Raw genomic sequence first — 136,870 nt, forward strand, 5'->3', positions numbered from 1 at the left:
CACTGTAACCTCGAACTCCAGAGTTCAAGTTATCCTCTTGCCTCAGCCTCTGGAGTAGCTGGGTCTACAGGTGCATATCACCATGCTCAGCTAATTTTTATTTTTTTTATTATTTATTTATTTATTATTACTTTTTTTGAGATGGAGTCTCGCTCTGTCACCCAGGCTGGAGTGCAATGGCACGATCTTGGCTTACTGTAACCTCTGCCTCCTGGGTTCAAGCGATTGTTCTTCCTCAGCCTCCTGAGTAGCTGGGATTACAGGCATGCGCCACCACGCCTGGCTAATTTTTGTATTTTTAGTAGAGACAGGGTTTCGCCTTGTTGGCCAGGCTGGTCTTGAACTCCTGACCTCAGATGATCCACCTGCCTTGGCCTCCCAGAGTGCTGGGATTACAGGCATGAGCCACCGCGCCTGGCCCATGCCCAGCTAATTTTTAAAATTATTTTTTGTAGGTATGGGATCTTGCTATGTTGCCCAAGCTGGTCTCAAACTCCTGGCCTCAAGCCATCCTCCCGCTTCAGCCTTTCAAAACACTGGGATTACAGGCATGAGCCACTGTGTCTCACCTGAAGTTGAATTATTTTAAAAATTTTTTATCATTTTTTCTTTTTAAATATATATTTTACAATATAACATTTCAATGAATTTAAATTCTTTTTTTTTTTTTTTTTTTAAGATGTAGTCTCACTGTCGCCCAGGCTGGAGTGCTGTGGCGCGATCTCGGCTCACTGCAGGCTCCGCCCCCTGGGTTTCACGCCATTCTCCTGCCTCAGCCTCCCGCATAGCTGGGACTATAGGCGCCCACCACCTCGCCTGGCTAATTTTTTGTATTTTTAGTAGAGACGGGGTTTCACCGTGTTAGCCAGGATGGTTTCGATCTCCTGACCTCGTGATCCACCCGCCTCGGCCTCCCAAAGTGCTGGGATTACAGGCGTAAGCCGCCACGCTCGGCCGAATTTGAATTCTTAAATGAAGAAGGCACAGAACTGAGCCACAGGGCTGCCCCTGTGAACTTTCTCAAAGAAGCTCTCCAGGCTTTGCTCTTTCGAGGACTTCCTCAAGCAGAGCATTCTCAAGTAGCCCTTTTATTGGTTTTTTACAGCGCAGAGCAAGGTGCCAGAGTAGGATTCAGAATGAGGGAGGGAAGGCAACTGGGAAAGTGGAAGTTGGGAAGGACAGCTGTCAGGCCTGTGGCTTCTTCTTAGGCCCACCAATATGAGGAGGGGAACATATGGAGAAGGCAGCTCTGGAAATGGATTACTTTAAAACTATCTGTGTCCACCTACCTTCTAGAAAGTCTTCATGTCCTTGTAGGTGAGTGCAAACCCTCGTGTGAAGGCCTCTGACACCAAGTGTGAGAAGCCATTGATGGAGCCATTACTGCTTCCTTTGTTGTAGTAGAAGGGATGGGAGAGGAGCAGGCAGGAGCGGAGGGTAGGTAGGTTGGGGCTTTGGTGCCTTGAAGGTGAGGAAATTTCTATTTGAAGGCTTCAGTTTTCTTCATGAAGAATTTTTTTTTTTTTTTTTTTTTGTCCACTGAGGGGTGGGGGAAGGTGAGATATTTGAGGAAGGTGGAGAAAATATAAAAGAGTCAATACAAATAATCAAAACTAGTAGCTAGAATGAATACTAGCTAGGCAGAGCTGAGGGTCCAGTTAAGATAGGTGGTCATGAATTCAAATCTACATCAATCTGCTCAGCTGGGTGATTTTCTTTAGCAATATTAAAGCTCTTGTTTGTTTGATGGTTGTGGATTTGGTAAGATGCTGATCTTTCCCCTATATTGAGAGAAATGTGAATAATCACAAAGAGGCCTGATAATAATTATGAGAAATTTATGAAGGCCCTTCCAGGGTTCCTCTGCATAGGGTGGCTTTGGATGGCCAGACATTTACACAGCACATAGTGGCTTTCTTTTGTTTCTCATATTCCTGGTGAATTGAGCTACGATTTCTTCTTCTAAGCAGAAATACCTGCAGACCTTAGTTACAGTCATCCCTGTGAACAAGGGTGAGGGTAGAAAGGGTGAGGATTGTCTGTCTTTCCTATCACCAGGTAAATGGGATCTTGATGCTTGGCATAGGGGTCCCAAGAGCTTGCCATTACCCATGTGTATTATCAAAAAATGAGATAATGCCACCATCAAAGAAAAGATCAGGGCCGGGTGTAGTGGCTCACACCTGTAATCCCAGCACTTTGGGAGGCCGAGGCGGGCGGATCACAAGGTCAGGAGATCGAGACCATCCTGGCTAACACAATGAAACTCCATCTTTACTAAAAATACAAAAAATTAGCCAGGCGTGGTGGCAGGCGCCTGTCGTCCCAACTACTCGGGAGGCTGGGGCAGGAGAATGGTGTGAACCTGGGAGGCAGAGCTTGCAGTGAGCCAAGATCGTGCCACCGCACTCCAGTCTGGGCGGCAGAGCAAGACTCCGTCTCAAAAAAAGAAAAGAAAAGAAAAGATCAGAAACTCTCTGGATGATAGGCAAAGGTTGTAAACCAATGTATCCTCTTTCTTAAAATCTGATTTAAAGCCTTCTTCCCTGTCCTGACATGCATTGGGAGAAGGACAGAATGAGTTGGAGGGGGCCAGGGAAGTTTTGGCTTGTAACTCTCTTGAGAAATGTCTTTTTAAAAATGGTCTCGGCCAGGTGCGGTGGCTCACGCCTGTAATCCCAGCACTCTGGCAGGCCGAGGCAGGTGGATCATGAGGTCAGGAGATTGAGACCATCCTGGCTAACATGGTGAAACCCCGTCTCTACTAAAAATACAAAAAATTATCTGGGTGTGGTGGCGGGCGCCTGTAGTCCCAGCTACTCAGGAGGCTGAGGCAGGAGAATGGCATTAACCTGGGAGGTGGAGCTTGCAGTGAGCCGAGATTGTGCCACTGCACTCCAGCCTGGACGACAGAGCGAGACTCCGTCTCAAAAAAAAAAAATTGTCTCAAGCTGGAATATTGCCCGCATATCATGGTATGGGATATGCTATATATCTGTAAAATCTAAGATTCAGCCAATAAAATCAATCTGTCTAACACTGTCACTCTAAAAGTCCCCAAATCACCACAGCCATGGAAGGATGGTTTTCCCATGGTAACAGACTATATCAAGTTTATATATATATATATATATATATATATATATATATATTTTTTTTTTTTTTTTTTTTTTGAGATGGAGTCTCACTCTGTTGCCCAGGCTGGAGTGCAGTGGCACAATCTCGGCTCACTGCAAGCTCCGCCTCCCGGGTTCACACCATTCTCCTGCCTCAGCCTCCCGAGTAGCTGGGATTATAGGCGCCCGCCACCACGCCTGGCTAATTTTTGTATTTTTAGTAGAGATGGGGTTTCACCATGTTAGCCAGGATGGTCTCGATCTCCTGACCTCGTGATCTGCCTGCCTCGGCCTGCCAAAGTGCTGGGATTACAGGTGTGAGCCACCGCACCCGGCCTATTTTTTTTTTTTTTTTTTTTTTTTTTTTGAGACAGTGTCTTGCTCTGTCTTCCAGGCTGGAGTGCAGTGGCATGATCTCGGCTCACTTCAACCTCTGCATCCCGGGTTCAGATGATTTTCCTGCCTCAGCCTCCTGGGTAGCTAGGACTACAGGCATCCCCCACCACGCCCAACTAATTTTTGTATTTTTAGTAGAGGCGGGGTTGCACCATGTTGGCCAGGCTGGTCTCAAACTCCTAACCTCCAGTGATCCGCCTGCCTCAGCCTCCCAAAGTGCTGGGATTACAGGCATGAGCCATCATGTCCAGCCTCAAGTTATATTTTAATAGCATACAGGATACATACTCATACTCAGAATGTGAGTTCAAGGATCAGCGGCACAAATAGGGGAAATGACCTCAAGTTCCAAATGTGAATGTAGTTCTATTAGAGTGTCTGAGTGGGGAGAAATCATTTCTTGAATTTTGCAGGGCAAGCATGAGTGCTTTGACTCATTTTCATATGCCTCACAGCGTGCTTGTAAGCCATGTCTCCAGGGCCATACACTCATTGTAAGTGCCCCTAATGATAATAAAGTGAAGGATCTGCTGCAACTCAAAGGAAATTGAAAGTGCTTTAAGTTCCACATTCCAAAGTCAGGGCTAGAGAGGCAGGCTGGATTTCCCACTGATGTGGACTGCCTGCTGTTGGTTTGGGCCATTCTAGGTATAAGGTAATGTTTTAGATTACTGCTGGGTTCTTCTGGGCCTGGCAACATAAAAAACAAATCTAATCAATGTATCAGCTGCTATGGCTCATTCACCTTCCTGAAGTGTTGTGTGGCCACAGCCTGCAAGAATGTGACCTGGAAATCCCCAAGTAGGGCCCTCAGGTGTGCCCAAATCCCTCATGCCCACCCATCCACCCCTCTGCATTCTAACATTTCAGTGGTTGTGTTCACGCAAAGTGTCTTCTGCTCATGCTTGGGAGGAAGAGTTCCCTTGACCTCCCTGTGGCTCATTGTCCCTGAGGATACCAGGGCTTTCTCAACCTGGCTGCATGATAACAGAGGGACACCATTATCAGAGAAACCAGGGCTGATGAGCAGCTCTAGGTCAGAGAGGCCGAATGCTACCTGGACATGAAGAGAGAGGTCCCAGCAGACCCCCCGGGGACAGGTTCAAATTAGGTTCCAGCTTCCCCTTCCTGGTGTCAGGAGTTACTCATCTTGATTTACTTATCTTGCAAAGGAGCCAAGGTATCCTGCCGTACCTGCCTACTGTCTTCTGTCTCTTCCACAACTCCCGTGTCTCTTTTCGGTTTCTGCTCCACTTCTCATGGGCTGCTTGGAGTAGGAAGTAGGTCTCAATAATAAAAAAACTAAATAAAACAAAAACATCATCTGATTTGCCTCCAGCTCTGCCACAGACTATTTGGCCCTGGAACGATCCCTTCCCTTTTCTGATACTCCTCTGTAAAATAGCCTGGATCAGTAGCTTTCATATTACATTCTGTGAAGCTGCCAGGAGCCTGAGGGGTTTCCCAGGTACCCGGAGAGGCTGCAGTGGAAAGAGAGGCTGAGCTGACTCCACCCCCAACACCCAGCGCCCACCAGAGTAGCTGCTTTTTACCTGTTTTATATATTGTTTTTCCACACAGAGCTTCTTTGAAGAAAGAGTCCTGAGGCTACAAAATTTGAAAATTGCTGGAATAAATGATTGCCAAGGCCCCTTCCAGTCTGAGATGCTTGGTCTTCTGAAGTCCAGCTCAAGTTTTTCCTCCTCCAGAAAGCCTTTCTTGTTACCCAGTCCTGGGTACTTGAGCTCCAACAATAATGATGATGGCAGGCATATGGTGCCGTCGGTGAGCCATCCGATCCCTGCGTGTGTATATAAGCTGTCTCCCCAGCTAGAAGGTGAGCTCTTTGAGGGTGGTGTTCAATTTTTCTTCCACACTTCTGTCCCCTTGTAATACCATATGCAAAGTAGGTGTTCAATAAACATGTTGATGCCACCTGGTGTCATGAGCTCTCACGTGGGATAAAACTTCCCCACCAGACTCTGCTTTGGGAAGGAGGAACCAGCCTTTGGTCTGCTTAACGCGCCACAGAGAGACTTGTCCTTAAAAAGCTGGGGACCCTGACCTGGGAAGCAGCTTCAGACTCACACACTTCCCAAAGGGCAGGTCTGAGTTCCTGCCTTGATTGGATTTGGCTTCACCTCTTCTGCCCCTCAGTACCTCTTCTGGTGGGGCCTCTTACACATTGTGGGTGTAGAAGAGGCGCGGTCCTGAAGCCTGGGAATCAGGTCGGCCAGGATGCCCCAGGGCCAGCAGACATCTCAGTCAGATTCCAGAGGGAGGCACAGGGGAGATGGAGAGGAACTCCTGGTTTTTTTTGGAATACAGCTCTCTCAGGAAGTGGAGGCCCAAAGAGGGTGGTTGGATTCAGTCAGAGACACCAGAGAAAGCGGATTGGAGGAGGGTGCTAGAGGTGAAAGATCAAGACAGCCATATGCCAATGTCCCCAAGGCAGGTAGCCAAGGGGAAACTGGAGGTTGTAGTGGTGGAATGAAACCGCTCTGCCATTTAGTGGCTAAGTGACCCTGAGGTCAGTTCATCTTACTTAGTCTCAATGTCTTTACCTATAAATTGGGGGCAAAAGAACCTGACCAACATCAGGCTACCCTGTAGTGAAGTAGTGAGATAGATGCCAAGGAGACTAAAATGTGCAGAGATGGAAAGGCTTATTACTGTTTATTAACACAGGAGAGCACAGGAGCCTGCTTCCAAAGAGGGACTGTCCCGTAATTGACAGATGCTCCGAGGCTGACCATCCTCCTTCTCCTGCTGCACACCCAGAAGCCATCTATGGCTGGATTTGGAGAATTTCTGGTCAAACCGATGAGTATGAGGAGAGCAGGGCAGTTGGGGAGAGAGGTCCCAGCCCAATCCTGCCCAGAGAAGCTCCCAAAAGAGAGGGAAGTGTCCTGATGACAAGCCCATGAAAGGGGTGAGACCCAGGAGGCTGCGGAGATTCCTGCGGGCTCCTCTGGTCAGTAAGGAGTCTCACTGAAGTTCTTGTAACTTGGGATGGGGGCCAGGTCAGCCTCCTCTGATACCCGAAGCTACACATCTGGCCTTCCCCACTGCTAGAGGAGGGGGTCTTAGATGGTGCTGTGGGGGCAGACAAGCCCTCAGCAGGTCACAAGCAGGTCCCCTCCAAAACCCCTCCTGCTGGAATCCTCCAGATGTGAGGAGTAGGAGCAGACAGATCAAGGCTGGGACATCTGGCAGGGTTTAACATCCACAGCTGGAGAGTGAGACCTCTCCCTGTGGATCTGGAGAAATACCTTCAGGCTCCAGCCTATTGCTGCCCTTGCCTTGTCATCCCTGACAGGGTTCCGCGCCCTGTCCGCCCTCCCCGGGTCCCCCTCAGCTGCTATAGCCTGATGTGTGGGTGCTGGGCCTGCGCAGCCAAACATCTGGCAGGTCTGGCTGGCTGTTGGGCAGCATCACAGGGCTGCCATCCCCTGGCCCTCCTCGGCCCTTCCAGGACAAGCTGCTCTGATGGGAAGCGGGCAATGATGGGTCATACACTGTCTCCCTCAGCGCCAGCCACAGGGTGTCCCGCTTCCCATTGAGCTGGCCTCGCTCAAGGACTGGCTGCCCAGTGTCATCCAGGTCATCTGGGGACACACCCACGGAATCTGGTACACGGGCACTGGGCTCAGAGGTGCTTAGGCAGGTCTCATCAGAGACGCTGAGCCCCTCCAGGGTGCTGGCTGAGGAACAGAAGCCATCAGTAGGATCTGCAGCCTTGGCCTTAGGGGAGTGGGCTGGGGCTTCCGGTGAGGCCGGCAGGGTCTCAGCCTCCTCCCCTTGGGAGTCCTGCCTGGCCCGGGTTTTGGGGCTGGGGCCAGCCTGCTTATAGGGGGAGGAGGTCTGCAGGGCAGGGCACTGGCTGAAGACTGCCTGGTGGTCCAGCAGCAGCTCCCTTGGGGAGGCAGGGGCTGGTGGGGGCCGGGAACAGCAGGGACCATCATGGAGCTGCAGATCTTCAGAGAGTACTGAGGGCCGGTGGGACAGCTTGCTGGTGGCTGTGCTGGTGTCAAAGCTGGGGCTCCGACGCCGTGCCAGGGGCTGTAGCTCATACTGCTCTGAGCAGGACCCGGGCATCCCTCCCACTGACCCTGGTCGTGGGCGGCCTGCCTTTTCTCCACCAGGGTCCCCAGTACCAGCATCCCATGGCAGGTGGGCACAGGGCCAGAGGATCTGCCCACAGTTCTTCTCCGGCCCGAAGAAACAGCAGAGAGATTGGAAGAAGAAGCTGGCAAAGCCACAACTGACGCATTTGACCATCATAAGGATGATGCCCAGCTTGCGATAGAGCAGCACTGTGGCGGGCAGCATGAGCACGCCTGCTGCAAACAGGGCTGCAGCCCCCATGGCTGTGGCGCAGCTGGTCTGGCGCAGAGAGAAGGCCACACGGCTCAGGCGGTCAGGGTGTGGGCACAGGTGATAGGAGATGCAGTAGTTGACAGTGAAGTCCACTGAGAGGCCCACTGAGGCAGAGAGAAACAGGGCCTCGGCAGTGTTGAGCTGCCACTCGAGGAGAACCAGGAGTCCTACAGTGAGGAGCACCGTGCCTGCCACAGCTGCCACGGAGAATAGGCTGAGGGGAACATTCCAGGTGCCCAGGAGCAGTGTGGCAAAGGCCAGCGCCAAAGCCAGGCCCAGCACCACAGCAGGCTCAGTGCTCAGGCTGTGCTGCAGGCTATACAGCTCTAGACGGCTAGTGAACCAACCACGGCGGAGGCCTGGAGGTGCCATGCCCAGCTCTGCTGCCAGCCAGTGGCTGACCTCATTGTAGAAGAGTTGGGTCTGGTTGTAGTCCGGACTATTCCGGAAGTTGGTCTGGAATTGCAGGACCAGGGCGGCCAGGCTGCCATGGGCATCAAAGCGGAGTCCCAGGTCCTGGGTGCCATCGGGGCCTTGCTCCAGAGCCATCATTTTCAGGCAGTGCAGGAAAAACTGGGGGGCCCAGGGGAAGTCCGAGTGGCCGCAGCAGAGGTCAGGCCCCAGGCGGGCGCAGCCGGGGCTCTCCATCCAGCGCTGGAGGGTCTCCATGAAACACAGCGTGGGCCAGCCTTCCTGCAGGGTGTCGAAGAAGCTCTGATTCCGGGCCCGGTGGCAGAGTGCCAGCAGCCAGCGCTGGGCCTCAGGGCCGCTGGCCGAGAAGGCAGGGTCCCTCACCAGGCTGCTGTTGCTACGAGGGTCCAGAGGGTCGCCAGTGTCCACAGGCAGGACGCCCCACACCAAAACCACGGGCATGTGGCCGCCCTCGCCCTGCGGCAGCTGCTCGAACAGGAACAGCTGGCGATACTCCGCGTCGAAGCGCTCGAAGGGGTGGCTGGGCCGGAAGACCTGGCCGCCGGGCGGCGGCAGCGTGGGCAGCCGCAGGCGGGGGCTGACTCCGGCGATGTAGGCGCCCCCTGCCGCCAGTGCTGCGAACCAGCAGATCCAGATGTAGCGGAACTTGATGACGCCGCAGGGCAGCAGGCGCTGGAAGAGCAGACGCGAGGTGCCGGCCGCCGCCCTCCGCAGGCCGCGGAGCCGCCGGTGCAGCGCCAGCAGCAGCCGCCGGGGCGCGCTGCCCTCCCACCGGCCCCGCGCCCGGCGCGCACAGCCGCGCGCCAGGTAGCGCTCGTGGAGCACGGCGGAGGCGGGCAGCCAGACCAGCGTGACCGCCAGGTGCACCAGCACAGCCGTGCCCATGAAGAGGGCGAGGCAGCGAACGGCCGGCAGGCGGCTCAGGTAGCTGGCGTAGAAGGCCGCGCTCGTGGTGAGGCCGGAGACCAGCAGCAGGTAGCCGAAGTGGTGCATGGTGCGGCCCACGCGCTGCGCCAGCCCCCCCGACGGCAGCTGGCTCTTGCTGAGGCGCCACAGGTCGAAGAAGATGAGCGTGTGGTTGGCGCAGACGCTGCTCAGCAGGAGGAGGGCTGCCAGATTGACGAAGGGGAAGTAGGCCATGCGGAAGGCCACCTGGTAAAGGAAGAAGGCCACCAGCAGTGAGCCCAGCAGCCCCAGCAGCACCATGAGCGTGAGGAAGAGTGAGCGCAGGTACAGGGCGATGCCGAAGAAGATGGCAACCAGAGCCAGCAAGGGGTACACCGTGTCCTGGACCAGGAAGTGCCTCAGCAGCTCCTGCTTGAGGCCCAGGTCCATGCCAGTGACAGAGGTGTAGTTGTCAGCGAGCCCCCAGGGGGTGGCCAGCCGGTCCAGGTAGATGTCCATCAGGGGAGCACCCTTTGGGGTGGGCAGGAAGAGCAGGCTGTACTTGAGGGAGGGCACCTGGTAGTCAGTGGTCTGGGGACTCAGAAAGTCCCTGTCAAGCAGAAAGTGCAGGAGTTGGTAGATGGCACTACTCTGGGAGCACTTGGTGGGAACCTGGGCACAGCGTGGGGACTTGTTTTGCCCGGGTCCCAGACAAGAGGGCACCAGGGCACCACTGTGGTAGTAGAGGGCACAGGTCCGAAGCAGGGCCAGTGTGCGGGCTGCGTCAGCTTGGGTAGTGTCCAGGCAGGAGGAGCGGTTGGAGAGCACAGCCAGATAGTTGCCTAGGGACCAGCTGGGGCAGCACTGGTTGGCTGCTGTCCGCTGGCACAGAGCCCCGAAGCTGGTATGGGAGCGAATCTGTAGGGCACACGCAGGAGGAGAGAGGTCAGGGGCAGCCCAAGGGTCCAGGTTTTCCCAGTCCTATACAAGGCTCTCTCACCCCCTTTCACACTACAGGGCAGGCGCAGAGAGGGATCTTGACAGCCTGGTGAGACCGGCTTGTCTCCCAGCTGCCTTTGGCTCCTGGCCCGGGTGCCAGCAGCTACATCTTGACTCCATCGAAGAGGAGCCTCAGGGATGCTGCCCCAGGCTTCAGCCTGAGAGGCCCTGCTCTAAGGGCCCCTGTAGGTCACACAACCCAACTCCGCGTGGCCTGAGCTAGGAGTAAAAGTGGAGGTAGCAGCCACAGATAGAACAGGGCCAAGGTCCAAGGAGCTGAAGCAAGCAATGGGAAAAGTGTAGGCCAAAACATTCCAGGCTCAGGGTCACTGCCAAACCCCAGCTCCCGTCTGTCCACTGCACTGCTTAAACCCTCTTAGGGCCAGGGCTGTTTCTTTTTCAAATCTCATGCCTCCTTTTTTCTCCTTTCCTGTCGTTGACATCACAACAGCTGATGTAGTACAGAGAGCACTGGCCTGGGAGTCAGAGGCCCTTGCTCTGCCACTAACTGGCTGTGTAACCTTGGGCCTGACATCATGGTGACAACACAGTAACACTTATTGAGAGATTACTATTGCCAGCCATTATGCTGTATTTTTTTCAAATGCTATCTCATTTAACTGTCACAACATCCCTGTGAGGAAAGTACGTTTATCATCCCCATTTAACGCTTATGAAGCCTGAGGGACTGAGACGTTAAGAAACATGCCTGAAGTCACACAGCAAGACAGCCTTAGAGCTAGCCTTGAATTCAGGCATCTGACTCTATAACACATGTTCTTAACCAGTCTTTTGGTACTTAGGATATCCTCGTGTGAAGTGGGGGGCTGGGCTACTGTGTGGTTTTCACACCGTTTTTAGCAGCAAACCTTCAGATGTTATTGTGTATGATTCTCCAGTTAGCATAAATGGATTGGCACTGCTCAGGTTGATGGGGGCTGAGGCCTTGAAGCCCACAGTCTCAGCTCCCTGGGCCAGGGCCTCCTCACCCACTCTGGAGGGCCCTTTCAGGACCTTTTGGAAACCCGCAGTCCCTGCATGGGCTCGCTTCCAGCACTTCCATCTTGGCTCTTCTAAAAACAGCCAACTCTTCTTTTCCCACCCCAACCTGGAGACTCTCAGCAGGGTTGGAATAATTTTCTAAGCAGGGAATGCTCTTCCCCAGTCCACCCCCTGGCAGTCTTGGCTCAGCTGTATTTCCTTGGGATCAGTTCCCTCATGTCCTTAGTTCCCCCCAAACCCCTGGCACCTCCCCCACCAGCTCACCTGGTCCTGTTCCATGCGACACATGGAATGGATGGCATGCAGGTTCCATAGGCTGCCCGAGGAGGTGGACATGAACACCAGCTTTGCATAGCTCTTCTCTGCAACATACCCCCCCAACCCAGAGCTCAGTCCTTTGGCCCCAGGTCCTGGGTCCTCCAAAGGGAAGAAGCTTACCCAGGGCCACATGAGGTTCAGATTCTCAGGCATCTCAAGCCTGTGCATGGACTGCCTGATCCTGTCCCTGTGCCTCACCCCAACCCAGCTTCACCCTGTCTGGCTGGAGCATCCAAGAACTCCCTTATCCCAGCTGTAACCCGGCTTCTTTGGCTTGACTGTGGCCAGCTGGCCACCTTCCCTTTCTGTCTGCCCAGATTTGTTCTGGGCCTGCCTGTCCTACTAGGTGGGGTGGGGACCACTATTAAAACCAGGAACTGGCCAGGCTGCAGCTTACCAGGGGGGCCACAGAAGAAGTTCTCTTGCCTTCTGTCCTCCAGGGGCTCCACCATTCTCCGAGGCCGGACGACGCTCTCCTGGGCACTGCCTCTGGGTGCAAGCCTCAGAGTGTTGTGGGAGCTCGAGCTGAAGTGGAGAGAATATCTATGCCAGGCACCATTAGGGTTGGAAGACTCAGAGGAGGCTGGAGATCACTCCCCAGGGAGCCCTGGCAAGCCCCTCTGACCTGCCTTGAGGTGGGTCACCCAATGTCCCCTTCCTGGAGATCTCATTCTTCCCTCTCCCACCCACAGTGAAAAGATGAGAGCCTGTTACCTGTTCAGCTCAAGGTCTGGGGAAAGGAAAAGCAGCTTCCTGGGGCCTGTGAGGGCTTGTAGTGCTCTCCAGACCACTAACTTGCTCCCAATGTCTGTGTCCCGTGGCTCAAAGCCCTGCAGGGAGGAGGGTGGAGAAGAACAGGTGGGCAGGGTAGGAGTTCTCCATTTGGGTGCTTCTCAGCTCTGCCCCTTTGACTCCTCAGAGCAGGGAAGGCCAGCCCGCCTGTCTGAATTGTGGATGTGAGTCTGAACTTTATACCATCTCCCCAACTCTCTCTGGAGGTCAAGAGCCTACCATGGCTACCCTACCTCCAACTTTCTGCCCCTGGGGACCCCGTCCCACCCCTTGGTTCCTCACCAGCAGAGGCTTGGAGAAGTCAGGCAGCCGGGCCCCCAACAGTCCAGCCAGGGTGCAGAGGAAGATGACAGCCAGACACAGCATCAGCACGGCCACTGGCCACTCAGCAATCAGCTGGGAATAGCTGGGAAAGAGGGAGGAGTCCACATGAGTTGGGTGTGGTAGCAACGGGTGCTGAGCTCAGGCTCCACCCAGAAGGGGTGCTAGATAGACCAGAGAGCACGTGGAACAGGGCTAAACTGGGCACCAGCCTGGTCACCCTTAGAGATCCAGGGAAGGCCCAGGCCTACCTCTTTGGCATCTGGAAGGCTCGTTCCTGCCTGTGGAAGAGAAGAAAAGATGCTTGCTTGTCAGAGTCCTCTTGCAGGGAGTGTGTTGGGGGTGGAGGTGGGGTGGTAGTGGGTAAGTGAGGGATAACCGATGGTATTAACCCTTTTAGCGCTTTGCCACTCCCAAGTTCCAACCCTTACTTCCTGTTGCATCCAGTTGCCTCCTAAGAAAGGAGTCTAGAGCCCCGGCGGTCTGCCCCACTCTTAAGCCCCACTGCATTTTCCAGTGGCAGCTGGCAGGCTGCTGGACCCCTCCTTACCTGACGCTGACCACATGGTGCTGCACAGCGGGTGGCTTCCAGGTCCCATCGCGCTGTGAGGGGGCTGGAGAAGGGCTGAGGCTGGAGCCGTGGGAGCAGAGAGCTGCCCGATCCCCAAGTCCTGGCAGGGAACTGCCCCCTTGGTATTCCTGCAGTGCCCGGGGATAGGTGAAGTGGGCAGGGGCCAAGGGGCTGGATGGACCCACAGGCTGGAGGGTGGAAGTTGTTGGTGGGGGTCCTGAAGAGCTGGAAGGGTCCTCCAGGGGGCAGCTGTGGAGGGAGCAGCTTCTCTCTGGGCTTGCCTCAGGGGCCACAGCCTTGGTCTGGGTGCTAGGAAGAGAGGAGACAGGGAAGATTGGGGTGGGGGATGGTGGTGGGCCACCCCATGCCCCAGCATTATTCAGTTCAGTAAGACAAGACAAGGGGACAGGGACTCAGGGTTGATTTATTAGTAGTCCTGGGGGAGAAGTGAGAGGTGAGGAGGCCAGGGGCTCGAAGTCTGCACCCTCAGCCTACCTCATGGAGACCATTCTCTCATTCACTCATTTTCCACACTCTCAAAAAACAATTGGCAGGCTGCTACATGCTAGGCCCTGTGCTAGACACTGAATGTGCTTTCACATATATGATTTTTTTTTTTTTGTGACAGAGTCTCGCTCTGTCGCCCAGGCTGGAGTGCAGTGGCGCTATCTCAGCTCACTGCAAGCTCCGCCTCCCGGATTCAAGCCATTCTCCTGCCTCAGCCTCCTGAGTAGCTGGGATTACAGGTGCCCGCCACTACGACTGGCTATTTTTTTTTTTTTTGTATTTTCAGTAGAGACGGGGTTTCACCGTGTTAGCCAGGATGGTCTCTATCTCCTCACCTCGTGATCCACCTGCCTCGGCCTCCCAAAGTCCTGGGAGTTACAGGCGTGAGCCACCGAGCCCGGCCGATCTTACTCACTCCTTACAAAAACCTCAAAGAGGAGGTATTTTCTTCAACTGATAGATTTGAAAACAGGTTCAGTGACAGATGAAGAGCTGGTGCTCGAACCCAGTTCTTCTGACTTGCAGTCCTGTGCTCTTTCTGCTGCAGTCGTCTGCTCTTTCTCTTTCCAGACAGATTATTGAGCACGTGCTGCACTCCTATTCCCATCTTAGAGCCTTGGAACTTTCTCTTCTCTCTGCCTGGGTTGCTCTATCCCCCCAATAATTGCATGGCCCTCTTTTTTATTCTGGTCTTGTTTCAACTAGTACTTCTTCAGAGAAGCCTTTCCTGACTACTGTCTCTAAAATAGTCAGCCACCAGCTCTCAATCTCCCTATCCTGCTTTATATTTTTTTCATAGCATTTGTTGCAATTGAATATGATATTATAGAGTCGTCATGTTTATTGCCTGTCTTTCATGTGGAATGTGAGTGCTGGGAGAACAGGGGCCTGTTGCATTTGTTCATCTCCATATCGACAGTGCCTTGGTAGTGCCTTGCACACAGAAGGCGTCCTGGAAATGTTTGTTGAATGAGTGCTAGGCTGGCTGCTAATAGTGGTGCTAGGAAGAAGACCCGGTCCTTGCCTTCTAGGCACTCACAGTAGTTGGGAGGTGTTGACAGACCAACATGTTGAATGCTGTGAGTGGGGAAGTCACAGAGGGCTGAGGGAGCTCAGAGAGGGCCCAACTTTGACAGGGGGTGGGGTGGTCAGGGAAAGTTTGTGGAAGCAACTGCTGTCCTTCCACCTACCCTGTCTTGGGCCATGCATGGAGCAGATTTGCTTTGTAAGGATGTGCACAGTTGGGAGAGGGAGTTGGGACACCCCCTCACCCCAAGGAACTTGTCAGAAAAGAGTTAGCAATAGAGTCTTCTCCCAAAATTACTCATACGGGCAATACTCTGTGCATGTGTGCAGCCCCACTCCTTGGGTATAGGGAGAGGTGGAGTCTCAACCCCAGTGGCAGGATTGCAGACCCAGATTAGGAAAAGATGGCTACAGAACAGAGTGCCCATGGGGGGTTCCCAGAGGGGTTCTGGACTGGTCAGCCTTGCAGAGCCCTGTCTTCTTCTCCCCTGCCTCTGCCTGGCTCACCCAGCCTGCTCACCAGAGTTTGCGTAGCTCCCAAGGAGAGCCAGATCTATGCAGAGCCAACCCTGGCTTCCAGTCCTGGCTGGTGCACTGCTGAAGGGGCTGTGAGCTGCAGTCCCAGCCTCAGTGGCAGATGGGCATTGCCCACAGAGGCTGAGTTCAGCCCACAGACTGAGGAGAGGAACTAGGAAGGAAAAACATGCTTTCTTTCTTTCCCAGAAGGATGGCAGGCTGGCCCAGCAGTCCAGGAGAGAATGACCCTCATGCTGAGGGTGAAATGGGGGAGCAGTGGAGGTGGGCTCCTGACTCGAAAACTGTTTGGCTCTGGGGCCTTGGGAAAGACACACAATTCTTGGAGCATTGGCATCCTTGTCTGTTGAAGATATGAGATAATGCCCACCTCTTGGGTTTGCTGTGGGAATTAACTGATGTAACATATGTGAGGTTCCTGGCACAGGGTCTGTCATGTGGAAGACATGTTTGCTTTCCTGCCCCTTCCCATGGTCAGTGTGGCAGGGAGCATATACTTTTATTTTTTTATTTTATTTTATTTTTTTATTTTTTTTTGTTTTTTTTTTTGAGACGGAGTCTTGCTCTGTGCCCCAGGCTGGAGTGCAGTGGCACGATCTCGGCTCACTGCAAGCTCCGCCTCCCGGGTTCACGCCATTCTCCTGCCTCAGCCTCCCGAGTAGCTGGGACTACAGGCGCCCGCCAACACACCCGGCTAATTTTTTGTATTTTTAGTAGAGACGGGGTTTCACTGTGTTAGCCAGGATGGTCTCGATCTCCTGACCTCGTGATCCGCCCGCCTCGGCCTCCCAAAGTGCTGGGATTACAGGCTTGAGCCACCGCGCCCGGCGGGAGCATATACTTTTAGAAGTGTGTTTGTATTTACAGTTTGTCCTCTTTTGGCACCTCAGATAATATATCTCCATTTTAGAACTTCTCACACCTTGAGAATCTCACTACCTATATAAATACTTTCCTTTTTGTTACCCAAAAGCTGCATTAAAATTTGATCTCATGATTTTAATCACTGATACTTATTTTTTACAAACTCAGCATTTAGGAAAATAGGAATTTGACCAAAGTTGTTCTAAAGCAAGACCTCAGATGACTCCATAAAGTTAATAACGTAAGCAGCCAGTGTCCTGGCAGATAAAAGACTCTGTAGGCCAATCCCTGTGGGCCAGTGAGAAGGTGGATAAATGGCCTAGGTTGTGTGTGTAAGTGTGGACATAGACTTCTTCAAGATGTTAAATTCTGCGGGTTTTTCGTGAGCACTGTCCTGTGCTTTAGCATTGTCCTTGCTCCTAGAGGCCTGAAGATGACCCATCAGCCTTGGTCTCCCTCTTCAGAGCAGCGCTTGCCTTCTAGAGGTCAGGAGAGTGGGGCAGCCTGGGTGGAGGTGGGGGGCCTGTTCCAGCTGCCCATGACCTTAGATAACTGATCACTGGGCTTGTCTTAGGAGCCAGGGCCCCACTTGGAGTGTCGGTTTCTTTTGCATTAGGGGAAGCCAGCATTCCAGAGGATACTGGAGAAGAGTGGGTGCACTCTTGGTTACCTAGTTTGCTAAAACCTCCCAAGTCCACTCTTTTCCTTAGCTGGCTCTTCAAGGGGCATCTTAGCCTCCACCACTGGTTTGCTTCTGCTGATTGTCTCCCTGGCCCCAGCTCCTTCCCTTTAACTCCTACTATTCCTCTTCAGGGACCTAGGATCAGCTGCCCCCAATCTCACCCTTCCTGACTGTGCCCACCATTATCAATGTGGCAGAATTTGAAACCTTCCATATTCTGACTGCTGTAGAGCCAGGCCTTTTCTTCAAACCTCCCATGAGAAAAACCGACCTCCACTCTTCTCAGAATAAAAGCTTTCTCTTGTCACCTCCTGCTGCCCTCTGCTCTCAGGAGGCTCAGTAAAATAGGAGTTAAGCACCCCAGGGCTACACAGGGGTTTTTAATTCTCACTCCCTCAGTTCCATGGCCCTCACTGGGATGAGTAACTTCCAGGGTTGCCTGCCTGGGCCTGCAGGCCTGTACGCCAAGTGAGTAGGGCAGGCGGGGGGATGGAAAGTGGGGATGCAGGCCTCACTTAAGAGGTCAGCATCCCAGCAATCAGGGCCTGGCTGACAGGCTCCCAGACACAGAGACCAAACCGGAAAGCCTCATAGGGGGCAAATGTATATTGCATTAACTATGCCCCCAAGCCCACAGACACACAGCCATGTGAACATCAGTGTGATCCCACAGAGTGGCCAGGACAGATGGGGGAGCAGCTCATATCACTAGGAAAATAAAAGGGTAATTTTAAAAACACAAAGTGTGAACTATTTCAAATTCCTCTCTAGCCAGTGTGTGCGCACATGCACATGTTGTGTGTGTGAGTTATTCACTGTGTATCTATCCCCCGAGTGCTACCCAGCTCAGTAGGAACATTTTTGTGTTTCTTGAATCACATAAACGAGTCCCTATGCCTGATTAGTGTCCATGGTCTCTGGAGAAGTCCAGAGAGGGGCCAGAGGCCCCAGGGAGTTTCTGGAAGAGAGCAAGTGGATCCTATGCCCAGGGGAAATGAGACTGGACACGGCTGATCCTTGGCAAGATATGTGAGACAGCAAATGACTCTCCTGCCCCTTCTAGGGAGGCTTCTGGCCCCAGGCCCTCGCTCTGTCCTGTCACTGCTCCATCCCTGGTCTCTTTGATCAGGCCATAGTCCCAGGCAGGTCCCTGGTCTGGTGAATACACCCATCCTGTGTCTCACCTTCTTGAAGGCTTTGTGACTTTCAGACTGAAGAGTGGCTAAATCTATCCAGGCTAATGTGTTAACAGTAAAGGGAAGAAAACATTTCTCTCTACTTGTGGGGCTTTCTCTCCCTCTGGGGTACAGAATGTACATTTTAATTGGGGTAGTCTGGAGACGATGTGTCCACTTCTGCTATTGCTATCAAGGAATGCCTTTTATTTCAGTCCAGGCAGGAAAGAGGCAGTGTCATGTCAGAGGAGGGATTCTGGGGGCGGCAGAGCCAGGCAGGGCACAGAAATTGCGCCATATTGCTACCTAGCTGGGCTGTTCCCTCACACATATGGTGGAGGAAGGGAGAAGAGAGGTACTGAGATCTGGGCCCTCAGCAGGAAGGTGTCCCTTCTGTCCCACCAGTCTGGAGCTTCTCCAGGGGTGGTACAGGCCAGCGGCCTGAGCACCAAATCCTTCCCATCTTAGCGGCTCCAGCCAGTGTGGCTGCCACATGCAGGGACTGGAACCCACACGTGCACTGCTGGGGGCCATGCAGGGCAGGCAAGCGACTGATGGTGACAAAGACAGTCCCTGACGTGCCTGCCGAATGTCTGCCTTCCCCAGGACACCCGCCTTGGCGAGACTCCCATCCACGATTCACGCACACCTTCATGCACACTGGCACGCTGAAACCCGGACTGAGGTTACTGCGGGCTTGGGGCTTCCGGAGAAGACGCAGGGGCAGGGCCTAGAAGGAGGGGCCGGAGGAGCCAGGGAGTCCTGGCCTTAGAGGAGGGGTAGGAGCCGTGGGTGGGGCAGGTTCCCTAAGCGGGGAGGGCGATGGGGGCTGACACTAGGGGGTGTCAGGGAGCGAGGAAATTGACCCGGCAGGATGAGGGCGTGGCGAGGGGGGCCTGGAGCTTGGCGACCCCGGGAAGGGGCTCCGGGAGGGTCTGGGGAATGAATGGGGCAACATATGGCGGCTACTGGGGATACCTGGGGCGGGGAAGGTCTGGGAGGGTCTGTGATCCGGGTCTGCGGAGCGGTCCGCCCTACCTGTCCGGGGAGCCGCCGTCTGGGGCCAAGGGCTCCCCCTCGGGCCGTTGCTCCCCTTCCGGACCCGGGCCGGGAGCCGGACCGCTGCCGCCGCTGCTGCTGCTGCTGCTGTCACCGTCCATGCCCGTGGGCGGCACCGCTGTCCGGGCGCTGGTGCTGAAGCCGCGGCGGCGGCGGCGGCGGGGGGGGGGGGGGGGGCGGGGCTCGTGCGCATGCGTCGGCTCTGAGCGGGCCGGTCGCTGGGCGGGGCGAAGAGGAGCCCAGCCAATGGGCGCGGCGCCGCGGCGGGAGTGGAGCGCCCTGTCTCTAAGATCGCGGGGCTGCGGGTGTGAGCGCCCGTCTGCTCCCGCCAGGCCTGAGAGCCGCTGTTAGGAGTCGGGCCGTGCAACCCTTCCTAGCGGCCTCGGCCTTCCTGTAAGGAACCAGGGAGCGCGACACATGCAGAGATCCTCACAAATCGAAACGCAGACCCTTCCAGCCGGATAGAGGGCGAGCTCCACGCCCGCACTTCACCACGCTGGACGCACCGGGTCGAGAGGCGGGTAGCTTCAGGCCTGCGAGGTTCCCGGCTCGCTCAGCGCCCTCCTCCCCTCCCCAGTGGGGCGAGGCATCAGGTTGGGTCTTTCTTCCCATCCTTCTGGACTTCGACTTGGACCTGGGTGTGCACCCCTTAGATGTGGAGCCCTGACTCCGTTATTCAAGTGCGCAGTCTGGTGAAGGAGGTGGGGGAAGAAGAGAGGCGCTCAGATCATCCCCAGCTCCTTCTCTTTCTTTTTTAAGATGTAAAAGGTTTATAAAGCAAACAAATCACAGTAAGCTAAAGTTAATTTTTGATTCAGGGGGTACATATGCAGGTTTGTTATAAGGGTATATTGAGTAATCCCAGATCCTTTTTTATAGTCACCGCTGCCACCCCCCACCTCAGCCTGGGAGGTGCCCAATAGCCACTGACTCCAGGGCACTGGGAGGTGCCCAATAGCCACTGACTCCAGTGCCACCTCCCCGACCAGGGAGTAGCTGTGATTAGAGCACATTTGGGTATGATGGACTGTGGACAGACCTGGCTAAGGGGTCTAGAACTGGAATAGATATTGGCAGTGTGAGAAGCCTGGGGGGCTGGGAGTGGAGAGGATCCCGGATGTGGGATTTGCCTAGGCAGAAAGGGTTTTACAGCAAGCAGGCTGTTCAGGGCCGGGTTACTTGTGCAGGGAGAGGCCTTGGTTGAAGACATGGGGCTGAGGAGACAGTCAGGAACACTTGGACTATAGGTATCCCTAAAATGTGTGCCAGTGTCCGTCTGTGTAAGACATAGGTCATAAGGAATGGGGTGGAAGAATCTAGAGGTGTAGAAATGTTGGATCTGCCCTGAATAGCTTATAGTTTGGTTGGAGAGATAAAGGGCCAGCCCATAAATTGCTGCCGATAGGCAAGATATGGTCAGGTCCATTAGGTGGTTGATACCATCTCTTCTCTGCAGCTTGCTGCAGAGAAGGGGACAGTATGCAAAGAGGAAGGATCTCTTTCTTCCTAATAGGCATTAGGGAAGGCTTCTTGGAGATGGTGGGGCTTCAGCTGGCTTGGAAGAAAGGCTAGGCTTTGAAATGTGGAGGTAGGAAAGAGGGAAGGCATTCCTGACCTGGGGTGGGGGCATTCTTCCTTACCTGTGCAAACAAAGGTAAGGGGGCTGGAAAGTTCAGTGTATTTTAAGGGAATGGTGAGAAACCGTCTGGATTGGAGGGAGGCTTCTGGTCTGTAGAGTGAGGCATGCAAGCTGCAACCTTGGAAGGCCCACCAGATCTGGATGTACAGGATGGCATAGAGGTAATGAGGCCACACTTGAGGTCCCTCGATGGGAGGGTACAGGAGTGAAAAGGAAAGGAGAGGTGACCTTACATAGCCATTTATAGTGAGCACCATGGCGTTAAGCTTCTGAAAATGCCAGGATGGTTGCCTCATCTTCACAACTAGGGATCTTGGAGACAACTGGGTCCTCTGACAGCCAGGCTGGATATGAAGGAAGACAGGCTCTTTAAAGAATAGAATGTGGCCTCTAGGAGGCTGTTTATTAGGAAGAGAAGATTGTGGTTTAGGCCTCATTCCAGGTCAGCTGGGCAATTCTCTCAGGCTTGCCATCTTGTGTCCTGTTTTCTTCTACTTCCTCAGTGATGTGGACCAGGGGGTGGGTGCCCTGGGCCATGGCCAGGGGGAGGCCCGCAGGGCCCTGGACCATGGCCAGGAGGTGGCCCACCGGGCCCTGGGCCATGGCCTGGGGGTGGTCCGCAGGGCCCTGGACCATGGCCAGGAGGTGGCCCACCGGGCCCTGGGCCGTGGCCAGGGGGTGGCCCGCAGTGACCTGGAGGATGGCCATGCCCCCCACAGTGGCAGTGCCCCTGTGGAAAGTCAAATGAACAATGTCAGAGTCAGAGGTCAGGGCTAAGTTTACCTGAGTTCAACTCTCCCTCACTCCACTTCCCTGGGGGACTCAGGATTTCTAGGCAAGTAAGGAGTTGCGGTGGAGGGCTGGGGGCATGGGTAGCATGTCCCGTGCCTTTTGTCTTGGTGAGGCCAGAACACTGAGCAGATAAAAGGCGAGCAACCTAGATTTATTGGTTTCTATTCTTTGAGCCAAGATATGACTCCCACTCCCTGGACCTCGATTTATTTTATTTGCAACTAAGAAGCAGAATTATTTCATCTTCTCCTTTCTCTCACCCAGGAACCCTTGCAGAGTGATTAGAGGCTTTGCCATGCTAGGAACTGCAGGCTCATTGTACTTAGGAGCAAGGATGAGGCTGGAGGAGGCTACAGAAGAGCTCTTTGAAGGCCAGGGGCAGGGGGAGACAGGAGGCTGGGTCAGGGGAGATGAAAGAGCTGAGGAGGGAAAGAAGGAAGACAGTTGGAGGATGAGAAGACAGGGAGGGTAGGAGGTGGCAAGGTGAGGATGTATGTATTCTTTTTATAGGTTGTGTGTGTGTACAGGGTGTGTGCCGTATTTATATAAAATAGCTATGTTTGTGTACATGTGCATGGGTGGGTTCATATTCAAGGTTGCTATGTACACAGATACGTGCATGGAGTGCATGGTTCTGTGTACATGAGTATGTGTGAGCTCATAGCTGTTCCTGAGTGGATGCCAGACCCAAGAAATCAGGAAGAATAGAAAGTAAAGTCAAAGCTTTTCTACCTCAGCCGGAAGAGGCCTGGAAAAAGTATGGTTTAACCTTCCATCTTGGCTGGAATCATTCCTGAAGCCCCAAGGCCAGAGGAGTTTTTTTTTTTTTTTTTGCCTCTTGCCACAAGCCCAGGGGGCAGGCAAGAGACACCACCTTGCTTCTGTGGTAGGGGACTGGGGGTCTGGGGTCCTGTGGAGCAGGGTGGGGCTGTGCTCCCACTGTCCGGGCTGGATAACTCCCCAGTCTCCTTCTGCCTCCTAGGGCTTGATTAGGGCCTGGTACCAGTGGGGAAGAGGCAGGCTCCAGGGCTGGGCGCTTTCCTGTCACCATGGTAGAGCAGCCCTTGCCCCATCCAGGCTCAGTGATGCCTGGAAACAGCCACTTCCCACCCCACCTGCCTCTCCGCTTATGGCTCTTTTGTTTGGGGGTTGGCACACAGACCCAGTCCTAGGAACTGAGTCTGCTGGTGGTAGCCAGTGGGTGAGAAGAGGTGGAGGAGAGGCAGTCTCTTTTCTCTGGCAGGAGTAGGTCCTAGGGGCCCCATAGTGTGGTTGGAGTTTGGGAGCAAGCCAGCTATCAGGCGAGGCTGTAGGGGTAGCCAGGAAAGCAGAAAAGCAAAGAACAGGCGGGGAAGCAGCAGGAGAGAGGATGGGCTGCTAGGGCAGGGAGGGGATGTGAGGAAAGGAGAGAGACAGATGGGAAAACAGAGGAGAGAATGCCAGGAAGAAGGCTGCAGCCAGCAGGGGGTGGAGGAGTGCAGCGCTGCCCACCCCCCCCACCCCCCTCCATGGGGCTGCTGCCTGAGCCTGCTCCCTTCTTTTCATTTGGGGGAAGTGGTGGCTGCTCCCTGAGGGTCTAGGAAGGAGGCTGGGGGTCTGGAGGACATGACAGTGGGAGGAAAAAGGGGAAAACATTGGGGGAACTTTCTTACCTTCGGACCTGTGGGAAAGGAAGGGAAAAAAAGAAGCAGCTTTGGTCATTTGGTTCTGCAGTAAAAAAAAATCTGTCTTCTCCCTGGCACTAAGGATTTTGTGCCCACACCCCTACCCCAACAGGGCCTCTCAGACGTGGTCACTTGCCTGACAATCATTCCTTCATTCATTCTCTCAGCAAAGATACATATTGGAGGTCAATATAAGGTTCAGCGTGTGCTCAAGGGCTGGCTGAGTCCTCCTGGGTGGAGTGGTGCCAGTTAGGAGGTATGGGTTCTTGTCTCAACTCTGTCAGCCTGGAGGTGCTCCATGGTGGCCAACCCTGTCATTCACCTGATTCTTGCTTCTACCTCCAGGCCAGCAGCCCTGCCAACCTCCCCATCTGTCCTCTGCCCCTATCACGCCCCACGTATCTTGGCCCAATCTCTGCTCAGCCTCTCAGAGCTGTTTGTTGTCTCCTGTTTATGACCTTCTGTTCTCAGCTCTTGGCCTTTGCTCATGCCTCCTGCCACTTGGAAATCTCCCTGACGCAGCTGCGTGTTGCCCTCATGTAGGAAATCCACATGGGGGCCATCCAGGCTGCCCAGCTGTGGGTCCACTGGGCTCCTGCAGCACCCACCTGAGTGGTCCTGCGTGTTCTGAAGTGCCCGATTGGTGGGAATCACCTGCTACTTCTTAAAGGCTAGGACAGTCTTTTGTTCATTTCGAGGGAAGCCAATGGCACAGCTCCCAAGAGCTGGATTCTGGATTTCGACCCAGCCGCACCTCTATGGCCTTTCCCTGAGCATAACCCCTAGCTCCCCTGGGCCTCGAGTGTGCAGTGGGAGAAGCACCTACCCTTAGAATCACCTAAGAACATGAGTAAGCATGCTTCTTAAGCTGCAACGTGTTCTACAGAATATAAGGGCTTGTCTTCATTGTGGACCCCTACCACCGCCTTCATACACACACACACGCACATACATTTTTGGCACGCACTAGTTATGGCTGACTGATAGTCGCTGCCTTTACCGCTCTCCTGCTCTCCCCCTTCTTCCAATTCCCAGCCTCCCAGCCACAGTGCTTACCTGGGTGCATCTTTTTGGAGTAAGAGCAGGGAATGACACAAGGAATACCTGTGTTCAAACGGTAGCTTTTAATTTACTGTAATCTGAATTGCAGTCTTTCCTTTCTCCCTCCCAGGGATGCACATACATACATACACACACACACACACACACCACACGCACGCGCGTGCACCCTTCAAAGGATGAAAAGGAAAAAACTGCTCCCTCTGGCTTAGCTTGGCCCCAATATAGAGCTGGCACTGTAGGTGCCAGGCATGGGGGTTAAATGGACACAGCGGGTTCACCTACGTGGTGGGTAGATGGAGACACAACAGCACCATGTACCAGCCCCTACACCCCATACTCTTACACTTGCCCCCCTAGACTCACAATTGTGTGTTAATCCGATTCCGCTTGGGAAGATTTCAATATCCATTCATTTGCTAATTGTTCATGTTGTGTGCCTGCCCTGTGCCAGGTCATGGTACACCTGTCCCTACAGACTCTTGTCTTGTGTAAACATCTGGCATGGCGTGGGAGCAGGAAGCTTGGAGCGATCAGTGTGCCCAGAGCAGGGAAGGGGAGGATGGTTTGCTAGGAAAGGAATGGGGTTGGTGGCCCCTGAGGGCACAAGTGAATGGATTTTTGCCCTGGGGCACAAGTGAATGGAAAGCCTTCCATGGGGTCCTAGCTGCTTGTACCTGTCTCCTCCCACCAGGATTGGAAGGGGGTGAGAGCTTGGAGTCTGAGCCAACTTGTCATTCACCAACAAGCCGTGCTGTCATGAGATGGAGCTGCTGAGGTAACCTGGTGCCAAGGCTGGCCATGTCTTGCTTGGGGCTGGCAAGTCACAAGGGACAACCCCAGAATGGGCGCAGTGAACATACAGTACATTCCTTTTTTTTCAACCCTCAGATGGGAGTGTAGTGTGTGACGTCAGGAGCAAATACTTGACATCAGGGCTTTCTGGTACTTACAAGTTTGCTGAGCATACAAAAACAGCACCCCCAATACAACAACCCTAGCCTCTTGCAAGACGTGGCCCCCTGAACCTCTTTTTTTCTAGGGAGCCTTAGTGCCTCTTTAAAAGTTTTTTTGAGACAGTCTCGCTTTGTCATCCAGGCTGGAGTGCAGTGACGTGATCACAGCTCACTGCAGCCTCGACCTCCGCTGTTCAAGCAATCCTCCCACCTTAGCCTCCTGAGTAGCTGGGATTATAGGTATGTGCCACCACACCCAGCTAATTTAAAAAAATTTTTTTGGCTGGGCACAGCGGCTCACGCCTGTAATCCCAGCACTTTGGGAGGCCTAGGTGGGTGGATCATTTGTGGTCAGGAGTTCGAGACCAGCCTGTCCAATATGACGAAACCCCGTCTTTACTAAAAATACAAAAATTATCTGGGCATCGTGGTGGGAACCTGTAGTCCCAGCTACTCGGGAGGCTGAGACAGAAGAATTGCTTGAACCTGGGAGGCAGAGGCTGCAGTGAGCCGAGATCGCAGCACTGCACCCCAGCCTGGGTGACAGAGTAAGACTCTGTCTCAAAAAAAAAAAAAATTGTTTTGTAGAGACAAGGTCTCACTATGTTGCCTAGGCTCAAGTGATCCTCTCACCTTAGCCTCCTAAAGTGCTGGATTACAGGCATGAGCCACTGCACCTGGCCTCCTGCACCTCTTGAGCTACCCATTTTCATTGGCCTCTACTTGTACTCAAAATGTTCAGCTGAGGTCAGCCTGTGAACTATACCCATGGTCCTTCCTGCTCCCTCATCCTTTCCCTTAGTGAGTGATGAGGCTGGAAGAGACCCATGGGGCTTTGCGGGGAGGAGAGGTAAAGAAAACCTCAGGGCCCATCAGGATCTGGGTAAGACGAAAGAGAAAAGACAGTCCTCAGAATATATCTCCCCAATTCAGGCCCAGGTGTTTGAGGGACAGGAGTTGGCAGCTCTGGAAGGGACCTCATGCAATTTCTTCCACTCTCAGCTAAGCCCTGCTGCCTGGCATGGCAAAGGCTGTAAATCAATCATAACTGAAGAAGACAGTGGAAGTGCAGGGGCCCAGCCTAGGAGTGGGGACAGGGCAAATGGACAGACACACACCCCCACGCAGAGACACGGAAGCACAGGTACCAATTCAATGCGCATACACACCCAGAGAGACCCTGACCACATGGACACACAACATACCCCACAGAGACCCTACTGTCTCTAGTCAACAGCAAGCAGAGCCAGGTCCCTACCTGAGAGTGCAGAGCAGGGGCAGGAAGTCTGGGGCACTGTCTCTCCTCAGGTGTATTTGTACAGGTCAGGGAGGGGCTGGGATTGAACAGGTGCACTGGGAGGGCCAGATGCAGAAGGCTTGAGGGAATGAAGAGGGATGGGCTAACCCTCATCTGGGCAAAGGACAGTTGAAAGCAGGGTGTGTGTGTGTGTGTGATGGGGAGGCTGGGGAACAAGAGGGATGGGCTCATCCTTATCTGGGCAAAGGACAGTTGAAAGCAGGGTGTGTGTGTCTGTGTGTGTGTGAGATGGGGAGGCTGGGGAACAAGCCGTTACCAGATTGGTGTGGTAATGAGATGCTGCAGAATCCAGGCAGAAGTCCCCAATGCTGGCAAGGCTGTTTACACCAGGGACTGGCTCTGAACATTTGTAGAGTTCCTACTGAATGCCAGGCCAGGCATGCGGTGCTTCACACACATTAGTAACCCAATGAGTCCTAGAAGATGGATAGGATAATTACCTTCTTTCAGCAAGTGGAGGAATAAATAGTGACCGTAGTGGGGGACCTGGTGGAATCTTTGCCCTGGGCGCCAACCCCCAGGCATGAATCGTCAGATGTGCTGCCCAGCCCAGGGAGCTAGCCTGAGAATGGAAATTAGACACAGAAAAGGGAACTTTTGGGATGGATCTAGGCAGGCGGGGAAGGAGCCCAGGCTGCCAGCTTGCTCTGCACTCTGAAAGCCCCTTGTGGTCTGGTCCCCACTGACCCCTGTGGCCTCTGATGCCTGCCACAACCTCTTGCTTGGTGTGCTCTAGCCATGGTGGCCTTCCTTAGTCCCCAGTGCCCTTGCTCAGCTCTCCTGTCTCCCTGGATCCTTGCTCCTGATGTCTCTTGATCCCAGTGGGGACTCTGTGCTCCTCAGAGGCAGGGGCTGTGGTGGCTTCCTTCCTTCCCTCTTTCCCTCCTCCTCCTCTTCTCTCTCTCTTTCTCTCTCTCTTTTTTTTTTTTTTTTTTTTTTTTTTTTTTGAGATGGAGTCTCGCTCTGTCACCCAGGCTGGAGTGCAGTGGCGCAATCTCGGCTCACTGCAAGCTCCGCCTCCCGGGTTCACGCCATTCTCCTGCCTCAGCCTCTCCGAGTAGCTGGGACTACAGGCGCCCGCCACCTCGCCCGGCTAATTTTTTGTATTTTTAGTAGAGACGGGGTTTCACCGTGGTCTTGATCTCCTGACCTCGTGATCCGCCCGGCTTCCCAAGTGCTGGGATTACAAGCGTGAGCCACCGCGCCCGGCCATCTTTCTTTCTTTTCTTTCTGAGACGGAGTCTCGCTGTGTCACCCAGGCTGGAGTGCAGTCGCAGAAGCTCAGCTCACTGCAACCTCTGCATCCTGGGTTCAAGTGATTCTCCTGCCTCAGCCCTCCGAGGAGCTGGAATTACAGGTGCCCGCCACCACTCCTGGCTGACTTTTGTATTTTTAGTAGAGACAGGGTTTCACCATGTTAGCCAAGCTAGTCTCAAACTCCTGACCTCAGGTGATCCACCCACCTTGACCTCCCAAAGTGTTGGGATTACAGGCATGAGCCACCACGCCCGGCCTGTGGTGGCTTTCTTAGTCACCTTTATATCCCCTCAATTAGAGCAGTAATGTAACCACCATCAGGATACAATTTGGAAAATGGAGAGGAGGAAAAGAGTGATCCTTCTTTATCTCCATGGTGGGCAAGAAAGTGTTTGTGTGCCAGGTTCTCTTACAGTATCAGTTATCTCATATCGGCTCTTGGAGGTAACGGTTATGATCTTCCCCTCTTTTATAGATTAAAACATTGCCAGGGTTCAGAGACATTAAGAAATCTGCTTGAGGTCGTCCATCAAGTGTGTAGTTAGTCCCAACTGGGGACTATTTCAGTCTAGAGCCCGGGCCCCTTCTTCACCTTAGGTAATCTCTCCTTTTAGGAATGCTCTTCTGAAAAATTCCAGCCTGCTTTGCTAACATTGTTGGTCAAAGGACTTTGGTTTATGACTAGGTGGGAGGTTATTAGTCCCTTCTGCACACATTTGCTGTGGTTCTATGGGGAACCAGGACAGGGCAGGCTACTGGGGAGGGGCAGAAGTCCCTACTGGGGAGGTTTACAAAGGTGTGGTGCCTGCCAGGCTCCGGCCCACACTGTGAATGTTACCAATTGTGTCCACAGCTCACTGTGCTCACCGCCCTCACCAGCCCTCTCAGCCCTACTCTGCTTCCTTTTACCCTTCAGGGATCTTGACACTGCAACCTCTCCACCTCTGTCCTCAGCCTTTGGCAGGAAGCTGAAAGAGAGGCCTGTGGCTTCATAGACCCCTGGGAGGAAAGCAGGGGCTGAGAGGAATGCGTGGGGGCCCAGTGCTCTGGGTTCCAGGCTTGAGGCCTAAGTTCTCCATCTCAGGAATCAGGGTCTGAGCTCCAGTGGGTGCCAATCACAGAACCTACTACAGCAGCAGGCGGGCAGGGTAGTGGGGCCTTGGGTAGGCCCTGCCTTGATGGGGTGGACTGAGAAGACAGGGCGGCCTCTGAAGCCCGAGTGGGCCCAGAAACCTGTGGGAAGTGAGGAGGGCACCCACAGTGTGGTGGCACATGGGAGATGATCTGTAGCAGGGTATATGCGTTCATGGACTTTTCTCCTACCCAGTCCTAAGATTTTGAGGGCAAGCAGGGCAGGGCCTTCTCCGTGTGTGTGGCCCTGCTACATCTCAGCAGGCACTGGCCTTACAGATGATAACTGCTCACCAAGTGCTTGGGCATATTGCCTGGCTGAGAGTGGTGGCACTTCCCTGCTAGAAAGCCACAGAATGGAGAAGGGAGCTCTGTGGAGCAGGAGGAGATACTTCTGGGGTGAGGGGCTGGGATCTGGAAGAGGAGACAGGAGATCAGGGAGGGAGGCTGAAGGGTATCTCCTGGGGCAGTGGAGGCCATGAGGGGGCCCTGGGAGGTTGAGGACACAAAGTGAAGGCCCTCTCTGGAACCCCCAATGCCTGTCAGCAGAACCAGGAAGGTCTCCCTGCCTCCCGGGCTGCCCTGCAGGGTGGGGAGGGAGGCGGGACAGCCAGGCGCCACTTGGGTGGACAGGTTTTCCACAGTATGAGGCCAAAGGTACGCGCTGGAGAGAGTACTGCAGGGATGGGCCACCAGCCACAGTGATTCAGAGGCAGTTGGGGGGGCCCCGCCCTAGAGACTCCTGGGCAGGTCTCTGACCTTCATCTCCAAAGAGAAGCTAATAGCACCTGCTCTGGCTAATTCACAGGTTGCAGAGCTTGAAGAGATCCAATGGCATCATCTGTGTGAGGCTCTGGCAGTGTTAGACGTTGGAGTGCAGGGTGTTACTGTTATCAGTATGACTATCAGTGGTGACCTCTATGCCTCATCAGAGGCTCCCTTGCCCAGCCCTGCCTGCGGGACACTTCCCTCGCACCTTTGGCCTCTGGTCCCTCAGAGCATTCCACTGACAGGCCCCCAAGAGGCCCCCCTCCCTGCCTCAGCCTCCTGCAGCCCCCTCTTCCCCCAGGGTTCCGAGCATCTAGGTGTGCCTGAGACCGAGGCATGTTCCAGACTCAGGACTTTCAGTGCTAAAACCGAGACAGTTCCAGGCAAATGGGGACAATTAGTCACCCTGCTGCCCACCAGCAGGTGTCCAGGCCCGGCATTTCAGCACGCTCTCTCACCCTGGTTGCCTTTTACTGCCTAGCCACCTCTAGGCTGGGTGAAAGACCCTGAGCCACACCACTTAATGCCACTCCAGAGGCCCATGCCCTCTCCTCAGTGGCCTGGGCTCTCATCCTTCCCTCAGTCTCCTAGTCACCCTTCTCTCCATGCCTCAAAGCCACACTGGACCTTTTCCCTGCCCCAGAGATGCCGCCTCAGACCCATGTGACAAGCCTAGAGAAGGGGTAGAGACTGTCTCGCCCAGCCTTCCAGCCTCTGCTGCCCAGTGGGCAACCCTTCCCAGAGACATCAGGCCAGGCCATTCCATGCCTGACTCTGTGAGCGCCCCCAGGCCTGAGCGCTTAATGCTCCCTCTCCACTGTGTCGCACCAGCCATGCCAAGGCTCTGAGTCCTCCTAAAGGCTCTCCCGCTCACCTTTTCCCCGGACACCCCATACCCTGCCTGGCCCAGATTCCTCCCTCCGGTATCTGGACACAGCCTCCTAACTGCCCCCAACCCTACCCCTGCCCTATGCGACCCATCTAGACCACTCTGGCTTCAGCTTCCTAAACAGTGGGGTGGCCTCATCAGCAGCTGCTGTAAAACTTTCAGCCCCTCTGGATGACTTCACTTCCTCAGTCTACCTTCCAGTGCCTCCCCAGTCTGGTCTGTACCTTCCTAACCTAATGTCCTCTTGCAGGTAAAAGCCACCGCCACTCCCCTGCCTCCTGCGATCCTGCTATCTCCCATGCATTCATGGAATGCCCTCTCCTCCCATCCCCCTGCCTGAATCTTGCTCATCCCCTTGAAGCTCATCCCCTTCTGGAAAACTCCCTGGTGGGCCTGAGCCCTGTGCTGGCTGGGCCTCGGGCCAACGCAGCCTGGTGTTGGCAGGTGCCTCTGAGGTCTTTCCCTGCTGGTTCCTGCATCGCCTTGGCCAGATGAAGCACACAGTAGGTGCTCTGTTCATGGCATGGTGTGGGCAAGTCCCAACAGGGCAGCATTCAGCCTCTGCTCGTGGACAGCTCTGGGCTGGGGGTCAAGGTGGGGCTTCTGGGAAAACACAATGAATCCCCTTTGCACCATGAAGATCCAATGTTGGTGCATGGGAACAGAACACCAACAAATAAGGGAGACCTCAGGGGCTCAGGTCCACGCCAGCGTTCACTTCCTATTACTGGGTCTGACGCTGGAAGGTTCAGGATGCCCCAGCCCTGGATATGTCCTGGAGAGCAGAATGGAGGAGTGTGTCCTTGGTCCAGCTTTCCTTCTGCTTCCAATGCCTCAAAGGACTTCAGCCTGGGCCCCACCTTACTCTGGCATATGTGTTCTTTCTAAAGGTGTGGCCCAGACTTTGTCCCTGGCAGCTGGAGCCTGCCCAGGGCTGGTCCCTCCAGCCCCACCTCATGCAGTCTTGAGTTCTCCCCACCCAAGACCAGGCCTGGCCTGACCACACCTCAAGTCCTGGGAGCCAGGACAGGAGTTTTCTTGAGACAAGAATCGCCATGGTGGGGCAGGGAGGGAGGATGGGTTTGCAGGAAGGGAATGCTATGCTTCAAGCCACTCTCTGGCCCCTTTCCCTCTGGAGGGTCTCCCTGCCTAGTAGCTGAGCTCTCATGCAATCCAGCCTGGCTCACTCTCTTCCTCAATACCCACACACCTAGGGCTGGCTAGTGGCACCAGTGACCTCTAAGGGCTCGGCCCTCCACCAAGAAGAAGGGTTCCCGAGCACTGGGATGTGATCCTGGAACTGGGCCTGGGGGGATCCAGAGGCAGGTAAAGTGCAGGGACTGCTTCCAGAAGCACCAGTGCTGGCTGGAGAGAGATGGCAACCAGGGCCTGGGACTTCAGAGGGGACAAAGAGGGACAGGGAGGACTCCCTCGAGAGGGTGTGCTGGGCAGGAGACCTGAAGGGAGGTGGCTGAGGGAATGCCTCAGGATCTGCCCCACCAGATCACAAATGGTCTCCATAACCCAGAAGTCTTAATGTGTTCAGGCCCCAGCAGGCTGGTAGGAGGCAGCCTTTGGGCCTCTCAAAGGGTGCTGGGGAGGTAGCATCCAGAAGGTGGCCATCAGGAAGTTACCCGAGGCAAGAAAACTGTTTTGAGCCTTACTCTGGGCACACTTTGTTCCAGATATGGATGGTTACCCATGTTATTTCATTTCCTCTCCAGATGATTCTGTGAAGCAAGTACACCTCATTTTATAGATGAGGGCCAGAGAGAGAAGGGACACAGCCAGTAAGGGGTGAAGTTCATTTGGAATCCACCCACCCCCCCATCCCATCTTCTGACAAAGCTTAGGGTAAGGGCAGGGGCCGGCTTGCTTATGTTTCATTGATCCAGCTGCAGGGGCAGCATTCCGGAAACAGAATGAGGTCTGAGCTGTGCGGCCCTCGTGGGTGGAGCCTCTGCCAGGGCTGTGATCCCAGGGGCGCCGTGGCTCCGTGTATGGTTCGGAGGGTCTTTCGTCCCCTGCAGCCCCCTTCCCTCTTTCTCCTCAGTGAGAATCCCAACTTGCAGCCATCTCGTTCTCAGGGCTGGTCCCAGGTCTGTGCTCTGAGGACCACGAATAGGGTCCAGATACGTTCCCTTCTGGACCTCAGGGGGTATCCCCTGAGCCAGCAGGTGGCCTGGGAGGGTGGGGGACCACAGGGAAGAGTCTGTGCCCGAGGTGCTGGGACACCCAGCCCAACCCCGGGTGGAGAGAGGGAGGTCACAGAGGGAAGGATCAGCAGAACGGCATTGGTGGGGCAGCCAGTGAAGGCACCCTGGGCAGGAGGCAGCGCCTGGGTGTGTGGCCTCAGCGGCATCACAGACAGGCTGTGCCACCTGGGCAGAGGGCGCCACCTCTTTGGGCTTCAGCTTCCTTATCAATAAAATAAGTCTTCTACAACTAGATGGCTTCTCTAGTCTGATGGAGTTGGGAGGTGGAGATTACAGGGACGTGGGGAGGCCCTGCGGAACAACAGAGAAAGGGAACCACCTCCCGCACCCAGAAACAGGCTGTTGTCGCTCTGCTGCCCCTTAGTGGCGACACAGAGAAACAGACACACTGTCTCATGGGGATGGCAAGCTGCTCCTTCTCCATCTCCCCTGCTTCCTGTGGGCTTCTCCCCAGGAAGGGGGGGCACTCTTAGGGTGCCTTTACCACCCACCAGCTCCCTCAGGGCTGCCTACATTCTAGGTGGACAGAAAGGCAGTCCCAGCCTATGCATAGGATACCCACAGCTATGCAAGGATGGCAAGCACAATTCACGCATGTCTTCATTCTGCAAGCGCTGATGGAGGTTCTTTAGTATGCAGGGGCACCGTGCCAGACACTGGGGATCCAGAGGCACTTGGCACGTCATTCCTGCCCTCAGAGAGCCTCTGTCCAATGGAGAGCAGACAGGCCAACCACAGACTCTGGGGAAAGTGGGAGACTGTGGGGGCTGCTCAGAGGTGTGATATCTTGTGTGAATAACACTGGGAAACACACAGCCAGCAGCTGCTGGTACCCCCCGTATGACGGTTGGTTTGTCTTGGGCACATACCCCTCCAGCCTGACGGACCAGAAGGCCTTTGCCCTAGGTGAGGGGAATGTGTTCCTGCAGGCCCTTCCAGAAGAGCTGAGTGGCCATCCCATAGGCGATGAGCCTGTGCCCATGCCTTTACCCCCCTGCTACTCTCTTGCCCCCGCCTTGTCTGGGAATGGGGGAGGGGGGTACACAGACCTTGCCTTATCCCTGTAGCTTCCTTCTGCCATCTACACATCTCCTCCCCAGACCTGGTCTGGGCCTGAGTTCTGAAGAGTCTGGAGAGCATTAGGTCTCCCTCCCCAGCAGGTGCTTTGCGGGCCTCCCAGCTCCAACACTGTGTGGGGCAGGCGAAGGGAAGTTTGAGGCTTCTGGAGGCTTCTGAAGCCTCCTGAGGCTGGTGTGGAACTCAGTCCACTGTGTGGGGCAGGACGCGGAGTGGCTGGGAGAAAGAGAGAGAGAGAGAGAGAGTGTGTGTGTGTGTGTGTGTGTGTATGTGTGTGAGAGAGGCCCAGGGCACAGAGCCTGGGTGCGTCACGGTTGCTGGGAGAGTTTGACAAGTCTGACTCAGTGGGGACATCCGGCAGGAAAGGAAGGGAGAGCGCAGTGGCATTTGCGAGCAAGATGGGAACTCTGGGGTGGTGGAGATGGGGTGTGGGGCCAGGGGTGCTGTGCGAAGGCCTGGACAGGAAGAGGGCTAAGCCTGGCGGAGCTGGGGGAGGGAGTGGGGAGGAAAGGGCAGTTCTGGAGGGGTGGAGGTTGGACCTCTGGCTGCCTGGGTGGGTCTGGGAGGAGAAAGAAGGCAGCGGGGGTTTCTGCTCTGGAGACAGAGGGGACGAGTTGTGGCATTTGGGAAACTAGCCTGTTCAATCAGGGATGTGGGGAATGCAGGGGCTTCTGATTCTCACCTGAGGGCCTGGAGGTCAGGGCCTTGTAGCTGAGGAAACAGACTCCACGAATTCCTAGTCCAGAAAGACCACCCTCCTCTCAGCACCCCCACGCCTTGAGTCCCAGAGGCTCTAGGGTGGCACTGCCAGGCAGGCTGTCCCCCTGGGCAGGGAGACCAGCCTCAGCTGCGTGAGGAAGATATGGGGGAGGAGCTTTCCTGAGAAGGGCTGACTCCTTTGCCAGGTTCAGAGAGGCTGAAAAAGCCAGTCTTGGAGAGCAAGGCCAGGAAGGGCCCAGACTTAGGGCCTGAGGGAGGAAGGCTGTTGACCAGCTCTGAACTGTCATGGCAAGGGCCCTGGAGGAATGCCCGGCTCACCATACCAAAGGGCTAGAGACCCAAACAACAGAGCCTCTTGGAAGTGGCTGTGCTTTAAAACATAGTCATGTGTCTCCTAATGACAGGGCTATGTTCTGAGAAATATGTTGTTAGGTGGTTTTGTCATTGTATGAACCCCACAGAGAGCACTTACACAAACCTAGATGGTACAGCCTACTACACACCCAGGCTATATGGTGTAGCTGTTGCTCCTAGGCTACAAAGCTGTGCAGCAGGTTACTGTACTGCATACTGTAGGCAGCTGTAACACAGTGCTAAGTGTTTACATATCTAAACTTAGAAAAGATATAGTAAAAATATGGTGTACAAGATTTAAAATGGCACACCTGTATAGGGCACTTACCATGAGTGAAGCCTGCAGGACTGGAGGTTGCTCTGGTGAGTCACCGAGTGAGTGATGAGTGAATCTGAAGGCCTAGGACATTACCGTCTGCTACTATAGATTTTATAAACACTGTACACTTAGGTTAGACTAAATTTATAAGAATGATTTTTTGGTCAGGCATGGTGGCTCATGCCTGTCATCCTAGTACTTTGGGAGGCCAAGGCAGGAGGATCACTTGAGCCTAGGTGTTCAAGACCAGCCTGTTCAACATAGCAAGACCCTCTCTCTACAAAATATTCAAAAACTACCTGGACATGGTGGCACGCGCCTGTTGTCCAAGCTACTCAGGAGGCTGAGGCAGGGGGATCCCTTGAGCGCAGGAGGTTGAGGCTGCAGTGAGCCATGATCATGTCACTGACCTCTGGCTTGGGTGACAGGGCGAGACCCTGTCTCAAAAATGAAAAATTAAAAAATATATACTTTTCTTTCTTCAGTAATAAATTAACCTTAGCTTACTGTAACTTTTTTACTTTATAAACTTTTTAATTTTAAAAAACTTTTTGACTCTCTTGGTAATAACACTTAGCTTAAAACACAAACACATTGTACAGCTGTACAAAAGTATTTTCTCTTTATATCCTTATTCTGTAAGTTTTTTCGCTATTTTGAAACTTTTTCATTTTTTTAACTTTTTAAAATAAACTTTTTTCTTAAAATCTAACACACACACATTAGCCTAGGCCTACACAGAGTCAGGATCATTAACATCACTGTCTTCCATTCCACATCTTGTCCCACTGGAAGGTCTTCAGGGGCATTAACAGGCTTGCGGCTGTCATCTCCTATGATAACAATGCCTTCTTCTGGAATTCCTCCTGAAGGACCTGCCCAAGGCTGTTTTACGGTACACTTTTTTTTTTTTTTGTAAGTAGAAGAAATACACTCTAAAATAATGATAAAAAAGTATAGTATAGTAAATACATAAGCCAGTAACATAATTGTTAATTATCATGATCAGGTATTCTGTACTGTGCACGCTTGTATGTGCCATACTTTTGTACGACTGGCATGCCGTAGGTCTGTTTACAGAAGCGTCACCATAAGCACATAAGTAGTGCCCTGTGCTATCATGTTATAATGGCTACAATGTCACTAAGCCATAGGAATTTGTAGCTTCATTATAATCTTATGGGACCACCATCATATATGTGGTCCATTGTTGAGTGAAACATCATTATATGGTGCATGACTGCAGAGAAGACAATGTCCAACCTAAAAGAATGAATGACTAGTGTTGTCATTTTAGGGATGTGGTAGTACTTGGTAGTCTAGGGCAGGTGAGCTTCTTGATCCCTTTGAATTACTTAAACCAAGGCTGATGAGAAGGAGCAGGAGAGGGCAGGTGCATTTGTGTGCTGTAGGCCTTTTTCTACTCATGGGAGGCACAGAGGCCTACGCTGGCTGCCCATCTTGTCTGCAGGCAGGCCCAGGCTGGGATCCTGCTGGGGCCCAGGCAGCCAGGCCTCCTGTGTGAGCTTGACCCACCAGGGAGAAGTCCCTACCAGTCTGTCTGGGGACGCTGGGGCGGGGCAGGGAGAGGTGCTAGGCAGGACCAGCCAGCTGCCAGTGCCCTGGTCCTCGCCCTCTGAGAGTGGAAGGGTGGGGGTGGCGGCCTGACGTTCCTGGCTGGGAGCCCAGAGGAGTCTTTTGTAATCACAACATGATCTCGTGTGCTGAGCAGCGAAGCCGGCAGGGAGAGGCCGGCAGAGGCCCGGCTCCAGTGGCTCCAGCTTTCCTCCCACTCTGGCTCCCCAGGGGCTGCTCTGGAATTCTCTCGGCGCCCGCCGTTGCCATGCACTCGGCTGTGAGTGGCTGTCTGCCTTTGGCAGGGGGCTTCTTGGGACTGGGAGGGGGCTGGGATACCAGGCAGCCACCCTCTGGGGCAGCTGGGGACAGCTGGGGCTGGGAGGAAGAGGGCTGTGACTAGATGGGTCACAACAGAGACCCTGCATCCAGACAGAGAGGAACCTGGAATCTTGATGCAGAGACATGGCTTGCCCAGGGTGACTCCCGGGCTGGGGCCGCCAGGGGAGCTGGCTCTCTCCACCCCGACTACCAGCAGCTTTCGGCCTGGAGAGGCTGGGCCCGTGGGAGCGGCTCTTTCCTCCAGGCTGGGCACAGGCCTGGGTGCGGGGTCCAGGGCCTGAGAGCCCAGGACGGAGCCAGGGCCTCTCCTTTTTCTCTGGTTGTGGATCTGGGAGCCAAACAGCTCCCCCCTCGACCTCCCGAATCCCCTGGCAGCTTCCCAGTCACGGCAGGTTCCGCTGCCAGAGCCATTTATAACTCCCATTCCAGGCTCTGCTCGGCAGTGAAGCTCCCTGGAGAGCTGGGGGAGGGGCAGCCCACTGCTGGGAGCTGTGGCTTGGGGTATGAGGCCCTGACCTGAGCCCCCCGAGGAGGCAGGGACAGGCAGACAGGCCTAGCTGGAATGGGGGTTTGGGGCCTTCTTTGGGCCATTTCCCTGAGCAATCCCCTTCCTTCCTGGGTGACCCTAGCTGTGGGTCTGGGATCTGTTCCTTGGGTGGTAAAAATGTGAAAGCTGGGGACTGGTGAGAAGGGGACCTGGAAGTCAGGAGCTTGGGTTCCCTGCCTCTGCAGGGACCTCCCAGAGCCGAGTCCCCCATGAGCAGGCAGGAGAAGGACGCAGAGCTGGATCGGAGGATAGTTGCCCTGCGCAAGAAGAACCAGGCCTTGCTCCGCAGGTACCAGGTGAGTGGGCTGCCACAGGGCCGGGAGGACCCACTTGGCTGCCGCTCCCTGTGCCCCACATGTGGTGGTCTCTCCCTGCAGGCTCAGGAATGCACCTCTGGGGCTGGGGCCAGGGGTAGGGTGGGCATGGTCCCTCTTAGAGGCTTGGTCAGGGTCCTGGGGATGTGTGATGTGGCGCCTCTGCCCCCTGGTGTCCCACTGGTGTCTCTCTGTGTAGGCCTGTCAGCGTCTATGTCTCTGTGCACCTGGGGGGCCATGGCGTATGCTGACCCCTGGCCCTCCCACAGGAGATCCAGGAGGACCGTCGGCAGGCAGAGCAGGGGGGCATGGCTGTGACCACACCAGCACTCCTCCGGCCCGATGGCCTCACCGTTACCATCAGCCAGGTTCCCGGTGTAAGCCTCACCCTGGGAGACAGGGCTCGTAGCAAGGAGGTGGAGGCCCAGACCATGTCGGGGGAAGACAGCTGCCTCTGTTCCCCTCTCCCACTAACTATTCTGGGGTGCACCTGCCAGCTTCCAACCTCCTGCAGTCGGACCACTGCTGTCCCCACCAAAGAGCCACAGCTAAAAGCCCCCCTACCCCCAGTAGAAGCCTTCTCATACCCTTTTCCAGTCCACAGCCCTGCGCCTATGCCACAAAGCACAGGCCACTCCTAAACCTCAAGCCCCAGGGGCCAAAACCCTGCAGGAAGTGGGGGACAGAGAAGTTGGGGCTGAATGCCAGGAGCAGTGTCTGAGGGACAGAGACCCATTGTCTGAGTGCTCTGGGTTTCCCAGCTCAGAGATGACGGGCCACTGTGGCATCTTGGGCCGCTGGGTGGCCCTGGGCCCTGGATAACCTCATGCCATTGGCATGTGAACACCCTGTGGGAGTCAGCTCTTCTATGGGGAATGCAGGGAGGGCTGGGGTTGGAACCCAGGCCTGGGGAACCACCGAGAGGACCCAGCACCCAGGTCCTGCCCAGCACTGCCCATGTGGCCTGAGGGTCTTCATTCTGCAGGAAAAGCGGGTGGTTAGCAGGAACTGGGCAAGCGGCACCTGTGGACCCGGAGTGACCAACGAGATGCTTGAGGATGAGGATGCTGAGGACCACAGGGGTACTTTCTGCTTAGGGGAGCTGGTGGAGCTGGCTGTGACCATGGAGAACAAAGCAGAGGTGAGCAGGGTGGGTGGGGAGTGCAGGAATCGGCGGGCAGCCTCTTCTTCCCTGGCTCTGCTGCACTGCCCATCTTCATCCTCCCCAGGCCAAACGGATTGTAAGTGAAAAGCCCACCAGAGCAAGGAACCAAGGCACAGAGGGGTCACCTGGAGGGCGTGTGACCCGGAGCCCCACCACGCAGGTGGCCATCAGCTCGGATTCTGCACGGAAGGTGCGTCTTCAAGAGGGGATGGGGACATGGATCTGAAGGTCCTCACTTGGGGGAGGCAGAGAAGCTGAGTCAGATATGTCCCTCATCTGCGGGGACGTGGCCGAGGGAGCACATGCAGGAGTTCCTGCTCCTCCTCCCTTTCTCTGGCCAGTCTCTACTTTGGGTGGGCCTTGAAGTGGGAGACAGTTTAAGCCAGAGATGTGATCCGGCCCCCTCCCCTATCTAGCCCTGCTGGTGGCACGGGAGTGGGGGAGGGGGGCAGGAGGGTGGAGTTGACTGGCCAAGTGCCAGGTGTGACCTCTAGGTGGCAGCAGCCCCTAGTCCTTGCCCTTGCTCACAGCCTCCAGGGCCCCTCCCACTCCGGCCCGTCTGCATACCCCTGCAATACCCCTGTGGGTTGGTGCTACGGAGATCTCCCCATTTTACACATGAGGAAATGAGACACAGAGAGGTTAAATTACTTGCCTAAAACACACAGCTAACAAGTGGATGGAAACCATTTCCATGGGAGAGCTGGAACAGATCTAATTTTTAGCTGGAGATGTGAAAACTTTGAGAGAGGAAGCACCTGGAGTCTCCAAACCCCACCCCAAGCCTCTTCCTGCTTCTCCCCCTCACTCTGAGTGTATTCTCCCTACAGGGTGCTTGGGAGCCCCGGAGCCGGCCGGTGGGGGAGCCCCCAGAGGCGGGCTGGGACTATGCCCAGTGGAAGCAGGAGCGGGAGCAGATCGACCTAGCCCGCCTCGCCCGGCACAGAGACGCACAGGGTGACTGGCGCCGCCCGTGGGACCTGGACAAGGCCAAGCCCACGTGGGTGGCTGGGTTGGACAGGCTGCCTGTGGTGCGGGGCGGAGCTGGCTGCGGGCGCTGCTGGGAGGGCTGCAGGGACCCTCCTCGGGGTTGAGAGGACCTTGCTGGGCATTCTGGTCGAGCCCAGGGTTCAAGGCTCTGCGTGCACACTGGGTCTCCCATCTTTCTTGGGCCCACCATCTCCCTGCTGCCTTCAATTCTGGGCCTGGGCTTTGGGGAGAGGGGTGTCAGGGTGGGGCCTGCGGCAGCTTCTGTGCACCAGCAACCTGACTCCCTCTGTCTACACAGGCTACAAGACTGCAGCCAGCTGAGGGGAGAAGGCCCGGCCAGGGCAGGCAGCAGAAGGGGTGAGCCCACACCTGCCTCATCCCTCCCCTCCTTGGCTTTGTTCATCTTTCACCCCCTTGTCCTTTCTTTTCTCTGTCTCTTAGTCTCTTACTTATTTTCAGAGCTGAAAGGAAGCATTGGAGAACATCTTCCTTCCTCTCCCTCACTATCAGAGGAGGGCACCAAGACCTCCCATCCTCCCCTCTGAGCCCACAGCTCTTGTCCAGGTTCTGAGCAGAAGGCCCCAGAAGGAGGCTCAGTGGAAGCCTGCCCGGGGTCTCTTCGAGGTGCCGGTCCCTAATGGGTGAAAGTCCTGGTGGTCCTTCCCCAGACCTACTGTAGAAACAGCTCTGTGGAGTTCTGGTCCCCTTGTTTTACATATAAAGAAGCTGTGGCCTGAGAGCTGGGGCCAGACACCTAGCCACGGAGCGGCAAAGCTAGCACAGGACCCGATTCTCCTGACCCCCAGGCAAGGGCGCTTTTGGGGAGGCAAAACCCACGACTGGCCCCGAGGACTGACAGCTTCCTGAGGCTGGAAGAACTGGTGTTCCTGTTTTGGATCCTTTGTCACCCCACCTTTCCCCACTTCTTTTGTCCCCCGCAGGTCCCAGGAGCCACCGGAAACTACAGCCCCCACCATTGCTCCCTGATGGAAAAGGTGAGTTGGGGAGGAGGAGGGGCCGGGTCTCATCAGCTAAAGATGGAGCCGGCTGCTATGGGCCTCTTCTCTCCTTGGCCGACCATCTCTTGCAGGTCGGGGCGGGCAAGCCAGCAGACCCTCGGTGGCACCAGCCACAGGCAGCAAAGCCCGGGGCAAGGAGAGGCTGACTGGCAGGGCCAGAAGGTAACAGGTGGCAGGGGACAAAATCAAGACGGGCATCTGGGTGTCCCAATTTCCTGGACCAGTACAGGCCCAGGTGCCAGCTCCGTCCCTGGGGCCCCTGCCTCCTGGCTGACTGCTGCCTGGCGACAGGTTAATGAGATGCTGGGAGAGGCCATTAGCAGAGGCTGCAGCGAGAGCCTGGTGCCTGGGGAGGCTGGTGGTAATTACAGCAGCTCCCTTCCCCTGGGAAGTGAGATATGCCTTTCCCAGGCATTGCAGGCAGGGACATGCCTGGAGTCCCCACAGAACTCAAGGTGCTGCAAATTTGGCCATAAACAGCAGCTGGAGACCCAAGATGGGCCCAGAGTGCGTGGCATTCAGAGGAAATAGTTGGATTTAGGGAACAAGGTCAGGCTTGGGAGGGGGAAGCATCCTGGAGCCACATTCTGGCTCTGATCCCAGTCTGAGACCCTTGGGCTTTGGCTTCTGCCAGGGGTTTCTTTGGCAAGGAGATGGAGGCCCAGAGGAGGTGGAGGCCCCTCCTCTCTGGTCCTGCCATGGCTGCTCCTCTCTGCTGAGGGCTGTGGGGCTCTAAGGAGAGTCTGGATCACCCCTGGGATTTCTCCACTGCTCAATGTGAGGCCTAAACTATGGGGTCCCAGCTCAGCCTTCCTCACTGGCTCTCAACTCCACCCCACCCCTCTATTCAGGCAGGGGGACATGGCTCTGGAGTGAAGTGGGGTGGGGCGTGCCATGAGCTGTGTTTCTACAGGTGGGATATGAAGGAAGACAAGGAGGAGCTGGAAAGTCAGGAGGTAGGTACTTGGGTATAGGATGGGGCAGGCTGGGGACGCGAGCCCTGGATTCATCAGCCACCGGGGCTGTTCTCTTGTTTCAGGGAAGCCAAAGCACCAGAGAGACTCCCAGTGAGGAGGAGCAAGCACAGAAGCAGAGCGGGATGGAGCAGGGCCAACTGGGGAGCACCCCTGCAGCCAGCCCAGCCCTGGCATCCCCAGAGGGGCCAAAGGGGGAGTCAGCAGCTTCCACAGCCAGCTCAGTCCCCTGCTCTCCACAGGAGCCTGACTTGGCTCCTCTTGACCTCTCCCTAGGAGGGACTGGCATCCCTGGGCCTAGGGAGAGCACGTGTGTGCTCACTTTGAGGCCTGGGGCCCAGGAGAGCCCTGTGTCTTGGCCAGAGGGCTCTGAGCAGCAGCCCCTGGGGTGGAACGATCACCAGGCTGAGCTGGAAGTCCAGACTTGCCCTGAGCCACAGAGAGGAGCAGGGCTCCCAGAGCTCAGAGAAGACAGGTCTGGCAAGGCTGGGGCCCAGCAGGGCCTGGTCCCGAGAAGCCGGCCCCCAAGAGGAGGCAGCCAAAGGTCAAGAGGCACAGCAGGTGTGAGGCGCAGGACAGGGCGCCCCGGCCCAGCAGGAAGATGCTGAACACAGCTCCTGGGAGCTGGGGAGTCCCAGGGGAGAGGAAAAGGGAATCACTCCGTTAAGGGCCCTCGCTTGATGGCCATGTGGTTGCTGGTGGCTTGCGCCATTGTCACTGAGCAGTGTGGCAAACTCTCCAGCACGGCGACCTTGTGAGGGCAAGGAGTGGCCTCCCTGCACCTCACACGCTCATCTCTGTGCACATGTGTGTTTTTACACACGGGCACAGCCCCTGGTGTATTCCTGTACTGGTATCTGGCATCTGAGGCTGGTGCACCCTGACCTGGGCCTACCGCTGCCCAGGCCACAAGCCTCCTCCACTATGACGAGAGAACAAGGCTTGGTGGCACCCAGCACCTGGCTCTCCTGGCTCCCCGTCAACCCCCCAGGGTCTGGCCTCCCTCTCCAGCTGCAGGCTTTCACCTCTTGGCTGGGCTGGATTCCCCCAGTCCCAGATTCCCAGGATGCCCAACCAGGGGAATCCCAGTAACCACATGCCAGCCTCCTGCCTCTCCTGAGTGATGGCTGAGGCCTGGAGGAGGGGAGGCCACACAGCTGGCAGGGTCTGGCCTGGGCAAAGAAGAGTAGAGCTCACATCTTCTCGGTGAAAAGGAGGATCTCTGGAAAGTCCTCCTCTCTGAAATGGGTTGGGATGGGGAGGGACAACCTCCTCTTCCCACAGCAGGATGGGAGAGCTTACTCCCAGGCCCCCACACCCAGGTCAGACATCACGTGCACCCTGAATGTAGGCAAGGGCCTGGCCCTGCAGCCCAGGGTCATTTCCTGCTCTCTCCACTTCCTCTTTCCCCACTGTCCTGCACTAGCACCAGGGCCAGGCCAAGGCAAGAATCAGACAGGGACTCCACAGACAGAGAAACAACTTCCAGCTAAGTATGACATCAGGACTTGTCTTTCCTACTAAGCCTCCATCCCCGCCCCTCCCCTGAGGCCCACGTCTGCTGAATTATCCGGACTCTGCACAAGCTGTGGCTTCCTCTCAGTTCAACAAACATTTCCTGAGCACCCACTACCAGTAATCCAGCCGGTAGGCGACGGAGACTGCCAGCAGGAGGGAGGGAAGAAAGCCAGTCATCCGGCAGATCTGGGCTGTTCTGGGTGGGAGCTGTTCTGGGCCACAGGTGCCCTACAGGGCTGGGGGCAGGATGGCGGTAGGAGCTCCAGGGGACCCTCCCACCTCTGCCTGGCAGAAGCAGGTGCCCTTTTTTCTTGTTATGTGTGCCTTCTGCTCCTGAGCCCTAGTGTGGACCTCACCGCATGGTCCCCTCTGCCCCTTCCTTCTGGTCCTGCCATGGCTGCTGCACTCTGCTGAAGGCTGTGGGGCTCTAGGGAGAGTCCGGATCACCCTGGGATTTCTCCACTGCCCAATGTGAGGCCTAAACTGTGGGGTCCCAGCTCAGCCTTCCTCACTGGCTCTCAACTCCACCCCACCCCTCTATTCAGGAAGGTGAAGGGTGTCTCTTTAGCAGACCAGACTGTTTTGAGAAGTGTCTCTCATACTTTAACTGAAGAGTCATGCAGATTCTAATGGTCTGGGGAGGGCCTGAGAGTTCGTCTTTTTTTTTTTTTTTTTAAAGTTAGGGTCTTGCTGTATCACCTACACTGGAGTACAGTGGTGCAATCATGACTCACTGCAGCCTCGAACCCTCCAGGGTCAGGCGATCCTCTCACCTCAGCCTCCTGAGTAGCTGGGACTACAGGCGTGCCACCACGCCTGGCTAATTTTTGTGTTTTTTGTAGAGGCAGGGTTTCACCATGTTGCCCAGGCTGGTCTCCAACTCCTGGGCTCAAGCAATCTGCTCGCCTTGGCCTCCTAAACTGCTGGGATTACAGGCGTGAGCCACCACACCTGGCCGAGAATTCGTACTTCTAAGAGGCTTCAGGTGAAGCCCATGCTGGTTCCTGGACCATGCTTTTGAGTAGTTAAGGGTTTGGACTAGAATATATGAAGGGCTGGGGGTGAAGACAGACTCTAAAGTTTGGTGGCTGGCTGTGTAAGGGATGGGAGAGTGCTACCCCTGTCAGGTGGTGGGGGCTTCTTGGCTGCAGAGTTGGGTGGGAGACTTGGGGAAGATGCTGTGGAAGGCAGTCAGTGGGTGGTGTCAACTTCTGGTAGTGCAGTGGGAGAGCTGGTCAGGGATGGGATGGAGTGAAGGGGGCAGAGGCATTTGGTGTGGGGTTGATCAGAGGAATTTTGGAAAGGCTTGGAAACATTCCTATGTATGTGAGACACGCCTATGCCAGGGCAAAGACTCCAAGCTCAAGTTTTTCTCTTGCCTTCTAGTCACAAGAACATGGCTTTGGAGTGTGACACTGGTCTAAGAATCCATGACTCCCAAAGGACGGGGCTAGGGGTAGAGGAGGTTCAGGCAAAGCCCTTGGATTCTGGAGACATCAGGCAGATGTCTCCAAAAATGATTGTGATCAAGAATCTGAATTATAAGATTCACAATCTGCTCCCCAACCCAGTGCTGCCAACTGTACAGCTGTGCCTCCACGAAGGGGCATACGCCAGGCTCGTCTGACCCTGGAATGAGGATGTAAGAAGCAGGCAGAGCTCCGGTTCAGCCCTCACAACGGGACTGAAGCAGGAGAGAAGGCTGGGCAGAAGGGCTGTGGGGAAGTAGGGCTTGTCTCCATGGAGTGACATCCAGAAGGATGTCAGGAGGAGAGATATCACAGGAGTTATACACATTGGAGGGAACAGAGACTGGCACAGGACCTCTTCATTGCAGGAAGATGGTAGTGTAGGCAGGTAACATTGAGCTGTTTTCAAAAAAGGAGAGATCTTCCAGATAAGGAAGTGGTAGTTATGGTGGTAACCTCCGGCTATCAGTCCAGATGGTTGCCACCTCTCCTGCTCTAGGATGGAAACAGCAATGGAGCGGGAGGGAGGCACAATAAGACACCCCTCCACAGAACTTGGCATCATGGGAACCTGGTTCTACCTCTTCCTGGCTCCTTTGTTTAAAGGCCTGGCTGGGAGCCTTCCTTTTGGGTGCCTTTCTCTTTTCCAACCAACAGAAAAGACTGCTCCTTAAAGGTGGAGGGTCTTCATAAAACACAGCTGCCAGGAGCCCACGCACAGGGCTGGGGGCCCGGAAAAAGGAGGGCACACAGGAGGAGGGAGGAGCTGGGAGGGAGATGCTGGCTTTACCTAAGGTCTCGAAACAAGGAGGGCAGAATAGGCAGAGGCCTCTCCATCCCAGGCCCATTTTTGACAGATGGCGGGACGGAAATGCAATAGACGAGCCTGCAAGAAAGACATGTGTTTTGATGACAGGCAGCGTGGCCGGGTGGAACAAGCACAGGCCTTGGAATCCAATGGACTGAATCAGAACCCTAGGCCTGCCATCTGTCAGCCGGGTGACCTGGGTCAATTTTAGCCTCTAAAAGCCTCAGTCTCCTTATCTGCAAAATGAGGCTTGTGATACCTGCTTTGAAGGGTTGCTGAGAAAATTAAAGATAAGGGTATCCAAAATAGTCTACGGCCATACCACCCTGAACGCGCCTAATCTCGTAAGCTAAGCAGGGTCTGGCCTGGTTAGTACCTGGACGGGGAGAGTATGGAAAATATACCTGCCTGCAGTTGGAGTTGGACTCTGTCTTAACAGTGGCCTGGCATACAGAAGGCACTCAGTAAATATTTGTTGAATAAATGAAGTAGCGATTTGGTGTGATCTCTGTCTACTTGGTTTTCTATCTTTTCCTTACCTTCTCTTCTAGCCTCATCTTTGCTGGGGGGGCGGGGGGTGGGGGCACTCAATGCACTTTCAGGGAAACAATAACGGTCTGTAAAGTTTATCCAGCCCACCAGGTGAGCTTCCTTCAGTCCCATGGGGGGTCCAGTGGAGTCTCAGCCTCGGGCAGTGCCCCTGCTTTACCAAGGAGTGTTCTTTGACCTCCCCCACTGGCTCCATCACACTTACCCTCCTTCACCCTGCACGCTGTGCTGCGCTTGCAGCTCACAGGGGTTCCTCCTCTCTTCTGTCTACCTCAGTAGTAATCTCACACTCACACCAGTTTTTTGCTTATTTTCCCCAGAAACAAACCCCCTTGAGGAGTTTGCTCTGTGTGTCCCAGAGTTGTTTTGTCACCCAAAGGAGCAGCATGACTAGAGTTTGCTGTGGTCAAGGGACAGGAACTGGGGATCCTTGGAAGCAGAAGAGCTTAGCTTATCTAACAAGGCACAGGTTTGGAAGGTTGGACCACCAGTCAACTCCAGCCCCGACCCTGTCAGGGACAAGAACAACAAGAAAAGATCGCACTCACCCCCCAAAACAAGAAGGAACTGTCAAAAATCCTAATACAGCCACATTTTCTTATTTTAGGGACTAAATCAAGGGGAGGGGCCGAGGGAATAGGAGAACTAAAGACACCACGTCACTTCTGTCTTGAGTCACTTATCCATGTCCACACACCCCACACACATCTCTTTCTGAGCAAGGGTTATCAGGGCTCATGAGGAAGGGCTGACGGGTTGACCACAACCCCACCAAAGGGGGAGAACTCAAGGCTGGGAGAGGGAACGAGAGCAGCCATCAGAAAGCATGGACTGCAGCTGCTTTCTCTCAAGTCTGCTGGGCCTTACGTCACAGCTGCTCATTAAGCACCCACTTGACGCCGGGGAAGTGAAATAGCACAGACCTGGCACCAGAAAGAACAAATGTGGCACCCACTGCTCCTTTTAAGGACTGGCTCAAGAAGCATTAGGCCTCAGGGCAGGAGGTGAGGCAAACACAGCAGTACCTTCGCGGGAGAGGGAGGGGACTCATTCAGGGCTGCCTCCTTTTTAACAAGCCCTCCAGGGCAAGTTCTGCGGCAACTGTCAAAAATAATGGACAATGCAGCCTTTTTCCCTTTTCTTACAAGCACTAGGGACACTGTTTCCTCTTCCCCCCAGCAGGACTGCTGGCTTTAACCAAGAGAAAGGGTCAAAAGGCATCTCGATGACCATCTGTCAAAACAGAAATACCCTACCCCTAAGTTACAGCATCAGAGGAAAAGGCTGGGCCAGTGGTTCTGACTTCAGTGTGCATCAGCATCACCTGGAAGGCTGGTTAAAACAGAATGCTGGGCTTCGCTTTCTGAATTTCTTCTTCAGTTGGTCTGGGATGCGGCCTAAGCTGTCATTGTTCTAACACATTCCCGGGTGATGCTGATGCTGCTAGTCTGGGCACTGGTGTAATGTTTACCACCTACCCCTTCACATTTCTTTCTGTGCATCATATTGCCCAAGGGATAGACATTTCCTTGAAAATATATTACTTCATGTGTACACGTTGTACTTTTATTCCCAAGATCTCAAAGCCCTTTCATATCTATAACCTCCATTTGCTCTCAGGAATTCCCATTTGGTTAGCAGAAAAGAGAGAGGTCAAGGGCCTTAACTAACGCCATTGTTGAGTCCCCAGGCTTCCCATCTTCCAGTTCAGGGGTCCCTCCCGAGAACACACAGTCTCCCTGCCCGGGCCTCGTGATGCCGTGAGCTGACTATACCTCTAAGCCTGACTGTTGTGACTCTACACTATCCAGGCTACCCGCAGGGAGCTGAGGGAGCAGGTGGGCCTCCAGGACACAAGTGTGGGGAGACCTCAACTAATGACTCTGAACACTGAGGTAGCAGAGAAAGGTATATGTATGTCAAAGGAAATCCTTGGTAATCAATGCAATTGCTTTTTTTTGGACAAGTTGGTTTTCGGAGTTTTGAGGCTCACTTAGCACACTGTAGACACCAAATAAAGACTAAACTAGGCCGGGCGCGGTGGCTTAAGCCTTTAATCCCAGCACTTTGGGAGGCCGAGGCGGGCGGATCACGAGGTCAGGAGATCGAGACCATCCTGGCTAACACAGTGAAACCCCGTCTCTACTAAAAATACAAAAAATTAGCCGGGTGTGTTGGCGGGCGCCTGTAGTCCCAGCTACTCGGGAGGCTGAGGCAGGAGAATGGCGTGAACCCGGGAGGCGGAGCTTGCAGTGAGCCGAGATCGCGCCACTGCACTCCAGCCTGGGCAACAGAGCAAGACTCCGTCTCAAAAAAAAAAAAAAAAAAAAAAAAAAAGACTAAACTAAACTAAAGTTCTTGAATTAAAGGTAATGGTTCGTGGAAATATCCCTAAGGATATTGGCTAAAATCTTACTGCTGTTTAACTGATAAGCTATTGCAAAAACAGAATACTGAAGTTAAAAAAACAGGGTAGTTTGACAAAGGGACACTTGTGGGCACGACTGTAAATTCCTTGAGGGTAATTTTCTGGTCCTTTAGTGGTAGCTTAACAAATGGTTATAGAATTGAATGGGGCACAGGATCCAGTGAGGAGCACTGACCAGGTGGCTCCCATGCTGGGTATTTCTGCATTTAGGGTGGAAAGCCTGGTAGAGTCTAGGTGAGTGGTAAAGAGAAGTTTGTTTGCTTTTTCAATTGGCTACTGGAGGGGAAAAAAGCATAACACAGGCTTTCTGGCAGCAGAAAACCACAGGCTATGTCAGCAAGTAAAACAGAGGTAACCAAAAAACTGTCGACAGAGCAGGTATTTTTATAGCTTAACATTAGGCTGCAGGGCTGGGACCTAGGAGACAATGAATGGGTCACATATCCTACGGTGTGTCCGTTAAGCACCATATAGAATACCACTGTGGACTTCCCAGCACCTGGAAAGAACAGGAAGGCCAAGGCTGAGTCTTTCAACTTGGAAATAAAAAAACTGAGGCCAGAGAGATCAGTGCAGCTATGATTTGCAGGGGTTTTCTTTAGCAACCCACCTCCTTGAACCAGATTATGGGCTGTGGATACGGGTATGCAAGTAGATTACGACAGGGACACCACAATGATACTAAGGCTGATTCCATCAGCACCCAGCACCCACTGGGTGCTGATCAACCCAGAGATCAACAAATTCTGAGTACCCACTGCCACGCACTGAGTGAGTCCTGGTCATGAGAAACAGGCAAAGCCACTGCAGTTTCTCCTTCCACCGAGGGAGATGGAAAACAAAAAGTACAGCTGTGGCCCTTTTGTTACTGAACTGCGATTCCAGAAATACCTCCATTCTCTGTAGACAGGAAAGACAGGACAATTATTACCCCTTTTAAATAGCTATGGTAGTCCTAAAGCTTGTGACCTGACCTTTCAGCTCTCCTTAAAGAAACATGTAGAAACAAGTAGATGCTATGCATTCAGCATTTCAAGACAGGATATAAATACTCCACGAAAGAACACGCTATCTCAGAATTCCCCAGTGAAAACTGAAAAACAAGGTAGACAGAAAAGCTTCCAAAACACGGTCTCATACCATGTGGAAATCTAGGGCTGTTAGGAAGAGAAATATTTCTTATGCTTAAAACCTCGGAGAAACACTTCACTGTACCTTAACATTAATGGGGAAAGTGAAGATACCCTCACAAACTCAGCCTAATGGGTTTCTTCCCTGATCCTCCACCCCCCAAAACTTCACTTTCAAAACAGGCTTATCTCTTTCTTCAAGTTCAGGCTGTCAGGGAATAAATGAATGCACACCATTAACTTCTAATACAAGCAAACACCTAGAAAGGGTCCTGGTAGTCCCGGTGCAAAGCCGTTGAAGGAAAGTAACCCCCTTTGCACAGATCTCTCTTTCCTGGCTTAAAACTTGATGGACAATTTTGCAGCTGATTTTTAACCCTTGGAAATAAAGCTATTCAGACCACTGCTCCTCAGCCAACCAGGCCCTGTCTCGTCGGCTAGCAGGCTCCCACTGTACATACTGCTGTATGTGCCCAACATGTGAAGCCGCCGTGGGCAGCTGTAGAAGCCACATGTCACTGTCTGCAAAAAGGAGGGGCCGACCAAAAGAGCCTTGGAAACTCTTTCACTCCCCTTCTGCTCTGCCTTACCAAGCCCTCTCTCAGAAAGCCATTGTGTAGGCTGAAGAGGGAAATAAAAGAAGGGCGGACTTTTTCCATGCCTCCCTGCAGACTACAAGGTAATGTAAAAGAACAGTAGCTACCCCCCAACAGCTCTGCTGAAGTGCAGGCCTCAGGGGGCCCCACCGACACTGGCTTCTCACTCCGGATTTGTACCGGGCAGCATTGTCTAATAATGAGCTGAGCTCAATTGCTTACCATGTATTTTGCAGCATAACTAATCCCTTATATTTGTGCTTTTCACCCACATGTCTTTTTTGTTTGCTTGAAGGGAAGAAAAAAACCTCACCTTTGAAGCAACCTACACCTCTCAGCCATTTGGCTCTCTTACCTCCTCCATGGTAGACAAAGCTCTGACCAAGCCCCACAGATGTACACTTGCCTTTCTGGTGCTGGCACTTCTTGAGTTATCTAGAGGCCAATGGTTGAAAGGTGAGGACAGTGATGCTATCAGGCAGCTTATCCTCATCTCAGTGCTTAGCCAGCTAAATGTTTGCAGTAAATCTTAATATTCATGCTTACTGGTCCCTTAGCTTTGTCAGCTAGGCATCTGCTCTGGTAAAGCACAACTTTTTCTCAGCCTGTTTAAGGTTGGCAAAAGGTGGCTGAGCTAGAGATCACTGTTCTTCCACCCTGGGATTGCTTCCCGACTAAGATGGATTCTGCCACCCTTCGCTAATCAATTCATTCAAGCCATCAGGCACTGAGAACAGCAGGGCAATTGCTTTTTCCTCCTCAACCTATTCATCACCATCCATCTGTCGCACCTCAGACCACTTACTCTTCCAACCTCTACTCCATCCCCATGAAGCACAGTAAGAGAAATGATCAACTTACACAGGCTTAGGCAGAGTTCTTAGGATGTATTTTTGTTCACCTGAAAAATAAAACTTTTAAAAAATATACAGGACTTTTTGAGTACAGGTATATCTTAAATGGCTGAATTATAAATAATGTCTCTGGTCATGTTCACAGCTAGGGCTGGAGCAAATGTCCCAATTCCAGTGAAGGCTTTGGAGAGTCAGGAGGCCAGCAGCTGGACCTATGAATGGCCTCTCTAGACTCTCTGATCCATCCCAAAGAGGATTTAAACAGTCCAGAAAGCAGGGATCAGGAAGAGGACAGGGAAGTGGACTCCCAGATGTTCTACAAGTTCAAAGGACTCTTGGAATAAGAGATCAATTTACAAATTATTAAAATAGGACTAAAAATTCACACAGTAAATATAAATTACAGGCTATTATTGAAGTTATAAAGTGGCATTTTATGTTTCTTCCCCATCTCACACCAAAAATGTAAAGGCCTCGTAGGCTTCTCAATGACTGAAGTCCTAGTCAGCTGCTAAGAAATCTGCTCTAGCCAAGAGACCCTGGAGGTGTTACCAGCCTGCTGGTAGGCTGTGACAGCTCAGTTGCTATTATCGTGCCCACAACAGGACATGGCTTAAAGCAAGGCTGTTGTCCTGTAAACTTGGATCAGAGCTAACTAGAGTATAGGCCAGAAAACTGGAGAGACAAACTGTTTCAGGACTCAGGTGGGTTAAGTTGTCTTTAAAAAAAAAAAAAAAAAATAGTGTCTCATTTCCCAAAAAGGAAACACTAAGGGGTTTGATATCTCATCACTACCCACACTCAATTGCCTAAAAGCAAGTGGCAGAAGGAAATGGAATCAAAATTGAGGAAGTCTAGTTCTTGCTACCCCAGAGCTACACGTATGTCATTTCTCTTGCTGTTTCTCATCTCCTTTACGCAATTACAGGCTGCATTTAAGTAGGGCTTATCAGGAAAGGTAAAGACAGCCAATTCAGCCTTCCCTTGGCTGGTCTATTAGCTGGCTCTCAAAGCACAATCCTGAGTGTGAAGCCCACCTTCCAGCCTTTCTGATTCTGTAGTATAACTCAAAATCAGAGGATGTGTGATCAAAGCTCTGGTGTCACAACAGATTTCATCCCAAATCGCAGGGCTTTGTCACTACAGGTTCAGGAAAGAGGGAAGGCAAAAGTGATTGCCGGAACAAGACAACATTTTGAGGAGCAGGAAAAAAAAAAAGATAAAAACACTTGCCACTCTACTTACAAAAGCTTGCTCTTCCTAAAAGAATTCTGTGAGGGGAAGGCCAGGATTGAAGCACAGCAGCATTGCCCTTTCCCTTCCTTCCTCTCTGGCCCATATCCAGATACTGAGGGCTGCAACAAGAAGCCTCTTTGGTGGGGGCACTAGGATGGAAAGAAGAGGGGATGAGTACATTCCCCACCCTCCCTAAATTGCTTCCACTTCTCCTAAGGCTTTCTACAACCATGTCAACAGTCTAAGAATGATTATACTCTTTTGTGAAAGAACGTCATAAACTTATATTTCAGAAACATGAAGGGAACAGGAGAAAGTGAGTGATTTAAGAAGCCGTGTTTCTGCCCTTCTGGCCAGGTGTACTTTGGGGGACAGCAAATAGCCCTTGCTTGACCCCTTCAGTCAGTAGCTACCCAGGGTGTGGGAGGATATACATAGAATTCTATGTGATTATAGCTTCTAGTGCATATGTCAACAACTATATACAGGGATCTAGAAATTTAATGCATCTCTGGCCACTGCAACTAGGTTGACGTACCTGAGCTCCACTACTTTTGGTGCCCTCCTCCTTTCGAGAGCTTCACCTTACTTAAAAAGAGCCCCTACAGCTCCATCCTTCCCCTGAGTCTTGGGGGAAAGCCCCAGTCACCCCTGCATGTAGGATACACCACAGCGAGCGGCGCACAAGGGTTTGGTGCCGGGATCTCCCCACCCCTACCCCCCATCCCCCTACGGCTCAGGGCCCTGGTGCAGCACGGTCCTGGGCAGCAAACCCCCAGCTCCCCCGGAGAATCGTGGTCCCTTGGCTGAAGATCTGGCTGCGGGCCTCCCGCTCCGGGGCCAGCCGGCGATGGTGGGAGTGTGAGGGGCGTTCACTCCCGTGGGGGTCACTCCCGCGGGCTCTCCACCCCATCCTGCTGCGAAGTCCTGCCTCTGGGCTTGGGGAGGATGGTTCCCGGCGGCCCCCAGCGCGGAGGGCTTCAACGACTCCCAGGCGCCGCCAACGTTTCCTCTTCGTCCTCGTCCGACCCCCGAGGCCGCTCGAGCGGCCCGGCCAGGGGGCTGTCCGCAGGGGGCTCCGGAGGCGCCGGCCGCGCCGCCTGCAGTGGGGGAGCGTCGCGCGGCGCCTCGCGGCGGGACGACCCAGTGGTGTTGGGCCCCGCCGCCGCCGCCCCCGAAGTCCCAGACGGGCCAGTGGCGTTGGAGCCGCCGGGGGGCGGGCCAGCGGCTCCCCCCGATGTCCCGGCGCCCACCGGCTGCCAGATGAGGCTGTAGTAGACGGCGAGCACGATGGCGGCCAGCGACACGGAAAGCACGTAGGCGAACACGGTGGCGAGCCGGACCCACTTCTTGTTGGTCTTGGCCGCCATCTTCGCCTTCTTGTCCCCGGTGTAGGTGGCCGGCTTGCCCCGCTCGGCCGGGGCCGCGTCGCGCTCCTTCATGGGGGGGCCCCGGCCTTTGCCCCGGTGCTCCACGGCCCCGGCTGGAGGGGGCCTGGCGGCCTGCAAGGACTGGGCAGGGGGCGGCCCGGCGCCCTCGGTTCCCGGCGGCCCCGCGCTCCGCCGCCGCTCCTCACGCCGCCCGCCCGCAGCCCGCCACCGCGTCGCTGCAGCCGCCGCCGGGGCCTGGACCAGTCACCGCCGCCAGCGCCGCCGCCGCCGCCGGCCCGTCAGCTGCTTCCCAGCCGCCGCCACAGCCACAGCCGCCACAGCCGCCCGGCTCCGCGTCCCCATCCGCCGCCACGCCGCCGCGCGCTCCGCCGCCGCCTGCCCGGCCGCCGGCCGCCTGGTCTCCAGTGGCCGCGCGGACCGCGCGCTCCGCTCCAGCCCGGCTCCCCCGCCTCGCGCGCCGGCAACAGGGGGCGGGGAGAGCGCTGCTGGGGGCTGCCTCTTAAAAGGGCGACGCCGGGGTCCGGAAGTGCCGCGAGGGGAGGCGGCGGCTGCCGGGAGCCGCGAGCCCCGCCGGGACGCCCCGTTAAGAGAGAGTTAAGGGAGGCTGGCTCTTAAACGGGCGACGTCGCCGCGGCCCTTTGCGGGCTGGCGCGGCGTAGACTGGAGCCCCGGGCACTTCTTTAAAAGGGGGAACGGCGTTGTGCGAGGCGGAGTGCGGAGCTAGAAGGGGCCGGTCGGAGCGCGAGCTGTCAACTCTGGCGCCTCCCTGCTCCGCCCCGAGGCTCCGAAGTGACAGGTGGAATAGCAGCCCGGGCTTCGGACTCCAGGCCTCGGTTTATCCTCTGGGAGGGGACGGTAAGAGGGAGAGGGAAGATACCACGCTCCAGCTCTCAGCTTGCGCCCCGCTCCGCGTACCCCCTGGGCGGGTCTCCCAGGCCCCTTCACAGCTAAAGAACCTGGTTGACGCCAGGGGTAGGCGGTTCTGGCACCTGGAGCGCGCACTGGGGCCGCAGCTGGTTGTGTTCCTTCTACGCAGTCCAGGCTGGGCTTCGGAGCTCTACTGAAGTCTTCGCAATTCCGTACCCCAGCCCGCCTCACCCCCTAACCCTGAGCCTCCGGGACAGAGCCACGGACTGAGCTGTTCGCCAGACTCGCCTACCACCTTAGTCCCGATGTTCGCAGCAGGTCGCTGGTCCCGCTTTTTGGGTCTTCCAATTCCTGGTTTTGGCCTGGATTTGGACCCAAGGGGCTGCACTGAACCTGAGGAGTTTAACTCTCAGGGCTCCTAGAGCGTTTTCACTCTCAGATCCCCTCCAGACCTCAAGGCTTGGGCGGTTGTCCCCTCCCCACTTTCCCATGTGAGGTTTGTCTTTTTTGGCTCCAGGCCAGGGGCCAGGCAGTGGGCTCTGTGCCTGGTCTTTGGACCCCCTAGGTGCTAACAACCCTTCGTGCTCAGACTCTCCCTTGAGGCTTTACTTGTGCCCTCCCCCTCCTTCCGCTCTCTGCTCTCCCTGCCTTCTCTCCTCCCCATTCCCTCTCTATAAGGCTTTCCAGAATTGTGGTTCCCTCCTCCTTGTATGCTACTTCCTGTGTTCCCAGAACTGGGCATGTGGACTGCCTGGGTGTCTGAATGAGTAAGGGAGACTTGCCTGGGCGTGTGTTGGGGAAGAGGACTGTGGTTCTGATGGGGTTCTGTGGGTGAACCCTCCCTTAAGACCCTGCAAGTGTGAGCCTGATCTGGCTTCTACCCTGTGGGGCAGGATCCCCTCTGCCCTTCTCACTTCCCCCCCTCTTCCAGGAATCTTTGGCTTCCACAAGACCCCCTACACACACACACACACACACACACACACACACACACACACACACACACGGAAGCCCTCCCAAAACTGCTGCCTTGCCACCTCAGCAGCACAGAAGTCAAGTGGCTACCAGAACTGAGTGTGCTAGTGGACTGCTGGAACCACAGGCCTCTAACCCAGCCTCAGTCTCATTCCTGATCCAGGCCCAGGTGTGGGGCTGCCACTAGTAATGGCTAGCCAGATGCTATTTCAAGGAAAAAGCTGTTTTTTTTACTTTCTGAGAAATTTCAAGGATATTGGTAGTGTGGAGTGTTTATGGCCTTTTGTGGGCTGGTGGGGAAGAAATAACTCACTCTTCCACCCGGTTCCTAGGTCAGCCGGGGCAGCCTGTTGACTTAAAATTCTTGAATTGTCGCAGGGCGCGGTGGCTCACGTCTGTAATCCCAGCACTTTGGGAGGCCGAGGCAGGTGGATCACGAGGTCAGGAGATTGAGACCATCCTGGCTAACATGGTGAAACCCCGTCTCTACCAAAAATACAAAAAAATTAGCCGGGTGTGTTGGCAGGTGCCTGTAGTCCCAGCTACTTGTCCCAGCTACTCGTAGTCCCAGCTACTCGGGAGGCTGAAGCAGGAGAATGGCATGAACCCGGGAGGCGGAGCTTGCAGTGAGCCGAGATGGCGCCACTGCACTCCAGCCTGGGCGACAGAGCCAGACTCCGTCTCAAAAAAAAAAAAAAATTCCTGAATTGTCTCTGGAAGTTGTCCTCTCTTCTCTCCCCTGCTCTAGGGCCTTCCTGGCAGGACATATCATACAACTATTCCATGATGAATTATTCTTAAAGATTCCAGGTTGAGGCCAATACAAAGCTTCCTTCAGTCCCCTTTCCTGAATGCACTCCATATTGCTTCTCCATATTTCTGTTGCAAATTAAATGCCTTTCTTCTTGCTTGGTTCCCAGTGGAGTGGGAAAACAGCATGTCACTCTTCTGTACCAAAGAATAATATACTTGAAGCCTTTATTCAATTCCTCTCACTCTATCTTCTCTAAACGAAACAGTGCCAGATTCTTTAACCTGTCATCAATAATCCCTATTTATTATCTGGATTTACATAGTGTCTTTTACTCCAGGAACTAAGAATGCTTTCAGATATAATTGAGCCTGATCTCCCTGGTGCCTGAGCCATTAAGAAACCATTAGTGTTCTCCTGTTGCAGAAAACTAAATGGCCCCCTAGTGGCCTGAAAGTGAATATGCCTCTCCCTACTAAGAACAGGCAGGGATCAGAGAAATCAGAGAATCAAGGCCGCTCGGGAAAGAATGGGCCCAAAAAGTCATCTTTTGTGAATATCTCTGTGGGCCCTATAGCCTCCTCCACAAAATCCCTGGGGAGCACTCAGCAGCGTCAGCCCAAAGACCATCTGGGATGGTGGCATACCTTACTGTCTGCTCCCTGAGGCAGCCCTTCTTGGCTTTGGGAAGTTGTGACCAATTATGACAATAACAGTGCCCTTAGAATGTGCTAGACACTATACCAAGCCCTTACATTCCTTGTCTTATTTGTCTCCCAATGACCTATCAGGTAGTACTGTTTATCTTCATTTCATAGATGAAGTCCCTGCCTCAGAAAGGGCCAGGAACCTGCTCAAGGTCACATAGTCCCAATGCCTTGGAATTCAAAAGCCCTGATGGAATTCAGACCCCTGACTCCAGGGCATTAGTCTCTTGATCCAGGCTCTGCTCTGCCTCATAGGCAAAGCTAGACTTTGTCTCTGTAGTGGATATTGGGGATTACTACCCAGGTCACACTCAGGAGGGAGGTGCTCATTCTTCCAACTGTCAGGAGTGTTGGCTATGATGGCTCAGCTGCAACTGTCACTGGGACTTGCCTTCTGACACCAAAGGAAGCTGCCTCTCTGTCCTGGCCTATAAGCCCAATACACGGAGCCAGATCACAATAAAGCCCAGTCAGAGATGTGCAGGGGCCCACTAGGGAAGAAGGCTAGACCATGAAGTCGTTGTGGAAGTAGCCAGTATATACTGGCAGGATCCAGGAGCAAATGTATAGGCTAGATAAAGGTGGGGTGTGGTGCCAAACATTAAGTTGAACAAGGGAGACTTTGTTGGTATAGGAGTATTCTCTTGTGAATCAGGATGTGATATCCCGACAAGGATCTTGGGGGACAGGAGGAAGGCAATGGCCACCAGAGTGTAATGGAAATGCCAGAGCTACCACAGCAGAATGTGGAAGAAGGATTCAAAAGCTCAGAGAAGTGGGTATATTCTATGTAAGGCCAGAAACCACTTAAGTTCTTCAGGAAGGCCCAGAGGATACTCTAGTTATCAAAGCAACAAGGAACACACTGGTGAGAGGGGTACCAGCATCCCTGGGAAGCTGAGTTTGGACTGTCCTCTGTAAGCCATGCCTGACAGCAAGAGGCCAGATAGCAGTGGGGATGATAGGACCATGAAATCATAGAAGCTAGACAGCACAACTGTTGTAATAAGCAGCAAGTTGGAGTGGCAGTGGGGGCAGTCCTGGCCAACAGAGGACCATGGTTGAAGATGGTTGATAGCATAGCATCCCTGGAGCAAGCTAGCTAGGCAGCCAGTAACAGTACTGCTCAATCTATACCAGTGATCCTCAAATGTTTTAGTTTCAGGGTCCCTTTACACTCTTAAATATTGAGGTCTCTAAGCCTGATGTGGTGGCTCGCACCTATAATCCCAGCTACTTGGAAGCCTGAAGCAGAAGGATCACTTGACCCCAGGAGTTCAAGATCAGCCTGGGCAAAATAGTGAGACCTCATCTCTACAAAAAAAAAGTTGAAAATTAGCTAGGCAGGGTGGCCCATGCCTGTAGTCCCAATTACTCGAGAGGCTGAGGCAGGAGGTTCGCTTGACCTCAGGAGTTTGAGACGGCACTAAGCCATGATCATGCTACTGCACTCCAGTCTGGGTGACAGAGTGAGACCTAGTCTCTAAATATATATATATATGTATGTATATATGAGAGAGAGAGGTATCTAAAGGGATTTTGTTTATCTGGGTTATAGCTATTTTAATTTGACATATTAGAAATCAGACCAAGGGTTTTGCAAAATATTTATTAATTTGTCTAAAGAATAATAAGCCTCACTACATGTTAACATAGATAATACATATTTTATTTATTTATTTATTTATTTATTTATTTATTTATTTATTTATTTTCCAAGACAGTCTCACTCTGTTGCCCAGGCTGGAATGCAGTGGCATGATCTTGGCTCACTGCAACCTCTGCCTCCCAGGTTCAAGCAGTTCTCCTGCCTCAGCTTCCTGAGTAGCTGGGATTACAGGTGCATGCCACCACACTCGGCTAAGTTTTGTATTTTTAGTAGAGACAGGGTTTCACTGTGTTGGCCAGGCTGGTCTCGAACTCCTGACCTTGTGATCCACCTGCCTCGGCCTCCCAAAGTGCTGAGATTACAGGCGTGAGCCACTGCACCTGGGCAGATAATATATTTTTATGACAAAAAATAATGAAAAGAGTGGCTTTGCTTTGTAAATTTGCAAATCTCTGGAATGTGGCTTTATACTGTAGAAGACAACTGGATCCTCATATCCACTTTATTTTATTTTATTTTTATTTTTTATTTTTTTTTTTAGACAGGATCTCACTTTGTCACCAGGCTGGAGTGTAAGTGGCGTGATCTCAGTTCACTGCAACGTCCACTTCCCAGGTTCAAGCAATTCTCCCACCTCTGCTTCCCAAGTAGCTTGGGACTTCAGGTGCACACCACCATGCCTGGCTAATTTTTGTAATTTTGTAGAGACAGGGTTTTGCCATTTTGCCCAGACTGATCTCAAACTCCTGAGCTCAAGTGATCCACCTGCCTTGGCCTCCCAAAATGCTGGGATTATAGGCATGAGCCAACATGCCTGGCATCTCATATCTGCGTCTACATTTAATCTGCTGGCAATTTGTTGTTATGGCTAAAATATATGAGGAAAATCTAGCCTCATATAGACATGTAGTTGGAAAAGAGAGGAGCATTTTAAGAGCCTTTTCAGATAATTGTGGCTGTTTTTCTTTGATACTACACCAAAACCCAACTAGCAGTATTTTCTTAAATGGTGGTTGAAATGTAGACTATAAAACTGTATCAGTGAACTTTTTTTGTACTCAATTACATTAAAGTCCATTGATCTAACTTGCCCTTTGAATGGCACTTTTACCCATGCATGATTTTATAATATCCCACTTTGATAATTTGGAAAATATTGGTTCACTGAATTAAACATATCTTTGCAATATTGATACATTTCATTATATAATAGAAAAAAATCACATTTTATAATATTATAAAAAGTTTAAGTATTAGGAATCTAGGAAGCTCATGATAGTGCATACATGTTTTCTAAAATTCTAGTTTTTACTTGAAAACTCAAATTTTATAATTGGTAACAAACACTATCAATTATTTTTTCTCAAAGTGACAGGCTCACTTGGTTCAAATGTGAGAAAACATCTGCCAAATAGCCAAGTCTGCATAGCCATGGTTTTTCAGTTCTTCTTTCAAGTAAAACTGGTGTTCCATGAAAAGAGCAGCTAGTTGAGCTCACGACCCAGTCACAAAAGTGCTTTTCCCCAAGAGAACCGTTATACTTCCACATGCAGTAGAGTACTTTTCATTTAATCACACGGAATATTAAAAAGACATCTATTTAAGGGTCATAACTTCATACAATTTAACACTTGTTATTGTTTTGTTAAAGATATTCTAAAGTAAAACGACTTTTCTCCCTTCCTTTTTTTTTTCTTTTCTTTCCTCTTTCTTTCTGCAATGAACTACTAGTTCAGTTTGGTGTCACTGCCTTGGTTGTTTAAGGTGCCAGAAGTTTTACCCACCATTGCTTTAGCACCACCAGTGCAAATGTCAAACAGTTAAAAAGGTAAATAACATGTTAGTGTTATTATGAAAGCAATTTTGACCTTGTGAAACCCCTGAAGTGATCTCAGGGACCCCAAGGGGTCTGGAGACCACACACTGAGAATTGCTGAGCTATACAATTAAAATAAATCAAGGATGAAAGACCAGGAGGTTGATGGCAGCTGCTCCAATAAAAAGTCACAATATCTTGTTTGGTTTCCAGTCCCGATTCAATTTTCAGTTCAGGTTCCCAGGAGAAAGGTTTCTGCAATACTATAGCAATACAGTAATGATTTCCCCACTACTTCCCCAAAGGGAACTATGCCGTTTACCTGGGTAACTGTACACTGGGGATAGTAGAATAGTCAAACGCTTTAAGGTCTGCTGGATGCAGCGTCTGCATTGTCATTGATACCTGACTGGGAACTGAATCATCAGCATGGCCCCTGGTAGAGCGGCCTGAGGTAAAAATGTCTACGGGCTCATGAGCTATAGGCAAATGGCTTGACTGGTTGGTTAGAGGGCTAGAAAGAGAAATACTGGGAGACTGGGAACAAGAAGGTCTTGGGAAGAGATATGTGGCTATATCTATTTGAGTGAGCACCAAATGTGAGTATCTTTATTTTTTATTTTTTGAGACAGGGTCTTGCTCTGTTGCCCAGGCTGGAGTGCAGTGGTACGATCATGGCTCACTGCAGCCTCGACCTACGGGGCTCAAGTGATCTCCTACCTCAGACCCTGGAGTAGCTGGGACTACAGGCACACACCACCACACGAGGCTAATTTTTTTTTCTAGAGATAGGTCTCACTATTGAAGATCTTTATATTGCATGTTAATACTCATCAGAGAGGACCTGCCACAGGGGAGACTGCATAACCAAGTAGATAGAATGATGTGGAATTGATGTTAGCTTGCCTCTGTCATTGACCACCCCATGCCGGCACAATGGGCACATGAATAAAGTGGCCATGGTGGCATAGATGGAGGTGACACATGTATCACGTGTTTGGTGGCAAGGGTGACTCAACAGAATGGGCTCCCACTCACCAAGGCCAATCTAGCTATTGTCACTGCTAAAAGTCCAACCTGCCAGCAACTGATACCAGCCACGCAGTACCAAGCTGGCTACCTTGGACCTGTTCCACTCCAGAAGGGTGAGGGACTCATCTTGACCTGAATTGCCATATATTCTGGATATGGATTTGTCTTTTCTGCTCAAAGGCCACTCTCTGGGGGCTAAAAGAGTGTTTGATTCACTGACGTGGGATCTCTCACATACCATTGCAGAAGACCAAGAGTCCCACTTTAAGGATAGCATGGGCACATGATCATGGGATCTTTTAGGCCTATTACATACTTCACCATCCAGAAGCTGAATAGAGCTGGTGGAATGATAGAACAGCCTTTAGAAGCGCAGCTGAAGTGCCATGTTAGAGTTGATGGGACACCATGCTCCAGGATGAGGTATGCGTCCTAATCAATAACTATTATATATGGTGCTATGTGTCAACGTGTAGAACAGAGGTTTAGGAAACTAGGGTTAGAAGTAGGAATGACTCCACTTACCATCACTCCCAGTGACCTTTCTGGAGGAATTTGTGGTTCCTGTTCCTGCAGTTCCAAGCTCTCCAGGTTCAGAGAATCTGGTTCCCAGAGGGGGAACACTTCCACCAGGCACAGAACAAGAACCCCATAAACTAAAGTATGGCTGCTTTCTGTTCGTCAGACTCTTTGTGCCAAGAAACCAGCAGGAAAGAAGAGGAGTCACTTCCTGGAAGGGGCAATTGACCCCGATCCTTTGGGAGAGATAGGGCTGCTGTTACATAAGGGGGTCAGGAAAGAATATGTTTGGCACCCAGGTGATCCACTGGGGTGTCTGTTGGTATGCCCAATTTTGGTGGAAGGTGGGCACATCAGCAGCATGGTCTGAAGGCCATGGTGATTGGTGATTGGTTACCCCAACACAAGCCACCTAGACAAGTTGAAGGTGAAAAGAATCTAGAATGAGTAACAGAGGAGGGGAATGATGAATATCAATTGTGTCACCAAGACTAGTTGCAGTAGTGGGGGCTATAGTTTCTCCCTTTAATTCTTGTAAGTTTCCCAGAATCCTGGAGGAGCTATTCCCAAGTAGAGTGAACTTACCACATAAATCAAGTAGGTCTGGGTCATGTGTGGGGGTACTGTCTCGGTTGCTGTGGTGCACCACCCAGATACTGCTTTTAGGACCAAGGAGCTTATCCCCGAAGTTGCCAGAAGTGTTGGCTGCCAATGGCTCACACATGAGTTTCTCCCTTGGCATTTCCTTCAGCTGCCAAAGGGAGCTGTCTTGCTGGACTTCACAACTCTTCCCTAGGGGTCATCTGCCAAGTCAATGTGGAATTCAAAGGTACAGCCCTCTTATCCAAGTTGGGGCTAACTCTAAAGGGCCAGCTCAACCCCAGGGCTTCCTGTGGAAGCATTCTGTATTGTGACTGCATTGTTCACCAATTTCTTCCTCTGGCTTGATTCTGATTCTTTCACTACTTCAGAGATGTTATCTCTGAAAGCACCCCCAATAAACTTCCTACAAGAAAAGCTCTATCTCAGCATATTTCCTGAGAAACCTGACCTAAGACAGTCTCCTAAGATTCTAACTTTAAAAAAAATATGTACTTAAAAAAATTTTTTTTGAGTCAGAGTCTCACTCTTCGTGCAGGCTGAAGTGCAGTGGCACAATCTTGGCTCACTGCAACCTCCACCTCCTGGGTTCAGGCAACTCTCCTGACTCAGCCTCCTGAGTAGCTGAGACTATAGGCATGTGCCACTGCGCCTGGCTAATTTTTATATTTTTAGTAGAGATGGGGTTTCACCATGTTGGCCAGGCGGGTCTTGAGCTCCTGACCTCAAGTGATCTGCCCCCCCTCAGCCCCCCAAAGTGCTGAGATTACAGGTGTGGGCCACCGCACCTGGCCTGGATTCTAACTTTTGGGACCCCAGAGAACAAGTCTCATCCATGTGAAGTTAGGCCTCCTGGCCACCTGTGTCTTCTATAAAGTGGTTCCCTTCAGGGTGTTGCCTACATCCTGCATTCTGGCTGCTTTCCACCAAATATCCTTCAAGTTATGACCTTCCCTGCAACAAAGCAACCTAAACTGAATTCCTCAAGTATTTTGGGTATGGTCTGTTGTGCTGAGAATGAGAATGGGACTGACTGTTCCTTGGTTCAAAAGCCCTGGATGCATCTTGGAACGAGGGGGGATACTCTTTAGAAACTCAAACTCCTGGCTGGGCGCAGTGACTCATGCCTGTAATCCCAACACTTTGGGAGGCCAAGGCACGAGGATTGCTTGAGCCCATGAGCTTGAGACCAGCCTGGGCAACGGAGTGAAACCTGTCTCTAAAAAAAAAATAAAAGAAATGCAAACTCCTCACCTTCCTTTCCCTCTCTCAACTCATCCCAGATCATAATTCAGAGGGTCTTGGTACAGCAAGGAATATGCAGTGTTACCAGAGCTTTGCAGGTGGTTCTGGTGTGATACCAAGATGGAGAACCACAGGGCTCAGTACCCGACTTCAGTTCGGCAGCCTGAGTCTGTCCGTTTTTATTGGCAGCTCTGTCATTTGACTCAGATGGAGCTGGCTGTCAGCAAAAACCCTCAGTTTTATTCACACATGCTTCTGCTAAGCTGCCACTTCCCCACCCTGTCCTTGTACAGTTGGTGTCTTGGCAGCAAGCCCAGATCTCTCAGTTAAGCCCTGTTCATTTCACCTTGTGAGGTTTAGGCCATTGCTCCAATAGGTTAGGATGTTTTTGGATCCTGAGTCTGTCTTCCACAATATTCCTGTCTTCACTGGCTCCTTGCTATTCACAAAGTTGAGGGGCTTGTTCTCTGTGGCTTTGCCCAGGTCCTGATAAAATGGTGAATCAGATGCCAAGTTTGGTGGTACATGCCTGTAATCCCAGCTACTGGAGAGGGTGAGGTGGGAGGATTGCTTGAGCCCAGGAGTTCAAGACCAGCCTGGGCAACAGGGTGAGATTCCATCTTATATTAAAAAAAAAAAAAAAAGCTCTCTCTTGGCATCCTCGTGAAAGTGACATTGTCTTTAAACCCTGCGTGGCAATCCCTGATGCACCGCCGTGATGCCCAGGGAAGACAGGGTGACCTGGAAGTCCAACTACTTCAAGATCATCCAACTTTTGGAATGATTATCCGAAATGTTTCATCGTGGGAGCAGCAATGTGGGCTCCAAGCAGACACAGCAGATCCTCATGTCCCTCTGAGAGAAGGCTATGGTGCTGATGGACTAGAACACCATGATGCTCACGGCCATCTGAGGGCACCTGGAAAACAACCCAGCTCGGAGAAACTGCTGCCTCATATCCGGGGGAATGTGGGCTTTGCGTTCACCAAGGAGGACCTCACTGAAATCAGGGACATGTTGCTGGCTAGTAAGGTGCCAGCTGCCACCTGTGCTGGTCCCATTGCCCTATGTGAAGTCACTGTGCCAGCCCAGAACACTGGTGTGGGGCCAGAGAAAACCTCATTTTTCCAGGCTTTAGGAATCACCACTAAAATCTCCAGGGGCACCATTGAAATCCTGAGTGATGTGCAGCTGATCAAGACTGGAGACAAAGTGGGAGCCAACAAAGCCAGGCTGCTGAACACGCCGAAATTTCTCCCTCCTCCTTTGGGCTGGTCATCCAGCAGGCGTCTGACAATGGCAGCATCTACAATCCTGAAGTGCTTGACATCACAGAGGAAACTTCATTCTTGCTTCCTGAAGGTTGTCTGTGATGTTGCCAGTGTCTGTCTGCAGACTGGCTACCTACCTGTTACATCAGTACCCCATTCTATCATCAGTGGGTACAAATGAGTCCTGGCTCTGTCTGTGGAGACTGATTACACCTTCCCACTTGCTGGAAAGGTCAAGGCCTTCTTGGCTGATTCATCTGCATTTGTGGCTATTGCCTCTGTGGCTGTTGCCACCACAGCTGCTCCCGCTGCTGCAGCCCCAGCTAAGGTTGAAGCCAAGGAAGAGTTGGAGGAGCCGGATGAGGATATGGGATTTGGTCTCTTTGACTAATCACCAAAAAGCAACCAACTCAGCCAGCTTTATTTACAAAACAAGGAAATAAAGGCTTAACTTCTAAAAAAAAAAAAAAAAAAGGTTGGACAGGAGTAAGAACAGAAGCAATTGATCAATACTGATGACCTTCCCTATATTGCAATGCACCGTGCCCACCCAGAGAAGGACATCATCTAATTTATTTCTATCACACTTATTAAAACTGGCCCATTTCACAGAGGGATTGACAGAGGCAGAGGAGTGACTGTGCCCAAGAATCTCACACTGGGGTGAGAGCTAAGCCTGTCCTGCCACCTACAGCTCTCATCTCTAGGTTTGTCATCTCTCAGAGGAAAGGCAAGAGAGAAAAGTGACAAGATTGGCCCTTCTGAGTGGAAAGAGATTTTTAGAGCTGGAAGGAATCTTAGAAATGATCAAAAGTTTGACAGATTCACGGGCTCAGGTAACTTGCTAAGATCACAGAACAAACCTTTGCTTCAGTGGGGACTAAACTCTGGGTTTCTTGAAGATGGACACAGGTAAATTTGATCCAGAATAGCACTTCAAAGAGAAACATACATGGACTGATTGTTTTCCACTTTTTTTTTTTTTTTTTTTTTTGAGATGGAGTCTCGTTCTGTCACCCAGGCTGGAGGCAATGGTGTGAACTCGGCTCAATGCAACCTCCGCCTCCCAGTTCAAGCTATTCTCTTGCCTTAGCCACCTGAGTAGTTGGGATTACAGGCGTATGCCACCATGCCTGGCTCATTTTTGCATTTTTAGTAGAGACAGGGTTTCACCATGATGGTCAGGCTGATCTTGAACTCCTGACCTCGTGATCCGCCCGCCTCGGCCTCCCAAAGTGCTGGGATTACAGGCGTGAGCCACCATGCCCAGTTTGTTTTCCACTTCTAAGTCCCAGATGGGGTTCTAGAGGGGCTTGGAATGGGAGGACAAGCAACATCTTCCTCCTGGGCATCTACAGGAATCTTGATTGGCTCTCTCCTCCCTAAGGGATCAGTGTTGGCTACCAGCCTTGCCCATGCCTCCACTTCTGCTTAGCTCTCAGTATGCAGAGGGTGGCTGGAGCTGGGGCCACAGATGGACATACAGTTGGGCAGCTCAGCACTCTCATCTGTGCCTCATCAGCTGGGGGGCTGTGGTGGCATGAAGCTGGCGGGAGGCTGGCAGTTGCGCATGATTGGAGCCCTTGTGCTCATCACTTCATGAGTTCAGGCCGCTTGGGAACAGCTTGCTTCAAGTCCACAGGCAGGAGCAACTCTAACTCAGTCTGCCCTGCAAAGGTGGGTCCAGCCCCTGATCCACACGAACTGCTGGAAGAAAAATCCAAAGAGAAAGTCAGTGAAGACATCTGTGGAAAGAACTGTGGAAGAAGGAATAAGAAACTGCCATTTTTCCTGCCAGTGTCTGCTAATAAGTAACAATAAAATAACAACGATAACTCATAATGATAATGATAGTATTATTGGGCTCATGTGTAGGCACTGTATTAAGTACCATTCATTATATTCTTTAATCCTTGCAACATCCCCATGAGGCATTATTATCCCCATTTTACAGGTGAGAAGGTTGAGGCCCAAGAAGGTTAAGTATCACAAGATAAACCAGCTAGTAAGTGGCTGGGTTCCTAGAGTGGTGAGTGTGGCTCCCTTTGCCAGACTGGGAAACAGATACCATAAGAGCCATCTTCCCTCCAAAAGAGGGCCAGCCCTTGACCAAGATGGACAACAGGGTTCCACGCTCCCAAAACCCACTGCTTCAACAGTCATGGCATCAGATAAGAAACCGACCTAGTCCGATTCTCTCATTTGGCTGGTAGCTGTGGCACCTGAAGGTCTGAGTTCAACTTCTGCCACTAAACTTCTCTGATGAGCAAACTGGGAAACCAATGCATGGGGCTCCCACATAGCACTGGCAAGTGAACAAATGAACTTGGGACATAGGTGCTGGGGTCCAGGTCACAAGCATGTCCCTTGTGGGAGGCAACATTTGGTTGAATATAAGTTCTTACCACATTCTATGGCCCAAGGCTCCTACTTGCCAAACTCTCTGGCATTGGTGTTCCCGAGGGTCACAAATGACAGACCCAACAGCAACTTTCAGGACATGCATGCTTTGAGTGCACCCAGCAGGGGGCATCCTTGCCCTTCCACTGCCCACCCTGGGGGGTGAGACTGGCCCACTGCAGGGGGTGCCCTCTACCCAGCTCAGCCCAGGAGCCGGAGGTCACATTTCCCAAATGGGGCATTCATGTAACTTCCCTGATTTTCTCTACTATTATTTACATAACATTTTTCTTTGTCAACACAAATTTTCAAACCTAAATCTATTTTTAAAAGAAAAAAGCCCTCTTTGATGAAGATTTTCGGCTCTCCTGACTGCCTGGATTTTCTGCATTTTTGGAGCGAGCTTTGCAGGAGGTCAGGATGTGAGCAGGAGAGTACAGACCCCCACTGAAGCTACAGTTGGGGTCCCAAGAACAGTGCAGGCAGTGTCATCACTGAGTAAAGATGGGCAAGGCTTTGTTCTGTGGATTTGGAGCTGAAGATGGAAAGGAACAGAGCGAGGAGCCCTGAAATCCTGAAATGAGGAGAAGAGCCTGTTCCTTTCCTCCTCAGGCTGAGGGAGAGGAATGGACTGGTCTCTCCAGGCCCAAAGTGGAGAGGGGGCTGATGGCTACAGGACAGATGAAAGGGAGGGACTTGGGTGCCGGGACCAGGGCAGCCGCAGGTGACAGGTGCAGGGGCTTTGGGAAGGGACAGGGATTTCCCTTGCAAAATCCATTCAAACAGACATCTAGGGAACCTGATCCCAGGGAGGGACCCAGAACAGCATGGGCTACCAGAGGGGCCCCCAGAAGGGCCCCAGACTGGAGGGAGGGAGAGAGGAGAGGTGACTCTGAGGGATTGGGGGAAAGGAGGAGGAAGAGTCTCTGAGTTGTTACCATTTCCAGGAGGGTTGGTCAGGCCCTGCTCCAGCTCCATCCCCCTGGCCCTAGAATTGCTCTTCTGCAGATTATTTCTGTGCTGGAAATCCCCTTAGCTCCAGCCTCCACTGGGCAGTTTATTATCTTAATTCCCCATGAAGAGTGTCCTCTCTCACCCTCCATCCTGCCCTGGACCAGACCTCCAGCCATGACAATTCTAGGGCCTGGGTGAGGGTCTCACCGTTGTCGGGGGTATGCAAAGTCCCATGCAAGGGGGAGGACCCAGGGCAGAAGGCCAGGCCCCAGAGGGGAAGGAAGTCATGGGTAGAGCTCCCTGCCTCCTGGGCTGGGCTAAGAAGGGAGATAAGAGGAGCAGATTAGGCAAGAGGAAGTGGACTGGGCTGAGCTGGGCTGGTGCTGAACTCCCTGGGCCTAGGGCAGAGTGTGGGTCAGGCACCTGAGCAGCTGGGGCTGAGCCTCGCTGACCAGAGCAGCCATCCCTCCGCCCCAGCCCTGCTGCAGGCTGGGATGCACAGCAGAGGCGGGCACCTGGAGGAGAGTGCGGTGGAGGCAGGGGCAGGGGCTGCTTAGTGGGGGTCCAGGCCTCAGGCAGTCCCAGAGGTCCAGAGGTGGGAGTCTGGTGAGGTGGGTGAGGGAAGTGATTGCCTTGCCTAACGTGCCCCTCATTTTCTTTCTTTTTTATTTTTTTATTTTTTTTGAGACGGAGTCTCGCTCTGTCGCCCAGGCTGCAGTGCAGTGGCGCGATCTCAGCTCATTGCAAGCTCCGCCTCCTGGATTCACGCCATTCTCCTGCCTCAGCCTCCGGAGTAGCTGGGACTACAGGCACCGCCGGCACGCCCGGCTAATTTTTTGCATTTTTAGTAGAGACGGGGTTTCACCGTGTTACCCAGGATGGTCTCTATCTCCTGACCTCGTGATCCGCCTGCCTCGGCCTCCCAAAGTGCCGGGATTACAGGCGTGAGCCACGGCGCCCGGCAGGTGCACCTCATTTTCATGGGGAGGAAGCATTGAGAAAGAGGAGCCGTGTGTTCAGCAAACTTTGCTTATTCAAAACACTCCATTCTAGCTGGGCCCTGTCCCCACCCCAACCCTGCCTCAAAGGTGCTCCCCAGCCTCTGGGGTCAGATGCCCATGCTCTGGCCCCTGCCCCTGAGGAGGTCCTTTCTCCTAGTGAGCTCCCTGTGCCTTCCCTCAGTCCAGGCCTGGGCAGCAGTCTTCCCAGCCGGTCTCCATGTTGTCCTTCTCCAGCCCTCCTGGGCCAAATCTGCCCAGAGACCACCACAGGGACTGAGAGGCCCTGGCTCCAAGGCGACCCGGCCTCATGACCACGTCTCCCCTGTGAGCAGCGCAGAGAAGGAAGCCCAGAGCAGGAAGTGCTGAGAGGCACGGGGTGGGGGTGGGGATGGGGGCGGGGGCTTCCTGCTTCGGCCTCCTTGGGCAGAAGCAGTGACCACAGGCCCCCATGGCAGGCAGGGCGGGTGGTAGGAGGGTGATTTACAAGGCAGATGGGCCTCTGGCTAGAGCTCAGCCCTGCACTCAGCTAGGGCCACCCCAGGGGCTATAAGAGCAACTAGATTTCTGGAGCAGCTCGGGGATGGGTGCCATTTGAGCACAGCTTGGCTCCCCCTCCTGGCTGGCCTCCTTCCTGCCCTTCTTCTGCCTGCCTGTGTCTGCCCAGATTCTCCAAAGAGGAACGCTTGACACCATGTCTCTGCTCAACCCTGTCCTGCTGCCTCCCAAGGTGAAGGCCTATCTGAGCCAAGGGGAGCGCTTCATCAAATGGGATGATGTAAGTGGGGCACGGGCCTCAGCTGCTGGAGCACCCGGTGGTGGGGGCCGGGCTGCTAGGGGCCTTTGCTGGGGTGGGAGGATTGGTTTATGTCTCCTAGGACCCAGGCACCTGTGTGGTTTGGCCAGGCAGCTGACACCACTGCTTGGATAAACAAACCTGGGGTTAAGGGTGTATGTCCCCAGCTGCAGGGCTAAGCCTTGGTTCTAGGTGTGAGAAGTGGGTGAGCTGCCTGGGTGGTCACTGGAGGTAGTTTATTTGGGTCTGCATCTCTGCTCCTTCAAACCCCCAAGAGAAGAGGAGGAAGGTGCACCCCAGAGCTGAGGCAGGCCAGGAGGAGAGGTGAGCTCGTCCCCGCTCCCAGCACAGATGTCTTGCCCTTGCTCCGGCAGGGCGCTCAGACCCAGCTCCTTCACCCCCTCCACCGGGCATCATTCCATTCAAGGAAGCCTTGCTCTCCCCTGCCCTGCTGTGGGGGCAGCCACAAAAGGCCCCTGGACCTAAGTGAGAACTAGAGGCTTCTGCTCCCAGGGAAGGAACTGATTTGACTTCTGCTACCCCTTGCTGGGCTCAGCATTGCTCCCCGATGCAGGCCTGTCAGCAAGGGAAGGGGAAGGCATTGCTGCACCCTGCAGCCCTCTCTCTGCTGTGTCTGTTCCTTCCTACACGGGGCTGCTCCCAGCCTCTGGTTCTCCTGGCCCCTGAAAATGTTACCTTAGGCCAGGGATTCTCTTAGGCTGGAGAGAACAATATGGAGATCCTCCTTCAGGGAGGGGAGGCTGCTGGGCTGGCCCAGTCTGAGAGTTAGAGTGCTGGGCTTGTCCCAGGAAGGGAAATGAAGGCTCGGTGGGGGAGGGAAGACAGCCCTTAGTGCTGGCTTGTCCACCTGATGGGAGGTGGGATGAGGGGGTCTGGGTCTAGGCCCTTCGGGGCTGGGCTAGGCTGGAGGATCTCGCTGCCCATGACTATGGGTTGGGGCCCTGTGGTGAGATGCTTCCTGCTTCCCTAGGAGTGATGTGGGGTTGGTGTAGCATGGCAGTGTGACATGCCCCAGGAGCCTGTGGAATGAGGGAAGTGGCTCAGAATGAAAAGTGAAGTGGCCTCTCTCAGTTCCTCTGGGCAGTGTGTGTAACCTGACTGGGCAGAGGGTCACAGGGTGGCAGTGGAGGTGGGGGGTTGGCAGCCAGCAGAGACTGTTTGTCCTTCTTCCTAAGCTGGCACCTGTGTACCTGGCTGTTCCCTTACCCTCTCCAAGGTAGGGCATTGGATGTTCCCTGGATCCTGACCTGCACAAGCAAGAATGTCCCAAGCCTATCCACAGGCCCATGCTGCTGTGAGACAGGGCTCTGCTTTCGGGCTGCTTTCAGCCCAGTTAGTGGATGGCATGGGTGTGCTGTGCCATGTTGAATAAGCAGAATACATAGGATGTAACCAAATCCCACTTTATTTCATCTCCCGTGGCCTCTTTACAATATATTTGGTAGGAGAAGCTGTCCCCCTGGCCATGGAAAGAAACTCTGCAAGGCCACAAGACATTATATTTACTCTCAGGTAACACAGTCCAGTGGTCACTTTTCATCACAAAATCCAGTCCGATGTCAGAAATTGGCTATAGTCAAAACTCCAACCTTTATTTACATTGACATCTTCTACCCTTCTCCTTCTAGGAATGGTTTCAGGTAGGCTGCAGGCCCCATGGAAAGGGCCTTGGTGGGATTCCCTGCTGGTCCTGCTCAAGGCCCCTCTAGGCATGAGCCACAGGGAGGGAGGTGGGAAAGGGTTAACCAAGTTCTATTTAAATAGGTGCTGTCATAAATTGGCACATGCTTTCTGAGCCTGGCAGAAGCTTAAAGCTGATTCTTTCTCTGGAGGACATTTTTGAGGATTCTTGGGAGACCCTCCCCTTCGAATGGGAACCTCTTGCTTGAAGTCCCCCCAGCATTTCTATTTTAGGGGTCACTCACAACTATGTCTTCAGCCCCTTGTTACCACCTTCAGCTTCCTGTGGCTTTAGGCCCTTTGCCCCCACTCTCCCATGGGCCCACCCTGGACCCCAGCAAATACCCACGCATCCATTGTCCCAAGGGTGCAGGCTCGTCCGACAGGCCAGCACCCCCTGCTCTGCCTTGCAAAGTTAGCTTGCTGTAGTCCACTAGGTCTCCTGGGCAGGAGTCCGACCTCTGTCTGTTATGCCTACAACTTCAAGGATCACAGGGGCCTGTTGTGGGGTGGGGGGAAAGGGGAGGGAGAGCATTAGGACAAATACCTAATGTATGTGGGGCTTAAAACCTAGATGACAGGTTGACAGGTACAGCAAACCACCATGGCACATGTATACAATGTAACAAACCTACACATTCTGCACATGTATCCCAGAACTTAAGGTAAAAAAAAAAAAAAGAGATCACAAAAGCTCTCCAAGCAGAGCTGAAACCCCTCACTAGGCTTAAGGTGGGGGATCAGGCACACCAACTCTCCCTTGGGGAGGTAAGGGAATGGAGCTCCCAACACAGCTTTCTCAAAATTGGCTTCCCCACAAAAATTTTCTCTTTCCCCTCTACTCTAACCACCTCTGCTCTGAGAACATTTTTTGGATCATTTACTTTGTAAATGCTGCACTTGGTCTGTTTTAGTATGTGGCAACTATTGTGCCTTGCTGGAAACCTTAATTTTAATATCTTGTTATATACACATACAAAGACCATTAAACTAAAAGGTAGCCTATGTGCTCTGTCAGTGAGTGGAACAGGACTTTAGAAGGTGAGTTCATTCATTCATTCATTCATTTGCTCATTCAGCAAACACTACATTCAAGTGCCAAGCGCCAAGCACCAAGCTCAAGGTGTAGCGCAGGCTTGTTTTCCTGGAGTCCATGAGTCCCTGGGGATTTCCTAGGTGGGCTTGTAGGTCTGTGACTCACATCCCCCCGGTTACTATAGCACATTTCAGGAAGTGTTTTCAGAAGTTGGGGGGCTTGGGTTGTCCTTGAAGTTATTTCAAACAGAGGAGATTTGGGCACTTAGGTTTGGAGGTGGGAAGGCTTGGTATCTTTATGGGACAGTTGAATGGACAGGGTAGGAGGTATTCATGGAGGGAAGGAGGGGCATATGGGAAGTTAGGTTGCATCTGGATTGTGCAGGGCCTTGGATGCCGGTGCAGGAGTTTGGGCTCTTGGCTCTCGCTGTGTCAATCTCTCCTGGGTGGCAGTAGGGAGTCTCCCTCTATGAGGTGAGGTAGGGGCCAAGATCCTGTTTAGGGTCTAGAGGGAGAATGTCTATTTGGGCTTTAGAGGGGAAAACCCTTCTCTTCCAGAAATGGCATCCCCAATCCTCTGTCCCTCCCAGTGCTTAGCTCTAGACAACAAAAGGAAATGCCTTCAGATTTCTGGGATGGGCACCTCCTGGGAAGATAATGAGCTCTGAAACCCCTGGCCTGGACCAGGGAGGCTTGGCCTGAGGTCTCGGAACAGAGTGCTGGCTCCTTCTCTTTGCAGGAAACTACAGTTGCCTCTCCAGTTATCCTCCGTGTGGATCCTAAGGGCTACTACTTATACTGGACATATCAAAGTAAGGTGAGAAAACCCTTGTGTGCCATGGCCCTGGACTCCTGCTTATCACTGAGGCCAGGCACCCTCCTGGCTGCACCGAGGTGGAGGCATGGATGCTGGAGAGTACAGAATGGCCTGGAAGGGTGGCTCCAGGGGCTCCCCTGTGGGCAGGGGCTCTTTGCTCTGGAAAGGAGGTTGCAGTCACTCCAACCTGTGGCTACCTAAATGTTCCATCCTTAGCATCCCTTGGGGAGAGAGAGAGACAGGCGAAAGCGCTGCTGCTGAAGGCTGATGCTCTGCCTGTGGCTGTGGGTTGACTTGGGGCTCTGGGAGATGACAGATAGGCCCCAGCCGCTGGGCAGGAGGACGGCAAGCGGAAGCTGGGGAGGGTCCAGGATGGTGGAGGAGACACTGCAGGCTCCAGCTCCCTGCCAGGGAGGAATGGACAGAGGGAAAGGGAGGGGGATCTGCATGAGTAGAGAGAACCTGGGCCATAGGAAGGGAAGGTGGGGCCCAGGTGGCCCTGGGCAGCCTGGCATCTAGAGAGAGGTGTTGGCCAAGATTTGAAGGGTGTGGAAGCTCCCTTCTCCCTGTTGCTTATTCTTGACCTGGACTTTTTGTCCCACATCCCTTCTTTGCTCCTACCGGGATCCCCCCATCACCACCCCCAGGAGATGGAGTTTCTGGATATCACCAGCATCCGGGATACTCGCTTTGGGAAGTTTGCCAAGATGCCCAAGGTAGGTGTGTCCAGTAGCAGCCCAGGCTCAAGCACAGCTACTAGCTCCATGGGGCAAGGGCAGGGGTCCCTGTAGGGGTGGGAAGCCTGACTTCTGGAGCATGGGGAATGGTTCCTGGGCTGGGCAGCAAGGACTGTGGCCGGAAGCCAAGGAAGGGGAGCAGCGGCTCCTGGGCTCGCCTGGGCTCTGAGCTTCAGAACTGCGCACAGTGAGCTGAGAGGGCAGGGATCTGGGGGGAGGGGTCAGCTCCTGCCCCTAAAGCACCCCAGCCTGTCTGGGAGGGGTGGTTTACACCCCCACCCCCAGACTAGTTTGCCTATATTTGCCTAATGCTGGTAGGAAAATTGGAGGAAGGGATTGGTGGGAAGCGCGGTTTCCTGAGACTGGGAGCTAAGAATCTGTCTTCAAACAAAAGTGGCAACCAACACGCACAGGACTCCCAGGCCCGCCTCCCTGCCCGCCATCTTGGCTAACCTTTTCCTCAGGGCCTCCCTCTCCTTCCCATCCCAGCCACTGGAGTCAGGGACAGGAAGATGCTAAGGCCTGTGGTTCCTGGGATGGGGATGGGGTTCTGCCCAGTGGGCCATAGCCCAAGTGGCTGAGGGGAGGGCCAGAGAGAGCCACACTGGGCAGGGAGGGAGCACACCTCCATCCTAACCATGCCACCACGTGCTGCAGAGTCAGAAGCTCCGGGAGGTCTTCAACATGGACTTTCCTGACAACAGCTTCCTGCTGAAGACACTCACAGTGGTGTCCGGCCCGGACATGGTGGACCTCACCTTCCACAACTTCGTCTCCTACAAGGAGAACGTGGGCAAGGTGTGCCAGGGAGCACCGGGCCTGGGTCTGGGCCCCTGGGATAACCTGGACTTCCTGAGAGACACAGGCCTGGGCGGGGATGCTCAGGAGCCTGACTGCTGCTCTCTGTGGTCCTGCAGGTCTGGGCTGAGGACGTACTGGCCCTAGTCAAGCATCCGCTGACAGCCAACGCCTCTCGCAGCACCTTCCTGGACAAGATGTAAGCGCCCCCTGCCTGGCCTGAGCCCTGGTGCTGAGCATGCCAGCCCTGGGCCTTGACGGGCTGCTTTCTGCCCCCCAGCCTTGTGAAGCTCAAGATGCAGCTCAATTCTGAAGGGAAGATTCCGGTGAAGAAGTGAGCCCCCCAACCCCTCCCCAGGCTTCCAGGGGCTCCCCAAAGCATTTGTTTTCAGGCCTGACTCCTCTCTCTACCTGGTACCTTTCTCTGCCCCTTCAGCTTTTTCCAGATGTTTCCTGCTGACCGTAAGCGGGTGGAAGCTGCTCTCAGTGCCTGCCACCTCCCCAAAGGCAAAGTGAGTGGATCTGCACCCCTGCCCATCCCCCAGTATTCTTGTCCCCACCAGAAAGCAACTTGGCCAGGAATGATGGGTGGGGGAGCAGAGGTGACATCACAGCCCCAGCCAAGAGCCTGGAGAGCCAATCAACCCTGGAGCTGCTGGTTACTGACACTAGGCACAGGGGTGGAGCCAGGGCAAGGGGGTGAGACACTGAGCTCCAAGCAGGTTTTTCTGTATCCCCTACCCTGGGTGGTGGGGGCGCTGGGGCTGTGGTTGATGGACTGTGTTCAGGGCAGGCAGCAGAAACGGCGTGCATTCCCAGTCTAGTGTTGGGAATGGGAGCTGAGCGTGAATATTTTCAGCCTGGAGGAACGAGATAAGGTCGGCAGTGGCAGGCAGCAGTCTGCAAGGATCTGGAAGTCTGCAGGGTGTTGAGGGAGAGGAACTGAACCAAAGGCGGAAGCTGCCAAGATGCAGACTTCTGCTCTGTACAGAAAAGCATTTTTTTCCCTGTCTTTTTAGTTAAGTAATTAATTTTTAATTACAAGTTGTAATCAGTGTCACCCCATGAGGCAACTTATGTGAATTACTAAAAGGAGCCCTCTGGGCTGGTATGGCCCTGAGCTAGGGTTCAAGCCTGGCTAATGGAGCAAATCTCAGCCCCTGTGCCTGCTTGGCCAGTGCTCTTGTGTGGGTCCCAACCTATACCCCATGGAGTATTTTCTCCTGGTAAGAAATTGGAACATTATAAATAAATAAAACTATGACCCCCATTGATCACCTGCCCACATGAATCCCAGGAGGAGCATTTACCCCACAGCCACAGCTCTGCAGAGTTGGTGACTCCTTGATGCAGTCAGTCACAGGGATCCAAATGTGGCGTTGGGGAGAGGTAGGAATGGGCTCCTCCAGCTCCCCTACAGCCAGCAACACTTACCTGTGGTCAGCACATATCCACCCTCCCTCTCTCCTGCCGCCTGAGCTCCTCTGGCTAAGTCCTCCTTATCTATCTGCTTTCCTTCTGTCTTAGGAGAGGCTACTGACCCAACTTTGCTTGGAGCTGAAGCTCCAGAGACAGGATGGGTTTGGGGAGATCCAGTTAGACTCTCCTGCTCAGACCCTCTGCTCCAAACTAAGACTGATGTTGGCCTTCCAGTGTGATTCTGAAAGACATTTAATGTTTTTTTGGGGGGGGAAGGAATGCAAAGGTGCAGAATCCCTGAATACCACAAATGTACTTTTCGTTTCTATTTCTATAGATTTGCCTATTCTGGTGGTAAAGTAAATGAAATCATAAATATGTGCTCTTCGATGTCAGGCTTTATTCATTTGTCATAATGTTTTCAAGGTTTATCCATGTTGTAGCATGCATGAGTACTTCATTCCTTTTTACCGCCTAGTAATATTCCATTGTATGGATATACCACATTTTGTTCATCTGTTTATCAGTTGGTAGATGTTTGGGTTTTTCGTACTTTTTGGTTATGAATATTCATGTACATGATTTTGTGTGAACATGTGTAAATTCTCTTGGGTATATACCCAGGGGTGGAATTGTTGGGTCATGTGGTCACTCTATATTTAACATTTTGAGAAACCGCTCAACTGTTTTCTAAAGTGAGAGCATTGTGTAGGGATTTATTTATTTATTTCTGAGACAGAGTCTCACTCTGTTGCCCAGGCTGGAGTGCAGTGGTGCGATCTCAGCTCACTGCAACCTCTGCCTCCCAGGTTCAAGCGATTCTCCTGCCTCAGCCTCCTAAGTAGCTGGGATTACAAGCATGTGCCACCATGCTAGGCTAATTTTTGTATTTTTAGTAGAGATGGGGTTTCACCATATTGGCCAGGCTGGTCTCGAACTCCTGACCTCAGGTGATCCACCCTCCTCGGCCTCCCAAAGTGCTGTGTGGGGTTTTAGGTTAGTCACATCCCGCTAACACTTGCGATTGTCTGTTTTTAGTTTTAGCCATCCTAGTGGGAGTGGTATCTCATTGTGGTTTTGACTTGCGTTTCTCTAACTACAAATGATATTGAGCACCTTTTCTGTGTTTATTGGTCACTTATATATCTTCTTTGGAGAAATACCTGTCCAAATCCATTGTCCATCTTTCAATTGGGTTGTCTTTTTGTTGACTTATCTCTTATCTGATTTGCAAATATTTTATCCCATTCTGCGGGTTACCTTTTTCACTTTCTTGATGGTGTCCTTTGAAGCACAAAAGTTTTTAATTTTGATGACGTTTAATTTATCTTTCTTTGTCCCCGTGCTTTTGGTGTCTCCAAATATTATTGTTGAATTGTCCTCCTTTCAATTCTATCAGTTTTTGTTTTTTATATTATGGGGTTCTGTTGTTAGGTGCATATATGTTTATATTCAAATTGCTTCTTTTTGAATATTTGTCCTCCACTTAAAAAAGACAGCCTACTAGCCTGGCAAGCAGCACCATTTCTTCTGACCTCTTTTCTACCTCATTCTGGTCATTCTTAGTTCTGATCCTGCCCCAGCTGATGGAATAGCCACTGTACAAAATCAGGGTCAGAGCAAACCAGCTAAGCACACTCTCTGCTCAGCAACCAGGGCCTTGAGAAGTGGGTGCTTGGGTGTCCTTGAAGTTCTTCTGTCTGCCTTGAGCCCACCTTCTGACCAGGTCCCCTTGACCAGGGCTGGGCCGAGTTTGCGGTTCTTAGCTCTGAGAAGGTGAGGGCAGGGGCAATAAGGTTACTATGCCCCCAGAATGACGCCATCAATCCTGAGGACTTCCCAGAACCTGTCTACAAGAGTTTCCTCATGAGCCTCTGTCCTCGGCCAGAAATAGATGAGATCTTCACTTCTTAGTGAGTTTCTTGGGTTGTGCTGGTCATGGGAAAAGGGTGGTGGCTAACAATCCCCTCCTCCCACCTGCCATGGTGGGAATCAGGAGGCTTCACTGGACAAGGGGGTTGTCTAAGCCTCCAGGCCCAAGGGATATGGATCTGTGCTCTTCTCTCTGGCCTGAAGCCATGCTAAGGCCAAACCCTACATGACGAAGGAGCACCTGACCAAATTCATCAACCAGAAACAGCGGGACTCCCGGCTTAACTCCCTGCTGTTCCCGCCAGCACGGCCTGACCAGGTGCAGGGCCTCATCGACAAGTATGAGCCCAGTGGCATCAATGTGCAGAGGGGTGAGGACTAAGGGAACCCCTCGTCCCCTGTGGTCCTGTCCTGCCTTGGCAGCGGGGCTGCAGCCCTGACAGCTATCTCCTGTCCCCCAGGCCAGCTGTCACCTGAAGGCATGGTCTGGTTTCTTTGTGGGCCAGAGAACAGCGTGCTGGCCCAGGACAAGCTGCTGCTCCACCATGACATGACGCAGCCACTCAATCATTACTTCATCAACTCGTCCCACAACACCTACCTGACAGGTGGGCCCTGATAACCTCGGTGCCAACCTCTGCTTTCACAGGGGTTCCCTGCATCCTCCATAGGGGTTGCCCACGTGCTGCTGGCCCTGAGAATAACACAGACCATGATGGAGTGGCGGTGGGGGCAGAGCTGGGCTGCCTTTGGGTGATGCCCTCACCTCTTTGCCATCCTCTGGCTCAGCCGGCCAGTTCTCAGGCGTCTCCTCGGCTGAGATGTACCGCCAGGTGCTGCTCTCTGGCTGCCGTTGTGTGGAGCTAGACTGCTGGAAGGGGAAACCCCCTGACGAGGAGCCCATTATCACCCATGGCTTCACCATGACTACAGACATCTTCTTCAAAGTGAGACCCTGGGCACAGAGGCTGGTGGCAGTGGCAGTAGGGAAGGGCTCTGGGCCAGAAGCTTTGAGGAGTTGGAGGGCTGAAGCTAGAGAGGAGGAATGGCTGGAAGGCCTCAGACCAGTGGGGACCTCAGGGATTGGGGGCCAATGGCGGCCATCCAGTTTTATGTGTGTATTGAAACTAGGCAGGGGAGAAAAGTGCTATCACAGGACAGGCAGTCAGAACGCTGACCTTCTATTCATGGAGTCTCCTTCTCCTCCAGGAAGCAATTGAGGCTATTGCAGAAAGTGCCTTTAAGACCTCCCCCTATCCCATCATCCTGTCGTTTGAGAACCATGTGGACTCGTGCGTATCCAGGCCCATTCAGCCACATTCTCACCCAGTCCCCAGTCTCCTGCCTGCGACTGTCCTCCCCGCAACTGCCCCAGCCTCTAGCCATTGCCTACAGCATCTCCCATGTCTCAGTATAATCTCCCTAAGGCCCCATGTTCTCCTGCTCAAGTCTCAGCCTCCCTGACCTCTTGGCCCCTGATCTGGGTCATCAAGGGCACAAAAGGATGCATAATAGGGTTGGTGCTGAGCGGCTGAACCCCATCCCCACTTTTGCTCCCTGCAGACCCCGCCAGCAGGCTAAGATGGCTGAGTATTGCCGGACGATCTTTGGGGATATGCTGCTCACAGAGCCCCTGGAAAAGTTCCCAGTGAGTGGGCTTCGCTGTGGGACATTTGGGCCTTGGGCCTGGGAACCTGGGGCAGGGTGAAAACCAGGTTAGGGAGACACTTCCATAGGATGCTAGGGTTCACTTGGTTAGATGTGGGTCTGGGATCCTGTCACCTACCATGTGTCAGGCACTGTGCTGGGCTTCGGAGTATGCTAGTGACAAAGACACAGTCCCTACCCTCAGGTGTATTACCCTCTAGTGAGGAGACAGACAAGTAACCAGGCCATTACAACCCAGTGGTTATGGGAGCACCTGGGGAGTTCTGATCTGGTCTTGGGGATCAGGGAAGGCTTCCTAGAGGAAGTGATGGACAGGGCTCCTAGAGTAGCCTGTTAGGTCCTCCTGGTGCAGATGGCCTTGGGCCAGGGTCCCATACTCAGGGACAGCTACAACAAGCGCCAGATGAGCCGCATTTACTCCAAGGGATAAGCTGAATTTATCTCAGTGAGAATGGGGATGACAAGCCGTAGTGAGAGGCGGGTCAAGAGGAGTGGGGGAGGCCGAGGGAGCATGCTTGGTATTAAGGAGCTCAGCCTATGCCATGAAGGTGAGAAGATGGTGCTGACCTGCTCTCCACTCCATAGCTGAAACCAGGTGTCCCCCTGCCCAGCCCTGAGGATCTCAGGGGCAAGATCCTCATCAAGAACAAGAAGAACCAGTTTTCTGGCCCCACCTCCTCCAGTAAGGATCCTGGTGGGGAGGCTGAGGGCAGCGGCCCACCCAGTGCCCCTGCAGGTGAGGGCACAGGTGAGTCAGGGAGGACTATGGCGGGGGTATTAGGAGCATCTGGAACAGGAGAGGGGCTGGACCTGGAGGAGCCATGCAGGAGCCAGTGCCGACAGAGCTGTGTGTGGCAGTGTGGGCTGGCGAGGAAGGGACTGAGCTGGAGGAGGAGGAGGTGGAAGAGGAAGAGGACGAGGAGTCAGGAAACCTGGACGAAGAAGAGATTAAGAAGATGCAGTCGGATGAGGTGTGTAGGGGTAGCCCCGGACCCCTCTGTGTCATCCTCCACCGCTGAGCCCCCTGGATGGGGGCCTTGGGCCACATTCCTGGGCTCTGCACCATCCTCCTCTTCTTTGCCCTCCCCTCTCCTCCTTAGGGCACAGCGGGCCTGGAAGTGACGGCTTATGAGGAGATGTCCAGCCTAGTCAATTACATCCAGCCCACCAAGTTCATCTCCTTTGAGTTCTCTGCCCGTAAGTTAGCATGAGTAACTTATGGGTGGGTAAGAATAAGGGGGATCTCCCCCTTCCTTGGACTTGGGGCCCTGCCTATAAATATCCAGCCACGGAGTCAGGCAAAGGGCTTGCTTAAGTGGCAGTGGCTCCCAGTTTCTCTAGTGAGGAACTTGGCACCAAACAGAATGCTCTGGAGTGTGTCGGTGACAGGCTGGGCGTTATGACAGGCCACCTTGGCTGGGATGGCTTGGGGCTCCTGCAGCTGCCTGCAGGCTCTGTGGCTCCCAGGGCTGAACTGTGCTGTGGGCTGGCCCAAGCCCAGAAGCCCTGGCCGTGGGACATGAGACTTCCTAAAAGGGAGTGGAGGCAGAGAAAGCCACCAGAGCATACTGCCCCCTTGCACCCTCCCCCTTTCATGCACACCCCGACTGTTTACCTTTATCTTCTCTGGACACAAGCACAGTACGTTCCTCTCACTCTCTGTGCATGTCCTATACACGAGCACCTCTTTCTGTCTCCTCCTGTGCACAGTTGGACTTCTGTAGCACTGACTTCTCATCCCTGAACCCACAGCCTACATCCCCATCTGGGCACACTCATGGCATGTACTACACTTAATGTGCCCCTCTCCCCAGACGTGCTCAGCCATAGCTTACATACCTCATTCCCTGTGCACATCAAAGCATGCGTTCACATTTCGTGTGTGCACAGCATGTTACTGACCCCCTAGGCTCAGCCTGGCATGTTCCCCATGCCCTCTGTGCCCATCCATGGCATGTGGGTCTCACTCTCGACATCCATGGCACACAATCCACTCCTGTGCATACACACTGAGAACACCCCTCACCCCAGCAGGCACTGTGATCCATACACTTCTCCCAGAGGTTGGTCCCTAAACCTCAGGCCTCAGTGGAAATACTGGGTTGGAGGCATCTCTATAGGCCAGAGGGAGCTGCCCCAAAGGGGAGGCCAAGACTGAGGGAGGGGACAGCTTGATAAGACTCCTCCCCTCCCTTTCTCCCCTATGTAGAAAAGAACCGAAGTTATGTCATCTCATCCTTCACAGAGCTCAAGGCATATGACCTGCTCTCCAAGGCCTCAGTGCAGTTTGTGGAGTATCCTTGAGGTTTCAGTGGCCAGGGTCCCCGGCTGGGGTGGGGAGCCAGAGGAGGGCCTGGGGACAGGGCCCCCAGGGTAAGCTGTTAGGTCCTCCTGGTGCAGAGGGCCTTGGGCTAGGGTCCTATACTCAGGGACAGCTACAACAAGCGCCAGATGAGCCGCATTTACCCCAAGGGAACCCGCATGGACTCCTCAAACTACATGCCCCAGATGTTCTGGAATGCTGGATGCCAGATGGTTGCCCTCAACTTCCAGACGATGGGTGAGGGCATTCCCAGGCCCCTAAGAATGCTTCCCTGGTCCCTGCACCCCCCACCTTTACATCCTTGAGGGGTCTTTGGAACAGCCTGGGGAGTCCTGCTGTTAGTGTAGACTCTGGGAGCATGCCCAGGTGCGTGAGAATTTGGGGGTAGAAATGCATTAGCCTGTGCCTGTGTGCCTGCGCATACATGGTGGATGTGAAGATGCCAGGCTGCCAGTGTGGGTTCTGGCCGCTCCACCCAGGTGTGTCTGTGGGCCACCTGCCCCAGCTACCCCAGCTCCCACCACAGGCCCTCAGCCTGCCCCAGCTGCCCCAGCTCCCACCACAGGCCCTCAGCCTGCCCCAGCTGCCCCAGCTCTCACCACAGGCCCTCAGCCTGCCCCAGCTGCCCCAGCTCCCACCACAGGCCCTCAGCCTGTCTGTGGCTTTCCTCCTTGCTGCCTCCAGGCTGTGGACCCTGCCTAAGAGAGAAGACACCACAAGGAACCAGACTGGGACAGGAGAAGCCCTCATCCTTATGGTCCACCCAACCTCCCCATTCACCAGACAGCAAAGGCTGGGAATGGAGGAAATGGAGACTGGGCACAGCCTCAGGGCTGGGCCTTCCTCACTGAGTGTCCTTGTCCCTCCAGACTTGCCCATGCAGCAGAACATGGCAGTGTTTGAGTTCAACGGGCAGAGTGGCTACCTCCTCAAGCACGAGTTCATGCGCCGGCCAGACAAGCAGTTCAACCCCTTCTCAGTGGACCGCATCGACGTGGTGGTGGCCACCACCCTTTCCATCACGGCAAGGCCCTGGGGCACACAAGTGGCCGGGAGGCTGAGGTCTTGAGTAGAAGGGCACAGGAGCCCACCCCTCACTCAACTCCCAACCCCCTCCCCTGATATCCTGGAAACTTCAGCCCCAGCCAGTTCCTGCAGTAGCAAGTTGCCTTGGAAACTGCCTCCTCCTCAGCACTGGAGGCTGCCACTTGGTCCCCATGGAAACCAATGGGAAGGGCTGAGGCTGGGGTGGGGGAGGGGAGGAGGAGTGGGCAGAGTGGGGCAGCTGGAGCCCCAGGTCCTTGGGGAAGGTGTTGTTCCCTCCTTGGCTAGGGAGGGAGGTGGGAGGCCCACCTCTTCCCTTCATGCTAGAAGCTCCCTGGTCCTCAGAGCTTAGCTGTAACCTGTGGGCTACACAGCCTCTACTTATGGCCAGAGCTGAATGAGGTTCTTCATAACACCCAAGAACGAATGCTTCAGCTCTAGGGAGCCAGGGGCCCCAGATGCTTGGGGAAGAGCCTGGGTGGGGATTTGATGCTGGTTTTCCTGGGCCCCTACCCCCAGGTGATCTCTGGGCAGTTCCTGTCAGAACGCAGCGTGCGCACCTATGTGGAAGTGGAGCTGTTTGGCCTTCCTGGGGACCCCAAGAGGCGCTATCGAACTAAGCTGTCACCTAGTACCAACTCCATCAATCCTGTCTGGAAGGAGGAGCCCTTTATCTTTGAGAAGGTGGGGGCCAGGGCATGGCAGGGCAGAGTCTGTCTAGTTCTTGGCCTCTACTTACAGACAAGAGGAAGTAAACAAGGCAGCTCCTTGACCTTCCTCCTCCTCCTCTTCCCACCACTTACCCTGGGCCCTCCTGTTTCAAGAGTGCAAAACCTAAGTTTACAGAAGTTTACTTGGTAGGCAGAGAGTGTGTGTGTGTGTGTGTGTGTGTGTGTGTGTGTGTGTGTGTGTGGATTAGAGGCAGAAATGTGATCTCAGTGTTGAGGGTCCCATGGGAGTCTTTTGCCCCACTGGATACCCACTAGCAAAGCTGCCAAGGGCTGTCTGTGCCAGGCCCCCTCAGCCCTGGGCTGCAAATCCAGCCCTCCTCCCCTGTGTGGAACCAGCCACGGCATGTACTGTTGGGATGTCTTTGTATATGGCCTAGAGTGTGCCCTCTGTCTGTCCTCACCAAATCTGGTGACACTCACCATGTTCTCACACTGATGCTGAGACTTCTGGAGCCAGGGAGGGGGGCAGCTTGGCTCCTCTCTCCCCTCCCAGCCTGTCATGTCCCCAACTCTCCCCAGATCTTGATGCCTGAGCTGGCCTCCCTCAGGGTGGCTGTGATGGAGGAAGGCAACAAGTTTCTTGGACACCGCATCATCCCCATCAATGCCCTAAATTCTGGTAAGGAGTGGGGTCCTTCACTGTTCCAAGATCAGCAGCAGGAGCCTGTGCACAGGGTGGGGCAGCTTCTGGGAGGGGGCCTGGAGTGAGGCCTTACCTAAGCCCTCACATTATAAGGAGTAGGGCAGAACAGCACCTCTCCAGGAACCTGAGAGAGGTGGGAACTCTGCCCACCTAACAGAATTGCTATAATTTTCTGAAACGGCTGGGGCAGTTTCTCAAGTAGCTGACACTTATGGGCATTTAAAATGTGCTAAGGGCTTATAATACATTCTCACTTCATCCTCACAATAACCACACGAGTAGACACTCATCCCCTCTTCACAGATGAGTAAAGTCTCAGAGAGTTAAAGTAACCTGGCTGAAGTCACACAGCCAGGATGGTGTAGTGCCAGATTCAGACCCTTGAGTCCTCGGCTGTGTGTACACAGCGCTGGCAGGAACGGGCTCTGGCTCACTGCCTACCCTGTCCTGTCTGACAGGGTACCACCACCTGTGCCTGCACAGTGAGAGCAACATGCCCCTCACCATGCCTGCGCTCTTCATCTTCCTGGAGATGAAGGACTACGTACCTGGTGCTTGGGCAGGTAAGAGCCCATGGCATGCCAGGAGCCCCAGGGTGTCTGTTCCCCCTTCCTTCCCATCAAGCCAGCTTCCAGAGTGGGGTGGGATCCAGATGGGGCATCCTGGAGTGGGTGAGGACAGGGGAGACTTCCAGGCACATCTCCATATACACCATGTTGTAATGTCCTGTGCACCCACCTAGATCTCACTGTGGCCCTCGCCAACCCCATTAAGTTCTTCAGTGCCCATGACAAGAAGTCTCTGAAGCTCAAGGAGGCCATGGGAGGTCTGCCTGAGGTCTGTGTTGCCTGCACTGCTGGCCAGGGGCTCACCAGAGCTCGGCCCTATTTATGGGAGAGGATGGGGGGAGGGCCGAGTCCCAGGCTCGGGGAGAGAGGGCTGTCAAGCCACCTTCCTAACCTGCTCTCCCTACACAGAAGCCCTTCCCACTGGCGAGTCCAGTTGCCAGCCAGGTCAATGGGGCGTTGGCCCCAACGAGCAATGGGTCACCAGGTATGAGCTTCGGTCCGCACACCTACTGGGGGCACCTCCACCTCTGCACCCACAGGCACTTCCCTTTAAAAAATTTCACCTGGGGAAAGTGCAGGGCAGGGGGCACATACTACGACTCCCAGGGGCAGTGTGGGGGAGGCGAATGGAGCCAAGGGGCCCCCCAGAGCACCTGCCAGCCCAGCCCGTGGCTCTTGCAGCAGCCAGGGCCGGGGCCAGGGAAGAGGCTATGAAAGAAGCTGCGGGTAAGGCCTGCTGAGTCCGGTGATGAGCCTGGGGCGGGTCCGGGGCTCCTTGGGGGTTGGACAGGCAGGACGGCCTGGCCGGTGGTGCGCCTCACCCGGGCCTCCGCAGAGCCGCGGACCGCCAGCCTGGAGGAGCTCCGGGAGCTAAAGGGCGTCGTGAAGCTGCAGCGGCGGCACGAGAAGGAGCTGCAGGAGTTGGAGCGGCGCGGAGCGCGGCGCTGGGAGGAGCTGCTGCAGCGGGGCGCGGCGCAGCTGGCCGAGCTCGGGCCACCGGGCGCGGGGGGCGGCGGGGCCTGCAAGCTCGGTCCGGGCAAGGGCTCTCGCAAGAAGAGGTAAGGCCCGTGGCGGTGCCCTGCCCTCTGCAGCGCGGGCGGCGGAGGATCTCAGGGCCTGTCCCCACGTGGCCTCCCCAGGAGCCTGCCCTGCGAGGAGAGCGCCGGAGCCGCGCCGGGCGAGGGCCCTGAGGGCGTGGACGGGCGCGTGCGGGAGCTGAAGGACAGGCTGGAGCTGGAGCTGCTGCGGCAGGGCGAGGAGCAGTACGAGTGCGTTCTGAAGCGCAAGGAGCAGCACGCGGCCGAGGTGGCGACAACCCCACCAGCCCCACCGACCCCACCCCCCCACCGACCCCATCCGCCCCTCCCCCCGACCCAACCCCCTCACCGACTCCCCCTCCACCGACCCTTCTCGCCCTCCCACCGACCCCCCACCACTCCCTCTGAACAACAAAGGGCTTCTCGCCAACCCTACTTCCTCTCCCCGCAGCAAATCTCCAAAATGATGGAGCTGGCTAGAGAGAAACAGGCGGCAGAGCTGAAGGCCCTGAAGGAGACGTCGGAGAGGTACGACTGCCTCCCTCCCACACCTGCCTCGCCTCCCAGCAAGGGCTCAGCCGCACAAAACAGCTCCTTCATGCCTGTCTCTCTGCAGCGACACCAAAGAGATGAAGAAAAAGCTGGAGACGAAGAGACTGGAGCGGATCCAGGGCATGACCAAAGTCACTGTAAACAAGATGGCCCAGGAGAGGTGAGCCCTGGAGGGGAGGCCCAGGGCTGGGCAGACCCCACTTCAGGTGGAAAGGGGCCTCTCTACAAGTGGATCCTGACTCACTTCCCAAAGATGCACCTGTCCCCTGCCTCTCCAAAAAGCGGATCCCACCTGTCACCTTTGATCAGAGTGTCCCCCTCAGACAAAACATGGAGGCCAACACTACATGGGCAGAGCTCTGGAGGCAGCCAAGCCTGCAGGGAGGGAGCTGAGGCCTTGGGATCGCAGCCTGTCCACTGTGGTGGCACTGTTTCCCACGGAGGGACAGCGTGTTTTGGTGGGGAAATGGTTCCCTCAGAGGGCCCCAGGACTCCCAGTGGCCCCTACATACTCCTTGGGTCCCCACATCTGCCCCCAGCTGGTTCCTGCCCTATGTTGGATTTCTCATTTGCCTACACCCTGCGTAGACAACATGTTACCCTACTCTCCCTAGGGGTTTTCTCCCTTTTCTAAAACTCCAATTACACCAACAGGTTGAAGAGAGAGATTAACAACTCCCACATCCAGGAAGTAGTGCAGGTGATCAAGCAGGTGTGTAAGGGCTGTGTCCTTCCTAAACACACACACACGTGCACACACACACGCGCGCGCACACACGCACACACGCGCGCACACACACGCGCACACACGCGCGCGCGCACACACACACACACGCTCTCTCTCTCTCTTCACGAGTGGGAAGGGGTGGCCCCAGGCCCTGACTTTGCCCTTAGGAGATGCACTGTCCAGCGCTGTCCATGCAGCTGGAGTGGGAGGGGACATCCTGGGGTTCCAGCCTGTGTATGGAGGTTGGGGTACCAGCCTGAAGGGATCTGTCTCTGGCCAGTTCTCGTGTGTAGAAATGATATGGGCTAACTGGCCCATATCAGGGCCAGGGGAGGCTGGGACTGGCGAGGGTCAGGGGATGAAGAGGGAGTGAGGAAGCTTCCTGAGGTGCCAAGGAGTAAGAAGAGAGAATGGACCTGAAGCTCCCCTAGGGATCATTAACCACAGAACACAGCTGCCACCTACTGGGTCCTGACCTGTGCCAGGCACTCTGCCAGGTGCCTCACATGAGCTGTCTCGTATCATCTTTTACAGTCCAGTGAGACAGGTGCTGCTATCCTTATCTTACAAATTTTTAAAACTACCTAAATGTTAAGGAATTTGCCCAAAGTCTTACAACTAATCTGGGATTACAGCTGGATTTTGACCTAGCTTGCCCGTCTGTGCTGTCCTGATTCTCTGCCATCCACTCCCACCCAGATGACGGAGAACTTGGAGAGGCACCAGGAGAAGCTGGAAGAGAAGCAGGCGGCTTGCCTGGAACAGATACGGGAGATGGAAAAGCAGGTAACAAGTTCACTACGGGGGCCGCCAGCAGAACCGAATGGGTTCCAGGTTGTAAAGGGGCCTTGCCCCAGGGAGCTGCCAGTGAGAGGGTAGAGGAAGGGGGCCATCATCCTTCACTGTGGGGTCCCGAGGCCCTTTCAAATGAGGCAGCTCTGCAGATCTCTGCCTGGTTAGGATCCCCTTTCTTGAGAGGCTCCTGATGGGCTCCACCACTCCCCCACCCCGCCTCTCACCCCAGTCTCCTGGGAGCTCCGAACATGGATATTGGGCATCTCCTTTTCCCACTGTCCAGGGAGCAAGGGTGGCCAGGGGGCCCCTCCTGAGCCAGGCAGGGGTCCTTGCTGTCTCCACAGTTCCAGAAGGAGGCGCTGGCAGAGTACGAGGCCAGGATGAAGGGTCTGGAGGCAGAGGTGAAGGAGTCGGTGAGGGCCTGCCTCAGGACCTGCTTTCCCTCTGAGGCCAAGGACAAGCCTGAGAGGGTCTGCGAGTGCCCCCCAGAGCTGTGTGAGCAGGACCCACTCGTAGCAAAGGCAGATACCCAGGAGAGCCGCCTCTGATGCCCCCATCCCACTGGGACATTTAGCAAGGATATTCAGCCCCTTCTCTGGGATGTGGTTCTATTCCCCCAGGAAAAAGGAGCCCCAGCCTTCTGAGGCTGTGGGAACCTGTGGCTGCCTTGGACGCTGCAGCCCCCTCCTCAACGGCCAGGCCAGAGGCCGAGACAGGACCCAGGCACCCTCACGGCAGGGCCTCTCTGGGGCTTAGAAGTCGTCTCAAGCTGACTTCCTACCTCCCCCCTATCTCTAGATAAGTGTCATATTTGTTGAGGGCAAAAGACTATGGACTGGAAGGCAGAAAGTGGAATCCTGGCCCCACTCTGCCTTTCCTATTGAGCAACCAGCAGTCCCCACTCTGGGCTCAGTTTCCTCACCTGGAGGGTTGGACCCACTCACCTGGAACCTCCACTCTAGCCCCGAACCCTCCTGCCCCAATGTTAGCAGCGCTGCCAGGCTTCCAGGCCCCATCAGGCCTGCCCTGAGTTGGCCTTGTCCACTCCTTGAGGCAGAGCCTGGCACTACCTCACAGCTCCCTGGGGACAGCCACTCCCTGGCTGAGGGCCCTCCCCTCCCCTCTGCCTGTCCGGAATGGGAGGCTGAAATGGAAAAGCTGCCCTGGCCCTGCTTGGCTGAGTCATAAGGGGCAGTGGCCTCTTGGGTGCTGTTCCACCCTGAACCTGGCTCACCCCTCTTCCTAGGCCTGGGGGCAGGCAGTTCCTAGCATGTACCCCTCTCAGGCTGCCTGCCTGACAAGGTCAGCATCATTTGCTCTCCTGAATTTATGAGGTGTATTTATTTTTCTCTTTCTTACTCCTATTAAAGAACCTTGTCCCAGTGTTTCCTGCTTAAGCCTGGTCTCTATTCTACAGGTAGGAAATGTGGGGCAGGGTAGTAGAGTGCCCCTGAAATGAAACAGGCTGGGGAAAAAAAATCTCTTGGGAGGTGAACCCGGCGGGGGGTCCTTTCCAGAGTCCAGTGAAATAGCCCTGCCTCTGGGCTTGAAGAGGATTCATTTCCCCTTCTGCTGGCCCTGATGCCACAATCACTGGAAAATTATGTCACCCCCTCTTTGCCCCCACACAGATGTGGCCCTTCATTGTCTCCACTCTCAGGGTTGGAACAGAAGAGCTGAGTGCAAAGATGTCCCCTATTTTGGGGGGAATTCCAAACTTTTAGGCAATCTAGGCCCCTTTAAGAAGACAGAGTGGTTGGATGCTGAGGCCCCTATGGCAGCTATGGTTGACCTCAAAACTTGCTGTGGAGGGGCTTGTGGGCAGCCACTCACTGCACCAATGACATGATCCCAAATCCCAAATAGGGACAGGCACTGGCTTAGGAGAGGCAGAGGGGGGTTGATTCTGGGAAGAGGTTGTTTTCTTATTAGAGAGTTACAGCAGATGCCATTAGTCGTGAGCACCTGTTCCTTTGGAAAGTAAACAGGTCCTCCTGCCCCCACCCTGCCATCCATCCCTCTGGGAGTCTGACCTCTGGGATTCTACCAGGCCCTGGCTGTAGGGTGAGGTGAGGGGGCCTGATCATTTACTGGGCTAAGGCCTAGCATTGATCATCCTGCTCCCTACATCACTACAGACTGGATACACTGGGGCAGACCACCTATACCCCAGGGCGGTGCCCTATCTTCAACCTTTCTGCCAGGCACTGGGCTGTAAAGGTGAGGATTCGGGCCTAGAGGAACTCACTGACCCAGGCATGTGCACGTAAGCCAGAGCCAGAGCCCAGTGGAGCCCAATGGGCAGCCCCCAGATTTTGCTGATGACTGTACAGGAGAAGGAAAAGCTGTCTTGCCCTCGCCTCTGGGCCAGGTCACGCAGAGTCTCTGGGCTCCCAGTCTGGAGCTGGGTAGCCCAGGAATGGGGAAGGCAATGCAATCCTGCCCCTGGAGAGGCCTCTGCATAGCAGACTGGGGCCTTCCCATGTGGCCAGGCCTGGATACCCGCCTCCCTGCTTTCCTCCCCAAAAGGCAAGGTGTCCCTTAGGCAAACGCCATCTCTGGGCCCTGGAGATGAGTTAGTCTCTGGCTGCAGGGGATGTATAGAGGAAGAGTTGACGCCCTCCCTTGGGGTACTGGGGCAGGTGAAGGACACCTGGGTTCCATCACTGCTGTGTATCTATGGGACTGGGGCAAGGTTCCCTTCACCCATCATGCCTCAGTTTCACCTTTTGCACAAAGAGAAGGGTCCCTACCCCTTTCCCAATTCCATTGCTGACTCAGACTCGAGTCCCCTGCTGACTCACCCCGCCCCCTGCATCCCCTGAGCAGCCCTCTGGATCTCCCAGACACATGCCACCAGGCCCAACCCTGCCAAGCTGGTGCAACGTGACAGCGTGAGGGGGCTGGTGACACTTGAGGAAAGAAGGGGCCTGGGAGGGAGGCAGTTGCAGACAGAGTGGCAGACCACACTGAGGCATCTTGGGGAGGGAGCCCTTTTGCCAGCCTGGGGCCTGCTGGGGGGACAGGCCCAGCAGGTGGGACGGGAGGGGAGAGGAGGGGAGGGGAGGTGAGTATGATGTGCCTGCCTGCCCCCTGCCTGCCTGGGCTCCATCTCCTGTCAGCCTTCAGCTCCCTAAGCGACAGCTTCTAATTCCGGCTGTTGGTGCCTCTGTGCTCTGCAGCAGAGTCTCAGCTTTTTTTCAGCTTTGCTGTTTCTTTTCTGTTCAGAACATACTGAGCCCATAGGGAAGTCAGAGCAAAGGCTCCAGGGCTCGAGACCTGGCACCACCACCCCCTTCCTGCCATGGGAACCAACTGCTCCTTCCAAAGGGTACCCAGCACAGCACTTTCTGCCCCAACTCTTCTTCCCTGGAACTGTCTCAATCCACTACGGGGGAACAGGGACAGAAATGAAGCTCAGTTGTCTCAGGGAGGAGGGGCTCTTCAGGACCAAGAAAGTGCCCATTCTGGGTTTCTACTGCTTCTCTCCTCCACCTGGGGGGTGTGAGTCATGGCTTGTCAGGCTGGTGGGCCACACACAGGTTCCAGGGGTACACCCTCCTCTGACCTTGGAAATAGAAGGGAAGAAAGCAATTTCCCTCACACTGCTGAAAAGAGAAGTTGAGTCATAAAGCGAAGAAGAGCCTTTCTTCTGCTGAGTAAAGAAGGAGAGCATTCCTGCCCAGTTACTGGGGGTGGAGAGTCTCTACCCATTCCTGGGGGCCACCCCAGAAGGGGGTGGGAGCAGCTTTGAGGGCTGCACTCTAAATAACTATGCAGCTCTAGAAAACAAAACAAAACAAAAAAAATGAAATAACTATGTAGCTCTTTCCCTGACACTCTCTAACTTGTTCTTGTGTAAAGCAGGCAGGGCTGGTATTTATCAGTTTCATTTTGCAGCTGAGAATATGCAGGCTTGGAGCCACACTGCTAGTAAATGCCTTCAAGCTGGGACTTAACGCTGATGTCAGATCTGTGGCCTTTACATGACACCAGGAAAGAAAATTGGCAGAGCCCTGACCAAAGGCTTAACAAATGCAAAAAGAGAAAAGGGGGGGCTTCATAGTGGATGCAGGTACACATCACATGCTCCTCACGTGACAGAGGGGAGTGGGAGCCTCTGCTCCATGGCCTGGGCGCCAAATTCAAGACGGACATCCCTGGAGCCTGGGAGCTGGAGAGAGGCAAGAGGTTCAGAGTGCAGGGCCATGAGCCCACTTTGCCACGCCTATCTATGCCCAGTACCTTTCCCCAGGCATCTCCTACTGCAAAGCATCTGCTCAGGCTGAGAACACCATCATTCTTCCCTTATTTCCTGTCTCTGATAGGAAGGGACCCCTTAAAGCAGCCCTCAGTAGTGTCCCCTGAAGGTTTATCCTGCTTCCAAGCCTTTGCCTCTAGAACCTGTCTGGAATTACTTCCTTTTTTTTTTTTTTTTTTTTTTTTTTGAGACGGAGTCTCACTCTGTCTCCAGGCTGGAGTGCAGTGGCGTGATCTCAGCTCACTGCAACCTCCGCCTCCCAGGTTCAAGCAATTCTCTTGCCTCAACCTCCCAAGTAGCAGGGACTACAGGCGCATGCCACCACGCCCAGCTAATTTTTGTATTTTTAGTAGAGACAGGGTTTTACCATGTTGGCCAGGATGGTCTCGATCTCTTGATCTCGTGATCCGCCCATCTTGGCCTCCCAAAGTGCTGGGATTACAGGCGTGAGCCACTGCACCCGGCCTGGGATTCCTTCCTTCTTTCTTTTGCAGCTAGATCCCGCACATCCTTGAAGTCCTATCTTTAAAAGGTCCATCTTTTCATCCAAGGACTGTGTTGGTACGTATTTAGCAGATGTATTCAGCCCTCAGGTGACAACGTCCATTTTTTAAGTCCCAGTGTTGTCTTCTTAAGAGGGGGAACGTCTCGCATCCAGAACCGAGCCTCTGTCTCTCTCTTACCCGCTGCCGGCAACAAAATGTGCGGCTCATGAAAAGTCTCAGTAAATTCTGCAGCTGATACCTGCTTCACTCCTTACTTTACAAATATCCATTCCAACCCTATTCACTCCCTCCCCACCACCCACACCCAGGCTCTGAGGCGCCCTAACTCCGCTCTGCCCAGGCCTGTGTATCATCCCCTCCTCCTCCAGGACCGAGGGGGACCTGCTGGCCGGAGGGAGAGGAGATGTAGTGGTTTCTCCAAGCATCTTACGGAAAATGGAACTTGTGCTCGCCTCCTCTCTTTAGGGGTCAGCCAGTGGTCAGGGCCAGAACCCTGTGGCCTGGGGGTTGTTTTGTGCTCAAGGGAGAAGCGAGGGGCAGGGAGCCTCGCGTGGGTCCCTAGCTTTTTCCAGGGTGGCGGCGCCAGGGAACTCCTACCATGCCCGCGGCAGTCCCGGGTCCTAAGGAGCCCCTTCCCGGTCTGGGCCTCTACACTCCCCGCTAGGCAGCCACCGGGAGCTGGCACGCGGGCGCGTTGTCGGGGTTGGAGACGTCTGAAATTGGAGAGCGCACTCGGCCCCCACCCCTCGTTCCCAGGGAGCGTGTGCGGGAGGAACAATTACGTGTTAGTGCGTGATTCTCTGCACTTCAAGTGGCAGTTCCCAGCCAGACTGAGCGCCCCCAACCCGCGGCACGTATACCCCCTCCCCCAGATTACTCCTCATCCGCCTTTCGCTGCCACCCCTAGCTCGCGCGTGGTCCAGTTCTGCGCTCATGGGGTCCCACTTCCTTTCACCCTGGACCGCTGGGGGCAGCTTTCAGTCTTCCCCGACGAGCCCGAGGTCCCGCCAGTTTCTAAGGAGCCCAGGGCACCGACTCGGGTGGGGGCGGAGGGCGGGGAGAGAAGACTGCGACTTTGGGATTGGCCCGGTCGGGTGCATGTGGCCCCCGGGCGAGCAGCCCCCGCCCCCGCCCCGCAACCGCCGCCGCATTCCCAGGGGAGCGCGGAGGAGGAACCGCTCCCCGACTTCGTGGCCCACGAAGGGGTGGGGGTCAGGAGCGGTCTCCCCCACCCCGTCCGTCTCTGCCCTGACGGCGCAGTCCGCTCCCAGGACAGCCATTGCCATGGAGACCCCCGAGGCTATAAAGTCAGGTATCTAGGCGGGCGGCAGCTCCCGCGCCGCTGAGCCCCCCAAGGAAGGAGCAAGCGCCCTGGCGTGGCCCGGCCCCCGCGGGAGGGGAGGAGGCGGAGGAACGGCGCCAGCAGCTTGAGGAGCGGCGCGCCCCGCCAGGGCTGGAGGCAGGCGTGCACGGCGGGCGCCACCGTCGCTGCGGGGGAGCGGGGGCTGCCCGGGGTGCGGGTGAGTGGCACGGCGGCTCCAAACCACGAGGACTGAGGGGCGCCGGACACGGGGAAAGCGGCTGGAGACTCGGGAGAGGGTCGAGCCTTGGCTCCCGACGTCTGGTGGCGGGCCAGGAGCGGAGCCTGGAGTAGCGAGCAATCAACACCTCCAGGCGGGAGGCCCGGGGAAGGAGCGGCGAGACGCCAGGCGTGCGGCCCAGGAGCGGCGGGGCAGTCGGAGCCTCCCAGACACCGGAGTAGGAACCTCGGGACCCTCGGCTGCAGCCGCCCACGCGCGGAGTGAGAGGTATCAGAGCGCCGGCGGAGGCCGGAGCCCCGCGGGGCGCGAGAACAGGGGCGCCCCCGTGCGGAACTGCCAGGCTGCCCGGGCGAGGCGGCCGGGGCCATGCTCAAACCCAAGGACCTGTGCCCCCGAGCGGGGACGCGCACCTTCCTGGAGGCCATGCAGGCGGGCAAAGTGCACTTGGCCCGCTTCGTGTTGGATGCGTTGGACCGCAGCATCATCGACTGCCGCGCGGAGCAGGGCCGTACGCCGCTCATGGTGGCAGTGGGGCTGCCCGACCCCGCGCTGCGCGCGCGCTTCGTGCGGCTGCTGCTCGAGCAGGGTGCTGCCGTGAACCTGCGGGACGAGCGCGGCCGCACCGCACTCAGCCTGGCGTGCGAGCGAGGCCACCTGGACGCCGTGCAGCTGCTGGTGCAGTTCAGCGGTGACCCCGAGGCGGCCGACTCTGCGGGCAACAGCCCGGTGATGTGGGCGGCGGCCTGCGGCCACGGGGCGGTGCTCGAGTTCCTGGTGCGGTCCTTCCGCCGCCTAGGCCTGCGCCTCGACCGCACCAACCGTGCGGGGCTCACCGCGCTGCAACTGGCTGCCTCCCGCGGCCACGGGACCTGTGTGCAGGCCCTCACCGGGCCCTGGGGCCGCGCCGCCGCCGCTGCTGCGGCTCGGGGCTCCAACTCCGATAGTCCCCCTGGCCACCCGGCCCCCGCGGCCAGCCCCGAGCGTCGACGACCCAGCCCCCGCCGCCTCCCGCGGCCTCTCCTGGCGCGCTTTGCGCGAGCGGCGGGCGGCCACGGCCACGGCGGCGAGGCTGGCTCAGCGGGCAAGAATTCGGGCCGGCACCGGGCGCAGGGCAGCGAACGGCCCGAGCTGGGTCGTAGCATGAGCCTGGCTCTGGGTGCGGTAACCGAGGAGGAGGCGGCCCGCCTGCGGGCTGGGGCCCTGATGGCCCTACCAAACTCGCCCCAGTCTTCGGGGACTGGGCGGTGGCGCTCACAGGAGGTGCTGGAGGGAGCGCCCCCAACCTTAGTGCAAGCCCCCATTGGCCTCAGTCCCCACCCGGAGGGCGGCCCCGGCTCTGGCCGCCTGGGTTTGCGCCGACGCTCCACAGCCCCAGATATCCCCAGCCTGGTCGGGGAGGCGCCAGGGCCCGAGAGTGGCCTGGAGTTAGAGGCCAACGCTCTGCCTGTCTCGGTGCCTGGGCCGAACCCTTGGCAGGCGGGCACCGAGGCTGTGGTGCTGCGTGCTCAGCGGTAAACGGCGCCAAGGCCCGAGGCCTGCTTCCCCCACCCTCCCGTTTCTACTCCATTGGTATTTCTCCCTTCTAGGTCCCTCACCTTTTCGGCAGCCGCCCCCCGCAGTCCATTTTGGAACCTGCCTCCCTGCCAAGGCGAGACCTTCACCAGCCCTCCACCAGAAATAAGGGACCTCCATCTTCTTTTTTGTGCTCCTCGGTATTCCCTGCCTAGGTCTAGAGGTGTCGATTGACTGGTTCCGTAGGCTACAGCCAGGAAGGTGGATTCCCCCTCCCCAGCCCTCAGGCTCAGTCCTGGGTCGGCCTAGCCACCTGTCGCTCCTGTGCGGTCCCCCTCCCCTCGCTGGGTTTCCCAACAACTGGGCAGCCAGGCAAGTAGAAGGGTCCACCTTGGAGAATAAAGACCCAGCCTCCCCACTCTCTGCCTACTGATGCTGACAATAATCCCACAAATTACCAAAGTCTCCTTTCCCTCGAAGTGTGGGAGAACGAAAGGACCGAGGGGGCCCTAGAGCCTTTCAGGACTGGAGGGCTGAGGAGGAAGGGGTCTGGCTGTTGTGATTTTCCAGGGTAGACCAATTGTCCCTTGAATCAGCTCCTGGGTAACTCCAGCTCCCTCTGTCTCTGCCCCAGGATTCAGCTTCATTGATAATGTGGGGTCACTGCTCCACACAACCCCTACCCAGGCCAACTCCGGGCTCCTGAGCCAGCCCGCTCTTCAGCCCAAATGCATTTGAATTCCATCATCGAGGTTCAACACCTCACCCCTGGAGGCCCAAGCCCTATTTCTGCTGGCTCACAGAGGCCTGAAATGGAAAGGACTGAGCGCTTCCCCGCCTCCACACCTCCCAGCTCCCCGGTCCCGCACGTGGGTGCTCCCGCGGGGTGGAACGGTTGCGAAGGCTGTGCTTAATTGTATTTCTTCCAATCCTCAAAGAACTCGTGTTTTAAGCCTTTGTATATGAAGCAGAAAGCAGCGGGTCTGATTCCGAGGCTTAAGAGCCTGACAATATCTCTTTAAATAGAAGCTCCGCGAGGGGGATAATTGACTGAAGTGTTTGCGACGTGAAACGGCGGCGCGCGGGAGTCGGGAGCCCACACGAGCCGCAGGTCCAGGTTTAAATTATATCAAACTCTGGGGAGAGCTGGAAGGAGCCTGTTAAACGGCTCCTGCTTCTTGCTGGGCCGTTAATGGGGGGCAGGGCGGATGATGGATGCTAGAGGTCGAGACCCGGGACTCCTGCCTTGGTCCTACCGCGTGGGACGCAGGCCCGGCCCAGTTTTATTACTGGGCAGATGAGTGAGTCAGAGGGCCTTTGCTGACATTGTCCTTTGTCCCCTGCCTTCTCGCCCCCACCCTCCTGCCCTGTGCTGGCCTAGCTAGGCAGCGGGGTTGGGGGCGGGGGTCCGGCGGGGCGCGTGCGCTAGGACCCTGCGGAAGCGCTAGCACGTGTGTCAGCGCGCCTGGCCCGCGGGGAGGCGGCAGGTGGGGCTCTTTTGTGAATTCTGAGGGTGGAACTTGAAGCCTTTCACCTGCCTGCAGTAAGGTCTTTGCAAGACGTCGATCTGTTTGCCTTTGCGGTACGGAAGGCTTCTCGCCAGCAACTCCCAGGGAACTGCCCAGAGCGAGAATGACTGTGCCGAGATACTGCTGGGCCTGGCGGTGAGGGGTGGGCGGCCAGGAGTGGGCCTCGTGCAGGTGTCAGGACACCTATCCAGTCCTTGCCCCCCGCTGCCCCCATCCGCTAGGCCACGCTGGCCGGCGCACTGGACGTGATCTCTGGTGCCCCCTGGTGGCAGCGCTGGGTCCTCCCCGCTGCGCCCCGGCTCGGAGCTCAGACACCCGGTTTTCTTTGGGATCACCCGTGTGTACTTCGTCCTCCATGTGCATTTATCGTGGAATCCTCTTCCTCTTGTAGAATATTAAATCCGGATACTTGAAGTCACTTCACAGCAGTGAAGTGAGGGATAATGAACAAAAACTTGCATTGAGAGTAGCAGGAGCCCAGACCCTTCACTAAGGACCCCAAGTTAAATCTTCCAAGTTAAGGCTGTGTGTCCTGAGAGCTACTGCTCTCTTCCGAAAAGCTGGAGCTGCCAACCCTTCTCTTGGCACCTGCCGATTATGCAGTTTTCTTCTGATATTTGCTTTGGTTTCTGAGGTATTCTGCCCTCTCCCTCGGTTTCTGAGGTATTCTGCCCTCTCCCTCCCCTCTTCTCCCAAAACATCTGCCTCTCCTCAGTCCCCCTGTCTGGGTGGTGGGTGCACAATACCAAGTGCCTGAAAAGCCTGAGGGAGAGGGTCTGGGGTAGGGTGGGGACCACTGGACACCCCAAGTGCAAACTGCTGCTTTCTGACCCTTGCTTGCTCATGTACTCCCTTTTCAACTGTGTTGAATATTAATGACGTTTTTAGTGGTGTAGGAATGCAAGTATTTTGGCTTAACAGCATGAAGTCTGGGTTGCACATTGTATCAGAGGTGCTGTAATCTTTCCAGTATCTCTGATATGCGGCTTTCTGGTTGAATGTCACCCTGGGCCCTCTTGACTGGATAAACAAGCATGAGGGCTCTTCTCTGTGAAGCTGCCAAGAGCTTGGTGGTAGAAAGCGATGTTTCTAAACAACTGCAGCGGCTCTTTCCTGTCTGAACTGCATCGTGTGTCTGACTGCCTTGCTGTCCATACATACAGACTCCTTCCCAGGCCCGGCTCCGTGCAGAACTTCCATGTTTTACCACATTTTTCTCCCCTGAACTCCCTTTGTCAGCCCCAGGGTGTTGAGGCTGGGTCCTCTCTAGCAATCTCTACCTTCAGAAGAGACTTTTCTAAATATTTTGCTTTTCCAATTCTTGTTGCTTTTGTCATTGTGAAGAGTCACCCAGGATGCTGGTGCTCGGGTACCCTAAGATCAGAAGTGGTCTGTGTGTGAGCTGTGGGACATACGCACACCCTTTCAGAGTGATATTGTGTGGTGGAAGGACTGTTAGAACTCAAAGAATAGTTAATAAATCCAGTATTCCGTTGCGAGAACTGGCCTCTCTTTGCCTTATCAAGCACTCCTGACCCTCGGCTCCCTTTGGAGAGATGGACGGAGCCCTTGCCTCCTGTGAAGGCCCCTGCCTTAGTGAACCTCCGCCCTGCCCGTCCCACTGTGCTGGCTCCTGAAGGTAAGTCACAGGTGCTGCTTCTGCTGAGCTGGGGGGATGGGCTGGGCCAGCCACAGCACCAGGGCACCTGTCAGGGTGTGAATGCACTAGGGAGTGAAAGAAAGGTTGCATGGTTCCTTGCTCCTGGCTTGCTCCTGAACCCTGGGCAGTGGGAGATCTCAGGCAGGACGTGCGGGAATCCGTGTGGGAGCTGGAAGTTGCAAGATAATTTCATCCACCTCCCCACCCCCAGGACGAGAGCCCAGGCTCCCTGGTTTCCAGGCTCTGCTCCGTTCTTTCTGAACTCCACACCATCTCCCCTAGTCCTGAGGAATGAGGCAGGGACTGCTCTCCCACTGGAAGCAGTTTCAGACCACTTATGGACAGCTGGAGGTCCGGGGCGGGGGCGAGGAGCACGCAGAGGACGGGAGAAGCTGACACGCGGGGTGGTCGTCAGCCACTGTGGCCACCCCCAGCAAATGCAGCGCAAGGCCCTGGCTTTCCTGGTGGGCTCTTCTCCCCTGGGGAAGTAGCCCCGTCTATTTTTCATCACCTCCATTCCCAAGGGCCTTTCATTTCCTGTTTCCCTTCCTCTCTGCCCTCCTTTTGGGTCCACAGGCCACCAGGGAAGTTGGGTGTTCTGTGGCGTGGCTGCTGAAGAGCTCACATGGGGAGGAGGGGAGGCTACAGGAGATTCACTCACCACAGAAGACCCCCCTCCAAGACGGCCAGTCTCCACTCCCAGAGACACAGGAAGCCCAATGGCTTTGAACACTCAATTTAATTTAAAACAGGCACAAGTGCAAACAATTCACAAAAATTTCTAGGGAAGATGCTTTTGTTTTGAAAACTCTGACCCTTAAAAAAAAGTCCTTGCAATTTCTTTGTCCCCAGGTAGGTCACTAGGGAGCAGAAAAATCTAAAAATATTATCTAGATAGAAAGGGTCCAGACACCTGAAGTTCTTTCCTGGAATTCCATCTCACAGCAGCCCTGAAGTGGGGCGGGGCCGAGAAGGACAAGGAGATAGCTGTCTGTGGAGGCAGCCGGGGCAGATGGTTTGCACACATGGATGCCTGTGACCTCGACATGATGGAAACCCAGAGGTGGTTCGCCTTCTCTCCCAGATAGGGTTCTGAAGAGAACAATGGGTCCCTGATGACCTGGTTACTGAGATAAACTTGAAAGGTAACACAGTTGCCATTTCTTACATTCCCGTCTCTGGCCCTCACGATGCACAGTACAGGAGAAGCTCAGAAGCCTCCTGAGCTCCCAGGATGTGTTAGACTTAGCATGGACCACTCCACTGGCCAGGTAGACACAGGAGTGGAGAGGTGGAAGCCAGGCCAAGAAAGCAGGTCCCTTCAGGCTAGAACTTAATGGGAGAGAGGATGGGGCAGCCTTCCTGAAGCTGGCTGTGGGTGACCGACCTGGGCTGTTAAGGTGGCTTTCCTCCCCTTACACACACACACACACACACACACACACACACGATGTTCTCTCCATTCTGTAAAGTGAGAGCACCTTCACCACCGACCCCATTCTTTCTCTTTCACTCAGAAATTGTCCCCTCACTCCCTGCCCCCAGCCATGGCCTGGAGCAGGCCATTCATAGTTCTGGGCGGGGAGGGGCTGTACAGGTGGGACTGCACCTTCAGGACATCAGATGTGAGAGAGGAAGTGGGATTCCGGTCATAAAAACCACCCCGTGGCCCTCTCGAGACCCGAGGTTTGAAGCTGGAGCTGAGAACAGCAAGTATCTGTGGAGACCAGCAGTCTGCCCTCTGCAGTGGCCTAGGACGCTAGTGTACAACTACCTTTAAAAAACCACAGCAGCCTTTTCTACTGTGTTGGCTGCAGAGGCCAGGAACGCTGGCCTCTGCGTTTCTTAGAAATATCCCTGTGCAAATATCAAGGGGTCATCCTGTAGAAGGGGTCTCCATCTGGGGACTCGGGAGGGAGAGACTGAGGGGGCAGGTCCGGCCTGGCCCAGTAGGCTGAAGGGCAGAGGGTGGGGCTGGGGCTTCACATTTCAATCTTTGGAGAGAATACTGAGGAGGAGGAGGCAGGCAAGTCCTGCCGGCAGGCTGGCTGCCCAGTGTGCCCTGCCTGTGGGCATAGGTGGCAGGCATACTCGGGGTGGGCTCAGCAGGTGGAGGTCTGCTTTCGGTAGAGCTGGATCAGGGGCACCAGGCACTCAGGTAGCCCTGTCTGCAGCAGGAAGGGGTGGTCTAGGAGCTCCTGGGCTGTGGCTCTCTCTTGGGGGTCCCGCACCAGCATCCGCTCCAGGAAGTCTCGCAGCACCGGGGAGACCTGTAGAGACAGGGCAGTGAGATGAAGCCACAATTTGCAGTCACTTTGGGGTGACCTGATTGCCTGGTCTTATCATTGTTTGAAAGTCTTGAATTCGCTGGTTTTTCAACTTCCTGTCCCCTTGTCCCTCCCCACCCCCCAAGGCTCTCAGCATTCAGATGCTATAGCTCTGTGGAAGGGGCAGAGAATTGGCATCAGTGATCCAGGCCTGGCTCTATCCCTGATCTCAAGCAAGTCACAGTTTTCTCTAGGCCTCAGTTTTCTCGTCTGTAAAATGGGCTAGTGATAAAGTATGCTTGCCCTGTCTGCCACATAGGGCTTTTGAAATTTTAAAAACAGGTTGCTGGGCGCGGTGGCTCATGCCTGTAATCCCAGCACTTTGGGAGGCCAAGTTGGGCACATTACATGGTCAGGAGTTCGTAGACCAGCCTGACCAACATGGCGAAACCCCGTCTCTACTAAAAATACAAAAATTAGCAGGGCATGGTGGCGCGTGCCTATAATCCCAGCTACTCAGGAGGCTGAGGCAGGAGAATTGCTTGAACCCAGGAGGTGGAGGTTGCAGTGAGCCGAGATCGCACCACTGCATTCCAGCCTGAGCAACAGAGAGAGACTCCATCTCAAAAAAAACAAACAAAAAACAACAACAGAAACAAACAGGTCAAGGATGAGGAAGTGCTCTGAAAAATAGAAAATAAAGTGAGACCTGAAAAGGAAGATTTCTTTGTTGCTCTAGGCCTTAGAGTCTAAGGCAAGGGCTTATCTTGGTTCATTTTGAGCCAGTATCTTGGGATGAGGCTCAGTCTTGGGCAAAAGGCTACATCCTCTGAGGAATTAGCCAACTGGACATCTTTATATGCTAATTTTGGGGTTAGCGGTGCGGGCTCCAAGGACCAGTTGTCTTGGAAGATGTTTCCTGTTGGTCCTCCCATCCAGCTTTGTGTTGGGGCCACAGAACTTTTATTTTATTTTATTTTTTGCTATTTTAGAGGAGAGGCTTCAGCCCTCTGAGACATTTCTTGCTTTGGCCACCAGATGGCGGTGCTACTTAGCAGCCCCGTGCTGACCTGCCAGCAGGGGGCGTCCACAGTAAGGCCTGCGGGGTTGGGGCGGATTTGGCAAAAAGGGTTACGTGTATACACTTCCATGCACTTATACTGGCTTTAAGGGGAACGCTGTGGCTTAGCTGTGTCGGGGTGTGCAACGATGGAGCATGAGCCGACTCGCCATGACGGACGGGGCCATCGAATCATGGTATGGATCTCCCGACAAGGGTTAGAAGGGTTTGTGCTCAGTGAAGCTTCTCTGAATTCCTCCCTGCACAGCAGGGATTGCTGGTGTCCTGGCTTTCCCTGCTCATGGGCCCCACTGGGCTTCCGACCAGTGCCTGCCAAGCAGCAACCCTCCTGCCACAGCTGTGGGAGGCGACTTGTTGGAGCGCACGTGCCAACTTGTGCGTAGATGCAGCTCCACACCCAGGTGCAGGTTTTGTGTAGAGAAAGAGGAGCCTTTTCCAGGAGCCCAGACCCTGAAGGGAGGTGCTGGGAGCCCAGGTTCTGGTCCTCTTGCCTCAGGAGGAATGGGGTCTGCGAGGTCGCACCCTTGTGTGCCAACTGACCTTGTGAGAGTTTTTCAGCTTGGGCGGGGGGCTGTCCCGGAGCCTCTTCATGGCTTGCACTGGGGAGTCACTGAAGTACGGTGGCTCCCCATCCACCATCTCAATCACCATGATGCCCAGAGACCAGATATCCACCTGCAGGAGGAAAATGTCCCTGACCCCATGGCCAGAGCCTGGCCCCTTGGTAGCCGCGTTCTGGTGGCAGCAGTGGTGGAGGGGGGACAGTTGGCCCCAGCTTTCCTTGGTGGGTCTGTCTCCTTCCTCCCCTGGTCACCTGCCCTGTGGCCAGTTACTGCCTGCATGAGTGACCACTGTCTATAGGGACACAGCTGTCAGTCACTCAGAGAAAGGCTATCATCCATGCGAGGCCCGGCCATACCCCATTCTGCCCTTGAGCTGAGGAAAGCACTTGCAGGACTGGTTCCTGGCAGCAAAGTCATTGGGTGAGAGCAGCCCCATCGAAAGGGGGGAGGGTGTTGACTAGGTGGGACTCTGAAAACCAGGGCTGCTTTTGGTGAGATCACTGGAGGGGCCACAGCAGAAGAGGTGCCAGTTGCCAAGTTGCTTTTGGGAGGTCTGGGGGGGTGGAGGGAACGGTTACCTCAGTGGCATATAAAGACCTGGAGATCACTTCAGGAGCCATCCAGTAGGGGGTGCCCACCAGGGACTTCCTCTTAGGGACGTCTTTGCTGATCTGAGCACAGAATCCGAAGTCCGAGAGCTTCACCTGGGGTTGAAAGGGGAGTGAGTGGTGGACCAGGAGGAAGTGGGAGCATGGCTGTGCCAGGGACAGGATGGAACCTACCCTGCCATCGAGGGTCAGCAAGATGGAGTCACTCTTGATGTCCCGGTGGATGACGCCCTGGGCATGCAGGTAGGCCAGGGCCTGCAGCACAGCCTCACACACAGTGGCGATCTGCTCCTCATTCAGCCTGCACAGGAAGGTGGGGCCGCCCGATGGAAGAGAATGTTAGCTCTGGCAGGTCGTCGGGTGGCTGAGCAGAGTAGGAGTCCCTGCTGCTCGGCCCCACGGCTCCCAGGCAATCTGTTTGGCAGCACAGGCCATAGCCCTGGTGAAAACTGGGGCTTGAGCCTTGGCTAGAAGCCATCCTTCTCTTCTTCACTCCCAAGACCCCTGGGTCTCAGTTACCCCAGCAGGCAGGGGAGCCCAGGCATCCCGAGTCTTCTGGGCCACAGGCAGAAGACCACACTGTCTTGGCAGGGCCATGGTGAGGGCAGCCTGCACTCAGGGCCCAGCCCTCCCAGCTGCCTACCTGACTTGGGAGACGATGTCTGTGAGGGCTCCTCCCTGCAGGAACTCCATGAGCACCCACAGCTCCTCGCCCACCAGGTAGCTCTTGTACATCTCCACCACGTTGAAGTGCTGGTAGTCCCGCATGATCACCACCTGGGGGCAGGCGGGGGCCTGAGTGCCAGGCACAGTGCCCAGACGCATGGCCACCCACTGCCCCTGCTCACAGATGTCCAGCCTGGCTGGCTGCTGACTGCCCATCCCCAACGCCCCCGTCTGTGTCCCACCCTGTCCTCCCACCTCGTTGAAGAGCAGCTCCCTGCGCTGCTGCTTCCTGAGGTCCATCATCTTGATGGCCACCTGGCGGCCCGAGTGCTTCTCCCGGGCCAAGCAGACGATGCCGGTGGAGCCCTCGCCAATCTTCACGTAGCTGTCCAGCAGCAGCCGGGGGTCACCCTGGTCCACCACCATCCTGAGCGCAGCCTTGAACTGCTCATGTGTCACAACACCTGTGTCCTCACCAGCCAGGGCGCCCTTGGCAACCGTGGGGTCCTGGGGCAGGTACAGGTTGCTGGTGCTGATCTGGGCGTGCCAGGTGCGGGGGGAACCCGCTGGGGAAGACCGGCCTGGAAGCTGGCCTGTGGCCGGGGCTGTGCGGAGGGACTTCTGGGGGCTGCTGGTATCCGAAGTGGTCAGAGGGCTGAAGGTCCCCACCGGCTGGTCCGAGGGCAAGGACTGGGCCTTGGCCACCAGGCTTGGGGGGTTGTCTTTCTGCGGCGGTCGGAAAGAGGAGTTGGGCTGCAGGGACAAAGCAACAGGAAGGGGCAGGGCTGTGGGAGCATTTGGAATAACCTTCCTGGAGGCAGGGGCTGGCCGCCATGACCTCTGGACTCTGGCAGGGTCAGGCAGGGTATCAAACTAGGGAGGTGCTCTGAGCAAAGATTTTCAGACAGAGCTGAAGCCCAGCCACAGTCCTGTGCCAGCAGCCCCCCACAGGGCACCAAGCTGGGCAGGCCCAAGACAGCTCCTTACACTCGCTCTGCTGCACCTGGGAAGACAGAGAAGGCCAGCTCCCCGCCGGGTCCTGTACTGGGTATTTCTTCCTGGGTGATTGACAGCTAGACCCCAGGGAGGCTGCCATAAGGCAGACTCTTCCTCTGTGCTCAGAGGCTGCTTGAAGAATCTGGGTCAGAGGCATTCTTCACTCCCAAGGCGCTCCCACCCCAGGACCCATGGGGGCAGAAGAGGCCTGGCAGTGGGGTGGTGAGCAGTGGGTAAGGTTCAGGGTTACTCCCTGAACCAAGGCAGGGGAGCCACATCTGGGGCCCGATAGCCCTGCTTGTGCCTGCAGCAGGGAGTTTGCGAATCTGTGCTGGGAGGTTATGTCCCTGACAGAGGACCACAGAGGTATGTCACCATCTGGGGGGTTCTCAGGTGTCTCCCCTGGGCTGGGAATCTGTTGCCAGAGAGATCTGGAGTTAGGAGGGTAGGTCCAGCCAAACCTAAGCCTTGAGGCCAGGGATGGGGAGATGTCTTAAGGACCCCCAAAGGAGTCCTTCCACTTCCTCCCTGGCGTGAAACTCCTGGCTAAGGAGCCCACGGGAGGGAGGAGAAGGTAGGGGGCCTATCCTCACTGGCTCTGGCGGGGAGAGAGGGAGGGAGGGAAGGTGGAGCTGAAGGGCAGCCTGGGCCCCCAGTGAGCCCTGCTCAGGCCCAGCCCTGGAAGCCTGCGAGGCTTCTTGCTTTTCCGAGCCCAAGCCCTCCTGCTGTTTCTGACAGGAAAGGTGCCCGCCCATCTTTGGGTTCTCCCCAAGGAGCGGTGATATGCACCATGACCCCTCCCAGGTTTTCCGTGTTTTTAAAGGGCACCTGGAGAGGGATGCTTCAGGGGCTGCAGAAAAAGCCTTCGAGGAACTTCTCCAAACCCATCATGTAAGCCATTGTCTTAGGTGTCCAGTGGGTCCTGGTCCTGATCCCAGAGCTGAAACAACTTACAGGAGATCTCAAGCAGTAAGTTTGGGCTGGGATGCTTGCACAGGGACCCCAAACCCCAAATCTGGGCCTTGGGCCCCACCAGAGTCTTTTTACTGCCTTTAGCAACCCCCACTCCCTTCCTTCCCCAACCCCCTGCAGCTTCAGGGCTTCCACTCTCCAGCCAAGTCCCTGGCCTGCTTAGGGTGGAATAGGCACTCCTGCTGGCTGACAGCCATGCTGGGGCAGACTTCTGCCACCCCCACACCTGCCTGCCCACCCGAGTGTGTCCTTGACCTTCACAGGAAAGAAGCTAGAAATCCTCCCAGGACTGCCTGGACTCACTCCATCCCTGATGAGTGCATTTGGACAGTAAACATTCTCCCACGTCCTTGCCAGCATCTGACTGTCACCATCCACTGTGACACTGTGACATTGTCACCATCCACTGTGTAGTGGAGCAGTGGGACCCCTGGACTGGGCTGTCAGGACCTGGGGCCCAGCCCTGGGCTGCTCTGCCCTGTGATAGGCCTTAGGCAAGTCGTCCTCTCTGAGCCCCAGTCTCCACTACAATGCAGGGATGTGCGCAGTGATCTGGGGAGCTAGATAAACTGCAGACTTCCCGCCTCAGGGCCTGATTCGGTGGGAGCCGAGAGCAGAGACTCTGCATTTGAAGAAGGTCCCTGGGTCCTAGGAGGCCCATGGAACATACTTTGAGAAGCTCTGCATGAGTGGGCAGTATGATCTTATGGTCTCAGAGAGCCTCTGGGAGGGCTGTGAGGGGGGTAGAGGGAGCATGGCCATGACTGAGGCTGTGATGCCAGGTCCTGGGAACAGAGGTTCCATGAGACGTCACCAGGCAGGGACAGGGAGGGAAGTGGGGCAGGGCTCGCTGCATCACACAGTCAGCCTGTAGAAAGGCTCGGGGCTCTAAGGAGGCTGCCTGCTGACCTGAGTGTGGACTTAACTCAGAAAACATGCTCTGCAGGCCCCCGTCCATGTGGGTCGGGGCAGAAGCTTGGGGACCACCTAAAGCTGCTCTTGAGGTGGCTCTGATGACCTCTTGTCCTGAATCTCCTAAGAAAGGCTGTAAAATGAGATCATTCCCCTCCTGGCCTCTAGGGCTTCTGCATGGGCCAGCTCTACTCTGAGGATGTGTGGGCACCACGTGGACAGGCCGAGGTAGGGGTTTCTTCCCTGTCTCCACAGGCCAGGTCCCTGTGCTGCTGCTGCTGCTGGTGCTGCTGTAGGTGCTGGCTGGGCTCAGGGCGAAGCCTGCGTCTGGAGGCTGGGGGAGGAATGGCCCAGCCAGGAGCCCAGCACAAGCAGAGTCTGGGACACAGGCTGGGGAGTCTGGGGAGCTGGCTTGGTCTTCAGCCTGGCAAGGTCTGGTCCCTAGCGTCCTTTCGTTGGCTTCACTGCCTGTCTCCACAGGGAGGGAGCTTTTATCAATGTAATCACAAGCAAGGACCAGATGAAACTTGTGAGGCCACACAAGAAAGGGAAAGGGGGACATGACAATGGAATTAATTAATTGTTACAGGCTCTGGATTAATTCTGAAGTTACTCACGGGATAGACCTCTTGGGAAGAAAGCCACTAGAAGAGTCATGCATACATTTACAGCAATGCCTCATTTCCCGCCCTGAGCCATGGCTCCCCAGCTGTGGGCTTAGGGGGCTGTACCGTAAGTATCCTAAAGGGGAGAAGCCATGGCATAGTATTTTTACAAATAATAAAGCCAGCCTGGCATGGTGGCTCAGGCGCCTGTAATCCCAGCACTTTGGGAGGCCAAGACAGGTGGATCACTTGAGGTCAGGAGTTCGAGACCAGCCTGGCCAACATGGTGAAACCATCTCTTCTAAAAATACAAAAATTAGCTGGGTATGGTGGAGCGTGCCTGTAATCCCAGCTACTTGGGAGGCTGAGGTGGGCGGATCACTTGAACCCAGGAGGTGGAGGTTGCAGTGAGCCAAGGTTGTGCCACTGCACTCCAGCCTGGGTGACAGAGGGAGACGCCATCTCAAATACTACTACTAAAGCCATTTATTGAGGGCTTACCACTTTGACAAGTGCCTTCAATGTACTATCTCATGTAATCCTCATAACCCTATGGGTTGTTTGGTTGTCCTGTAGGCACTGGAACCCACAGGATGCCCATGGCTGCGGACTCCCATGCTGCAATCCCACTGGTGCCATGTATCCTTGACATATATCGGAGTACACAGTAGGTGCTTAACCAATGTTTGCCCTTCTGACTCTAAGTGGAACATGTCTAATCCCTGCAAGCTCCTAACAAACTGTCTTGCCTCTTTGGCCTCTGTGCCCCCATGCCCTATCTTCCTGTGCTCTTTAGCTAGAGTGACTCCAGGCCTCACTGCCTGGGGCTAGGTACAGGAGCCCTGGAGTCTGTACTCAGACCCTCCCATAGCCATGCCTGGCACACCGCATGGCCTCTGTGGCCTAACTGCTGTTATAGAAGCTGCTGCGAGTGTCCAGAGTCAGCCCCAGTGCCAAGGGCTGCTGGCTTGATCTGGGGGCTCCTGGGGTAGGTGGTGGAGGAGGAGGAGGAAGGCTGATGCTCCCCATCTGTGTTACTGAATTTGCTTAAGGCATTCTTAATCAGGGTGCTCAAGTGACATTTGGCAATGTCTGGAGGCATTTTTGGTTATTCCAACCGGGGGTACCACCAGCTTCTAGTGAGTAGAGGCCAGGGAGGCTGCTACAGTGCAAGGAGAGCCCACCACAAAGGATGGACTGATCTGAGGGTCAGCAGTGAGGACGCTGAGAAGCCCCGGCCCAGAGCAGCTTGGGGGGTCTCAGCCTTGCCGTTGAGAGGCTTGGCTTCAGAGTAGAAATCTTGAAAGATGTGTCCGAGTTGCCCAGAAGGAAACCACTCCCCTGGATTTGGAAGTATGGTGTTGCCGAGCTCAAGATAACTACTGCCTGCTCCCACAAGTATGGGAGACATCCCAGCATACCCAGCAGCAGTGGCCCATGGTGAGTACTCAGTACATTGTGCAGGGATGGACAGGCCTCTCCCCCTGCTGTGGGGTGCTGGCAGGAGCCCAGAAAGATGCAAATGAGTGCCCAGCCCAGTGTTGACAACCCCTTTCTCCAAATCCCTGAGGCCTCCCAGCAGGACTCCTGAGAGACAGAGGGAGGTCAGGCTCCAATTCTCACCTTCCCAGCAGGGTGCACTGTCTTGATCTTACGTTGGTTTTCTGGCTGAGTCTCCCCAGGGGCACAGCCTTCCAGACACCCTGCAGCTCACAGATGCTCATGCTCCTCTCACAGATACATCAAGCCACAACCCATGGGGATCCCAACCCACTGTCCTTTAACCTAGTAGGGGACTGGAGTGCACAAAGCCCAGAACTTTCTCTCTCTTTTTTTTTGAGACGGAGTCTTGCTCTGTCACCCAGGCTGGAGTGCAGTGGCACGATCTCGGCTCACTGCAAGCTCCGCCTCCCAGGTTCACGCCATTCTCCTGCCTCAGCCTCCTGAGTAGCTGGGATTATAGGCGCCCGCCACCGCGCCCGGCTAATTTTTTTTGTATTTTTAGTAGAGACGGGTTTCACCGTGTTAGCCAGGATGGTCTCGATCTCCTGACCTCGTGATCCGTCCACCTCGGCCTCCCAAAGTGCTGGGACTACAGACATGAGCCACCGTGCGCGGCCGCCCAGAACTTTCTCTGAGTACCTCAGCTGGCAGGCAGTGACCCAGAAAGTTTGTAGTCCAGGTCATCCCCAAACCCACACCCTGTGCAGGCTGGGCCACATTCACCCCACTGATGACAGGGGAGTACCCAGGCTTGTCTTAAAGCCCTCCCAGGAGGGAGGGGAGGCTCCATTACCCATGCCACTGTCAGCAGCCGTTTCTTAGGCCTGCCTTTGACCCTCCCAGGAAGGAGCTAAAGAACAAGTGGCTGCTGTGCTTGTAAAGCCTTCATACGCAAGAGTCATGAGCCAACAGGGCCCGGGCCGGAGAGGCAGCCCCAGAGCACTCCCCACCTTCCTTCTCTGACTCACTCTCCATCATGCCTGGGGGTGTCTCACCCTCTCTCTGTCAGTCTCCTCCTCTGCCAAATGGGAAAAGAGGTTACTGTCACTATCAACAGGATGCTGGAGGGCCTGGAAGAAGCAAAAAGGTGCTCCACTCTGCCTGCCAAGAAATGTCACCACGGGGGCTCCCTCAATCCTTTCCTTTCTCACAAGAAAAATGTGCGTCTGAAGCAGTCACACATGCCACAAGTCGGCCTCCTGCTGCCCCTGGACTAGGCAAATCCAGCTTTTCCTATGGCCACACACTCGGGAACAAATAATGACAGAAATGGGAAACAACACAACAGCCACAGAGAAAAGAAGGAAAGGAAGGGAGGGAAGGAGGAGGCGAGCCACCCTCCTTAGGGAAGAGGTTACTGTGCACATTTCTGCCGCCGTAGGCGGAAGCAGTCCAGGGAGCCTCTTTCAAAGTCCTCCAAGGGGAAAGCTAGGCAAGGCTTGTGTCCCTACACCCACTCCCCAGTGGACACCTGCAGGCCAGACTCCTGACTTACCTTGCTCTGTGGTGGAGGGCCTGGCTTGCTGCTGCTTGGGGGGGCCGTGGCAGCAGTGGACAGGAACATGCTTCGGAATAGCCTGCGCTTCAGGCTGCTCTCCCGGGTCTTAGGGCTCGGGCTGCCTTCCCCACCTGGCCTGCCCGTGGCTGAGCCCACCAGGCAGGACTGTGGCCGGGCCTCCTCAGAGCCATGCTTGGCAGCCTTCATTCCACGCCTATTGGTGGCCGTGGGGGGCGAGGCTCCTGGCGGGGAGCTCTGCAGGCAGGCGCCCAGCTGCAGACAGCGCTGCGAGGCACCCTGAAACTCGGTGGGGCCCAGGGACTGTGCCTTTGCAGCCAGCCCATTGGGCAGGACCCGTGGGCTCTGCGGCTCGGGCCACGGCATCTGCCTGTGACCTGCTGGTGCGCCCCCGTTGCAGCTGAGGTAGAGGCTGTGGGGGTCAGTGCGCTCAGACTGGGGGCTCTGGAGGTACATGTCTGGGTCGGTGGCCCAGTGCTCATCCCCCAGCAGCCCCAGGGACTGTGCCCGCCGCCGGCTGGTGGGGCTGCGGCCACGCAGGGTGTTGGAGCTGATGACTGACAACTTCTGGATGTCGTTGAGCAGCCCTGAGATGTAGCCATCCACAGGCACCGCGCTGCCCCGCACCACTGTCTGTAGGGGGGAGAGAAAAGAGTGTGTGGGAGCTGCCTGATTGTGGCAGGGAGGGGCGGCCAGGAGATCAGGGTCCCAGAATGTCCTTGGGGGCCCTGGGGAGGACCACCTAAGGACCTTCCCTGCTGTGTCATCCACACATTAATTTTTCCATAATTTATCAGGGCCCATCCTGGGTCCCGCCTGTGCTGGATGCAGGCATGCGGGGAGAAGGCCCAGCGTCAGCAGAGCAGATGGCGAGTGCCATGGGGCTGCATCCAGCATGCCCAGGGGTGTGGTCGGCTGGGCCAGGGAGCTGGAGCTCAGGGGGCGGGGCTCCATTCTCTAGCTCCACGGGTGTCTGGGAGAGATGTGCCCAGCCCTCTGAGGAAAAGAGACCAGGCCGGGGGCTCCTCCACACACGCTGGCTTCACAGCCTCCAAACCCTGATAGGGCCCCTGACCCCAACTTCTACAACGCTCTTGGGTCTACTAGTCCTGACCCTCACAACTAAAATTCTCCTGGTCTGGGAGAGTCCTCAGTCCCTATGGGGCTGCAGGTCCAAATATTGAATGGGACATGTCCTAAAAGACTATTCGTTGTTATCTGAAATACAAATGCAATTGAGCATCTTACATTTTCATGTGCTGAATCTGGCAACCCCACCACCCTGGAGAGAGGGTCTCCCCAGCCTCCTTCGCCCTGGCTTACCCAGGGAGAGAATGGCAGGCTGACAGGGAGGGAGTTAAAACAGCTGGTTAATTGATAGCTGTGAAGTAGGTGCTTCCTCCGGGGGTCTTTCTGAGGTTTAGCCAGGCATGGTTGTCTGAGTACTGGGAGAGGCTGAACCTCATCCCTGCCTGCCCCTCTTACCTTCATGGGCTGGAGCTGCACCCTTGTGATTCGCGAAGGGTCCACCACGGGCTTGGGGCGCCGCAGTGTGTCCAGGATGTTCTGCCATTGTGGGGGGAGGCCCACAAACTTGCCTTCTTTGGGGTCGAAGGAGGTGTGGACACGGTGCTGGAAGTTCTGTGGCGCCGAGATCTCAGGGCGTTTCTTCTTTTTCTTGCGGAACATGGTGCCTGTAAGGGCAGAGTCAGGTTGAGCTGCTGCCTGGGAAAGAGGGGTGGCTGCAGCAGGGGCTGGGGCACCAGGTTCAGGGCTCCCTCCCCTCCCCCAGCACAGCTCCCCTAGAAGCCTAGGGCTTCCCTCCACCTCCATCTCTGCTTCCTGGGGGAAATGGCTGGCTCCCAGCAGAACAGTCCCAGAAACAACAAACGTGCCATAAATAAGCCAATGCAGACTATAAACAAGGAAAAGAGGTGTCTTCTTGTCTGTGCCAAGTCCCCTGCGGAGCAGGCAGACTCTGGGGGTGTGTTTTTATAAAATCCAAAGCCCATTACAAGTATCATTCCACTGTCTGTCAATGAATTTTAAAAATGGGGAAAGAGGGAGGAAAGTTAGCAAGCTTGTTTTATGAAACGAGTATGACTTTGATTCTTAAAACCAGATAAGGAGAGTACAAGAAAAGGAAAATTTGACTCAATATCATTTAGGAACATAACTATGAAAATCTTAAAACTATTGAATCCAACAGTATATTAAAGTTATTTTTTTGTTGGCTTGTTTTTTTTTTTATTACAACTCAGCTTTGTCCCAGGATGGTTGAACCTGTTAATATGACACATTAATAAAAAGCCAACCAGCTGATCACAGACATGCTGCCCAGTCTGGGACTATTATGTATCAGGGAGCCCCCAAAAGGCCTTCATGGTTACCAGGTGCTTTACCTCAATTCCAGAAAGGCCCTGAGCCAAGAGGATAGCCTGGGGTGGGTGAGGGACAGCTAACTTAGGGGTAAAGCTCTCCAGAGAAGGCAGAGAGCACCACCTCCCCTTGACACTCTTCTCTCTGGTGTTGGAGCTCTATGTAAAACATCACCTGTAATCCTAGCACTCTGAGAGGCCGAGGCGGGTGGATCACCTGAGGTCAGGAGTTTGAGACCAGCTTGGCCAACATGGTGAAAACCTGTCTTGACTAAAAATACAAAGAAATTAGCCGGGCCTGGTGGCACATGCCTGTAGTCCTGGATACCCATGGGGTTGAGGGAGGAGAATCGCTTGAACCTAGGAGGCTGAGGCTGCAGTGAGCCGAGATTGCACCACTGCGCTCCAGCCTGGGCAATAGAGTGAGACTCTGTCTCAAAAAACAAACAAACAATAAAACCCTTAACCTGCAATCAAGCCTGTGTCCCGAGCCTTGCTGATTCTGGCTTTGCCTAAGGTCATGCTGAGCTCCATCTACAGAAGTGACACAGGCTTGCAATGGATAGCATGGGTAGATCTGAGAGGGGGGGAATTGGGGGCCTGGGAAGGGGAGGGACACTTCCAAAGGGTTGCTCTAGTTTCGCCTTCAGGGGAGCCCGGGACCTGGGATCACATGTTGATGGCAGACAGGGCCAGGGCTGCCGCTTGAATGCTTTTGGATCTGAAGAGGCTCAGAACAGCTCACTGGGTTCTTATGTATCTGAAAAGGTCACTTCCAGGCTTCAAGAAACAAACTGAAACATGATTCTTGAACTGAAAGCTTGGATTACTCATCTGCCTGAAGATCTGGAGTGCAGGGCCGTCATGTTCTCTTTTGGCTCTTGCTCTGGAAACAGCATTTTCCTAGTCATTTTGGCAGGTTCTGAAGGAGGTCGCAGATCTGGGAGGCAGCTGGCAGAAAGGCAGAGACCCTGGACAGCCAGTGAGTGGTTCCCCACTAGGAATTCACCATGCATGACTCAATCAGGGCCCACGTCACATCTCAATGTCAGCCATGCTTCTGGGTCTTGAGGTTCGGGAGTCCACCAAACACTCCCTAGAGGCAGAGCCACATGTGCGGGACCCTTACAGACCAAGCCCTTTGGAATAAAATAACCTGTGTGAGTTGCAGATGAGTTGTAGGGAGTCTCCCACTAATTTGGAGAGATTTTGAACAAGTTACTGAAATGATCTGAGCCAGTGGGGTTAATGAAAGACAGCTCATAGGGTTTAGGGGGTGTGAAGTAAGCACAGTCCCCATACATGACGGCTGTTTCTCTTGTGATGTCACCTCTCTTTGTATCCCTGTCTTGGAGCTCAGGCCCTCCAGACACTGGCACTTCGGCAGATACAAGTCTGGGAGTAACACCAAACCACTTTCTGCTCAGACTTACCAGTCAAAGGGGTCATGCCTGATGTCAGGGGTCTGGGACCTGGGGATCTTGCCATATATACATCATGGTTTGGTAAAATGTGTCTTCCTCCCTTTTGGCCTTTGCCTTTTTTTTTGAGAAGGAATCTTGCCACCCTGTCGCCCAGACTGGAGTGTAGCGGCACCATCTGGGCTCACTGCAACCTCCACCTCCCGCATTCAAGTGATTCTCTTGCCTCAGCCTCCTGAATAGCTGAGATTACAGGCACCCACCAACATACCCGGCTAATTTTTGTATTTTTAGTAGAGACGGGATTTCACCATGTTGGCCAGGCTGGTCTCGAACTTCTGACTTCAAATGATCCACCCGCCTTGGTCTCCCAAAGTGCTGGGATTACAGCCTTCGCCTTTTGCTACAGAAGAGTCTTTATTCAGCAGGTCTATTCCCCCAGTCTCTTGGATAGACCTGCTATCCCTGGATTAGTTGAGCTGCCTGCTTCGCCCTCCTCCCTAGCTCTGTGAAGTCTTCTGGAGGTGCAGGGACACAGACTGCAGCTGAAGAAGATCTGGTGAATCCGCCCCCCACCACCCACCCCAGAACACCCCTCTCCCCAACTCCCCTGCCCCACCCAAGCGCTCAGCTTTTGCTGTGGGGATGCACAGGGAGAGCATCTTTAGCAAATGGTCTCTGACTCTGGGAGCCTCTCCTGAGTCCATTCTAATAGCGAGCCGTTCCGCAACAAGTTCTTCCCAGAGGCGGCAGGGAGGCTGGAGAAGAAAGAAGGACAGCCCAGAGGGTGTCCCAGGGCCAGGAGTGGTGATGGTGAGGGTGGGAGTTGGCAGAAGCAATCAGCTGAGCTCAGGCTTTGGGGGCTAGGGAGTAGAGCTTTCGAAACCACAGGCCATCACTTAGCTCTGGAAAATCAACCAGTCAACCACCTAAAGGGAGGCAGCTAGGACTCATCTGAAATGTGGTGAGGCCAACACTGTGTGGGACAACATGACTGTGTAAGTAGAAAATGCGAGAGAATCTACGTAAAACTGGGATTAGGGGAGTGAATTTAAAAGGTCCCTGATTCAAGGTCTATATATATATATATATTTTTTTTTTTTTGAGATGGAGTCTCGCTGTCTTGCCCATGCTGGAGTGCAGTGGTGCGATCTCAGCTCACTGCAATCTCCGCTTCCCGGGTTCAAGTGATTCTCCTGCCTCAGCCTCCCAAGTAGCTGGGACTACAGGCGCATGCCATCACACCCAGCTAATTTTTGTATTTTTAGTAGAGACAGGGTTTCACCATGTTGGCCAGGATGGTCTCGATCTCTTGACTTTGTGATCCACCTGCCTCAGCCTCCCAAAGTGCTGGGATTACAGGCATAAGCCACCGTGCCCAGCCTCAAGGTTAATATTTTTAAAAATCAACTGGATTTCTACATACCAGTAACAACATGAAATTTTTAAAAAGTGCCGGGTGCGGTGGCTCACGCCTGTAATCCCAGCACTTTGGGAGGCCAAGGTGGGCGGATCACAAGGTCAGGAGATAGAGATCCCCTACAACATGCTGGGGGAATGGATGATCTTTTTAATAAATGTAGCTGAAGTAATTTGATCTCTGCATGGAAAAAAAATGAACCCGGAAGAATGAGCTCATACCATACTCCAAAATTACGCAGACAGATCACAGACCTCAACGTGAAAGGTAAAATAATAAAGCTGGTGGGAGTGACGGCGGGCACCCGTAGCCTGGCTGTCACCTCCCTCAGGTCCAGTGTGGTCATTATGAGGGGCCCGGTTTGGTGGGCTCTCCTGGAGCCCACGACCTGCTGGGGCCTAAACCTGTCCACACTCATGGGTCCCAGACACAAATTAAACTATCAACGTTTACTTTGCCCAAAGTGGAATTCTTGATGATATAGATTAGGGTTGGGGATTTTTAAAGATTTTGCCTATGGTAATTTGTCAACGCAGTGTGAATACAATGGCTATTTGAAGGAAATACATCAAAATATTAGTTGTCCCATTTACCTAGTGGGGCTACAGGTGATCTCCTTCTATTCTATCTTTCTACTCTTCTTCTAAGTTTTCCTTAAAGACGACGGATTGCTTCTCTAAAAAAAACAATTTTTTTTTTTTTTTTTTTTTTTTGAGACAGTTTCATTCTGTTGCCCAGGCTGGAGTACAGTGGTGCGATCTTGGCTCACTGCAACCTCTGCCTTCCAGGTTCAAGTGATTCTCCTGCCTCAGCCTCCCAAGTAGCTGGGACTACAGGTGCGTACCACCACGTCTGGCTAATTTTTGTATTTTTAGTAGAGATGGGGTTTCACCACATTGGCTAGGCTGGTATTGAACTCCTGACCTCAGGTGATCCACCCGCCTTCAGCCTCCCAAAGTGCTGGGATTACAGGCGTGAGCCACCGTGTCTGGCCAAAAAAAAAATATTTTCAAATACAGAGAAGAGTGATCCATGGAGACTGAGTGCCTAAGAGACGTTCGCCCACCTGAATGGGACCAGTGTTGCCCCGGTCATCGTGAGTGAATCACCCAGGACAAAACATGCCCTGCCTCTCCCCAGCATCAGGCTGTGTCCTCAGAGCATGCCCACCCGGTCAGCCAGGGCCTCTGCTTGCCATTTCCAGGGGTCCTTTTCCCATCCATGTCTCCAAGGCCACTGGGCTGAGGGAGGTGGGTGCTGCACCAGCCATGGGGCCCCAAGGATAAGTCAAACAGGCCATGCCAGCCGTTACTGTCGCCCCTCTAGCATCTCCATCTGCATGCAATTCCTCTACAGGAGGAGCTTTCCTCCAAGAAGCCACCAGGAGGAGGAAGGAGGGGGACTCTCCCTCAGAGGGCCAGACCCTGCCGTTTCTCCTGCCTCACTTGAAAGAAGTGATGTGAGCCTACGACCCTGACGTGGAAACAAGCAGAATGGGGTGGCCAGCTCGGGCACAGCCCCAGCCCCTCCTGGCTGACACTTCGCCTTAATACCGGGGAGGGAGGCCACACTGAAGATTCCACCTCAGGCTGGAAAGGCACTGCCGTGTGTGAGGACTGCTTTGAACTTTTCTCTTCTGGATGTCTGCAGACATCTTCCTGCTGGCTGACCCATGACTGCATTAGGGGGGATGCCCAGGGCTGGGAGGGAAGGGTCCAGCCCAAACCAGTTCAAGAAGGAAGCTCCCCTGCTGTGGGGCTTCCTCTGGCTGGAGCCTGGCCAGGGGGGGCCGACAGTTCCTGGCACAGGCTTTCTGGAGGAAATGCTGCTACCCCCAGTAAACCTGAGGGCGGAGCTGGTGGACAGTTCAGGGAGCTATGTACCTGGGGTCACTGAGGAGTGGGACAGTGGTGTTGGAGGAGCGGCAGTCTCAGACACAGAAAGGGAAGAAACTTTTCTTGAGCACCTATTATGTGCTAAGCCCCTTCTGAGGGTTAGCTCATTTAACCCTCACAGCAACCCTGAGACAAGGAATTGTTATCCACAAATCCAGATGAGGCTCAAAGAGGTTCAACAGCTTGCCTGAGGCTGCAGAACCAGGAAATGACTGAGTTGAGGTTTGAACCCAGATCTGATTCCAGAGCCCCTGCTCCATCCACCATGCTTACCCCGGACTGAGTCGGCTGTGGTTCTTCTCCCTCCCTGGAGGTCTTTATGAACAGAAACAGGCAGGATATGCGTGAGGTGTGTAGGACAGGGCTGACCCCTCCAGGGAAGAAGCCTGCTAAATTCTTTCCTGGGCTGACCTGTGAGTCAGAGGCCAGCGGGCCTGGGGCTGTCCTAACTTGCGGGCTGACCATTACCTTGCAAGGAAGCAGGTGTTTTTCCACCCAGCAAGGGGTGAGTGAAATGTTTCCAAGAGGTCATGGTGGGGGCTGTGATGGTCAGGGCCTGGCATCTAGGAAAAGCTACAGAAACAGCAGGTGTGTGTTCTGTCCAGCACAGGATGTGTCCACAGCCCCTCTGTAGGAGCTCAGCCTGAAGCCAGGCAACCCATAGGCTTGGCTTGAGGAGGGGGTGAGTAAGTATTGTGGCGGATGCTACTGTTCCACAGAGACAAGGGGATTCCCAGAGCATGGCAATGAGGCTTGGCTGGTCTAGTGTCCACAGCTGAGAAAAGCAGCTGCACTGTGGGTGGGCCACCCTCCCCAACAACGTCTCCTCCTTGGAGAGGAGACATCCATGGGCCGGGCCCTGGGATGCCAGGGCCACCAGAGCCATCAGGGCCCCACAAATGCAGGGTGGCACTACAGAGGATGAGTCTGCCTTTAAACCTCAAGCCAGAGCGCAGGCATTCAAATGAGCATTGCTGTGCAAGGCAGACCCCTTGGAATGCACCTGCCTGTTTCAAACATGCTCTGGTATTTCCAGAACTCCTCTTTGGGAACTGCCTTTGGGGTCATTGTGAGCCCACCTCAGCTGTCCTCCTAACCCGTCACCCTGCTTTTCACCAGAAGTGGTGGTATCCCACGTGGTCACCCACCTGACCCTCCAGACCTGGCCTAGAGTGAGTTTGGGCTGTTTGCACATATTGAGTCCCTTTCAAGGAAAGGACACAGCCTACGGAACGGATTCACAAGAACGAGCTGAGGCTGGGAAGCTGGCTTCCAGAAAGTGAGTCTAAAGGGGTTTGCAGTCACCTGGAGGGGTCAGCATTGGGTTGGCTGTGTAAGCGCTGGGATTGCTGGGAAGCTGTTAGAAATGAAGCTGGTGGAATTCTCTGCCATTTCCGGGTGACTGGGAAGAGAGGAGGCCGCTGCCCAGTGGGCCAGCTCCTGGGTTGCTCAAGGTGCCAGGGAGTGAGAGGGGGTGGCATGCCCAGGCTTTCTCACAGTGAGGCTCAGGGTCTGCTTATCAGGGCTCAAGTCCTGGGCCACAAGGCCGAGTGCTGGCTCAGCGTGGACCTTGGGCTTGGTGTTCCTAAGTCCCGGCTTGTGACCTTGGCCTACTCGCCTTCTGTAGGCCTCCTCGGCATTTTTGTAGGTGACAAGGGATGGATTAATTCACCGCCGCCAGCTTCTCCAGGCACAGTGAGGGGGAGCATCTGTTCCTGCTCACGGAGGAGCTTTGGATATTTCTCATGGTCGTCACTCAGGAAGAGCCTAGCATAAGTCGTAAGTAGCAGGCTCCGGGCTGAGCATTTCACACATGTGATCTCCTCGCCACAAGCCTGTGAGGTAGCACTAGTACTGTCTCCATTACGCAGAGAAGGAGAGACTAAGTGACTCATTCAAGCCGAGAGGCAAAGAAGGGGCAGACACGAGTCTGACCCAGGACCTGATGTGAACTTGGCTGCAGTGGCCATCTGCTCCTGCTACCACCCTCTGTTATTCTCAGGCCCAGCCAAGACACTTTGGGGAAGGGTCTATCCTAGAATCACAGCCCCAAGACAGAGGTGAGCCCCCTGAGTGCTACAAAACTTAGGAGAGTACCCTACTACCATCACCAACCTGTCAGAGTGGCCTCCAGAGGACCCTGTCACCTCCAGGGCTGGGCCCTGACACGCTGAGACCTGCAGCAGGGTTTCTTGACCTCTTTGTAACCCCCTTTGGGAACTGTCATCCCACACACATTCTGACAGGTGACAGGCCTCACCCGACCCCTTGGCTGAGAATTACTGTGAACAGAAGACAGCCTTTCACTGGAATATTCTCATTGGCCAGAAGGATTTTTCTCAAACTTTACTTTCAGAAGTTTGTTTCAAAAAAAAATTTTTTTTAGAGACAGAGTCTCGCTCAGTCGCCCAGGCTGAAATGCAGTGGTGCGATCAGAGCTTACTGCAGCCTCGAACTTCTGGCCTCAACCCACCCTCCCACCTCAGTCGCTTGAGTGGTTAGGACTAGAGGAGCATACCACCGTGCCCAGCTGGGAAATTATACTATTCCTTTATTCAGAAAGTATCTATTATGGACCTACTCTACTCCAGGCTCTGGGGGCCATGGTAAACAAGAGGAAATCCTCACTCCTGTGTGGTTTAGTTTGCTTCTTCCAAACAGAGGTTGCTCTAGGCCAACCTTCTGCAGCCAGAAGAGATGGTAATGCAGGATCTGTGGGACTCCTGATGGGGTCTGACCTTCCCCTTGGCCCAAATTTCAGTCCCTCTGGCATTCCCAACAGGAGGCTGCCCGCACTCTGCTAGAACTCATTCAGCGATGAAAAGCTCCCCCTGCAGCCCCTGCCTTCTGTCCCCTCTGTCCCCTCGCTGATCCTTGTGTGGAGCTGAACCGTCTCACCTCAGCCCCTACTGGGGTCTGAGTCTGCCATCTGCTCCTCTTCACGTGACTTAAGAGTCAGGAGAGGTGGCACCCCAGCACCCTATCCTGGCCCCCAAAATACACGGGGGAAGGAAATTTCATCTGCTTTTCTGCTCAGCCGTCACCTGCAGGGGAGGAAGGTCCTAGACACAGGTTGTGGCCCTCATGTGGATGCCCACAACATTCAGACAACCTGCTCAGGGTCAGTGTGCTGAAGTGCGGAGAGGCCCCAGGAGGATGAGCAGGACCCTGAAGCTCTGCTGTCCCACTTGAGGGACCCAGAGAGATGCAGCATGGGCCAGGGCAGACAGCATGCCACGCAACCTGCCAAAATGTTTGGGCTCCCTGCCTTTGTCACCATTCCCACACCACTGGCCCCAGTGAATCCCCAGGGGAGAGATAATGGGCTGCTGTTTAAAAGAATACAATAATACAGCTCGTTCAGTCGCTTGTGTCAACACTCCAGCTGAATGACAGGCTGAAAAGCAGGCCGGCCAGCCAAGGAAGGTCAATATTGACTCAGGCCCTCCTTCTGGGCCCAGCTTCAGCCTGCATGGACACTGCTGCGGTCCAGCAGCAGCTCAGGCTAGAACAGCCCTCTGACCTCCGTTTATTGTACCTCGAATCCCAACCCTTGCCTATCCCCTCCTGCTGCACAGCACTGGGCTTTCCTGGGCGTATGGTTATTTCTAAGGCAAGACCTGAAGAATGGCTTCCTGGGAGGGCTGCAAGCCAGGGACCCTCTCACTATCCTAGATTCTTTTTTTTTTTGAGACATAGTCTTGCTCTGTTGCGCAGGCTGGAGTGCAGTGGTGCAATCTCGGCTCACTGCAAGCTCCGCCTCCCGGGTTCACGCCATTCTCCTGCCTCAGCCTCCTGAGTAGCTGGGACTACAGTCGCCTGCCACTGTGCCCAGCTAATTTTTTGTGTGTTTTTATTAGAGACAGGGTTTCACCATGGTCTCGATCTCCTGACCTCGTGATCCGCCCACCTCGGCCTCCCAAAGTGCTGGGATTACAGGCATGAGCCACCGCGCCCGGCCTACCCTAGATTCTCAACAGTCTCTGCACACAGAGGTCTGAGTCCTTAGCATAGGGTCCTCAATGCCTAGCTAGAAGGAACCTCTGGCATCCCTAATCACAAGATTGCCTTTTTTTCTACAGCTCTTAACTTTCCAGACCTCTATTTCACCTCCTTACTTTACACTTACAACACCACTGTGAGTTGGGCTGAACCTGCTTTGCTGGGCCCATTTTAAAGACAGCAGGGAGCTGGAGAGAGAAGGAGGAGGTGAGAAAAGAAAGGTATGCTTATAAAGCGCCCACCACATGGAGAGACTGTGCTAGGTGCTTTTTATTAGTGCATCTAATGGCTAATTGTAGCTACTGCAAGCTCTGTTTTACAGATGAAGAAACTGAGGCTCAGAGAGAAGTAATTGTCCAAGACAGTAAATGTGGAGCTGGGATTCAAAGTCAGATCTCTCCAGCTCCAAACTCCAGGCTTATCCACGATGCCGTGCCCAGAGAAGTCAAATGAACTGCCCTGGATCACACAGCTATGCAGAGCAGAGATGGGACTGGAAACTCAAGCCAGAGGCTCCCTCTGTCTCAGGCAACAGTTGAGGTTCCAGGGTCACCCATGAACACATGAACATGTGTGATGTGCAGGGGATGCTGCTGTTTCTGATGCCCAAGCCAGATCCTCTTCCAGAAATGACCCCTTCCCTGGGTCACCACGAGGTCCAGAGACCCTGAATTAGGGTCTCTCACTACTCACCCTCCAAGGACCCCTACCTTTACTTTATTCCTACTGCTTTGCTCTAATACCCTCTGACAATAGCTTGCCAAACAGCCAGACTGCCCTCAAAGCTCTCCAGGATGGGAGAACTCGGAGTGGTTTAGCCCTTCCCAACATAGCAGCTGGAGGCTGATGAGGCAGTTACTCCCCACAACCACCTTATGAGGAGGAAGGCATTCGCATTCCCATTTTACAGATGAGGCCATTTATAAGTTTGTAGAGAAGTGAAGCAACTTGTCTAAGGAGTCAAAGGCAAAGTCTGGATGAATTCAAACCCCACTCTCTTCGGTTCCAAATGTGTCTTCTGCCACTGTCCGATATACTATGGAGGAGAATTCATGGCATTGCAGGCTCAACCTCACCTTGCATGGAACCAGGCATTTTTTTACCCAGTGTGGCAACCTGTGCCACACCGGCCACCAAAAACAAGCATGGACACAGACCTGAGCCCCTCTGCCCCCTTCACCCAAGAAAAACAAGGCAGGAAAGCCCCCCAAAAACCACCAGAATGGGGCAGGATACAGAAAATGCAACCTACACCCTGGGAGCTCTTCATGGCTTAGCCTCCAGTGCTCCTAGCAGCACTCACACTCCAGATCTGATGCCACCTGAGCAGGTCTGGAGATCTGGGAATGAGCGGTGGGCTGGGATGTGTGGAGCCGCAGCTTCACCTGTGACTCCTGCAGGAGTCTCCCGCGGCTGCCTCCCACCCTGCCCTGCACAGCCACTGGGCCTGCCACCACCCTTTCTGTTTGGGAACCTCTTCCCCGGCATGAATTCCCTGCACTCTGCTGCGGTGACACCCTCACCCAGAACAGGCATCAGACCTGAAGATGGGCCCGGGGACAGGGCGGGCCATTTGAGGTCTTGACGTCTACCAGCCTACGGTGGGGCCATGGGGCAAAGTGGTGGAAGTGAGTTAACATGCACCCACTAAGGATCGAGAGACGGCACCTGGAAGGGACCACCTCCGCTGCCTAGCAGTACCAGGAAGGAGCCAGCCCAGGAGGGCCACCTGCCTGCCCACTGTCCCTCCCTGCCTGCTCTTCAAAATGGGTGCAGAAGGCTCTAGGGCCGGGGGCCGCTCGCTCACTCACCTTCCGGCGCCTTCCGCCTCTTCCTCGCGACTTCTCACCCGCACTGGGCCGCTCTCTTAGGCGCTGAGGAGAGGGAAGACCTGGGACCTTGCTGGGCCAGTCCTCCGCAGGCCTGCGCGGAAACAGATCAGAAATGCATTATGGCAAATGTAGCAAGTGTTCCCGCGGGTGTTGCGACTGGCTGGCGTCCAGGCGCTGGGAACCGCCCCGCGCCCGCCTCCCGACTGAACTCCTGGCTCAGGTGCAAGAGGCGGCAGGCTCTTTGCGGGGCTTACGGGGAGAAGGGGACCTTGGGCGCAGCACCGCTTCCGGGGCGGCCCCTCTCCAGCCGCACTCCGACCCGGCGCGGCCACCCGGCCCCAGCTCGCAGGCCCCACTGCTGCGCCCTCTCGGGGACGCGAATGCCCCGCGCTGGGCGGGCGCCCGCGGAGGGAGGTCCCGCTCCAGGGGCGCGGAGCTCCAGATGCCTGCGCCCAAGGCCCCTCGCCTGGCGCCGGCTGGTCCCGAACTTCGGGGCATGGGCACCCAGGAAGGGGGCCGCGCGTGTTGGGAGGCCCGTCCTCTCGCCGCGACCCTCCAGGGCAGCCGGGGAACCCACCTGCGGGGCGGGGAGCCCGGGAACGCTCGAAGAGGTCTTGGGAGCCGGGCCCGCCCTCCGCGGGAGGGACCTCGGCGCGGGAACGCCGAGGAGGGGCCGCGCTTACACGTTGGTGCAGCGCCGGCTTCACCTGACAGCGATTTTGATTTCAGGGTGTGGCCTCAGGTAGGACGCGGCGGCGAACCCAGAGCGCGGGAGAAGTTGCCGATGGTCGCTGGGGCCTTGGCCAGGAGCCCCTCTGCCCGAGGGGCGCCCTGCTGCTCAACTCTTTCTCTCCACCAGCTTGGCCCCAGCTCCAGCCCGCCCTTCGCCTCCAGGCCCTGGCCTGGCCACAGCCGCGGGGACCTGCCTGCGGCTCCACGGCCCAGTGGCCGCCTCGCGAAGACCCGTCCTGGAGAACCAGCTGGGCGCCGGCTGTGTGTAATCACCTCGTTCGCTGGCATCGCAGATGCACGCTCCAGAGCCGCGGGCCGACTCTCCCGGGCCTGAGCGGGGCCGCGTGTGCCCACCCACACATCCTGGAGAGCCCACGCGGGAGCCGGAAAACCTGTCACCTTGGATGATCTGTCCCATGTGGACAGGGCCCCAAGACTGTGCTAGGGTAGCCCCTTGCACAGGCAGGAAAGCAGGATTTAGGGGATTCCAGTTCCCTTGTCAGACCTTGCGCAGTCCTAAGTCCTGAGGACTTTCTAGCCTGAAAGTCCTAGGGCAGGAGACCCGCACCCCCAGAGCGGCTAGGGCCTGTTCCGGAGCCCCTCCGCCTGTGATTTTGTTCCAGAGTCGGCATCCTCTGCTTGTCCTCAGCGGTCCCTGCCTAAGATCAGAATGGCCATTCCAAGGGGCTCACTCCTGGCTGCCCCTGTGCCATGTTTCTTTTGGGGTACGGGGTGTTTTCTATACTGGGGGAAGGGACAGGGATCACCTGTCTCTTCCCCAGATAAAGAAGTGAGAAGACCTTTGCTCTCCTTGTCTTGGGGCCCCAGAGAGAGGCTGTGTGCTGGCTGAGAGCTGAGAAGGTTCTGGCTTGGAAACTCAGTACATGTGGACTCCAAATGGCTGCCCTCAAGTGGTGGCTGGGTGACTGCCAGTGTCACAGAGCGGGGACCAAGGACAGTGCAGGGATTTTAAAAATCATTGTTGGGCACCTCAGACTTCAGTGATTAACTGAGGTCACTATGGCCACTTATTTTTGTCCACTGATTCTTTAGATGCATCAATCTACTCACGGCCCAATCTTTTGCATTACAGGCTGTATTGGTTTCACACAGTTCGCTCTAAGGCGCCCACCAAATAGAGCTCAGGCAACCCGTGGGAACCTGCCAGTCCCAAACAGGTCTGTCCCCTGTGTAGCTGCACCACAAGCCCAATGCCCTCAGCTTTCCTAGGGAAAGCATGGTGCCAGGTGCAGATGCTGGCCTGTGTGCTGTGGGACAGTGGTGTGGGAGCCAGCCAGCTAACCATACCCTGCTGCCATCCCCAACATCCCCAACAGATATTTATATTTAGTTTTTGTTCTCCTCCCCTTACTCTGTCGTCTCCTCCTCCTCCTCTTTGTGTCTTTCCCACGCAGATTCTTTCTCTTTCCTCTGACTGGACAATACTATAGGCCTGACCCGCTTAGACAAACTCTGACCGCCTGTGGTCACCCAGGAAGCTGACTGCTAGGCCTCGGATGAGGAGGCAGTGGGAGGGGGACCAGGTGATACCAGAATGGCTCCCCCCACAGATTCGTTACCCAAGGACATGGGTGCACTGGTCGAATGCTGGCTGCAGAAGCAGAATGTGCTGCATGGAGGTGGGAGAGATTGGTTGCCGAGGATTTGAAATGAACCATGAACCAAAGCTAGAATGAAATGCATTATATTGTCTAACCTAGAATTGACACCCTAAATTATTTTTACTGATTCATGAATGCACATGTGAATTATTTTCTTTTGCTACAAATGCCTTATATACCCAAACCACAGCTCCGAGAAGTACTTTTGAACAGAACTACAATAAAGTATGAATGTTAGATTATTACCAGAAACGAACTGGTATTTAATTTGGTTTGAATCCAGGCTTAGGTACCCTAGAATGGTGACTAGCCAAGTCCCATCCTCATCCTATAGAGAATAACTCTAGGAAACCTTGGGTTCCTCCCACCCCTTGGGAGCTACAGTGGGTTTGGGCCTTGAGAGAGGCAGAGGGTCAAGTTAGACTGACCAAGGAGGTGATGAGTCCCCCATCACTGGAGGTATTCAAGAATAACTGTCAGTTGGGTAGGCCAGAGAACTGGATACAAGACTAGACTAGGGAATCCCTCAGGTCCATCACAACGCCAGTTTTCTGCACTTACAGTCTCATCTACACGAGGTTCAGCTGCACTGGGTTGCACGATCCGCCCCGTTTCCACCCCCCTCCCCACACATTGAGACAGCTGGGGATACACACTGAATCATCCATTCAGGGTAGGTCCTGAATGATTGATTAATTCCTGTGTGTGACTCTTCCCCTTCTCTATTCTCCTCTGATCCATGCCCAGCTCAGCCCTGCCCAGGAGGAAAGGGCAGAACAACAGCACAGGAAGTGTCAGGAGCAGTCTGGGGACAGTGTCTCCTGCAGCATCCATGTGCCACCCTCTGGCCTTGTTCCCAGGTTGCTGTGCTGAGCACAGGGGGCTCCAGGCACATCCTCCTTTGAGGAGCCTTGGCTACTGGCACAGACCTTCTGGTTGAAGGAATTGTCCAGGCACTCCCATTCTACAAATTGGATAGGATCTCTGGAAGAGACACCCAAAACACATTTCACCAGGGGACATGGCTCTTGGAGTGGTGCCATCTCAGAGGCACTGGCAGGCCAGTATGGTTTGGGAGGGCAGCAAGGTGGGCACATCGGGTGGGGCAGGCACTTCCCGGTTATCCCTCAGCTTGTGGCTGTCAGGACCTGTTGTAACATCTGAGCGCCAACAGCCAGGGCTGAGTGCTCGGGCTAGGGCCAAAGAGGAAAGATAGGGATCAGCTTGTGGTTTAGAAAGACAAACACATTATCCCTTCCCTGCATCTTTCTGCTCCATGACTTGAAAAGTTTCCTGGGGATGAGGAAGGCGACTAACAAGCTCTTTTACTCCATTCAGACTCCTTCCTCTGGGCGACTCTGCCCTCCCCTAATAATAGAAATAATAATGGCTGCCAATGATGGCATGCTTCCCATGGGCCAGGCCCCGTACAAAGCTATGTACCTGTGCTATCTCCCTTAGTCTTCACAAGAACCCTGGGATGGAAGTCCTGTACAATTATTATTCGCATTTTACAAATGAGGAAACTGAGGCTTGGAGTGGTTAAAGAACAGCTGGAGGTCTCATAATTACTGCTATAGACTGAATGTGTCCCCCCAAGATTCATCTGTTGAAACTATGTCCCCCCAAGATTCATCTGTTTAAACCTAATCACTAATACGAGGGTATTAGGAGGTGGGGTTGTTGGCAGGTGATTAAGTCATGAAAGCAGAGCCCTCATGAATGGGATTCATGCCTTTATGAAAGAGGCCCCCAGAGAGATCCCTGGCCCTTTCCATCATGTGAGGTTATAGCAAAAAGACAGCCAGCTCTGAACCTGGAAGCAGGCCCTCACCAGACACCAGATCTGCCAGCACCTTGCTCTTGGGCTTCTCAGCTTCCAGAACTGTGAGAAATAAATTTCTGTTGTTTATAAGCCACCAGTCCATAGTATTTTGTTATCCAGTCCAGAAAGACTAAGTAAGCCAGTTACTGAGTGGAGGAGCTGGAATTTGAACGGAAGTGTATTTGACCCCAAAGGTGGTGCTCTCAACTCTGCTGCTTAGAGGCTGCTGGTGCCATGGAATGTTTGAACAGGCAGTGGGGAGAGACCAACTCAGACCTTAATATAAGGCATTTGTATTTTAAAAAATCTCTGCCCAGGAAGGCTGTCACATGAGACACAAGAGGGCTGGGGGCGGGGGTAGGAGGACTGTCTCTCCCTATTTCTGTGTAACACATGAGGACCCCCACATGGCACTGGGTGTGAGGGGCAGAGGGGTCCTCAGATTCCCCCACTCTGTCACTGAGTTCCCTGCTAGGAATCAGGTGCTAGGCTTTCCCGGCCACAAGCCAGCACCCTGCCTGAAGTTCCTGCATCCCACATCTGCCCTTCACAGACCCAAATGGCCCAGTCACCTCAGGCCCTCAAGCAGGACCTGCCGGGGAGGTGGGGGCACGTGTGCTGGATGCTTGGCAGGAGGAGCCCTGCGGAGCCGGGGCTCCTAGAGGGGTCGCTGCCCACTCACCCTGGAGCCCGAAGCCTGGGAGAGAGGCACTCTTGGGAGAAAATCCCTTCCTCCCCCTCTCCTCCAGGCTGCCCAGCACCTGCTTCTTCCTGCTCCTCACCCTGATGGGACTACCCATCTCTCTCTGCTGATGGGACCAAGAGGGGGGTGCAAACCTCTGAACCTCCGAGCATCTGGAAGTGTGAGCTGAGGGAGCTGACACTGCCACGACCTTGGGGTCCTCAGGCAGGAGGGAAGTTGACGGAGTCTAGCTGCAGAGCCATGGAGTCCTGCGGATGGGAGCCCTCTTGCCTCTCAAGACTTAAAGCATGTCTCTGGCCTCAGTTTCCTGATGCGTGTAATGGAAAGAGTACTTCCCTCCCTGGGGAAGGTGGTGGAATAATAAGGTCTAGAGCATTGGGGTACAGGGCTATGGAGGAGCAGCACCCCCAAATGTGGTGAGAGGTTCTTAACCCTCAGCCCTCACAGCTGCGGAAGGGACCAAGGAGAAAGCTCCCCTCCCCGACCCCGGGCATGCACACTGGAGCTTGGTTTGATGTGTCACAGAGTAGAATCCCAGGATTTGTCCAGAAAACAAGGCTACCACTTGCTACTAAATCAACCCAACAGGTCTGTTCACCCCAGGTTCCAGAAAGAGAGCCCAGCGCCAGGGAGTAGCACTGTCTGGGGCCTGGTTAGGTGTTTTGGAAAAGCCCATGGGTCCCCACCTGGCTGCTGGACAGATGTGTCCTGCTGATACCCTGGGCCTCAGCAGAACCTCGAGCCTCTCTCTCTCTGCCTGCCTTTCCAGGTTCTGCATCTGCACTAGGCTTCCTGTGCCAGTGAGAATATATAAAACCATCCTCCCCAAACACAACCTGACACTGGGGGCTAAACCAGCTTGACAGTCCCAAAGGGGCCTGGTGACCCCGGGAGGAGCCCCTCAGATGGAGGGACCATTGCAGGCTGCGGTGCCCGTCCCAGGTGCATCCTGGGCTACCCTGGGAAGGGCTGGGGAACAGCAAGAGCCAGATCCGTGGTAAGGACACTCATTTTAGAGACATGATGGATTCATTTAATATCTTCTCGCTACAATTGCTTTGCAGCGCCTGCTCTTAATGGCCTCCAAAGTTCCATCCAAATATCTTTTGCTGGCAGTTTAGCTCTCTGGCTGGCATTTTTGCTGGCAGAACTAACAGCTGGATGCCTCCTTGAATGGGAAACTTTCATTGTCTTGTCTTCTCTCTTCTGAGCTTCCAGTGACTGCCCCAGGTCTGAGGCTGGAGCAGGGCTGGGACTGTGACACCCCTGCGTGGAGCCCAGTGGCTGACTTTCAGGAAGGACAGGTGAGTGTGGGGGAGCAGAGGCCTGTGCCTGACTAGGTGAGGGCCCAGGCCCAAGCTCCAAGGAAGAAAAGGGGGTGTGAAGAAACAAGGTATTTGTTGCCTGAGGCCCACCTCCAAAACTTTGGGCAGAACACCTTAGCTCCAGATGCACAAAACTCACAGGCTCTGGGCTGTGCAGCCCCCTAGGAACACTAACTAGCTGGCCCCAGAGTCTGTGGACCTCTGCATGTGCCCTGGGTCAGAAGGGATGACCTGTCTAACTGCCACATGGCGTGTCTGTGCCATGCTGCCATCCTTCTCAGGGTCCTCCCTTCCCCAGCATTCTGGAACACACCGGACAGAACCCCTTGACTGCTGCAGGGGTGGTTGGCCTGCTGGAACATTTATTTGAACGCTGACATAGGAGGGTTCTGGTAACACCACTGCCACACCCTCGTCAATGGCTGGTACAACAGCCTCTGCTAGGATGATGGACCTCATCATCCATGAGGCAGCCCCTCCTCCTGTCCTGACCACCCTCTCCTCGACAGGAGCCCTGAATGCCTGCTCACTGGCGGCCTTGCATTCTTTCCCCCTGGGGCCGGCTCCATCCCTCCCCAGGATCTGAGACCTCTACCTCTCCCCATCTTTCTGGATCCCAGACACATCATCATCAAGATCCACTCTAGTGGAATAGAAAAAGTCTTCTTGTCTAGCTTGGGCCTGGTGACCGGTGACAAGTGACAGGCCTCCTGCTTCTGGGAACTGACCTCTGATGGTGGCTATTAGACATGTAAATGCCTGCCTGGGGTCAAAAGTCTACACTGATAAGAAGATCACCTGAAGAACAGGGCCTCCCAGGTGCCTCCCCTACCCTCTGCCCCAGAATCTCCGTTTCATCTCTGACACTCATCATGACTCCCTTCTTTGGCTTAAGACATGAAGTTACCTGGGACAAAAAGAACTTGAATCAATCAATTTATAAATTAGTTAGATCTCTTCATCAGAGAGTGGCCTGGTCCCCAAGAGTGGCCTGGGTGCCATGTGCAAAGTTTATCCTCGGGAAGCACTTGACTGACAAGCGTAGGCTGGGCTGTGGTTTCAGGTCTAGCAGAATGCAGGGGGGATGGCAGGAGGCACCCAAATAGCACAATAGAAGCAAAGGGGGGACCTGCCCAGCCTCCCAATGTGTCAGGCCAGTCCGCCTCTCCCAAGCCATCAAGTGACCCAGTGGCGCTGCCTGCTTCTGCATGGGCCCCTTGGTAGCACGGGGGTGGGAGGCAGCCTGGGTAGCAAGAGTGCTGGGCAGGCAGCTGGGGATCCCTGGGCTGGAAACTGACTCTGCCATTAGTTAGCTGTGTGGCCTCAGGACCCACTTTCCTTCTCTGGACCTCTGTTTCCCACTCTAAAATTATGGGGGCTGGATGAAACATTCTCCGGGAACTCCCTTTGGCTTGAATGTGCTACAGCAATCTGAGATGGCCAGCTCTTTCCTGGGGCAGCCTTTTCCTCCTCAGAGCTCCTCTTTGCTGACCTGGGACTGTGCTCTGGTGGTGCAGGAGGCTGTGGCATAACTGGTCCCCTTGCTCCCTCCACCCTCTGTGCTTTCTTGCATAATTCCATAAGCTGAAAGAAAGAAAATGGAGGCTGGAGCCTCTCCAGGCGAGGAAGCTGAGCCACAGAACCAGTCCTCCCGGTTTTAAAGTTTTAACCCTGCTGCTGCTGCTGCTGCTGCAGCCTTTAGGAGTCCTGGTCACCAGGCAGGCAGGCAGGCAGCAGGAGGCCTTGGGCAAGGTGACTGGTTTGTTGCTATCTGCACTGAGTTGAGTGGGCTGGTCCCCACTGCACTGGGATCAGAGATCAAAACACAGCACCAGCTGAACTGAGCTTTCTGAACCTGCTTCCCTGGACACCCAGAGGATCCCTCACCAGGTCCTTGACAGCCTGAAGGACACAGCTCTGCTTCCAGCCCCTTAGCAAGAGGCCCAAGGAGCTGAGTGCATGGAGGCTGTGGGCAGACCAGAGCACAAGAGATTGTTGCCTGGGCAGAGAGACACTGGGATTTGCTGACCGAGGCAGCACTTTTGGGGAATAGGTTGCCACGGAGAATCCACAGGTGTGCAAAAAAAGTCATCACTGTCCCTCCGTGAATACTTGGGTCTCTGCCCTGCCTAATGTGTCGTGATGAGGTTTTGTAGGAAATGCTGGCCAGCAGAGGTGTCCCTTTGCTGGGGCCGAGGGAGTTGCGGCCTCTCACGTAGTTATGAGGGAACCTGTTTTTTCACATGTGAGTTCCCCCAGCCCAAGAAAGCCTGTAATGCTCTGGGATTGCCTCTTTTTTCTTAGGTGAATAAGCTTTAGGATTACCTTTCCTAAATTCATAGAACAGATAATCCTTTGTAGGAAAAACAGGCCGGGTGTGGTGGCTCACATCTGTAATCCCAGCACTTTGGGAGGCTGAGGTGAGGGGATCACCCGAGGTCAGGAGTTCCAGACTAGCCTGGCCAACATGGTGAAACCCCGTCTCTACTAATAATACAAAAATTAGCCGGGCATGGTGGTGGGTGCTTGTAATCCCACCTACTTGGGAGGCTGAGGCAGGAGAATCGCTTGAACCCGGGAGGCGGAGGTTGCAGAGAGCCAAGATTGCGCCACTGCACTCCAGCCTGGGCAACAAGAGCAAAACTCCATCTCAAAAAAAAAAAAAAAAGAAAAAGAAAAAAAAAAGAAGAAAAGGAATAAAAGAAAAAACAAAAGTCTCTGAGATGGAGCCTCACGATTACTGGCAATTTTTTTTTTTTTTTTTTTTTTTTTTTTTTTTTTTTTTTTTTGAGACAGAGTCTTGCTCTGTGGCCAGGCTGGAGGGCAGTGGCACGATCCCAGCTCACTACAACCTCCGCCTCCCGGGTTCAAGCAATTCCCCTGCCTCAGCCTCCCAGGTAGCTGGGACTACAGGCACGTGCCACCACGTCCGGCTAATTTTTTGTATTTTTCAGTAGAGACGGGGTTTCACCGTGTTGGCCAGGATGGTCTTGATCTCTTGATCTCGTGATCTGCCCACCTTGGCCTCCCAAAGTGCTGGGATTACAGGCGTGAGCCACTGCACCTTGCCCACGATTACTAGGCATTTCTAAGCCACTTGCCAGAGTGATCCAGGAGCCTGCCGTGGCCCCGTCTGGCCCCTCTGCCTGCCACATCACCAAGTGTATGCTTTAGATGGGGCTTAGCAGAACACAGTTCCTCATGTAGTTAGGACCAGCGTGTGAAAAAAGCTTCCAGGTGTCAAAAGGAGTAGGGCCAGGGCCACAGCCCGGCTCTCGATCCCTTCACTAGGGGCAGCCCACTTCAAGTCCTCAAGACCTTCAAGTCTAGACCCCAGAAGGAGGAGTCTCAAGTTATTCCTTAGAAAGCCTCAGTGGACAAACAATGTGCTATTTGGGAAAAAAATACACCTGGCATTATTGTTTCTTCCCAGCTTTCCTGGGCATTCTGAGAGCTTTCGTTTCTCCTCAGAGGAGGGTTCTTTCAAAGTCACCTCCTCCGTGAAGCCTTTCCTGATTCCCCCGAACAAGGTATGGTCTCTCCTGGCACTTTGTTCCTCTGACACCAGTTATCATCATGGTGATAATAGTTATCTCTTGCTGAACATGAACGTACGTGCCAGTCATGCCATTCAGAGCATTCACTTATTATCTTATTTAATCCTCTCAACAACCCTAACTCATAGGTACTATAATTATCTCTGTTGGACAGGAGAGGAAATTGAGACCCAGAGACATGAAGTAACTTGCCCGAGTCACCAGGAAGAGGCAGCACCGGGCCTGAGGCTCACACTGCTGACTTCATGTTAACCAACCACCATCCTGCCTCTTCCCACCCTGGTCTATCTCCCTGAGCCTTCACCTCCTCCTGCAACTGCAGATAGAAGCTGCTTCTTCCTTTGTCATTCTCAACTTATCTTTTTTGTCCATCTTTATAAAGTTCTATGTTAAGAACCATTGCACAGTATTGGTGTAAACTTATAAATCATCTGGGCTGGATGGGTCATGGCTGCCAACTTCAGCGATGAGTCGGACCCAGAGTGGGCAAAAGGACGAAGCCACCCGGGGGCTGATGGTGGCTTTGTGGCTCTGCTTGTTTCTGGCGCAGTTGGCCCCACGCTCAGCTCAGCTTTCCTCTCCACTGCTCTGCTGCAGGACTATGAGCATCCCCAGGGCAAGAGCTCTGTCCTGCTTTGTCCACGCCCTCTTCCTGCCACCAGTGCTTGCACCTAGTAGTCAGGCCATGGCTGTCATCTGCTTGGCAGCCTGTGTGCCAGAACAAGGTGATGCCTGGACCCCACACCCTGCCAGGAAGAGACACGGTCCCCTTTATCACATCTCACTCTTCTTGCCTTAGCCCTTCCTGGGCCCTAGGGCTGAGCTCTGGTGGGGTGGAGGGCGCCTCCTCAGAAGGGGACAGCTTCCCAGGCCCAGGCAGACTGCTCGCCCTGGGCAGGAGGGCCAGCCTTGGCTTCAGCAAGTTGAGAACTCATTCTGCCCTCAGAAGCTTCCATTTGCAATGCTCCTCCCCAACCTGCTGGCTAGTCCACCTCTTTCTACCAAGGAGGCTCCCAGAAATAAGCTCTCTCCTTGAGGCCCGGTAGGTGCAGGCGGCCAGATGCCTCCTGATAAGCTTTACTGGCATACTTCCTACTGCTCAGGTCTCAGGCACTGCTTCCGCAGCCTGGGCCTTCCTGCTCAGGGCGACGAGGGCATCTTACGGGAAGGACTTTCTGCTTCAGTCCACAGGACAGCGTCCCATGAGTCCTTCCTGCCTTCTGCACCCAGGACACTGTATGTAGGGGGCATCTCTGGGCCATTTGGGTGAGGAATTCAATCTTTCAGTGTCTTTCAGGCCTCTTCCCTGCCCAGTCACCTATGCAGAGGGCCTCTCCCACAGAAGCGGGCTGGCATAAGAAGGCCAGCTGTCTGGAGTCCTCCCTGAGCCCTCAGGACCCCAGGCAGCCTTTTCCTTTCCTGCTCAGCCTGCCCTGGCTCCTACTCTCTGCTCCCTCCTGGCCCAACCTGCTGCCCGCTGCTGGCCTGCTGTCTGCCTAGTGCTCGACAGCCTCGGCCCCTCTGCTCCCAGCTGGGCAGCAGCCCCTGCTCAGCTCTGCATGCATGGAAGACTCCTAGGCACAGAGTCACCTTTTGTGAGGCAGCAGGAGATACCCCCACAGCTGGGGCATTCTCATCCGGGAGCCAGGTGTGGGAATTCACTGGCATGAGAGACACTTATGGGTTCCTCCTGACTCTGAGCACACGTGCTTCTCCAGGGCAGGGGACTTTTTGGTCATCCTTAGGAGTTGTGCACAGAGCGGGCTTTCTTTGGCTGGAGACCCCACCCACTGCACCCTCCCTGTGTCTGGCAAGTCCCGGAGGGCCCAGAGCACTCACAAAGCATCAGTTTGTCCTCGGGGCACTGGACAGGCCGTGCAGTCCCCACACTCCCCCTCTCAGGTGCACGGAGCTTCCATCTAAATCAGCTGCTCCCAGAAGGGCTTGCCTCTGGTGCCGACCCTTCCCTGACCAGGCGCTCTGTCACTAGGGCTCCCAGGTGCCACCTCCAAGCCTGGGCCAGGACAACCGCCAGGGAAGCCTGCCTCTAGAGGGGACTCCTTGCTTGCCCCAAAGGCCTCAACCGCAGCTAGATGAGCTCCCGTGGGGCTGAGTCCCAGGCCCACCAGGCCTGGGGGCCACACGGCTCCTACGCTCATCCTCTCCTCCTGCAGCCCAGTTCCCACCAGAACCAGCCTCAGGAAGACCCCAAGCAGAATAGCACAAACCTCTTGGTGTACAATGCCAGGGAAAGGACAACTGGAGACCGCATGACATTAGCCTTGCTTCCTGGTGGGGCCCAGTGCTTTATAAACCCGAGCTCACTGGG

At 54.6% G+C, this 136,870-nt stretch overlaps 8 protein-coding genes and 1 pseudogene across 21 annotated transcripts in view; 5 read left to right on the plus strand and 4 right to left on the minus strand.

The window, feature by feature from the left end:
• Nucleotides 1–3,758: 3,758 nt before the first annotated feature.
• DISP2 (dispatched RND transporter family member 2) lies at nt 3,759–19,236 on the minus strand. 4 transcript variants are annotated; one of them, XR_004030468.1, is made up of 9 exons: nt 19,039–19,236; nt 13,192–13,521; nt 12,893–12,922; nt 12,603–12,726; nt 12,243–12,358; nt 11,926–12,053; nt 11,475–11,572; nt 5,066–10,127; nt 3,759–4,776 (listed from the first exon to the last, which is right to left on the minus strand). XR_004030468.1 is itself a non-coding variant. In XM_003266728.3 (8 exons), exons 1-8 carry the CDS (start codon nt 19,158–19,160, stop codon nt 6,867–6,869), a joined length of 4,209 nt encoding a protein of 1,402 aa, XP_003266776.2. In that variant the 5' UTR covers nt 19,161–19,236; the 3' UTR covers nt 3,759–6,866. The 4 variants fall into 4 exon arrangements, 1 of the variants encoding a protein (XP_003266776.2); XR_004030469.1 differs by having other exon boundaries at nt 3,759–4,779; XR_004030467.1 differs by having other exon boundaries at nt 3,759–4,814.
• A 1,830-nt stretch (nt 19,237–21,066) lies between these two features.
• On the minus strand, nt 21,067–26,680 carry LOC105739894. The gene is made up of 4 exons (XM_030813806.1): nt 26,428–26,680; nt 24,211–24,258; nt 23,143–23,150; nt 21,067–21,428 (listed from the first exon to the last, which is right to left on the minus strand). Exons 1-4 carry the CDS (start codon nt 26,656–26,658, stop codon nt 21,125–21,127), a joined length of 591 nt encoding a protein of 196 aa, XP_030669666.1. The 5' UTR covers nt 26,659–26,680; the 3' UTR covers nt 21,067–21,124.
• A 10,239-nt stretch (nt 26,681–36,919) lies between these two features.
• On the plus strand, nt 36,920–46,444 carry CCDC9B (coiled-coil domain containing 9B). The gene is made up of 11 exons (XM_003266727.2): nt 36,920–37,073; nt 37,868–37,978; nt 38,266–38,373; nt 38,982–39,137; nt 39,226–39,351; nt 39,992–40,161; nt 40,450–40,508; nt 41,093–41,146; nt 41,242–41,332; nt 42,084–42,126; nt 42,210–46,444. Exons 1-11 carry the CDS (start codon nt 36,930–36,932, stop codon nt 42,750–42,752), a joined length of 1,605 nt encoding a protein of 534 aa, XP_003266775.2. The 5' UTR covers nt 36,920–36,929; the 3' UTR covers nt 42,753–46,444.
• A 5,065-nt stretch (nt 46,445–51,509) lies between these two features.
• On the minus strand, nt 51,510–54,826 carry INAFM2 (InaF motif containing 2). Its single transcript, XM_030814313.1, has one exon. The coding sequence runs from the start codon at nt 54,172–54,174 to the stop codon at nt 53,713–53,715; it is 462 nt and encodes a 153-aa protein (XP_030670173.1). The 5' UTR covers nt 54,175–54,826; the 3' UTR covers nt 51,510–53,712.
• A 10,016-nt stretch (nt 54,827–64,842) lies between these two features.
• On the plus strand, nt 64,843–65,996 carry LOC100580276 (annotated as a pseudogene).
• A 4,267-nt stretch (nt 65,997–70,263) lies between these two features.
• On the plus strand, nt 70,264–90,518 carry PLCB2 (phospholipase C beta 2). Of its 8 annotated transcripts, XM_030814318.1 has the most exons (33): nt 70,629–70,645; nt 70,939–70,987; nt 74,139–74,216; nt 74,864–74,932; nt 75,611–75,751; nt 75,871–75,950; nt 76,032–76,085; nt 76,188–76,263; nt 78,983–79,083; nt 79,247–79,413; nt 79,504–79,650; nt 79,832–79,989; nt 80,252–80,334; nt 80,606–80,690; nt 81,296–81,458; nt 81,569–81,681; nt 81,811–81,907; nt 82,920–83,004; nt 83,146–83,270; nt 83,903–84,057; nt 84,597–84,761; nt 85,328–85,427; nt 85,910–86,014; nt 86,194–86,288; nt 86,429–86,504; nt 86,702–86,746; nt 86,856–87,078; nt 87,160–87,325; nt 87,509–87,585; nt 87,674–87,769; nt 88,264–88,321; nt 89,036–89,122; nt 89,476–90,518. In XM_030814318.1, the coding sequence occupies exons 4-33, from the start codon at nt 74,867–74,869 to the stop codon at nt 89,677–89,679; spliced, it is 3,393 nt and encodes a 1,130-aa protein (XP_030670178.1). In that variant the 5' UTR covers nt 70,629–70,645; nt 70,939–70,987; nt 74,139–74,216; nt 74,864–74,866; the 3' UTR covers nt 89,680–90,518. The 8 variants fall into 8 exon arrangements, 7 of the variants coding, with proteins under 7 accessions (XP_030670174.1, XP_030670175.1, XP_030670176.1 ...); XM_030814314.1 differs by lacking the exon at nt 70,939–70,987 and having other exon boundaries at nt 70,264–70,645; XM_030814315.1 differs by lacking the exon at nt 70,939–70,987 and having other exon boundaries at nt 70,264–70,645; nt 86,705–86,746.
• A 5,287-nt stretch (nt 90,519–95,805) lies between these two features.
• ANKRD63 (ankyrin repeat domain 63) lies at nt 95,806–96,954 on the plus strand. Its single transcript, XM_004092962.2, has one exon. It carries the CDS (start codon nt 95,806–95,808, stop codon nt 96,952–96,954), a length of 1,149 nt encoding a protein of 382 aa, XP_004093010.2.
• Nucleotides 96,955–100,860: 3,906 nt separating this feature from the next.
• Nucleotides 100,861–136,870, minus strand: part of PAK6 (p21 (RAC1) activated kinase 6) — a 38,209-nt gene continuing 2,199 nt past the window's right edge. For 2 of the 4 annotated variants that reach the window (XM_030814321.1, XM_030814322.1), the window contains exons 3-11: nt 124,757–124,868; nt 113,315–113,523; nt 111,809–112,462; nt 105,581–106,078; nt 105,303–105,436; nt 104,834–104,960; nt 104,630–104,755; nt 104,029–104,163; nt 100,861–102,410 (exon numbers count right to left, since the gene is read on the minus strand). In XM_030814321.1, the coding sequence (XP_030670181.1) occupies nt 102,243–102,410; nt 104,029–104,163; nt 104,630–104,755; nt 104,834–104,960; nt 105,303–105,436; nt 105,581–106,078; nt 111,809–112,462; nt 113,315–113,518 (2,046 nt within the window). In that variant the 5' untranslated portion in view covers nt 113,519–113,523; nt 124,757–124,868 and the 3' untranslated portion in view covers nt 100,861–102,242. Of the gene's footprint in view, nt 102,411–104,028; nt 104,164–104,629; nt 104,756–104,833; nt 104,961–105,302; nt 105,437–105,580; nt 106,079–111,808; nt 112,463–113,314; nt 113,524–124,756; nt 124,869–125,031; nt 125,208–125,354; nt 125,518–136,870 lie in introns of those variants that run through there. The other 2 variants (XM_030814323.1, XM_030814324.1) reach the window with 2 other exon arrangements.
• On the plus strand, nt 125,141–127,383 carry C6H15orf56 (chromosome 6 C15orf56 homolog). Its single transcript, XM_003266726.2, has 2 exons — nt 125,141–125,388; nt 125,507–127,383. Exons 1-2 carry the CDS (start codon nt 125,158–125,160, stop codon nt 125,915–125,917), a joined length of 642 nt encoding a protein of 213 aa, XP_003266774.1. The 5' UTR covers nt 125,141–125,157; the 3' UTR covers nt 125,918–127,383.

This window comes from Nomascus leucogenys, chromosome 6 (assembly GCF_006542625.1).
Source record: "Nomascus leucogenys isolate Asia chromosome 6, Asia_NLE_v1, whole genome shotgun sequence".
In the NCBI taxonomy this organism is placed as follows: domain Eukaryota; kingdom Metazoa; phylum Chordata; class Mammalia; order Primates; family Hylobatidae; genus Nomascus; species Nomascus leucogenys.

Coding starts and splice junctions, on each gene's coding strand:
- DISP2 (XM_003266728.3), bottom strand. CDS start 19,160: ATGGACGGTGACAGCAGCAGCAGCAGCAGCGGCGGCAGCGGTCCGGCT. Junction 12,727..12,892: donor GCCTTCCAGATGCCAAAGAG/GTAGGCCTGGGC, acceptor CCTCTTTCCCAG/CTATTCCCAGCTGATTGCTG. Junction 10,128..11,474: donor GTCGCATGGAACAGGACCAG/GTGAGCTGGTGG, acceptor TGTGCCCTACAG/ATTCGCTCCCATACCAGCTT.
- LOC105739894 (XM_030813806.1), bottom strand. CDS start 26,658: ATGAGCCCATCCCTCTTGTTCCCCAGCCTCCCCATCACACACACACAC. Junction 24,259..26,427: donor CCCCTGCTCTGCACTCTCAG/GTAGGGACCTGG, acceptor GTTTGAACACAG/GTATTCCTTGTGTCATTCCC.
- CCDC9B (XM_003266727.2), top strand. CDS start 36,930: ATGATCTCGTGTGCTGAGCAGCGAAGCCGGCAGGGAGAGGCCGGCAGA. Junction 38,374..38,981: donor CCATCAGCCAGGTTCCCGGT/GTAAGCCTCACC, acceptor TTCATTCTGCAG/GAAAAGCGGGTGGTTAGCAG. Junction 41,147..41,241: donor ATTGCTCCCTGATGGAAAAG/GTGAGTTGGGGA, acceptor CATCTCTTGCAG/GTCGGGGCGGGCAAGCCAGC.
- INAFM2 (XM_030814313.1), bottom strand. CDS start 54,174: ATGAAGGAGCGCGACGCGGCCCCGGCCGAGCGGGGCAAGCCGGCCACC.
- PLCB2 (XM_030814314.1), top strand. CDS start 70,562: ATGTCTCTGCTCAACCCTGTCCTGCTGCCTCCCAAGGTGAAGGCCTAT. Junction 84,762..85,327: donor AGCCCTTTATCTTTGAGAAG/GTGGGGGCCAGG, acceptor AACTCTCCCCAG/ATCTTGATGCCTGAGCTGGC. Junction 88,322..89,035: donor TAGTGCAGGTGATCAAGCAG/GTGTGTAAGGGC, acceptor ACTCCCACCCAG/ATGACGGAGAACTTGGAGAG.
- ANKRD63 (XM_004092962.2), top strand. CDS start 95,806: ATGCTCAAACCCAAGGACCTGTGCCCCCGAGCGGGGACGCGCACCTTC.
- C6H15orf56 (XM_003266726.2), top strand. CDS start 125,158: ATGCCCCGCGCTGGGCGGGCGCCCGCGGAGGGAGGTCCCGCTCCAGGG. Junction 125,389..125,506: donor GCCCGGGAACGCTCGAAGAG/GTCTTGGGAGCC, acceptor TTTTGATTTCAG/GGTGTGGCCTCAGGTAGGAC.